General features: G+C 38.0%; 2 protein-coding genes across 2 annotated transcripts; one reads left to right on the top strand and one right to left on the bottom strand.

Annotated features, from left to right (window-relative positions):
- The first annotated feature begins 37,070 nt into the window (after nucleotides 1-37,070).
- CLSPN (claspin) lies at nucleotides 37,071-76,852 on the top strand. Its single transcript, XM_051987669.1, has 25 exons — nucleotides 37,071-37,264; nucleotides 48,422-48,551; nucleotides 50,435-50,913; nucleotides 52,035-52,190; nucleotides 53,963-54,040; nucleotides 54,255-54,327; nucleotides 56,431-56,539; nucleotides 57,055-57,641; nucleotides 59,592-59,789; nucleotides 60,808-61,040; nucleotides 62,246-62,436; nucleotides 63,427-63,491; nucleotides 65,697-65,896; nucleotides 66,560-66,714; nucleotides 67,411-67,631; nucleotides 67,988-68,099; nucleotides 68,488-68,569; nucleotides 68,796-68,983; nucleotides 71,586-71,750; nucleotides 71,853-71,974; nucleotides 72,215-72,342; nucleotides 72,909-73,014; nucleotides 74,225-74,307; nucleotides 74,930-75,091; nucleotides 75,408-76,852. The coding sequence occupies exons 1-25, from the start codon at nucleotides 37,241-37,243 to the stop codon at nucleotides 75,510-75,512; spliced, it is 4,152 nt and encodes a 1,383-aa protein (XP_051843629.1). The 5' UTR covers nucleotides 37,071-37,240; the 3' UTR covers nucleotides 75,513-76,852.
- Nucleotides 76,853-92,083: 15,231 nt separating this feature from the next.
- C3H1orf216 (chromosome 3 C1orf216 homolog) lies at nucleotides 92,084-101,446 on the bottom strand. Its single transcript, XM_051987667.1, has 2 exons — nucleotides 101,221-101,446; nucleotides 92,084-93,558 (listed from the first exon to the last, which is right to left on the bottom strand). The coding sequence occupies exon 2, from the start codon at nucleotides 93,551-93,553 to the stop codon at nucleotides 92,756-92,758; it is 798 nt and encodes a 265-aa protein (XP_051843627.1). The 5' UTR covers nucleotides 93,554-93,558; nucleotides 101,221-101,446; the 3' UTR covers nucleotides 92,084-92,755.
- Nucleotides 101,447-144,179: the final 42,733 nt, after the last annotated feature.

Genomic DNA, 144,179 nt, shown 5'->3' with positions numbered 1-144,179 from the left:
CCCCTATTCAGCAAGTAATCCAATATATGTTAAACATGTGCAATTCTACTATACATATTTCTACATTTATCATGCTACACAAGAAAAATCAGATCAAAAGAGGGAAAAATGAGGAAGAGGAAAAACAAGCAAACAACAACAAAAATGGTGAAAATACTATATTGTAATCCACATTCAGTTCCCATAATTCTTTTTCTGGATGCAAATGGATTTCTTTTGGAACTGGTCTAAATCACCTTAGTGTTGAAAAGAGCCACATCCATCAGAATTGATCATCATATAATTTTGTTGTTGCTCTGTATAATGGTCTCTTGGTTCTACTCACTTTACTTAGCATCAGTTCATGAAAGTCTTTCCAGAACTTTCTAAAATCATTCTGCTGATGATTTCTTACAGAACAGTAAAATCCTATTACATTCACATAACTTATTTAGCCATTCCTCAAATGATGGGCATCTACTCAAATATCCAGTTCTTGTCACTACAAAAAGAATTGCAACAAACATTTTTGCACGTTTTTCACATTTTCCCCTTTTTATGATTTCTTTGGGATACAAGCCCAGTAGAAACACTGCTGGATCAAAGGGTATACACAGCTTGATAGTGTGGCACTGATTTCATATTAGTTATATTAGTTGGATTTATCTTTTTGGCTGCTTGATCTGAGAGCTCCTGAATTTGGCTACAAATATTTCTGGGAGTTTTCATTTTGGGATTTTTTTCAGGAGGTGATTGGTGGATTCTTTCTCATTTCTATTTTACCTTCTGGTTCTAAGATATTAGGACAGTTTTCCTTGATAATTTCTTGAGATGATTTTTTTAAGACTATGTTGATCATGTCTTTCAGGTGGGTTAGTAATTCTTAAATTATCTTTCTTGAACAATTTTTCAAATCAACTATTATTCCTATGAAATCCATACTTTCTTCTATTTCTTTTTAGCTTCCTTTTATTGTTTCTTGATGACTCATAGAGTTACTAGCTTTCACCCCAATTCTCATTTTTAAGGAATCATTTTCTTTAGTAAGTTTTTCTATCTCCTTTTCCATTTGGCCAAATTTTCTTTTTAAGAAATTTTTCTTTTCAGTGGATTTTTGTGCTTCTTTTATCACGTGGTCAATCAATTCTGTTTTGTTTTTCTCATTTATTTACTTTTAAATTATATCCTTAATTTGCCTTACTATTACTTAACCTTCCCCCACTCAAGTATTTCTCCCTTGTCTTCTTCCCTCACTTTACTTCATTAAGTGCCCATTCCCCCCCTTATTTCTTTATAGATTTTGGAGGGTACTATACTCTTTATGGCATATATGTAGTGTTTCCCATTTAACCTATTTCCAAAGTGAGCAGGTTTTCCAGAACTATGAGCTCTCCTGTCCTCCCAATATCTGTGTCTATTCTTCCTCTCTACCTCACTGATATGACATGATTACAATTTTTACATTAACTCTGCCCCAATCTTTCTTTTGATCTACCCTATTGTTAATGCCAGTTTTAAACATATGGTATATATTTCCCATGTAAAAGAAAAACAAACAATTTGTCCATGTTAAGTTCCTTGAAATTGGCCTTTGATATTAGCTCTTATATGTTAAATTTTCTATTAAATTCAGGTTTGGTTAATAGAAAATCTTGAAAATCTGCAAGATCACTGAATGTACATTTTTTTCTCATTCAATATTATAGATAATTTTGCTGGGTATGATATTTTTGGCTGCAGGGCTAGTTCTTTTGATTGCTAGTATATAGAATTCCAGGACCTGCATTTTTTTTTATTGAATTTATTGTTCCCCTAGAGCTACATGTGCTAATATTTCTCTTAGCCCAGGAAATATGACTAGTTCTCTGTTCACCTCTGGCTTTGAGCACTAGTGCTCCTCTTTGCCCTGGAACTGTAGCTTGTAACTATGCATGGGTAATATAATAAGGGCCAGATCCCATGGGGCCATCAAAGCATCTCTTATAATTTCTGACCAATGGTCCAATTCTTCTATTACATCCATGTACTAAGAGCTCCTGAAGTTGTTGTTGCCATTGTTGCAAATGCTTTCAAGGCCTGCTTCTGGCATGTCCTGGCACAATTTATGCTGTGCTCTGGGTCCAACCACCATCTTTTGTGTGACAGACTTTCCTGCTGACTTAAAATTGTCTTGGAATAGAAAATTGTTATACCCTAACCTATTGTGGGCTCTGCTGTTTCAGAATTTGTTTTGATTTGAGGTATTCTTTAAAGTTGTTTGGAGGGAACCTTGGCAGAGTTGACGCTTCTACTCCACCATTTTGGCCCTGCCTGTCTTTATCTTAAACTTCTCTTAAAATATAGTAATAACCAATGTTTTTACTTTTCACATATTCCTAGCTTTCAAAATCAACTACTAGTTTGGATAACTTGATTGGAACTTTGATTGTTTTACTTTTTTTATTGATGTCTTCTCAACTTAAACTCTTCTTCTAATTTGGTATTGATTTTGATCCTTTGTTTTAAAGAGGAAATTGCCCATTCTCTAATTGATAAATGGTCAAAGGATATAAACTGACAATTTTAAGGGAAGAAATTAAAGCCATTTCTAGTCATATGAAAAAAATGCTCTAAATTACTATTGATTAGGAAAATTTAAATTGAGACAACTCTGAGGTACCACATCACATCTCTCAGATTGGGTAAGATTACAGGAAAAGATAATGATAAATGTTTGTGGGCATGTGGGAAAACTGGCACACTAATACATTGTTGGTGGTGTTGTGAACTGATCCAACCATTTTGGAGAGCAATTTGGAACTATGCCCAAAGGGCTATCAAACTGTGCAAACCCTTTGATCCAGCAGTCTTATTGAGTCTGTATTCCAAAGAGATCATAAAAAAAGGAAAGCAGCCCACATGGGCAAAAATGTTTGTAGCAGCTCTTTTTGGAATGGCAAGAAACTGGAAACTGAGTGGATACCCATTAGGGAATGGTTGAATAAATTATAATTTATGAATGTTATAGAATATTATTGTATTATAAGAAATTATTTCCAGGATGATTTCAGAAAGGCCTAGAGAGATTTACATGAATTGACATAAGTGAAGTGAGTAGAATCAAGAGAACAATGTATACAGCAACAACAAGATTATATGATGATCAACTATGATGAACTTGGCTCTTTTCAATAATGAGGCAATTCAGGCCAATTCTGATAGACTTGTATTGGAGAGAGTCATCTGCATCCAGAAAGAGGACTGTGGGGATTTAATGTGGATTACAGCATAGTATTTTCACCTTTTGTTGTTTTACAATTGTTTTTACTTTCTCATTTTCCCCCTTTTGATCTGATTTTTCTTGTGCAGCATGATAAATGTGGAAGTTTGTTTAGAAGAAATGTACATGTTTAACCTATATTGGATTACTGTTGTCTAGGGGAAGAGAGAAGAGGAAAGGTGGGGAAAATTTGGAACACAAAGTTTTATAAGGGTGAATGTTGAAAACTATCTTTGCATATATTTTGAAAAATAAAAAGCTATTATTTAAAAATGCCCCTGCTGCACATAGCTTCTGAAGTGATTACCATAATAATGTCTCATCCTGCCTTAAAATATAATCAGTTTCTTTCTTTTTTTAATGTTATTTGATGATTATCACATCTAGGACCTCCTAGTTCTTCTCAAATTCATCTTAAATGTTACTCTCATTTTCTTGTATACTTCACAATAGGAATTGCTAGGTAAGAATCCAAATGTGGTAACTCACAAAATGCTAACAAATCTATTTCATTTTATATCTATCTGCTGTTCCCTAGTTTTTTCCATAAATGGTCACAATACAATCTGCTATCTTCTTGATGAAAAGATTCATGATATACAGATATAAGATATCTCTATATTAGCATTTTTCATTTTCTTCTTCCACAAACCACATGTTCCTTTTCTTTAAAATGATTTAGCATTAATACATGTATTATTATGTTATTTCTATAATTCAATTATTTTTATCTAATTTGTATTTTTGTAAGTTTTTATTATTTTGTCTATATGAAGGAGACATAACAATTCCAATACAGCCCTGCCTCTGAGTTCACCACAGTTTGTTCTTCCAAAATTCTGAGAGCCTTATTCACTTTTTTCTGCCATCTTAAAGATACAAGTGAAATATTTCGGCTTTCCATTTGACTCCCCACATAAACTTCTCTTTTTTCTCATATGCTTCCATGATGATAACCTTTATTTTACTTTTTTTTTAAAGTCTGATTGCTGCTTTTCCCATTTTAAAAAATATCACTGGACAGCTAGTTGGTGTAGTGGTTATAGTACCAGCCCTAAAATCAGGAAGATCTGAGTTCAAATTTGACTCGGACACTTAACACTTCCTGGCTGTGTGACCCTGGGCAAAAAATTTAACCCGAACTGCCTCAGTAAAATATGTATATCACTCTTAGTTCCTAATGACTTTCCTCTATTCCCAAGAGATAAGTACTTTTAACAAATAAGTACTTTTAAAAGCACCTAAAAAAAAAAAAAAGGATTTTAGTCAGCAAACATGAATTACCTCCCAGTCAGATTTAAAGGCAATACCAATTTAAAATATAATCTTGTTTGGAGAATTATTATGTTAGAAAGCAGAAAGAAGCAGTAAAATCAGGTAAAAGAAAGCCTAATAAGTGATTCTACTAAACAAAGTTATGCTGAGAGAATTTCAGGATGAATATGGAAGGAAAACAATAGAAGAAAAATGGGAAAAAAATCTGCAAATTTTTTTTAAAGACTTTAAACCATTAATAAAGATAATAAATAATAATATTCACAGAGACTCCAACATCACAGTCTTGAAAAACGTTTATAAAAAAGACCAAAATGACTACTTGCATTTATGTTTTTCTTCCCAGATTATTTTACATTTTTGAATCTGATTTTTCTTGTGCAACAAGAGAACTGTACAAATATGTACATATATATTGTATTTAAGATATACTTTAACATGTTTAACATGAATGAGACTGCCTGCCAATCTAGGGGAGAGGGTGGAGAGAAGGAAGGGAAAAGTTGGAACAGAAGTGATTGCAAGGGACAATGTTGAAAAATTACCCATGCATATGTTCTGTCAATAAAAAGCTATAATTAAAAAAAAAAAAGATCAAAATGGTACTAAAAAGAACAAAAACAAGAAAAGAAGTGTTTTAAAAGAGAGATAGATCTATGCTGGAGGAGACATAGTTGTAAAGTCATTTAAACATCAACTCAAAGGGTATTTGAAGAGAAAGGATATTGAAAGTATGAACAAAATCTTGGACTTCATTAGTTTTTTAAAACATTGAAGAAGAAGACATCAGAAATTGTCAATTAAAATCTACTCTACACACACAGACAAGATTTTACAAATAATATTCCACAGAAGACCAACCATATCTTCCAATTATACAACTAATTAGAAGATGTAGGGAACAGAAAATTCCATTTTGTTTATATTTGTTATTTAAAAAAAAAAAACAACCCAAATCCAAAAAATTCAATTGAGCAAAAATAACATCTTAAAGACTCATTTTCAATAGGATATCTTTCTTCAATACATCAAACTTGTACCAACAGAAAGGGAAAGTACATATGTAATATGAAGGAATTTTACCTTGTTTTTTCTGCCTTTTTAAGTCTTCCAAAGACCTAAGAAGACAACCAAGTGGATTAGCAGGTAAGAGTTATAGGCCTAGAATCAGGAATATCTGAATTAAAATCCTATTTCAGATGCTTATTAGTTTCATGACCCTAGGTAAGTCACTTACTTTCAGCTTTAGTTGTTTCTTCTGTACAATGGGTATAAGAATACCTATTTCACAAAGTTATAAGGGGCAACTGCTACTATATATATCTACAGAACTTTGTGCATCTTAAAGTACTATATAAATGCTATTATTACCCAGGTGACACTGAGGGGAAAACTAAGCAGAATAGATTTGTAGAACTTTGTTTACCATAAAGAGACTGCTCTTAGAGCCTTGCTAATTCCATTCTCTGTGCCAAAGAATATAACAAAGAAGGAAGGCTATATTTTATAGCACATTGAGAACTTCTAGGTTGAGCTGTAGACACACCAATATGTTAGGAAGAACTTTTAATGGTTCTATGTGGGGATAATATGCCTAGCTACTAGAAGAGAAACTGCCATAATCAACTCCCCTTCTGAATACACTGAGAACTTCAAGTCAGGACACATTCTATCTAAGTACTTTGCTTCTTTGCCTTCCTTTGACCTTAGAAATTTTGGGAGACTCTTTTAATTCCCTCTTCACTATGAGTCAGAGAACTATATGGGGAAGGTCTCCTCACTAAAAGGGAAGTCAGAATAGGGGATGAAAAGAAAGCTGTGGTAAAATGGATGTTTTACTTTCACTTTAATTTTATGTGTATTAAAAATGAGATGATGTCTACAGACATTGTAGTCAAAGAGGAGAGAAATTCAGGATGAATTATTCCAAGGCATGTGGGCAGAAATAACTGTAAAATTACTCTATGTATTAGTATTTTATTAATCAGTCCTAGATTGTAAATTTAAGAAGCAGTAATCTGTGCAAAGGGGAAAAGCTTCTTTCACAGGAAAATGAATGGCTAAAGCTGGTGGCTGTCATTAAGAGAAATATCTTAGGTTTTGAGTACCCTCTGGTGGCCAGAGGATAAAATTAGCAGATTGATAAAAGATTAAGGGTTGTATTAGGCTTACGTGCAGATAGCACAATTCAAGAAGGGATAATTTAGCAGCTTACTCAAATATTGCCCTCTGAGTTACTCCAAAACCTTTACTGGATTTAATCTGTATGACAGCTCTCTCCCTGTATGTATAAAGGAAGTACCATAATCCAATGCAAATCAAATACAAAATATATTCAAAGTACACACAAAAGTAATTTGTTTTGGTGATGAGGATGCTAACAACTAAGGATATTGGGAAAAGGCTCTAAATAAGCATCTATCCGGAGTCATTTCTCTTACCTGAAAAGCACTGTCTCCACCTCTGTCTAGAGGCAACTAGTTGGCCACAATGGATAGAATATTAGCCTTAGATTCTGAAGACTCCAGTTCAAATCCAGACATTTATTAACTATGATCCAGGGCAAGTCTCTTAACCTCTTAGCTTCCACAAATATAAAATGAAGATAATAACCACACTTACTTCCCAGGGTTATTGTGAGAATCAAATGAAATAAAATTGGTAAAGCGCTTAGCACAGGGCCTGACACATAGCAGAAGTTTAAGAATGTTTCCCTGCTTCCTTCCTCAGCTTCACAGAATCTCTTCTTTTCCTTCAAAATATCAGTTCAAGCACCCTATGCCAGAGGTTCTGAAAGCACTTCTAATTCTTTGACAGTCAAATAAGAAAGCAGGGGTGACTGAAAACTGTTTTTGAAAACTGGTTTTTTCCAAGTTATTTTAGCCCACCTGTTGAAAATATTGCAAGGACAACAATGTCACATTTTAAGCTTTCATGATTTTCGATAATGTCCCAGGTCATCCAGGTACTCACTTCATTCATTGTGTGAGAATGTGAGTGTATAAATTTGCCAAGAGGTAGATAGAACCTTCTTCACCTACCAGTGTATATATGATGATTTAAAGAGAGACAGTTTAGTTTATGTTGCAAAAAAAATTTCACATGAAAAAAATGTTTTTGTCATATATCAGTGTAACTTTATCTTTAGGCATAACAATTCTGTAATTTTTTAACTTGTTCATTTAAATTTTTTTTCTTTTTATAACTATTTGGTTACTTTGTAATAAACTTGAATCAGAAATACATTTTTCTTATCCTCTATATATTAATAAACATGAAAAACTTATTTTTAATTTTAATTGTCTACTTCCATTAGGCTAGAACTAATTACTATATTTTATATTTTTTAACTTTAAAAGTTAATCTTATATAATTTAATTTTATAAGATTCAGTCTTCTAAAAGATTCATTCTCACTAATTAGAACCTGGTTATATTCATACTATTACAAACATGCTTTCAGAGTCCAAGGACTTGAGAATAAACAAGTATTGGTTTTTAACTTAAAATCCTCTTCAGCATTACTTTCCAACAAAATTTAAAATTTAAATAAAAAATTTAAAACATTAAAGATTATCCCACTTCTTTATTTTCTTCAAATCATCAGGATATTTAGCTGTTGCACCCTCATTTGCACTCTATTTCTCTGAGAGTTTTTAACATTATACAATTAAAGTCAATTTTTAAAGTGAACTAACCAAACCTGGCATTAAATTTCTCCATATGCAATTTCTTTCCATTTACTTAACAGTGCTTTAAACAAATTTGAAGTTTTTGTCTGAATGTTTAAGAGGAATGTTTTTGATTGTGATCTTCAATCCATATAGCTAACACATAATTTCTATCATTTAACATATGTTTATTCTCCACAGTTATGTGCAAAACAAAAAAGTAGTGCAACTTTGTCTTAAATTTTATTTTGCCTATTTCTAATATTCTCAATTGTAGATTCAGGCACTCTGACATTTCATCTTATTTTAGAGTTAATTTTGACTATATTCATGACATTCAATTATATTAAAATTTTGTTCTAATGTAATAATAATAAGTCTCTTCTTTCTTGGACTGGTACTATTTCCAGTTGAAAGATTCTTCCTTTTGTCCATTTTGTTATGGGCTCTTAAAAAAAAAAAAAAAAAAAAAACCTTCCTCCTCAACATGTACTCTTCAATCCAGTGAAACTGGCCTCCTGGCTGTAAAATACTCCATCTCTCAGTTCCAGGTATTTTCTCAGGCTATTCCCTAATCCTGTAATGCTCTCCATCCTTCACTCTACTTACTGACTTCCCTGGCTGCCTTTAAGTCCCAACTAATAGCTCCTCTTTTACAGATCCTCTTAATTCCAGTGTTTTCCCTCCTTTAAGGATTTCTTGTTTCTCTTGTTTATATAAATTTGTTTCCTTGTTGTCTCCTCCATTAGACTGTGATTCTAGACTCTAGACTCTAGTCAGAGTGAATCTGAATTAGTCTCAATATTGCGGGTCACCTTTTAAGGAGGCCATAATAAGCTAGAGAGTGATTAGGAATTTGAGATCACTACACATGAGGGTCATTTGCTTAGCTCTGAGAAGACCAAGGTAGATATGATAGCTATCTTTAAATACTGAAAAGCTAGCATGTGAAAAAGGGATATGTTCTGTTTGGTCTTAGAAAGTATACATAGAATATGTATACTTGAATAGAATACCAATGAATAGAAACCAAAATAAAGCATGATAAGGATTGATAATAAGTAAAAAGTTCCTAATAATGAGAGCTCTCCCATAATGGAATGGACACTTTCTGGGTGTAATGGGTTATGCCTTATTAGAAGTTTTCAAAAAAGTCTGTTGACTGCTTATAGTGATATTGTGTTAAATGTTGAACTCTGAGATTCCAACTCTAATATTATCAATCTTTTTCTTGACACTAAACCAGTTCTTTACCTTTTTTTGTGTCATGGACTCTTTTGGCAGTCTTATGAAGCCTATGGATCTCTTGTCAGAATGTTTTTAAATGTATATAGTACAGAAGATCATTATTTACTTCAACAACAATACTATATGATGATCAATTCTGATGGACATGGCCCACTTCAACAATGAGATGAACCAAATCAGTTCCAATAGAGCAGTAATGAACTGAACCAGCTACACCCAGGGAAAGAACTCTGGGAGATGACTATGAACCACTACATAGAATTCCCAATCCCTCTATTTTTGTCTGCCTGCATTTTTGATTTCCGTCATAGGCTAATTGTACACTATTTCAATTGTACACTATATTTCTTTTCATACAGCAAAATAACTGGACATGTATACATATATTTTATTTAACTTATACTTTAACATATTTAACATGTATTAGTCAACCTGCCATCTAGGGGAAGAGATGGGGAGAGGGGAAGGAGGGAAAAAGCTGGAACAAAAGGATTTGCAACTGTTGGAATCCTTACTAACTGCTAAGTAATTAGAGTTGATCTAATCTTACAAGAAGATGTTTTGGGCAGAACCTGAAACAAGGTACTAAGTAGAACTACCCATAATCCCTCTCTCTGGAAGGAGCATAAATAGGCCAATGGGCCAGTCGGAGAGTGCTCGAGAGAGGAAGACGCTACAAGTCGAGATTTCACTGGAATGACATGAAGACTGGAGCTGGCTGGGGGCTGAAGACAGCAGAGGCAGAGGCTGAAGGACCAGACCTTTGGATTTAAAGACATTTGGAGAGAGCTCTTGGAACCAAGCAGAGAGATAGGCCTCTAAGCTAACCGGGCTATATTGGAAATAATAAAAGATCTGAACTTTTATCACCTGACTGTGTTTTGAGAAGAAAAAGCTCACCACATGCAACTGTCAATGCTGAAAAATTACCTATGCATATATTTGTAAATAAAAATCTATTTAAAAATGTATATGGTATATAGGATAACAAAAGAAAAAAAGTTCTGTCAACATAAAAATATTACTTTTTCCCTATATGAGTTTATGGACCCCTTGAAATCTATCTATGGAACCCTATGGGGCTCCCATACTCCTGGTTAGAATTTTTGCACTAGATCATACAATCCCAAAAACTGAAATTGTGCATTCTTCATCATACTATTCCCCACAGTTCTTGTACATGGCAATTTCTTAATGCACATAATCTAACCTACTTTTCTAATTTTATTTCATTTCTTTCTCATTTTCATTTCCTCACAGACTACAGTTCAACTAAACTGGACTACCCACTATTCCTTGATCTTGTTCTGTTGTCTCCTAAGTTTTTACTTTTGTACCTGTAGCTTTCATTCATGAAATAGATAATTCCAACTTTTCCTTTTCCATTTCTACCTATGAAGCGCTTTTCCTTCTTCAAGGCTCCAGCTCCATGAGACTTTCTTAGTCCTCTAGCTATAAATTATCCATCCTCTTGATTCTCTCAGGCCCCTTAGTTTGACCTTTCCTCTGCTTAATTTTCTCTCTTATATTATAAATATTTGTTTATATTTCCTTTCCTTAATAGCCTATGTTTCTTGATTGTGTCATCTTTAATCTTTGGACCTAAGCCCTGAAAGGCCATACATATATAGAGCTTAATAAATGTTTGTCAAATTGAACTGAAACTAGTCTAACCACTTATTTTACATATTAAAAACATGAAGAGCTATCAGTATGGCTCACCTAGCCTTTATTGCACACTTCCTTGTAATCTTAATTTCTGCAGCCCTTGTATAGGTTCCTTTATAGCACAAAGTCTGAATTACCTATGGGATTAGAAATGGGTGATAATTCTGTTTGTTCTCTTGAAGTCTAGACCATTCAGAAACCTGGAAAAAAATCTTGTTACAAAATATCCTGGGCAGATGACAATGGGTCTATCCTTTTAATCATTTCTATTACAAAGTATCAGAGCACAATTTTATCACAATAAACAAAACCAAACAGAACAAAGAAATACACTGCTTACTGTGACCTACCTCCTCAAGACTTTGGTATGCACAATCACAATGACTGACAGTCTGCTTCTAACAACAGAAGAGGTCGTGTGTGTGTGTGTGTGTGTGTGTGTGTGTGTGTGTGTGTGTACAGAGAGAGAGAGAGAAAGAGAGAGAGAATATTCCTACCCTCATGGAGCTCCTCACAGAGCAGGAAGAAAATACATACATATTGCTTCATACAATATTATCTATAGGATCTGTATTTAAAGGAACTGGACTCAAATTTTAGTTTAACTGTTGTCCTTAATTTCAAAGAGGACCGATGATATCATAAGTGATGTCTTGACTTGTCTATGAATTGGATTTAAAAGAGGAAGAGTTGTACAAAGTACTTTAGTGATTTTTTACAAAAATCAAGACAACTGGCAATGGCCCAGGATGTAGTGGAAGCCTGGCATCTTTTGATGTCTGACCAAGCTCTAAAGGCTCTACATTGCTTTCTTTAGTTGTCTTTATGGCCACTGGAACAAATTATTCTCATTTCCCATTCTGCTAAGGGAAATCTTTACCTGTGTGGAGTAAACATCCCCTAACTCACCAGTGGGCTTTAGGCCTGTTAGTTACCCTCAACCTGGTCTGCTAAGAGTTTTACTGGGGTGTGGCCACTATTCATGCTACGGCTTCTTGGGTGAGAATTGGGTAACATGTACACACCAAAGCTGCGGAAAGGCCCTGAAAGGGGTTCAGCCAATGCTCACATCAGAGGTGCTAGTTCTCCTGAACACCACATAACTGCTACATGTGGGGATATATTCATCCTTGCTTGGACATATCCAGGCCCCTCACTGGGACTCAGTTTCTTTATTATGAAGTGAAAGAGTTGGATTAAATGACCTCTGATCCTGTAACTCTAAATTTATAAATCTAAAACTTCCATGATCTCCAAATCTTATCATTTTTATATAGTATTATGCTATAAAATTATATATACATATGTATAAAATTCTTATGCTACATATTAAATATGACAATATTCAAATGACATGCCCCTTAATTGATATTTGCATCTGCTTGTAAGTCCTAGACATAATCTTAGAGGGCTACAATAACCTCATTTCTTTGTTGACACTTTGTGGTCACCTAATTGACCCACAGCATCTCTCTGATATCTTATTATAAGACTCACATAAGACAGAGTTTAAATGTCTCTAATTCTTGGGACTGTTTATATAAGATGAGCACATCAAATGTTGCTCTCTATATAAAGGTCTCTATAATTTATCTGGACTTACATATATATGTATGTATGTATTTGATTTTTTGTAAGCCATTAAGATTAAATTATTTGATCAGGATCAGAAAAGGAGTAAAGTGTGTCTGGACTTACATATATATATGTATGTATTTGATTTTTTGTAAGCCATTGAGATTAAATTATTTGATCAGGATCAGAAAAGGAGTAAAGTGTCTGAAGCCACACTTGAACTCAAGTCCTCTTGAGTCTAGGTCAGATGCTGTATCTATTAAGCTACCTATCTATTCCTAATACAAATATTTCAATTCTAAATATTTATCAGCTCCCAAAGGGAAGGTCCTATAACTCATACCAGTGACTGAGTGATTACACAGGATAATAGCATCTTGAAATAGAAAGAACTTTAGTCAGTTATTATTTAGTCAAAACCCTACAGTTTATCAAGATGATGAAAAGAGCCCAGGGAGGGAAGTGACTTGCTCAATGAAGTCTTAGAAGTTGTACATAGTATAGTTGAGAGGTTGTACATAGTATAGTTGAAATTCAAACACAGATATTATGACTATAAATCCTAACTTCTTTTTTACTGTCTATTAATATTTGTTGATTTCTTTTAATGTATAATTTAGACTAGAGGTTTCAAAGAGCCTGGGTTTTGATACTCATAAGTTAGGGGAACCAGATTAAAATGTAATTGAATAAAATTAACAAAATAAAAATAAAACAGAACATGGATAATGTTAAAATGTGATTTCTTAATATGGTACAGGAATCCTTATGTGTGATTCAGTGGCTCTCTGTTTCTATTTGAGTTTGACATCACTGACTTATAAGAATAAAATTGCTTTCAAAAAGAAACACCATTGATAACTAAAAAGATAAGGAATTTTTTTGAAGTTCATTAGGTTTCCTTCTAGGCCCAGACTCACAGCACACAAACTGTGGTAAAAAGGCACAGCCCTTAATGGCCTTTGATACATTAGCCTTCACATACTAGTGCAATGAGTAACTGCCTACAAGTGGAATAGAAAACAAGTTTTTCTTAATGTGCAGGAAGTAGTAGTGTCTATCAAATACTTAAAAATGAAAGCCTGAATTCAACTGAAAGGCTAAGAGAGTAATGAAAAGAACAAAGAATACTTCTTGTAGGTTCAGTGAGAAGTAAAATGGGGAGACTAGAGTAAATGACCTCTAAGGTTTCATCCAGTTCTAAATTTATGATCCTATGAACGTCAGCACCTAGTCTGGATATAATCCATGGATTAATGGTGAATAGTTTTGTTATTGTTAATCCTTCTTATTTTTTTATCTATGCTCTTGAGATATTATCTGAGAATAATTTATAACATGAAGAAAATTACCCTCCCTAACCCACTCCAAACACACATACTCAACAGAATATAAGCTCTTTGAGAACAAGAATGGTTCCCTTTTTTCATTTTTGTGCTCCCAGCATAATGTTATGCTTCCAGCAGACATTTAATATTTGTTGAATCGCTGAAAACACATTAAAAGGTTATTTGTGCAAAAGCAAAAATTGATCTAATTAAAAGAGATAAGGAAGGAAACTATATCTTGCTAAAGGGTACTATAGATAATGAAGCAATATCAGTATTAAACATATATGCACCAAGTGGTATAGCATCTAACTTCCTAATGGAGAAGTTAAGAGAGTTGCGAGAAGAAACAGTCAGCAAAACTATAATAGTGGGAGATCTCAATCTTGCACTCTCAGATTTAGATAAATCAAATCACAAAACAAAAAAGAAAGAAATTAAAGAGGTAAATAGAATATTAGAAAAAATTAGGTATGATAGATCTCTGGAGAAAACTGAATGGTGACAGAAAGGAGTATACTTTCTTCTCAGCAGTTCATGGAATCTACACAAAAATTGACCATATATTAGGACATAAAGACCTCAAAATTAAACGTAGGAAGGCAGAAATAGTAAATGCTTTCTTTTCAGATCACAATGCAATAAAAACTACATTCAACAAAAAGTTAGATGTAAATAGACCAAAAAGTAATTGGAAACTAAATAATCTCATCTTAAAGAATGATTAGATGAAACAACAAATTATAGACACAATTAATAATTTCACTCAAGATAATGACAACAGTGAGACATCATACCAAAATTTATGGGATGCAGCCAAAGCAGTAATAAGGGGAAATTTTATATCCTTAGAGGCTTACTTGAATAAAATAGAGAAAGAGAAGATCAATGTTGGGCCTGCAACTTAAAAAGCTAGAAAAAGACCAAATTAAAAACCCCCAATCAATTACTAAACTTGAAATTCTAAAATTAAAAGGAGAAATTAATAATATAGAAAGTAAAAAAAAACTATTTAACTAATAAATAAAACTAAGAGTTGGTTTTATGAAAAAACCAATAAAATTGATAAACCTTTGGTAAATCTGATTAGAAAAAGGAGAGAGGAAAATCAAATTAGAAGTCTTAAAAATGAAAAGGGAGAACTTTCCACCAATGAAGAGGAAATTAAAGCAATAATAAGGGGTTACTTTGCCCAACTTTATGCCAATAAATTTGATAACTTAAGTGAAATGGATAACTACCTCCAAAAATATAGGCTTCCCAGATTATCAGAAGAGGAAGTAAATTGCTTAAATAGTCCCATTTCAGAAAAAGAAATAGAACAAGCTATTAATCAACTCCCTAAAAAAATCCCCGGGACCAGATGGATTTACATGTGAATTCTACCAAATATTCAAAGAACAATTAGCCCCAATGCTTTATAAACTATTTGAAAAAATAAGGAATGAAGGAGTCTTACCAAATTCCTTTTATGACACAGGCATGGTACTGATACCTAAACCAGGTAGGTTGAAAACAGAGAAAGAAAATCATAGACCACTCTCCCTAATGAATATTGATGCTAAAATCTTAAATAAGATATTAGCAAAAAGACTACAGAAAATCATACCCAGGATAACATACCACGATCAAGTAGGATTTATACCAGGAATGCAGGGCTGGTTCAATATTAGGAAAACTATCAGTATAATTGGCCATATTAATAATCAAATTAACAAAAACCATATGATCATCTCAATAGATGCAGAAAAAGCATTTGATAAAATCCAACATCCATTCCTATTAAAAACTCTTGAGAGTATAGGAATAAATGGACTTTTCCTTAAAATAATCACCATCTATTTAAAACCAGCAGTAAGCCTCATATATAACTGCAACCATTCCCAATAAGATCAGGAGTGAAACAAGGTTGCACACTATCACCGTTACTATTTAATATTGTATTAGAAATGCTAGCTTTGGTAATAAGAGATGAGAAAGAGATTAAAGGAATAAGAATAGGCAGTGAGGAAATCAAATTATCACTCTTTGCTGATGATGGTATACTTAGAGAACCCCAGAGATTTTACTAAAAAGTTATTAGAAACAATCCACACCTTTAGCAAAGTTGCAGGATACAAAATAAACCCACATAAGTCATCAGTATTCTTATATATCACTAACAAAACCCAACAGTTAGAGTTACAAAGAGAAATTCCTTTTAAAGTAACTACTGATTGTATAGAATATTTAGGAATCTATCTGCCAAGGGAAAATCAGAAACTTTATGAGCAAAACTACAAAACACTTTCCACACAAATTAAGTCTGATCTAACCAACTGGAAAAATATTAAATGCTCTTGGATTGGGTGAGCAAATATAATAAAGATGACAATACTACCTAAACTAATCTATTTATTTAGTGCTATACCAATCAGACTCCCAAAAAACCATTTTGATGACCTAGAAAAAATAACAACAAAGTTCATATGGAAAAACAAAAGGTCAAGAATTTCAAGGGAATTAATGAAAAAAAAAAAATCAAATGAAGGTGGCCTAGCTGTACCAGATCTAAAATTATATTATAAAGCAGCGGTTACTAAAACTATCTGGTATTGGCTAAGAAATAGACTAGTTGATCAATGGAATAGGTTAGGTTCAAAGGACAAAACAGCCAATAACTTTAATAATCTAGTGTTTGACAAACCCAAAGACCCCAGTTTTGGGGATAAGAATGCATTGTTTGACAAAAATTGCTGGGAAAATTGGAAATTAGTATGGCAGAAACTAGGCATTGACCCACACTTAACACCATACTCCAAGAGAAGGTCAAAATGGGTTCATGACCTAGGCATAAAGAATGAGATTATAAATAAATTAGAAGACCATAGGATAGTTTACCTCTCAGACCTGTGGAAGAGGAAGGAATTTATGACCAAAGAAGAACTAGAGATCACTATTGACCACAAAATGGAAAATTTTAATTATATCAAATTGAAAAGTTTTTGTACAAACAAAACTAATGCAGACAAGATTAGAAGGGAAACAATAAACTGGGAAAACATTTTTACAGTCAAAGTTTCTGATAAAGGCCTCATTTCCAAAATATATAGAGAATTGACTCTAATTTATAAGAAATCAAACCATTCTCCAATTGCTAAATGGTCAAAGGATATGAACAGACAATTCTCAGACAAAGAAATTAAAACTATTTATAGCTATATGAAAATGTGCTCCAAATCATTATTAATCAGAGAAATGCAAATTAAGACAACTCTGAGATACCACTATACACCTGTCAGATTGGCTAGAATGACAAGGAAAGATAATGCAGAATGTTGGAGGGGATGTGGGAAAACAGGGACACTAATACACTGTTGGTGGAATTGTGAACACATCCAGCCATTCTGGAGAGCAATTTGGAACTATGCTCAAAAAGTTATCAAACTGTGCATACCCTTTGATCCATCAGTGTTTCTACTGGGCTTATACCCTAAAGAGATATTAAAAAAGGGAAAGGGACCTGTATGTGCCAAAATGTTTGTGGCAGCCCTGTTTGTAGTGGCTAGAAACTGGAAAATGAATGGATGCCCATCAATTGGAGAATGGTTGAGTAAATTGTGGTATATGGATGTTATGGAATATTATTGTTCTGTAAGGAATGACCAGCAGGATGAATACAGAGAGGACTGGCGAGACTTACATGAACTGATGCTAACTGAAATGAGCAGGACCAGGAGATCATTATATACCTCAACAACGATACTGTATGAGGATGTATTCTGATGGAAGTGGATCTCTTCAATAAAGAGATCTAATTCAGTTTCAATTGATCAAGGATGGATAGAAGCAGCTACACCCAAAGAAAGAACACTGGGAAATGAATATAAACTGCTTGCATTTTTGTTTTTTTTCCCGGGTTATTTATACCTTCTGAATCCAATTCTCCCTGTGCAACAAGAGAACTGTTCAGTTCTGCACACATATATTGTATCTAGGATATACTGTAACCTATTTAACATGTATAGGACTGATTGCTATCTGGGGGAGGAAGTGGAGAGAGGGAGGGGAAAAATCAGAATAGAAGTGAGTGCAAGGGATAATGTTGTAAAAAATTACCCTGGCATGGGTTCTGTCAATAAAAAATTATTTAAAAAAAAAAAAGACTAAATTACAAAGCACGTGCTAATCTACACTGATAATGAGAATCTCATCACTGGAAGTTCCCTAGACTCATAGGCCTAGTCCAAAATAAAAAGTCTTGAAACATTAAAAAAAAAAAAAAAAAAAAAGGTTATTTGCTCTTGCAGACAACAACTACTAAGGAGTTTCTTGTTGCAAGGTAGCCTTTCTCAGCTAGAGGCTCTTTAACAGATCAAAATTAAAAGCAATCATTCTTTCTTCCTAATACAACAGAGGCAGAAGTTGAAATCGGGGCATTGGTGTAAAGATGGCTTTGGAATCGGAGAACCTGGGTTCCAGTGTTGACACCTATACTTCGATATTGGATAAGTCATTATTCCTCTCTATGCTGGGTCCCCCCTCCAATTACATGTAAAAAAGATTTTTTAATATTAAATTTTTTTTGAATTCCAAATTCCCTCTTTTAGAAAGAAAAGGATTTATTTTTTTAAGATTTTTTTTCAAAAACATGCAAAGATAATTTTCAACATTCACCTTTGCAAAACCTTGTGTTCTGAATTTTTCTACCTCTCTCCATCCTCTTTCAACATCCCCAAGATAGAAAGCAATCCAATATAGGTTGAACATGTGCAGTTCCTATAAGATATAAGCATATTTCCATATTTGTCATGCTGCACAAGAAAAATAATATCAAAAGGGAAACGAACATGAGAAAGAAAAAAAAAACACAAGCTAACAAACAATAACAACAAAGGTGAAAATAGTATGATTTGATCCATATTCAGTCTCATAGTTCTCTCAGGATGTGGAAGGCACTTTTCATCACAAGTTTCCACTTTTCATCACAAATCTACTAGAAGTGAAAGGCAAGAGATTTAATAAGGATTTAAAGTCACTATTCCTCTCTAAACTTGTTTCCTTCAGCTCTAAAAATGGGCATACTGGTGACTATGTCAGAGGGTCATTACAATGCTCAAGTGAAATAGTGAATAAATATTTATTAAGAACCTCTTATATGCCAGATACTGAACTAAATACTGAGGACACAAACAGAATAAAGATGGTCTCTGCCTTCAAAGAGCTTGTAGTTTAAGAGAAGATCACACAAAAAGGAAGTCGAGAAGATGGGGGTTAGGGTAAGGAAGAGAAGGGACTAGAGATAGGGACATTATAGAGAAGTCCAAAGGAGTGTAGGTGGAAAGGAAATGAAGAGATGGCTGATCTGGGGCCTTCCTTGAATGGAGACTTGGGGAGGTGCTCCCCATTACACTTTTCAATCAAAGGGTACTATAAATACAAAGTCTGATGTGATTGTGCATAATGTGCTTTCTCTGTCACTGTTACATTCACCCACATCTTTTTCCACTCCAATGTCCTCAATGATGCCTTTAATACCACTTCTCATGAGGTACAAGTCATTTTTAGTCATATACTACAGCCTACACACACAACATAGATAGACTTTTACATAGCTCTTAGAATCGTTTACAATTTTGATTCTTCTGAAATAATAGCATATGATGTGAGCTATTATTATTATATGGAAGTGATGCAGGGAGCTTGGTAGAGAGAAGATTTACTCTTGAAGCAACTAAAAGGATATGACAAAGGTTTCTGAGGTGAGGCATCATCTTTCACTAATTCTAACTTCTCTCTATGACAGGATGTCCTGACAGCTGGCTAGGGTTTTGTGCTAGCAAATTTTTAGGAGTGTTTTATCCTCAGTGCTTCATTCACACTTTTGCTTTAAGAAGCCCTCCAAGATGATGCCCATCAATTGGAGAATAGCTGAATAAACTGTGGTATATGAATATTATGGAATATTATTGTTCTGTAAGAAATGACCAGCAGGATGATTTCAGGAAGACCTAGAGAGACTTACATGAACTGATGCTAAATGAAATGAGCAGAACCAGGATATCATTATACACGGCAACAACAAGACTATATGATGATCAACTCTGATGGAAGTGGCTCTCTTCAACAATGAGATGATTCAAACCAGTTCCATTTGTTCAGTAAGAAGAAAATCAGCTACACCCAAAGAGAGAACTATGGGAAATGAGTGTGGACCACAACAGAGCATTTCCACTCTTTTTGTTATTGTTTGCTTGCATTTTTGTTTTCCTTCTCAGGTTTTTTTCTTTCTTTCTAGATCCGATTTTCTTTGTACAGCAACATAACTGTATAAACATGTATACATATATTGGATTTAATATATACTTTAACATATTTAACATGTATTGGACTACCTGTCATCTAGGGGAGGGGATGGGGAGAAGGAGGGGAAAAGTTGGAACAGAAGGTTTTGCAAGGGTCAATGTTGAAAATTCACCCATGCTTATGTTTTAGAAATAAAAAGCTATAATAAAAAAAATAATTCCTCAAGTCTTATCCAGTCTCAAATTATACAGAAATATCATTAGTTAGCCAAAGGGAGGGCTCCTTCTTAATGATTCTAGAAAGAACTGAGGAAGAACAAAGCTCTTTCTTAGGAGATGCATTAAATACAGCAAACCCCTACTTGTCTAAACTGTATTCAGAGGTATGGGTTGGACAAAATGTGTTGGTAAGGAGATAATGTGAGATTTCTTTTATCCTCTTAAATCAAGATTCTCTTCTTCAAAATATTGATTGAGAGTAATTTATAAGCAAGAGTAAGGATTACTCAAATCAACAAATATTTATGAAGTTGTTTCTTTAGCACTGCCATGTAACAAGGCACCATAGCACTAAGAACAAAGACAAAACAGTCTTTCTAACCTCAAGGTGCTTACAATCTATTTAGGTATACTGCATAATAATAGTAGTGATGAATAACAACTAAATCAACATTCATATAGCAATTACTATATGCCAGACATTGTGCTAACTTTACAATTAATATCTCATTTCACCTTAATCAAGGGAGATAAGAGCTATTATTGTCTCATTTTCAGATGAGGAAACTGAGGTAAACAGAAGTTAAGTGACTTGCCAAGAATGCTACAGCTAGTAAGTGTTAGAGATCATGTCTTCCCAACTTCAGGCCCTATATGCTATTCACTGCGTTAACATAAAGAGTCTTACAATAGATTAATCAAAGGGCTCTAGGAATATCAGACAAAGCAAAGAGCAATAATAATTAGGGAATTCAGGAAAGGCTTCACAGAGGAGGTGGCACACAAGTTGAGTCTTAAAGGAAAGGGAGGTTTCTGAAAAGCAAAGGTGAAGAAGAAATCATTCCTAACATGGGAATTGGGTGATAATGCAAAGACAGTAACAGGAAAATGGTTTTGTTGTGTTTAGAGAACAGCAAGTAACCCAGTTTGGCTAGAAAAGAATTGAAAAGGAATAATGTGAATTAAAGTTAGGAAGATAGACTGGAATCTGGAGGGTTAAAAATCCCAGTCCAAAGATTCAATAAGAAATTAAGTTTTTTTGGCAGGAAAGTTACACAGCTAGATAAGTACCATAAAGAAATTATTTCATAATTTCATAAAGAAAAGTAGATTATAAAGGAGACAGATGCAGTAAGCCAATTAGGAGGTTACTACAATAATCCAGGTAAGGCATAATAAGGAACTCAACTCGGATAATAGTCATGTGAATGGAGAATAGAGGACAAATGCAAAAGATGCCATGTAGGTAGATATGACAGGACTGTATATGGGGAATAAGAGAAGGGGAAAGAGTCAAATATAAGCCTAAAGATACAAACCTAAGTGATCTAGATAACTATGGTTCCCTTAAGAGATAGGAAAGTTTGGAGAAGGGGAAGATTTGAGGGAAAAATAATGAACTCCACTTTAGACAAGTTGAATGTGTAGTGCCTATGGAATATCCAGATGGAGAGTCTAACAAACAGTTGGAAATGTATGCCTGGAGGTCAAGAAAAAGATTAGAACTAAACATTTTTTAAAATCATAATTACCTGTCAAAATAATAATTGAGCTCAAAAAAAGCAGAACAGGATAAATATAGCACAGAGTAGGTAACCCAGGACAGAACTTGTTGGACAGTCACTGTTAGGGATGGTCAATAGATTATGATCTACATAAAAAAGGGAAAGGGACCCACATGTACAAAAATGTTTATAGCAGCTCTTTTTATAGAGCAAGGAACTATCATAACTATCAAGGAATCTATCATAACTCTAAGCAGAGTGTTTGCCCTCCTTTGAATCCTCTCTGGTTTATCAATGTCCTTCCTAAAATATCACCTAAAATTGAATATACATGTTTGGTGTAGTCTGACCAGAATAGCACAGAACAGGATGACTAACTCCTTAATTCTGGATACTAAATCTCTTTTTAATAAATTTTAGGATTAGCAGGATGATTTCAGAGAGGCCTGAAGAGACTTACATGAACTGATGCTAAGTGAAATGAGCAGAACTAGAAGACCATTATACACTTCACCAACAATACTATATGAGGATCAAATGTGATGGAAGTGGCTCTCTTCAACAATGAGATAATCCAAATCAGTTCCCAATTGTTAAGTAATGAAGAGAACCAGCTACACCCAGTGAAAGAACTATGGGAAATGAGTATGAACCACAACATAGCATTTCCACTCACTTGCATATTTATTTTTCTTCTCAAGTTATTTTTACATTCTTTCTAAATTTGATTTTTCCTGTGCAGCAAGATAACTGTATAAATATGTATACATATATTGTATTTGATACATACTTTAACACATCTAATATATATTGGACTGCCTGCCATCTAGGGGAGGGAGTGGGGGTAAGGAGGGGAAAAGTTGGAACAGAACGTTTTGAAAAGTTCAAAGATGAAAAATTACCCGTACATGTTTTGTAAATAAAAAGCTTTAATAATAAAAGAAAACAAAAAAATAAATCTTAGAATCATAGTTGCTTTTTTAACTTGCCATTTTATCCTTTTAACTCAAATTTGAGCTCACAGTCTATTAAGACCCCCCCAGATCATTTTCAAGCAAACTGATATCAGCCATAACCCCTCTATCCTTTATATCTGAAAAATTTTAAAGTCTAAATTTCTCTCTACTGAATTTATTATTCAATTTTGTTTAAATCCTCAAGTACTCATCAATTACCTATGGTAAGATATTGTGATGGGCATTCATGGGTTAAATTTCTACAGGAAATTGGAGATGTATGGATTAAAGGTACACACTGAGATGTTAGTCTTATCAAAATGAGCCATTTCATTTCCTGAAACTGGTGCTAGTGAAAAGACTACTGATGACACAGAAAGATGTGTAAAGGAGATAAGTGAGCTCATAATTAATTATCTCAATCTTTTCAGTGAATTATGAGTTTAGGAAATTCACGACCTGAGGTTGGAAAAGTATTAGGCAGTCATTGTAGGGAGTGTAGGAGAGTCAAATAGCAGCATCAAAAATCTAGTTGAGATTAGTTAACATGGATTTGTAGTGAATCTGGCAGGCACCGTTACCTGACTCCCTTTAGTAGCATTCAACAACCCAAAAAGAAAAGCAGAGAAGTTTAAAGAAATCTTAATGAGAGGGCCAACTTAGTAAATCAGTCTTTGGACATTTAAAGATGAAGCAGGACAGAGAACAAACCACAAGAAAGATCTATAAATAGTTTCATAACAAATTCTCCATCAATGATAAAGGAGTTATGAAAGTAGATATAATGATAGTGGACATTATGAAATATATTAAAAGTCCAGACTTTTCACAGCTAGAAAACAGGGAACAGTATTAATATCAAAATTACATTATGCCCATTATCATACTAACTTAAGATTCAACATAGCAAAAGGACAATTAGATACATCTACTATTTACTAGGGAAAATGCTTTCAATGTATAGTTTTATTTTTTAATAAAGTTTTTTATCTTCAAAACATATGCATAGTTTTCCGGGGACACTGATGCATTGTTGGTGGAGTTGTGAACGAATCCAGCCATTCTGGAGAGCAATCTGGAATTATGCCCAAAAAGTTATCAAACTGTGCATACCCTTTGATCCAGCAGTGTTTCTATTGGGCTTATACCCCAAAGAGATACTAAAAAAGGGAAAGGGACCTGTATGTGCCAAAATGTTTGTAGCAGCCCTGTTTGTAGTGGCTAGAAACTGGAAAATGAATGGATGCCCATCAATTGGAGAATGGCTGGGTAAATTGTGGTATATGAATGTTATGGAATATTATTGCTCTGTAAGAATGACCAGCAGGATGAATACAGAGAGGCTTGGAGAGACCTACATGGACTGATGCTAAGTGAGATGAGCAGAACCAGGAGATCATTATACACTTCGACAACGATATTGTATGAGGATGTATTTTGATGGAAGTGGATTTCTCTGACAAAGAGACTTAACTGAGTTTCATTGGATAAATGATGGACAGAAACAGCTACACCCAAAGAAGGAATACTGGGAAATGAATGTGAACTATTAGCATTTTTGATTTTCTTCCCAAGTTATTTTTACCTTCTGAATCCAATTCTCCCTGTGCAGCAGGAGAACTGTTCGGTTCTGCAAATATGTATTGTATCTAGGATATACTGCAACATATTTAACATATATAGGACTGCTTGCCATCTTGGGGGGGGAGGAGGAAGGGAGGGGAAAAAACGAAACATAAGTGATTGCAAGGGATAATGTTGTGTAAAAATTATCCTGGCATGGATTCTGTCAATACAGTTATTATTAAATAAAATTAAATTAAAAAAAACATATGCATAGTTTTCAACATTCACCCTTGCAAAACCTTGTGTTCCAATTTTTTTCTCCTTCCTTTCCTTCCTTCCCCTGTCCCTTAGACTGCAATTCTTTTATACATGTTATGTATATGTTAAACAATTCTTCTATACATATTTCTACAACCATCATGCTGCACAAGAAAAATTACCTCAAAAAGGAAAAAATGAGAAAGAAATCAAAATACAAGCAAACAAAAAAGTGAAAATATTATGTTGTGATCCACATTCAGTCCCACAGTTCTCTCTCTAGGTGCAGATGGCTTTCTCCATCATAAGACCAATGGAAATGGCCTAAATCACCTCATTGTTGAAAAGAGCCATGACCATCAGATCAATGTATATCTTTTGAATTGCTATTTAGTAAATCTGTCTTCTAAAAACATGTTCTTTCTGCATCCTTGTAACCTGTGTTTAAAGAACCATGCTATACCTTTTGATCCAGCAAGGCCACTACTGGGTCTATATCTCAAAGAGATCAAAAAAGAGGGAAAAGAATCTATATATGCAAAAATATTTGAAATATCTCTATTTGGGCTGGCAAAAAAATTGAAAATGACTGAATGCCCATCAACTGGGGAAAGGCTGAATAAATTGTAATATATTAAAGTAATAAACTATTATTGTTCTATAAGAAATTATGAACAGGCTGATTTCAGAAAAGTCTAGAAAGACATGAACTGATGCTAAGTGAAGCAAGGAAAATATTGTATACAGTAACAACAAGATTGTGTGATTATCAATATGATATACTTAACTCTTCTCAGCAATTCAGTGATTCAAAGCAATTCCAATAAACTTTGGATAGAAAATGTCATCTGTATCCAGAAAGAGAACCATGGAGACAGACTGAGGATCGAAGCAAACTATTTTCTTTTTTTTCTTTTTTTTAAATAGCTTTTTATTTACAAGTTATATGCATGGGTAATTTTACAGCATTGACAATTACCAAACTTTTTGTTCCAATTTTTCCTCTCCTTCCCCCCACCCCCTCCCCTGGATGGCAGGATGACCAGTAGATGTTAAATATATTAAAGTATAAATTAAATACAAAATAAGTATATATGACCAAACCATTATTTTGCTGTACAAAAAGAATTGGACTCTGAAATATTGTACAATTAGTCTGTGAAGGAAATTCAAAATGCGGGCAGGCAAAAATATAAGGATTGGGAATTCAATGTAATGGTTCTTAGTCATCTCCCAGAGTTCTTTTGCTGGGTGTAACTGGTTCAGTTCATTACTGCTCCATTGGAACAGATTTGGTTCATCTCATTGCTGAAAATGGCCAGGTCCATCAGAATTGATCATCATATAATATTGTTGTTGAAGTATATAATGATCTCCTGTCCCTGCTCGTTTCACTCAGCATCAGTTCGTGTAAGTCTCTCCAGGCCTTTCTGAAATCATCCTGTTGGTCATTTCTTACTGAAAAATAATATTCTATAATATTCATATACCACAATTTATTCAGCCATTCTCCAACTGATGGGCATCTACTCAGTTTCCAGTTTCTGGCCACTACAAAGAGGGCTGCCACAAACATTTGTGTACATACAGGTCCCTCTCCCTTCTTTAAGATCTCTTTGGCATATAAGCCCAGTAGTAACACTACTGGATCAAAAGGTATGCACAATTTGATAACTTTTTGAGCACAGTTCCAAATTGCTCTCCAGAATGGTTAGATGTATTCACAATTCCACCAACAATGTATTAGTGTCCCTGTTTTCCCACATCCCCTCCAACATTCCGCATTATCTTTCCCTGTCATTCTAGCCAGTCTGACAGGTATGTAGTGGTATCTCAGAGTTGTCTTAATTGAAGCAAACTATTTTCACCTTTTTTTTTTAAAGTTTGCTTTTTCTTGCTGGTGGTATTTCCCTTTTGTTCTGATATATTTTCCCACTTGTATGACAACATTGAATATATATGTATAACCTAAAAAAAAATTTAAATAAAATAAAATAATCTTGCTATAGTGAGTATAGTGGTATATATCTCTGATGCCTGCAATCTAGGTGAGGCGAGGTGAGATTAGTGGATCCTATTTTATTATTCTAAATGTATGAAAAGCATTTGAGAAACAAGGTGTTACAAAGAAACAGAAATCATGATCCATTTCTTTAAGGAGTTCCCAACCTAGTAAGGAATATAGAGCAAAACAAAAACAAAAACAGACAGCTAAATAAACTACATATTTTAGTGCTGAAGGGAAAAGAATACATTAACCTCTGTTTTATAACTTTGTATGTTCTTTCAGAGGACAAGCAGTTGTCTTGCTAGGAAACCTGGAATGTAATAGCATCATATGACCTGAAAGTTTCTTTCAAAAGCAAAGAATTATTGAACACTCCATAAAACCTTACACTTTATTCACCCAACATTTAAAAACAGTTTAGATTCTTAATTGTGCTTTTGGACAAATGTTGTATTAATTTTTTGTTTACCACATTAGTAATATTTAAATGAATGGAAATAATCTATACCAATAAATTGCCTCAAAGTAACAAAATTAAAGCTGGAAAAAACAATTGGGTCAAGTGAGCAACAAGACTGAAGACTTCAGTGAACTCTCAAACCTCAGTTTTTTCCATAGTCTACAACTTCCAGAATGTAAATCTAAAGAAAAAAAAAAAAAAACAATCCCCAGGAATAGATGCTCACTGACCCTAAGCCTATCAACACCTCTTTCTTACCTCCTATGCTACCAGTAGCAAGATTGTGCTAGCAGACCCAAGGACATAACACAGGCTTGTAACAAAAGGCATTATTGCATTTCATTCTTTTCCACCCCCTTTCCAGTGCCACAGCATCCCCAATTACACATTGTAGAAGTTTGCTCAGGCCTTGACAGCCAATTGACCTTCAAAAGCAAAAGTCTGCTCTAGCTGGACTGGCTAGAGAACAAAGGAACCGAGAGAATGAGACACTTTGTTAGGACAGAATATCATGAAGTAAGGGGCAATGCAGCACTAAAACAATTCTGAGGAAAAGAGTAAACATTCAGCTGGGGTCAGTTGTGTCCATCTAAAACTTCCCTGGGACAAAGACCTAAACTGGTGAACTATGAAGTGTCCAATGTGGGAGAAGGGTGGGATACTTTGAGATACAGCTCCCAAGAAAATCACAATCAGAGGGGGAGGGAGTCAGAAAGTGAATGATAAGGAAAATGGGGAGGAGGGAGAGAAAATAAAAGGATCAAAGATTTCAGGAAGAAGAAAACTCATAGATCTTGAACATAAACATATAAATCAACAGGGAAAATGGTGACAGCTGAAGGAAATATGGCCTCCAGGTCAGGTAAATGAGTTTAGGCATCTATGAATAAAAATTGCCAATTAAAGAAAAATGATCCCACACTTAATAAGACAGAGTACCCTGGGGAATTTGAGGACACAAAATGACAAAACACTAATCCTAAGTGGTTTGAAAGAAAAATAAAAATTACTCAGAGCAGAATGTATGTCCCACACAACAAAAATAAAGAACAAAACAGAAAACCATGAGCCTGAAAATTGTCAAAGAAAGAAAACAAAGAACAATAGAGTAGGAATGCAAATATATAAAAGTGAAGAATAGCATAGAAGAAAAACAAAAATAATGACAGTAAAAACTACAAAAAACAGACCAAGTTCATTATGCAAATAAAACATGCCAAACTCAAAGACAGATCACATAGACACAACCTAAAGATTATAGGTCTTCCAGAAGAACATGACAGGACAAAAAAACCTTAATACCATAATGAAGAAAATAATAGAACTATTCAGAACTTCTAAACACAGAAAATGAACTTCCTGTCAAAAGAATTACAGGAGAAAAAAAATACAAATAAAATTCAAGGCTGCAGACTCCAAGACACATAGTGGTTAAATTTAATAGTTCAATTCAGAAACAACAGAATCTGCAAATCATCAGGAGAATCATCGTTCAAGTACAAAGAAAAGAACATTCAAATAATGCAAGACTCTTCTGTACCCACCAGAAAAAGGAGGAGGGAATGGATGTATTCTGAAGAGAATGTAGCTCAGAGTTACCTACCTTGCAAAATCCGAGCTTAATCACAGAGGACAAAAGACTTAGACATTCAATAATAAAGAAAAGCTAGAAAAACTTTTAGGAAAAAAAATTAGAACTGAAGAGATTGGTCTCTCAAACATCCCAAACAACAGATATGTAGGAGGAGTGAATAAATGTTTTATTAAATGTACACAAGGATACAGGATGTGAAAGCAGAAATTCAGTAGAAGTAACAATGAAGAAGCAGACGGAGTATTATAGATAGAACTGTGTATAGATATACAGGTGAATGCTTCTTTTGTAAAACTACATTATAACATGGAAAGGTACATGGAAAGGTGGGAAGGAATAGAGAGATAAAGAGGAATAAGTGATGCACAAAGGTCAAATCCAGGGCTAGCAATGAGAGGAAGGTGATCTCTGTAGAATTTGAAAGAGAAAAGGAATGGATGAGGTAGAGGTGGGAAAGACTTAATTAAAGAAAGAGACAGAAATAGGAAGAGGGTCTTACTTTGGAGATAAGAAGGAATTTGGGTTCCACTGATGAATGCTCCTATCAATGAAGAAAGATGGTTGGGAAAGGGCAATGAGGACCTTACAATGGGGATTTGGGGCTTAAAAAGTCTACTTATCCTGGGAAGGAAGAAGTTGGGGGCAAGTGCTACTTGGAAGAGTGAAACACACATGAGGAGATTTCAAGACAAATGTAGAAAAAAAAATGACAACAAAAGAGAATATAGGTCAATGATGATTTGTATAATTAGGGAAGGTGGGTCTGGGGTCCTGTTATACAACAATGTTCTCTCTGATGAGCCTAATGATGTAGTGTTCTGTGAGTAAGATACAATGGAAAAGGGAAATTCTTGGAGCAAGAATTACAAGGCAGTAGCAGAAAGCACCCAGAGGGGAACTTCTGGAACAGATACTTTGGAAATTTTGAGGGAAGCATACAGAGAAAAAAAGAGAGCAAATAATTACAGAGGTTATGAATCAGAGAATGAAAGTGCAGAACAAATAGAAAGAAGAGTAATGAAGAGAAATCCTTTTTGAAAAAGATTGTAGAAAATGAAATTTAAAAACGAAGGAACAGAATTCACTGATGGGGAGAAGAGAAAGAAGAATCTATTTGACAAAAAGAGAAATAAATAAATAGATAAATAGATAGATAGATAAAAGCAAGAAAGAAAAAGGAATAAGTAAAATCCTAAAAAGAAAGAGGTATTAAATGAGAAGAGGGGATTAGAGGTGAGGGAAAGAGAGCCAGTGGGAAGAGGACTACCTTAAAAAAAAAAAAAAAAGATTAACAATATAAAAATTTTGGAAGTCTACCAGCTAAGATAACCCCAAGTACTATAAAAAAACAATTACAAAACACTCTTCACACAAATAAAATAAGATCTAAACAACTGGAAAACTATCAATTGCTCATAGGTAGACCAAGCTAATATAGTAAAAATGACAAGTCTTTTTTATTCAGTGCCATACCAATCAAACTACCACAAGACCTGGGAGAAAAAAGAAAAACAAAAACAAAATTCATCTGGAAGAATAAAATGTTAAGAATATCAAGGAATTAATGGGGGGGGGGGGAAATGCTAAAGAAAATGGCCCAGTTATACCAGATCTAAAATTGTATTATTAAGTAGCTATTTGGTACGGGCTAAGAAAGTGGTAGATTATGGAACAGTTTAGATATGGAATAGTACGTGACTACAGTAATTTACAGCTTGATAAACTCAAAGACTCTAACTTCTGGATAAGAAAGAACTATTTGACAAAAATTGCTAGGAAAACTAAAAAACAATATAGAAGATACTAAGCATAAACTAACATCTCATGCGCTATATCAAGATACAATTGAAATGGATACATGATTTAGACATAAAGGATTGTACCTAAACAAATTAGGTGAGCAAGAAATAGTTTACCTGTCAGATCTGTGGAGAAAGGAAGACTTTATGGCCAAATAAGAGAAAGAGAAAATTATGAAATGCAAAATAGATCATTTTGATTACATTAAATTTAAAAGTCTTTGCACAAACAAACCTAATGCAACCAAGATTACAATGAAAGCAGAAAGCCGAGAAATTATTTTTTAAATTTAGTGTTTCTGAAAAAAGCCTCATTTCTCAAATATATAGCAAACTGAATTAAATGCATAAGAATACAAGTTATTCCCCAAGGGAGAAATAATCAAAGGATAAGAACAGACAGTTTTCAGATGAAGAAATTAAAGCTATCTATAGTCATATAAAAAAAGCTCTAAAACATTACTGATTAGAGAAATGCAAAATAAAACAACTCCAAGGTATCACCTCACACATACCAGATTGGCTAAGATGACAGGAAAAGATAATAATGAATATTGGAAGGGATGTGGGAAAACTGGATCACTAATGCATTGTGGGTGCATTCGGGAGAGCAATTTTGAACTATTCCCAAAAGATTATAAAACTGTGTACTACCTCTGACCCAACAATCTAGGTTTGTATCCTGAGATCACAAAAAGAGGAAAAGAGCCCACATGTACAAAAATATTTATAGTAGTTCTTTTTGAGTAGCAAAAAAAAAAAAAAAAAAAAAAGGACATTGTAAGGATGTCCATCAATTGGGAAAAGAATGAAAAAGGTGGTGGTATATGAATATAATGGTATACTATTGTTCTACAGAAATGATAAGCAAGCAAATATCAGAAAAACCTGGAAAGACTTATATGAACTGATGCTGATAGAAATGAATAGAACCAGAAAAACTCTGAACACAATAACAGCAATACTGTTCAATGATCAACTATAATAGACTTAGCTAGTAGATAGGCATTCAATCAATTTCCAATTCTTTGACACTACAAAAAGAGCTGCTGCAAACAGTTTTGCACATGTGGGTCCTTTTTTCTTCTTTATGATCTCTTTGGGATATAGGCCTAGTTGGATCAAAGGTTGTGCAGAGTCTTATAACCCTCTAGGCATAGTTCCAAATTGCTCAGTATATACAACTCCACCAACAATGCATTAGTGTCTCTGTTTTCTCACATCCCCTCCAACATTTATCTTTATCTTTTCCTGTCACCTTAGCCAATCTGTTAGGCATGAGGTAGTATTTCAAAGTTGTTTTAATTTGATTTAAAGTATTTGTTCATATGACTACAAATAGCATTAATTTTATTTTTTTCTTCTGAAAATTGTGTGTTCACATTCTTTAACCATTTATCAATTGGGGAATGACTTGTATTTTATAAATATGCCTCAATTTTCTAAGTATTTTAGAAATGAGGCCTTTATCAGAAGTGTTGGCTGTAAAAAATTGTTTCCCAGTTTTCCGCTTCCCTTCTAATCTTGACTGCATTGATTTTATTTGTGCAAAAATGTTTTAATTTAATATAATCAAAATTATCTAGTCTGCATTGTATAATGTTTTCCATTTTTTTATTTGGCCATACATTCCTCTCTTCTCCAAAGATCTGATTGGTAAACTATCCCTTGCTCTTCTAATGTGCCTATAGTATAATACTTTTTGTCTAAATCATTAACTCATTTCAATCTTATCTTGATATAGAGTGTGAGATGTTGGTCAATGCCTCATTTCTGTCATATTACTTTCCAGTTTTTCCAGCAATTTTTGTCAAATAGGGATTTCTTATCCCAGAAACTGAAGTCTCTGGATATATCAAACAGTAGGTTGCTATAGTCACTGACTATTAGATCTTGTGTACCTAATTATTCCACTGATCCAGCACTCTAATTCTTAGTATCAAATGGTTTTGATGACTGCCATTTTATAATATAGTTTTAAATATGGTATGGCTATGCTATCTTCCTTTGCATTTATTGACTAGATATCTCTCTTAAAGAACCAGGCCTTAAACCAAAACCAATCTGATTCTAATTGGCCACTAATAGTTCCTAGGCCAAACCTGATTTGGTCACAGTTTGGGTCCTAATTGACTAAGATTGAACGTAAATAGCGGTCCTTTCTGCTTTGGCCAGGAATGCAAAGAGTTTTCCCCTCCCAAATTCATTCATTCATCCATTCAGATTTTTTTTAGATTAAGTGAAAGAAATTCTTTACCTCTATTGCTACCTAGCCTTAATCACAGAATGGATGCAGCGTCAGGCAAACTGAAACCTGTTAAAGACCTTAGATTAAAAGAGCCAAGGTCTCCCATTTCATCCAGGGCCATTTCCACTTATCTGGATCTATAGCTTGTCAATGGACCCAGGTAGCTCTGGAGGGAAAAAGATCTTGAACAGCCCTCTCTCACTCAAATCCAATTCATTTGCATATAAGGCACTGCCTCCTGGATGTCAAGGTCTTCTTCAGGAATGAAAGGACAAACAATTTCCTTTTTCTAGTGGCCAGAAACTGGAAACTGAGTAGATGCCCATCAATTGGAGAATGGCTGAATAAATTGTGGTATATGACTATTATGGAATATTATTGTTCGGTAAGAAATGACCAACAGTATTATTTCAGAAAGGCCTGGAGAGACTTACACAAACTGATGCTGAGTGAAATGAGCAGGACCAGGAGATCATTATATACTTCGACAACAATACTATATGATGATCAATTCTGATGGACCTGGCCATTTTCAGCAATGAGATGGACCAAATCAGTTCCAATGGAGCAGTAATGAACTGAACCAGTTACACCCAGCGAAAGAACCCTGGGAGATGACTAAGAACCATTACATTGAATTCCCAATCCCTATATTTTTGCCCGCCTGCATTTTTTATTTCCTTCACAGCTAATTGTACAATATTTCAGAATCCGATTCTTTTTGTACAGCAAAATAACGGTTTGGACATGTATAATTATTTTGTATTTAATTTATACTTTAACAGATTTAACATGTATTGATCATCCTGCCACCTAGGGGAGGGGGTGGGGGGTAGGAGGGGAAAAATTAGAACAAAAGGCTTGGCAATTGTCAATGCTGTAAAATTACCCGTGCATATAACTTGTAAATAAAAAACTATTAATTTTTTTTAATTTTAAAAAACTTCCTTTTTCTCATCAAATTAAGCAAAGGTTTATTTATTTTGTTGGCTTTTTCATAAACCAACTCTGAGTTTTACTTATTAATTCAATAATTTTCTTACTTTCAATTTTATTAATCTCTCCTTTGATTTTTAGAAGTTCTAATTAATTCCAAAAGACCTATGATGGACTAATAGCCATTACTCAGTAGATAAATAGTCAGAGGATATGAAGTTTCCAAAAATAGAACTTCAAAGTAGTCACAACCACATCAAAAAAGCTTTAAACCACTAATTTTCTTTATTTTTTTTTTTTGCCCAAAGCAACCACGGCACTAATAATAAAAGAAATGCAAATCTAAACAATCTTGAGGTTTCACTTCATACTCAGCAAATTGGCAAAAATTACCCCCAAAAAATGGTAACAGTCAAAGCTGGAGAGGTGAATGGATGATAGGCATATTAATACATTTTTGGTGTAAATGTGAAATGCTTTTGAAAAAGCAATTGAGAATTATGCAAATTAAGTGACCAAAATGTCCATATCCTTTGAGGCAGAGACTCCATAACTGAATGTATGCTCCAACAAAGTCATTGACTGGAAAAAAGTCCCCATGTACTTCAAAATATTTAGAGCGCCATTTTTTGGTGATAATTAAGAATTGGAAACAAAGTAGATTCCATCAGCTGGGAAAGCCTAAACAAATTGAAGTATATATTAATATAATGGCATATTACTATGCTATAAGAAGTGATTAATGTCAAAGAAAAAAAAGCATGGTAATAGTCATACGAGCTGATATAAAGTGAATTAAGTAGAGGCAAGAAAACAACATACACAGTAACTACAACAATGTAAATGGAAAGAACAATTTTTTAAAAAGTAAATACAAAAAATTATAAAAGATTAAGAAGGTCTCAAATGAAAAAAGATGATACTCAAAGCCTATCCATTCATGGAGGTGGGACTGACAAATTGTTGTTGTTGGGGTTTTTTTTAGATAGGGAAAAAAAGGCAATATAAGTAATAAATACATTAAAAAGATCTGGAAACCTGCACAGTGTATAACACCTGGTGCCTTTTTTTCCCTATCTAAAAAAACTCCCAACAACAACAATTTGTCAAATGGGATGATTCGCTGGGAGCAGAAAAGATGAGGGGAGGGACACATGGGAAATTATGGTGATATAAGAAACAAAAAATGTCAATAAAATATATTTTTTAAAAAGCTAGGCCTTTTAATTCCTAGTTCAGTGCTATATATAATAAAAACATGTGACAGAAAGAATAAGATAGTATCTGACTGTAGTCTGAACTAAGAAAAAGATTCTAAAAAGTGGAAATGAGGAAGAAGTTCATTTCAGGCCATGCTTGTGTCAATGAAGAAAGGCAGAAGATGGATACTGAGTTCTTTCAAAAAAAAAAGAAAAAAGAAAAAGAAAAGAAAATCGAAACAATTTATCTTAATGTTGGCTTGTTTTTTGCTTTTCTTTATAACTCCAATGCTTAGCACAGGTACATAATAGTTGTTGAATTATGCTCACTGATTTGATGTTGGCTGAAATTATGAATAGAAAATGGATTTATGGAGTCACTGACCTAACTGCTAAAAATTCTAAATTTTAGGGTTATTAGTACACCACAGGGGGGCAGTGCTTCTCTGCAGATGAAGATTTAAAAAAAAAAAAACAACTTATTTCACTACTTAGCTTTGTAAGCTTTCTGAGCAGAGAATCATAAAACTTTGCAGTTTTTCATAAAAGCAGTTCCTCTTCCTGAATCACTATGGTTGTCCGTAGCTTCCACACTTCAAATTCTGGGAGTCTTGGAGGAACAGAGGTAGTTTCTTTGTTTCATATTAACCCTGAATAAAATAATAAGCTTTAGAACTGGAAAGTCATCTACTCCAACTCTCACCTTTTAATTAATCATTTTTTGGTGTAGTTTGACTTTACATTATTGCTATTTCTAGAAAAGAAAAAAAAAAAACCCTCTCCTGTTCCAAATTGAACTCTCCTGACCAAAAAAACCAAAACAAAACCAAAAAAATGTCCAATAGAGTAATTGCATTTTATAAGAATTAAAATACTATGGTCCTTATGCCTTTCCTCTTCCCCTTCCTTGCTAAGGCCAAAAGAGAGGAAGAGGCCAATGTCACAGTGGACCAAAGTGCAGAACCACGATTTTAAATCTAGAGACAGAGACTTTCACATTTTCTCGTGCTATATGTGACCTGTACCTCATAAAATGCACAGCTTTGCAGGACGTGGGCACAAAGTAAAAAAAGAACCTGGGGGGGGAGGGGGCGCTAGAGACTCATGCTCCTGAGCCCCAGTGGGGACTCGAACACTTCCCAACTGGGTGACCCTGGGTTAGTCCCATAACCCTGTCTACCTCAGTTTCCCATCTATAAAATGAGCTGGAGAAGGAAATGGCCAACCGCTCCAGTATCTCTGTCAAGAAAATCCCAGATGGGATCAGGAAGTCAGGCACGACTGAAAAAAAAATGACAACTTCCGTCCTTCAAGACCAAAAAGTTAAAAGACTAATAAGGTCCTAGGAGATGGAGCCTCAAAAGGGCTGAAGACCCCAAAGAGAAGACTCTAGACCAAAAGGGCCCCCAAAGACGGAGCCTTTCTCCTCGGGAGATGGACTTTAGACCTACAAAACCAGCCTTAGACAAGCTCACATACACTCATAACGTGGGCTTTAAACCCAGGGAGTACCCCATAAAGAGCAGCTCTTGTCCCAGGGAAACTCAAAATGTGAGCCCTAAGTCGGGAGCTCCACAAAGTTAGCCCTAAACAGTGCCCTAAAAATTTGGCCAGCCAGGGGATCCCACAAAGTTGGCCCTAAGCCGGGAGCCTCATAAAGTTGGCTCTAAACTCGGGTAGCCCTAAACCCAGGAAAGGCCGCACAGAAGCCCGGGGCAGAGAAAAAACTACCTCAGGGCCCACAGAGGTCCTACTACGGCCACCGCCTCATGGACCCTAGTCACCTAGTCGAATTTGGGCACGCGCAGTTCCAAGCCCGGAACAGTCAAAGGTCACCATGCCTGACTGCAGGCATTCATAGAACAGAGAACTTTAGTACTTGCTCTGGGACAGCGCCCCCCAGCGACTTGCCTGCGAAGGGCGGGGAGATAAGTGCGCGCCAAGCGCCTCCGAGGACCCTCGGCGGCGCCAAGCGGGAGGCGGGGTCTCCGTGACCTCATCAGGAGAGCTTCGGGGATTGGTCGGAAGTGGTAGCGATGGGGCCTCAGCCCTGACTGAGCGCGAAAGCTCGAACGGCTGTGGCGGGACCTGAGACTGCTGGCACGGAGAATAAGGGGCCGGGATCTGGCCTGGGGTCTGAGGAACGGCGCTAGCGGCACCGGCGCTTCCAGTTCTTTCAGAGGGAAGCTCTCGTGCATTGAAGGCCATGGCAGGCGAGGTGGTGGCTGAGGTGAGCCGGGGCACTGGGACACCTTTCTCAGGCGGGGGAGGGGGTAATGGTAGCAGTAGGACGAGGAACTACAAATCCCAGCATACCTCGCGACTCTGAGCGACTGTGGCTCTTGGCAGGAATTGATTGATGCCAATGGCAGATGACGGGGTTTCGATTCCACGTTGGTTCTTTAGGAATACAGGGGCTGAGGTGTTGGATTTAGACTTGCGAGAGGGGGTAAATGGGATTAAGTAGACCCTGGATTCGGAGTCATAGAACCTAAATTGGAAATGCCATTTTGATACTTGGTTGTGTGATTTTTGCAAAAAGAGATGCTTTCCAAAGTCCTTTGTAATTATCAATCCTACGATAACTTTTTCTTTTGTTTAAAATAGCAAAACCATATTGCATCACATGGTTCTGGAGGGAGTCTTAGAGATCAAATGAGATTAAATGATTAGATTAGTTTGCTTTGCCACCGCGTGCCAAAAATATGGGATATCAGACCTGGTAGAGATTAATAATAGATACTATATAGGTCATGCCTCCCCTGAACTAGAATCCCCCGTTTTACCTACCTTAAAAGTGGTCATCCAACTTCTGCTTGAGCAATCCAAGGCAATCAGTTCTGGTTTTGGACAGTTTGGATTAAGTGGGTTTTGTTCTCCTTTTACAGAGATTTAATCTGCCTCTTACCAAATAATCCTTTCTTTTAGTTCTGTCCCTTAGCTAAGCAAGACAAGCCTCCTTTTTCTATATGACAACCTTCGAGTAATTGAAGTAATGTTTGTCCTTGTGAAGTAAGTTTATGCCCAGTTTTTCCTCTGGGCAGTTAATAATAATAATGTTCACAATTTGAAAATAGATGCTGCTATTATCCATGTTTTATAGCAGAGGAAATTGAGGCAGACAAGTTAAGTGATTTGTCAGGGTCACAAAGCTCTTAAGTGTCTAAAGCGGATTTGAACTCAGGTCTTCCTGATTCCAGGCCCAGTCTTCTGTCCATTTAGCAACTGATTATCTCAAAGCAGTATTTTATTTTATTCTGTCTACTTTATTTGTAGTTCCTTGCTATCACAGAAAAAGTGTGGCTATATCAAAGATTCTGTATGATTGAGAAATTAAGCATATAGTTTAGTAGTTGCTAGTGTCATCTTGGTTAGTTCTTTTGAGTAATTATACTAGGAGATATCCTGAATATTTTCTACAGATTATTGTTAAAATTGTGTAGCTTTCATTATTTTTTCTGTCATGATGGAACCACTTTTTAAAAATAGAACTTTATTTTTATGAGTGTCATTTACATCTCAGTACCAGCACATCTGGTATTGAGTTAAGAATTCATGTATGGTAATTCCATTATTGATTATAAGAATATATTTCTGTAAAAATGATGATAGATTTGTTCTATTTTATTTATGTTTGTTTTCATTCCATTTTTGTATCCCATTTTGTTTATATCTGTTTCCATTCCAGTTTTGTAAGATGTTCTTGAAATGATCTTTTTAATTTGCATCTTACATCAGGATTTCTGCAGGTTTCTTTTCTCTAAGGCTTTCATAGTGTTTTCTGAGCTAATCTTCAGTTTCTTCTCTAAAAATTTGCAGATACCCTTGTATTACTTGGCTGTATGTCTCTGCTTGGCAAGGAGACTGAGTATTTCCTGGCTTTGTTTGTAAACTTTCTGGCTTTATTGTTTTGGTGATTGTTTTGTGTCAATTAAATTTCTCCTAAAATGGTGATAATCGTTGCTGTCTTTATTTTTGTCTACAATAAAAGTATTTTAAGGTTAGCAAAGCACTTTACATATTAACACATTTGATCCTCAAAAGAACTCTGTGAGGTAGGTGCTATTACTGCCCCCATTTTACAGATGTGAGAATTTTTTAGTTACTACTGTATAGGAAAAGCACAAAGTGATTTTCTTAGGATCACACAGCTAATAAGGATTAAGGCAGGAATTGAACATGGGTCTTCATAACTCATATCTATTTTTCATTTTTTCTTTCAGAGATAATAGCTTTTTTAAATATTGGGTTGAAATTGTATTTTTATCCTTTGTCCTTTTTAAAATTACTTTGCCCTTTGCCCTAATTATTCCAGGATCTAATTGAATTCATACAGCTGATTCAGTCAAACAAGCATTTAAGTGCCTGCTCTGGGACAGCCACTGCACTAGGTGCGGTAGAGGCAAAAACAAAATGAAAACTGATTTTGGGTGCAAGAAACATTACATTCTGTTGTACATAAACATGCAAAATATGTTAAAATGTAAATACAAAATTATACTTAGTAACTAGTTGCTTCCAGCAAGTGGAGAGTGAGCTAGTTGAAACCAGCATTCTGACAGGATTATGTATTGGTTGCCTAATAGGGTCAGCAGATAAGATTTCCAAGATCACATAGTCTAATGTCTTTTTTTCTTTTTAGAAAAATACCTCTATCAGTCTTTGATCATTATGTTAGTCACTTTGTCCCCTCTCTTGTGAAAGGAAAAAATAAGCAAAAACGTCCAATAACATAATCTCATCTGGCAGTACATACAGTATTCTGTCCTAGTTGTCCCTTACCTTTCTGCTATGAGAGGAAGATGAATTTCAATAGCAACTCTGTCAGGACCACCTTTGATTTTTCAATTACTTTTTGTTATCTTTTCATTTACATTGTTGTAAATGTATATATATTATATGTACTTTTTAGTTTTTATTTTGCTCTGTATCAATTCATAAAGCTCTTTCCATGTTTTTAATTTAACTACTTGTATTTGAACAGCAATATTCTATTACATTCATATGCTTTAGGTTTTTCAGCCTTTTCTAAATTGAAAAGGTACCCATTTTGTTTCTAGTTTCTATGACAAAGTGTGCTGCCAGGAATATTTTGGTATATGTTGATCCTTTGTTTTCATATTTGATTCCATTGGGCAATGTTCCAAGTAGTGGGATAGTTGGTTCAGTCACTTTTCTTATATAATTCCAAATAGGCAGCTAGATGGCACAGTGGATGCAATGCATGGCTTGACAGATAGGAATAATTTAGTTCAAAGCTGGCCTCTCAGATAATAAAGTGACCCAGAGAAAGGCAACTGTTGAAGCAGTGTCCTTAATTGTAAATTGGAATAATAGTACCTACCTCCCAGGATTGTTGTGAAGATTAAATGAGGTGATATTTGTAAAGCATTTAGCACAGTGTCTGGTACTTGGTAAACATTATATAAATGATAACAATGATGATGGTGATGGTGGTGGTGGTGGTGTTGATGGTATTGATTGATATTGATATCCAGAATGTTTGGACCATATCCCGGGTCTCATCAATGTGCCATTCTTCCCACAGCCTTTTCAACACTGATTATTTTTATCTTTTAGCATCTTTGCTATTTTTGCCTTATAAGAACTGAAACCTTAGGATTGTTTTAATTTGTATTTCTTCTATTGGCAAGAGACTTTTCATGTGGTCAAAATCCGCAGTTTATCATTTTAGAGATTGTTAATATTGTTTGACCTATTAAGAATTTGATAATTCGATCTTTGTGTCAGTTGCTTCTATATATTGGATTACAGACCTTTTTTTAAAATGGTATTTGTTGAAAATACTTTTCCCACCTTTAGTTTCTCTTCTGTATTCTATCTTCATTGATTTTATTTGTGTAAAAACCTTTTAATTTTAAATAGTGAAGGTTGTCCATTTTATTTTTTATGATCTCCTCTATCCCTTATTTAGTTGAGTTCTTCCCAGAGCCATAGTTATGAAAACTACCTGATTTCATTTTTTTACTTTATTTTTTTATGGTGTGACTTTTCACATTTAAATTGAGTATTGAACTATTATTTGATTCAAGATATTAGCAAACCCTAACTTTTGTCAAACTATTTCCCCAAGAATTCTTTGTTAGAAAGGAAATTCTTTTTATAGAAATTTATTTTCTTGGGTTTATCAAATATTGAGCTACTGTTTTCAGTTGCTTCTGTAACTTAATTGTCTAGTATGTTCTACTGATCTACTTTTCTGTGTTTTGTTTTTTTAAAAGTACCAAATAGTTTTAATAACTACTGCTTTATAATATAGTCTGAAATCTGGTAATTTTCTGCCCTCTTTATTCATACTTTTCCTCATTATTTCCATTTTTATGCCAGAGTTTTTTTATTCCAAATGATTTTTATTAGCATTTTGACAAGTTCTGTAAGCTATCCTTTATTAATTTGGTATGACACTAAATATATTAATTAATTTAGGTAATATTATTTTTATTCTAGTTGTATAAATCAATCATGAATATCGAGTATGTTTTTAATTATTAAATCTCCTTATTTTTGTAAAGAATGTTTTATATTTGTAAGTTGTATTGATAGGAATCTTACCTCTTATAGGTTAATTCATAGTTTATTGATTTTGTATCTTTAATGGAATTTTCCCTTGATTTTTGTTAGTACTATATAGAAATGCTAATGATTTTAAAATGTATTTTGTATTTTGCTACATGTAAACATTTGCAAGTAGTGTTTGCAAATTGTTTGGCTTAGGTATGCTGTTATATCATTTATAAATAAGGATAATTTTGACTTCTTTTTGTTGCGATTACAATTGTTACCTTTAATTTTGTTCACTTAATCTGTTGCTATAACCTAGCATTTCTAAAACTAAAAATAATTGTGGGGAGAAGCACCATTTTTGTGTTATCCCTATTTTTGCTGGGAAAGCCACTATAGGTTCTTTATTGCAAAAGAAAAAAAAAACTTTTTCATGAGTTTACATTTAATACTTGTTCTTGATGATAGGCAGGGCTCTTCCCCAAGTGTGTTTTTTGAGTTTTTAAGATAAAAAATTGGGACAGCTAGAAGAGGCAGTATGGATAGAGCACAAATCCTGGCATCAGGAGGACCTGAGTTCAAATGCCACCTCAGACACTTAACCACTTCCTAGCTATGTGACCCTAAGCTAGTCATTTAGTCCCAATTGTGTCTCTCTCTCTCTCTCTCTCTCTCTCTCTCTCTTATACATACATAAACACACACACACACACACACACACACACACACACACACACGATAGAAGATTACTATTTTTTTCAAAGGCACTTTCTTCAACTATTAAAATAATCATCATTTTTGTATGTTTATATAATTGATTATGCTAAATGTTTTTACAATGCTGTGAATTTTCCTCATTATCTTGATATAGGTCCATTTGGTCATAGTGAATTATTTTCTGCATATATTGCCACTAGCATCTTGTGAGGATTATCTGCAATCTTGCAACATTATATCCATTAGTAAGATTGCTATTTAGTTCATTTTCTCTGCTTTTTTTTTTTTTTTCTTTCCTGATTTGGGTAGCAGGACCATATTTGTCTCATAAAAGGAGTTTGGTACTTCTGTCTATTTTGAGAATATTTTCTGTAGCATAGGTACTAATTGCTTTTTAAATGTTTGATAGAGTTCATTTGTGAATCCATCTGCACTCAGGATTTTTTCTTTAGCAGTTCACTTATGGCTTGCTTGATTTCTTTTTTCCTAAGATTGGCTGATTTAATATTTCTATTTTTTGTTTTGTGTGGGTATTTCATATTTTTGGACACATGATTTCCTTTGACTCATTAGTTTTTCAAGCACAGTTATGATGATTTTTTTATTACCTCTGTTGTAAATTCATTTTGTTTGTTTTTTAATTTTGGTAATTTGACTTACTCTTTTCTTTCTTGGTCAGGTTATCTAATTATTTATCAATTTTATTAGCCTTTTCAAAAAAGCAGCTCTTAAAACTATCAGTACTCTAATTTTTTTATTCTCTGTTTTCTCTATTCTCTAACATTCCAAAAGTGCTTCTTTTGTACTTGGTTTAGATTTGCCAATTTTTTTTCCATTTTCTAATCTTATTAATTGCATGGTCAGTTCCTTGATCACTTTTAATTTGTTAATGTGAGTTATCACTAACACAAAATTTCTTCTGAAAGATGCCTTACGTGTGTTCAGTGCCCCTATTTAATAGAAGAAAAAAGTGATATTGAGTGGTAAAGTCAGTTAGGCTGTGTCATATAGTTTGTTTGGCAGAACTGGGAAAAGGAACCCTGAAATTCTTGCTATTATTCCAGTGACCTTTTTGTTCTTGGTTAACAGCCTCTTTAGTAAATAGTTACTTGTGAATACTATTATCAGTTTAATTAGTGTCCACAGAATACCTACCAGAAAGGATGCTTTGCACTCACATATAGCAGGTATTTAATAAATGTTTTCTGGTTTAAATGACAATATCTAGCACTAATAAGTTCTATAAGCTTTGCAAAGTGCTGTGTATATGTTCTTTCATTTGATCCTCCCCACATCACTGGGATGATATGGGAGCTTGTTATCCCAATCTTACAGATAAGGAAACTGAGGCTAGAGAGGATGTGATTTATTCAGGGTCACATTGGTAATAAATTCCAAGTCCAAAACTCTATTCATTGAATCACTTAGCTGTCTGAATTAAATTTGTGACATTGTTGTCATCATTCAAAAGAAATTGCTTTCTCCAAAGTTACCATTGAGAGATGGAGGCAAGATAATAGAGAGAAAGCATTAGTGTAGCTCGCCCTTCAAATCTGACAAAGATCTAGAAAATATACAGGAAAGCCAAGAAAAAGTCATAGTGAATGAAGTTTTTCTAGGCTAGGACAGATTAGAGATGGAACTGGTCAAGAGTATGTAAAAAGGGCTGAAACAAGGTACCAGTTTAGGAAACATGGAGTAGGAAGAATTCCCAGGGAATCCCTCAAAAAATTGCAGACACAGAAACAAATGCTATCTGGCATCTCTGTAGCTCACTACCCAGTTCCACGTGATAGATCTATATTGGAGAGGAGCAGACTTGGAATTGATCTTATACTAATACATTATTAGTGAAATTGTGAACAGATCCAGCCATTTGGAACTATGCTCAAAAAGTTATCAAACTGTGCATACCCTTTGATCTAGCAGTATTACTACTGGGCTTATATCCCAAAGAGATCATAAAAAAAAGGGAAAGGCACCCTTTGTCCCTATATATGCAAATAGATTTGTGGCAGCTCTTTTTGTAGTGGCAAGAGACTGGAAACTGAATGGATGCCCATCAGTTGGAGAATGGCTAAATAAGTTATGGTATATGAATGTTATGGAATACTATTGTAAGAAATGATCAGCAGGATGATTTTAGAAAGGCCTAGAGAGACTTACATGAATTGATACTTAGTGAAATGAGCAGAACCAGGAGATCCTTATATATGGCAACAAGAAGATTATATGATGAACAATTCTAATGGACCTTCATCAATCTTCAATAATCATCATCTTCAAAAATGAGATGATTCAGGCCAATTCTAATGATCTGGTGATGAAGAAAGCTATCATACCCAGAGAGAGGCCTATGGGAACAGAATGTGGACCACAGCATAGCATTTTCATTCTTTTTGTTGTTATTGTGTTTTCTTCTCATTTTTTCCCTTTTTGTTCTGATTTTTCTTGTGCAGCAAGATAATTGTATAAATATGTGTATATACATGTTGGATTTAGCATATATTTTAATGTTTAATATATATTGGATTATTTGCCATCTAAGGGAGGGGGTGAGGAGAAGGAGGGGAAAATCTGCAACACAAGATTTTGCAAAGGTCAGTGTTGAAAAATTATCTCTGCTTTGAAAATGTTTTGAAAATTAAAAAGCTTTGATTAAAAGAGAGAGAGAGAGAGAGAGAGAGAGAGAGAGAGAGAGAGAGAGAGAATTGGTCCTGTGTATTGAGTAAGGAACTCGTTCTAGGAAGCATGTGGAGGCTGCTTGGCTTTGATTCAAGGAGTGGAGTGTTGCCTCTGGACCCAAGGGAAGCACACGGTTCAATTGCTCTGAACCTGAAAACTTCTTAATGGGCTAATTATGGCTGAATTCAACAGCAGACTATAGAAACAAACCTGGATCAGAAAATTACAAAATTCAGACCAGGAGACCAGGAAACAGGAACCTCATCCTCTATCCTTTTGATCACACATCACATTCAGAGCACTGAGAGTTTATAGGCTACCAGCACTGGAAGATGGGAGAGGACAGAAGTTCAGGCTATAAGTATTCAGAGTCTAGTACTAACATAAAATCCTAAGTCAAATAGGCTGGAAGACTTAGCAAATAAACAAACAAACAAAAAAGAATCTGACCACAAATGGCTATTAATGGAAATACAAACATAGAAAAAGAGATTAACTTTTAAAATCTGCTAGCAAAACAACAAAGAAAAATGAAGCTTTGACACAGGTTCAACTAGAATTCCTGGGAAAATTTTCCCCTCTCCAAAAAAGTTTTAAAAAATTTAAAATTAAATTAAAAATTTATTTTAGAATCTACATGATATATAGCTAGGTTGGTCCAGTAAATAAAGTACTGGTTATGGCATCAGGAGGACCTGAGTTCAAATCTTACTTGACATTTACTGGCTATGTCATCCTGGGAAAGCCACATCAGAGCACTAGAGAGAAAAAATGGAAAAAGAAGTAAGAACAAGGAAAGAAGGATTTAAAGAGTTAATAGCTACAGGATGAATACAGAGAGGACTGGCGAAACTTACATGGACTGATGCTAAGTGAAGTGAGCAGAACCAGGAGATCATTATATACCTCAACAACGACACTGTATGAGGATGTATTCTGATGGAAGTGGATTTTTCGACAAAGATATCTAACTCAGTTTCAGTTGATCAAGGATGGGCAGAAGCAGCTACACCCAAAGAAAGAACACTGGGAAATGAATATAAACTGCTTGCATTTTTGTTTTTCTTCCCGGGTTATTTATACCTTCTGAATCCAGTTCTCCCTGTGCAACAAGAGAACTGTTCAGTTCTGCACACATATATTGTATCTAGGATATACTGTAACTTATTTAACATGTATAGGACTGCTTGCCATCTGGGGGAGGGAGTGGAGGGAAGGAGGGGAAAAATCGGAACAGAAGTGAGTACAAGGGATAATGTAAAAAATTACCCTGGCATGGGTTCTGTCAATAAAAAGTTATTTAATAAATAAATAAATAAATAAATGAGAGTTAATAGCTTACACAAAGAGGTACAAAATCTTATTGAAGAGAATGATTTCTTGAAAAGTATTTCCTTGAATTAATTCCTTGAAAATTTGGCCAAATGGAGGCTAATGACTCTATAAGATAGCAAGGGGGAAAAAAACAATTAAAAGACTGAGGGGAAAAGAAAATGTGAAGGGTCTCATAGGAAAAATAATTGATCTGGAAAATAGATTGAGGAGAGGTGATTTAAGAATCATTAGACCACCTGAAAGCCATAAACAACAACAAAAAGTACCTGGACATCATATTTCATGGAATCTTAAATCAAACTGCTCAGACATCTTAGAACCCAAGGGCAAAGTAGAAATTAAATCCACCAGTCACGTACTGAAATAAAACAACACCCAAATGAAAACTCCCAGAAATATTATAGCCAGAATCCAGAACCCATAGATCAAGGAACAAAAAAGTACAATAAACATCCAAAAAGAATTCAGGTACCAAAGAGCCATAGTTAGCTGCTAAATCTTGTATGAGTCTATCTTCTTAAAGGAGTGGAGAGCTTAGAATGATATTCCAGAAAATAAAGGAAGTGGGCTTACAACCAGTATACATTTAGCTAATAAGCATTTATTAAATGCCTACTATATTTCAGCCACTGTACTAAGCATTTACAGACACAAATATAAAAAAGATAGCCTGTGTCCTCAAGGAGTTTACAATTTAATGGGGAGGAGACAACATACAAAAGAAAGCTGAAAAGTGGAGGAGGCAGGGAGACTTGAGGTGGTAAATTGAGGTTTCTCCACTATTAGAATTTTAGTGTCTATTTTTTCCTGTATCTGTCAGTCTTTCTTTTAAGAATGTATTGGGAGCAGCTAGTTGGTACAGTAGATAGAACACCAGCCTTGAAGTCAGGAGAATCTGAGTTCAAATCTGGTCTTAGACACTAAACACTTCCTAGCTGTGTGACCCTGGGTAAGTCATTTAATCCCAAATGCCTCAGCAAAAAAAAAAGAATGTAACTGTTATGTCCATTGGTGCACATATGTTCAGTACTGATATTAATTTATTGTGGTACCTTTTAGCAAAATGTAGTTTTCCTGCCTGTCTTTTAAAATTAGATCTATTTTTGGCTTTTGTTTTGTTTGAGATGGGCTTCAGCCCCTTAATTTATGTATATCTTTGTTTCACATATTTTTCTTGTAAACAACATAATGTTGGAATCTGGTTTCTAATTTCAGTCTATCATTTTCCATTTTATGGTGATTTTATTTCATTCACATAAACATTTTTGATTGCTAACCTATTTGCCCAAAACACATAGCGAGCCAGTCCCTGGAACAAAATTTAAACTTGGATCTTCATGAGTCTATGTTCTATTCCATTATCCAATGTGCTGTCTTATTGCCTAGGTAAAAGATAGAAAGATCCAATATATACCTATATATTCATAGCAACTCTTTTTGTGGTAGCAAAAAACTGGAAACAAGATAATTAATCGTCTGTTCATTGGAAAGAATAAACTGTATTATATGACTGTTGTGAAATATTACCATACTTTGACAAATGAGTATGGAGAATTCAGAGAAGCTTGGGAAGACTTAAACTAAAGAAGAATAGAATGCATCTACACAACAGTAAACCAAGAAGTCAGTACATGGATTTTGAAATCCATGCTGATAGTCATAGGCATTTGCTCTCATTCACAAATAGATTTCATCTTGTGCTAATGCTGGTGAAAGCATATATATGTAGCAGGGTTTTGAAAAATATGGAATTCACAGCTGATATGATATCTAGGCCTTGCCAATCATAACAAAAAAAAATGAATACAAGATACCTGGTTATTTATGCACCAAAATCAAATTGAGTGGGGTTTGGTTTTTATGTTGTCTTAGGGAACTGTTTTGTTTTTCTAACCATACATTTTGTTATCTATTATTTGATGTCCTTTTTATTCTACCATATTGTAACTTTCATTGTTGCTATCTTAACTCAATGTCATGATCCTAAACTTTTTTCTTCACTAACAGTTTATTAACAGTTAACTATAAATTCAACATTACAATATCTGCATGGATATCTGTTACCTGTAATCTTGTCAGGAGAGCAGTTTGCTAACCAATTAATTTAAAATTTATTCCAATTTTCTAGCTTCACCTAAACGTTGAAGATCCCAAAGTGAACACAAAGGAAGAAACTGATTCAGACAGTGGGCAGAGCAGCTGTGAAACAGGGTCTCCAGGACATTCTAACACAAAGAACACACCCCTGATTGAAAGAGGTTTGTAATATTATTTGATCCCTTGTTTTCACATGTAAAACTTCCAGAGTTCATTTACTTTATGGACAGGGTTAAGTATTTTTTTTTTTAAACTGAGGACATCATTCTCTTTCCAGTTATCCTTAATTAATTAAATCCTGTTGTTTCTACTTATCCATCTTTTTTTAAATGTTTCCTTTAGTCATCGTTGCAACTACCCTGGTTCTAGCCCTTTTTTGCCTAGACTATTATGGTAACCCCAAGTTGGTCTCTCTGTTTCTAATGTCTTCCCTCTTCTATTTATCCTCTACATAGCTGCTAAAGTAATTTTCTAACAGCAGAAGGTCTGACCCAAACCTTTACTGGCTTCCTTTACTGGTCTCTAGGATAAAATAGATTGCTCAAGCTTCCGTTTATAGTTCTCTACAACTTGGTTTGAATTCACTTTTCCAATCTTGTTTCACATCTTGCTTTTTCTGGCTAAACTAGACTCCTGGATATGGATTAAACTCTCCATTCTGTTTTCTGACTCTGTATTCACTCAAGCTCTTTGCCCTCTCTGCCTGTAATTCTTCACTCAGTCCATCAGAATCTTTGTCTTTTCTTTTTTTCCCCAAATTGTTGGTGTGTTTGTTTTGTTTTGTTTTGTTGTCAAATTGTTGGTGATTTTTTTTTTTTTTATTTTGCGAGGCAATTGGGAAATTGCCCAGTCACACAGCTACAAAGTTTTAAGTGTCTGGGGCCAGATTTGAACTCGAGCCCTTCTGACTCCAAAATCAATCCTCTATCCACTGCGCCATTTAGCTGCTCCTTTGTATTTTTGGTTTGGTTTGGTTTGATTTTTGTTTTTGTTTTTAAAATGTAGCTCAGGAGAGCTCCTCCTTTGCAGTGTCTTTCCTGTTTCTTTCTTTAGTGCTTTTCATCCTTAAGTTGCACCAAATTTTCTTAGTAGATGCCAAAGCTCTCTAGTGCAATGAACACAAGCTCATTAAAGGCAGGAACTATTTCATTTTTGTATTTGTATTCCTAGTAATGGGCCCAATAGCACAAACTTGATAAATGAATTGAGTTGACTTGAGATTAAATGTGTAATTCCATTTGGAGAATACCCATATGCACTTTGCTAGTTTGCTGGAAATTTGGATTTTAGATTAGTGCATATCTTCTGAATCCATTTCTCCCTGTGCAACAAGAGAACTGTTCGGTTCTGCAAACATATATTGTATCTAGGATATACTGCCACATATTTAACATATATAGGACTTCTTGCCATCTAGGGGAGGGGAAAAATCGGAACAAAAGTGAGTGCAAGGGATAATGTAAAAAAAATTACCCTGGCATGGGTTCTGTCAATAAAAAGTTATTAAAAAAAAAAAGAGAGAGAGAGAGAGATTAGATTAGGGCATCTGGAGGCCTAAATTCTAGTCACAACCCTACCACTAACTTATGTAATTTTGGGCATGGCCCTTCCCCCTGTAGGTTGCAGTTTTCCTCGTTTATATAAATGAGTGTACTAGATGATCTCTAAAGTCCCTTTCTAGCTCTAAAATTCTATGATTTACAAAACATATTTAGAGGAACTCATTCCAACTACAGTGTCAGAATTGTAAAATTTTATACAGATTAGAAATGTTTTCTACACTGAGCTGTTAAAGTGTGGATAATTACATTTCTCAATATGTGGAAGCTATGTTAGGTTCGGGAAAATGTTTTCATAATGTGGATAAGGCTCAATTTGCTGTGCTAAAATAAACCTTTAGTGGTAGTTGCAAGATTTCACAAGCTGAAATAAATCTCTGACGCATCAAACCATCCATTTCTACAGATGAATATTTTGGGGGGAGGGGGGATGGGGACAAGTCCAAGTGACCAAGTAACATTCTTTTATCTTTCATTTATTCCAGACTCAGACGAAGAAATCTTTGTGAATAAGAAATTGAAACGTAACAAGTTTCTCCTGCAGGACAGTGACAGTGAAGAAGAGGACAGAGATGTCCTTCCTAAGAAGACTGACTATGACAATGCAGAACTGGAAAATGGGGAGAATAAAGAAAACATATATGCAGGGAAAAAGGGGAAAGCACAAAAGATTTATCAGATTCTGAAAGACAGTGATGAGAGTGACACTGAGGAGCCACCATATCAGAAGAACCTTGACAGCCGGGTGATGACTCCTTTGGCTGAAAGTAGCTCGGATCTGGGTTCTCAATCCCCAGAGTCTGTGACCTTGCCAACAGGTGTTAGGAAAAGGTTCAAAGAATGTACTCGGGCTACAGAAGATACTGAAGGGAAAATAAAAGGGAGATCACAGAGAAGGCTTGAGAAAGAAGCCAAAAAGATGGAAGTGATTAGTCGGCTGAAAAAAAAGGAACATAAAAATGAGGTATTTTTAAAGGTCATTCAGATATTTTTAGGATGTTTAACATATCCAGTTTGTATTTTAATTACCCATGTCCATAATTTATTTTTCATTTCTTAAAGACAGGGACTGTATGTTCTTTATATCTTTTCCCTTCATGACCTAGCACAACATAAAGAGATAGAAGGGATAGCGCAAAAGGAACTGGACTTAGAATCACAAGACCTGGATTCTAATTCTGACTCTTGTTGTTCAGTCATGTCCAGCTCTTTATGACCTCATTTGGAGTTTTCTTAGCAGAGATTCTAGAGTGATTTGCTTTTTCCTTCTCCAGCTCATTTTACAGGTGAGGAAACTAAGGTAAATAGGATTAAATGACTTGCCCAGGATCATACAGCTAGTAAGTATCTGACGCCAGATTTGAATTTAGGAAGATAGATTCCAAGAGATTCCAGCCACAGCACCACCAAGCTAATCTAGGCCTGGTTCTACCTCTGGACAAATCATATCGACTTTTAGGACCTCAGTTTCCCTATCTGCACAATGGAGGAAATAATTCCTAAATCACATGATAGTTTTAAGGAAAGTGCTTAGTAAACTCTCAAGTGCCATATAAATATGAGCAGTTAACATAATAGACAATTAGTGTTTGATTTGAAGAATGCAAGTGAACTTTGAAATGAAAGGTTTTTTTTTAATACTTCTCATATGAATTAGCATGCTTCCAGCAATTAGAGATCTTGTTTGCTCAGTCAAAATTCAGCCTTAATTAGTTTTAAAAGAAAGTACCCAATATAGATGATTCAGTTTTCAAAAAGCCCTCACTAATTTCTGCATTAATTTTGGGCAGTTGTTTGTAGATAGAACTTTCTGTTCTACCCAGGTTGGATGTGTGTTATGAACTAATTAAAATAATTCTTCACTGTAGCAGAGTCAGTTGTTATCTGTTTCAGAATATTAACTTGATCGCTTCAAAATCTTTTTCAGAGGTGGATGGGGCATAAATCTTAAATGAATTAACAAAAGAAAATGTTAAATGCTAATTTGTTAAAATGTAAAATGTTAAAATGAAGAGCATAGGCTTTATTTTTGCTTGGTTTTTTTTTTTTTTTTTTTTTTTTTTTTTTTTTGGTAACATTACACAGGAAGGTGAAACCAAACAACCTTTCAATGATAGTGGCTGTCTTCTTGGGGACAGTGACCTTTTTGAGACTGGTTTGGAAGAAGATCTCCCACCAGAAGATGAAGAATCATTAGAATCCATACGAGCTTCTGTGAAAGGCAAAGTCAAAAAGCACAAGGTAAGTAAAGGGTTAATAGAACCAGGCCTTCCCATCATTCCCAATTGTTGTTTTCCCTCCTTAGCTTAGAGTTGGATGTTGATAAAGATTTTTTTTTAAACTTAAGAAAATCATGTGCTGATTGATTTAGGTTTTTTAGCGGTTGTTAATTTTGGAAACTGTTGTACAGGTGACAGACATGCTAACCCGTCGGGAAAGTGGGGCTGAGGTAGTATTGCCATATTAGGATTGACTGATAGCAAGTGTTGCTTCAGATTCTGTAAAAATGTTAAAATTCTCCATAGGAACAGACTGGTCATTAGGATGTTTTCCCCAATTTGGTTTATAAATCACACATATCCTGGTAGGAGACAGTCAAAAGGTGGTGTTGAATTCCAGCCAGAGGTGTGAAGCTCACAACCTGGATGGAACAGATCTGTTGATTTTGGGTTTTTTTCCTAATAAAAACAAAGAATCCAAATAGGGGAAACAGGATCAGGCACAAGGTAAGGTCAAAAGGGGACAATTGCCAGAGAACCCAGGGGAGATGGCAAGAAAAACAGCTCTAACTTAAGCCTCCTAAAACAGACACACTAGTGATATTTTCTGACATGCATAGAGTTCTTTGAGAAGCAACATGACAAAGTAGACACGAATCAGTTTTGGAGTGAAGGAGACTTGAATTCTTCCTTGTGACACCTACTAGCTATGTGAACTTGGGCAAGTCGCTTAGTGTCATAAATAGCTTTAAAGTTTATGAAGCCCTTTGCAGAACATTACCTTATTTGGACCTCACATCACTGCTGTGAGGTAAGAGGTGGACACTACAGATATTATATCCATTTTATAAAGAAAAAAGGCTTGCCCATGGTTATGGAGTTAATAAAATCAGATGAATTTGAATCCAAATCTTCTGGCTTCAAATCAAAAATTCTATATCCTTTGCCATGTTGCCTGCTAGAGATTTTTCTTATCTCCTTGGAAACATAAGAGGTATATGGAAAAGAAGGGGTGCTTTGGGGAACTGGTATTGAATGCTAATTACATTGTAAGCCTGGTTCAGGGCACCAGATTTGTTTTTTGAACTTTCTAATGAATGTCTGGAATCTAAGCAACTTGACATTCTTTGGGGATTTTATATCTATTAAATAATTAATTCAACCTGAAGACAGTCTAGTACACTGGGAGTCACAAAAACATATCTGTACCAAAACTTTCTGGTAAGAAATATCTTCTCAACCCACTTAGACATTTGATGCCTTTAATCACAGAAGAGAATTACAGCATGTGGGGCCCAGAAGAATTCTTAGACACTATCTAATAGCTTACCCATAATAACTAAAATGGATAATAAAGCCTATTGTGTGCCATGTACTGTGCTAAGCATTTTACAATTATTATTTCATTTGATTGTCATAATAACTCTGAGAGGTGTTTGCTATCATCATTCCCTTTTTACAGATAAGGAAATTGCAGCAAACTGAGGTTAAGGGTTTATGCTCAGAGTCATACAGCTAGTAATTGTCTGGTAGATTTGAATTCAGGTCATCCTGACTTGAGACCTGGTGCTCCAAGTACTGCACTACCTATTTCCCTCACTTACCTTGTCTGGCCACGTCCTTTTACAGGGGAGGCAACCAGAGAGGGACCCTGATATGCCAAAAGTCACATAACGAGTTCGTGTTTGAGCTAGGACTAGAACCAAAGCCTCTTGACACCCAATCTGGGGCCTTTTCCCTGTGTCATGTCATTTCTTCTCTGTTAGATGATTGCTTTGCTATCTTGTCTTTTAGAAAAAGGAGCTGTCTTTGGAAAGTGGGGGCTGTTCATTTGAAGATGAAAAGGAGCTGTCAAAAGGAATGATAAGAAAGGTGAAGGAATACTTAGAAGCCATGTTCCCTTTGGTTTCTTTCCAGTGAGTTGTTCATTTCTCCCTCCTCATGTTTATTCTGTCCTGATTCCTGCTCCTTTCTCCCCTACCCCCATTTCCCTTTTCTCCTTGTTCTCTTAGAAAAAGAAGCCTCTTTCAGGAAGAAGCATCCATCTTTATTTAAAGCACCAACATAAGTTTCTTTTCTCTTTAAGGAGAGAAAGGCGGCCAAGCTAAGTAAAGAAGCTATGAAAAGGCTACATAGTGAGAGCCAACGTCTTATTCGAGGTAATGATATTACTCTTTGTGCTTTGTAGAAAACACAAATGAAGTCTTTGTAAGAAAATCAGTTTTGGCTCAAAGGATGTTTCTGACATTCTTAGGTTTAAATTTCGTTTATACCACTGTTCTGCTCAGTATTTTTATTTTTATCAATAACTTGGTGCATTCAATTTGTAGACAGCATGAAGCTGGGAGGAAGAGTAAAGTAATTCATGTAACTCACATTTATTTAGCACTTTACAATTTTTCAAGTACTTTGCACACTCACAACAACCTTGTGAGGTAGAGAGTACAAATAATATTTACAAGACTCCCTCCCATTCCTAGCATGTATTGCTTATTTTTACTTTGTCTTTTTCAGATGAGAAAATTGAGGTAGAGGGAATTTAAGTGATTTACTAAAGATTATGTAGCTAGTAAAAACTAGAATTCATATCTAAGCCTCTTTCTTCTAAATCTCAATCTAGTGTTCTTTCTACATACACCATAGCTTCACAAAGCATGTGACTTGTCCATAATTATATGATAAGCATAAAGGCCTGGATATGAAACTTAGGTCACCTGAATCTCAAGACTATGAATCAAGAAATGGATTCTGGTCTTAATATTGCTACTTTGTCATTTAAGCTTTTTGTGCATCCGTGTGCTCATCTGTGAAAGGAAAGAGTTGAACAATTTGATCTCTTACCTTTAATTTTATATCAGCTAGGGGCAGCAAGCTGGCACAGTGAATAGAGCATCAGCCCTGAAGTCAGGAGGACCTGAGTTCAAATATGGTCTCAGACATTTAACACTTCCTAGCTATGTGATCCTGGGCAAGTCATTTAACCCCAATTGCCTCAGCAAAAATAAAAATAATTTTATATAAGCTATAGCTCATTGGGATCAGTAGTTCCCAAAGGGCATGCTAGTACATTGTCCTAGGCGTGCCACATTATATGGGATATAGCTTTTCAATTCAATCCATCTCCCACAAATTGTTTTAAATTTATACTTGCATTCTTACATGCATATGCAAATTTCACATGCATGCATGTTTCATTGCAGCAAAGAATGGGGGGTTGGGGGGAATTTGTAAACTTCTGCATTAGGTAATAGAATTGGGATTCTTAAGGATTTTAACAGACTGAAACAATGACCAAATCTAATAATATTACATATAATAAGGATAAAAGCATTTAGCATTCAAAAATCCAGTTGTACAAGTCTGGGATAGAAGAGAGATATCTTAATAGCAAAAAGACTTGGGTCTTTTTTTGCGAGTTTAATGTTATTTGGCCAAAAAAGCTAATGTTGTCTTAGGCTGCATAATTGTATTCAGAACCGGGGAGGAGGTGGTCAGTATTCAGGTTGGTCCATATCTTAGTATTAGATTTAATTCTGAATATTGCATTTTAGGAGAAAAATTAACAAGTTAGAGAATGCTCAGGGGCATGTGACCAGGTTACTTGTCCTGTTCATTATAGAAAATGGTTTTTTTTTTTCACCTAGATAAGGGGGAACTTAAAGAGAACAAATAATCATCATCTTTCAGTATATGAAGGTTGTCTAACAGAAAAGGGATCAGATTGGTTGGCTTCCGAGACTATTGTGGTAGAATTACACAAGGCAGATTTTAATCTTAGTAGAGGAAAGAATTTTCTAATAATCAGAAAAAGTCTAAATGAACTCTCTTGACTAAAAATCTGACAGTCTATCTTAGGAAATAGTGAGTTCCCCATCCCTGGAGATTTTTAATCTGAAACTAGATAACTGTTTGCTGGAGAAACATATTGTAGTGGTAATTTATGCCTTACATAGCATTAGACCAGATGTTCTTTGAGATCATTGAACCCCATGATTTCATGGTCTTCAAGCCTAGGGAACTTTGGTGAAAAGAGTCACCATTGTGAAATTCCTGGTCTCTTAATATAAACTGAACATGTTTTTCCACCTGCAGTTACCTTAACTTCTCCATTAGGAAGATCTTTTGTTCTCAGCCCTCCCTTTGTTGGAATGATTATGTCCTTTCTTACCCACTCACTGTTGGCTAATGGAGTTTTGTGTGCATGCTTAACTACTGTGCGTTTTCTTCAGTCTTTGACTCCTTTGCTTTGTCCCCTTCGGCAGAGTCCGCCCTCTCTCTTCCCTATCACATGCCTGAAAACAAAACCATTCATGACTTCTTCAGAAGCAAGCCTCGACCTTCCGGCCAGGGAAACGCCATGGCGCTGCTGAAGTAAGAGTCCTTTCTGTTTATGTGGCTACATTTTCTAGACTTACTTTTTTGAGAAAGCCGATTTTAGGGTAAATCATTACCTCTCAACCCCAAATAAAAAATTCCCCAAGTTGCTGAAAGGCTGCATACTCTAATGGAAAGAGTGGCAGCAGACCTGATTTTTGAGTCCTAATTTGGCCTTGTATTAGTTGAGTTATCCTTGTTGGGCAATCACTTCATATTCACTCGTAAAATGGCAATATTTCTTGCTTTCCTTACGGGGTCATGGATCATATGAAGTAATGATCACAAAGCCTTTTATTAAAGATTGAGGGGCAGCTAAGTGGCGCAGTGGATAGAGCACCAGCCCTGAAGTCATGAGGACCTGAGTTCAAATCTGGCCTCAGATACTTAACACTTCCTGGCTGTGTGACCCTGGGCAAGTCACTTAGCCTTAATTGTCTCAGGAAAAAAAAAAGATTGAGAATATGGCTCCCTGAGAATCAGAGTCACTCAGCCTGTTTCCCTCCTGACAGGTCCTCTAAGTATCAGGCAGCCTTCAATAAAGAAATCAGCACCACCACTAGCTCGAGTGACATCAGCAGCACCAGCCACGCCAGAGGCTCTGACCAAATGGCGGGCCCTGAACCGGAAACTGAGAACAGCCCGCTACCTTTAGCTCCCCAGGCCCCTGCCAACTCTGCTGACCAGCCTGCTGGTGAGGCTGGCACAAGAGAGGAGTCAGGATGCTGTGGAGGGCGGGAGCAGAAGGAACTCGTGGAGGCCCCTATGAGCCCTTCACCTAAGGACAGCTCAGAGTGTCAGGAGGAATCTGGCATCTTCAGGAGTAAGGAGCCAGCACAAATGGAATCGAGGGCTCCTGTGGCCCTCGAATTCAGTGTTCTAGAGGAAGAAGAGCCTCAAGATCCTAACAAAACAAAGAGCAAGGTAGATGACGGCAGGCAGCAAGCTGTGGGAAAGGCCGCTGTTACATCAGAAAAAGGAAGGAGGGTCAGCTTCCTGGATAAACTCCAGCGACTGGGAGTAGATCTCTCCATTAAGCCAAAGCTAGGGGCTAATGAAGATTCTTTTGTGACTCTTGATGAGCCTGAACCCAATAGAGGTAATCCTTTAATCTAGGCCTTCCTCTCTGCTGAATAGCAGTTATTCTTCCATTTTGGATGTAGCTAATGCAAACAACTCTCATATATCTTTGATTATAGATGGGAACGTGGGAATCACTGAAATTAATAGGTAATTCCCAAATGTTAGTAGATATAGGTGGAATCTTATTCAGGAAGCCATGGTTTTCTAAAGAAAAATGCCATAGCTAATCCTTGACGCTGTTTTGACCCTGCATTGAGGAGTCTGGGAATATCACATACTACTTAGTAAAGTAGAAGACTATTCATATGCACAAGGCAAAAGAGTGTACTTTTAAAAAATAATATAAAACCAATATTGAGTATACATTGTATCTGCATACAGTAATAGATTGAATTGAAGAATGGGAGGAGAAAGGATAAGTTTTGAGTTACTGTTATGCATATCTCTTAAAGACACTCTTCTTATTATATTTATAGTATTTTATGATGTTATATTATGATGTTAAAAGTCAGCTTGCTAAATGTATTTCTTAGTGTATCAGTAATGGGAAATGTCCTTAGTGGGCTCTGAAGAGATTTATAGGTAATTGCATATAGACAGTTGCTAAGATAGTATCAATGGTAATTGAGAAAGTAATTCTAGATATTTCCTGGAGCCATTTGTGTTTTGTCCCAGGACCCTTCTCTCACTTTAGAGCAAACAGATGTTAGCTTAAAAGAGGGCCATCTCTTGTCATCTTGATCTGAATCTGGCCACTGGACCCAAATGGCTGGGAAAGAGAAAGTGAGCCAGGTAACCTTTCTCAGCTCTCCCTCACATAAATCCAGTTCACTTGCACATCATGGCATTACTTCCTTGATGTCATGGTTGTCTTTGAGAACAAAGGACAAACAACAATAACAAGCCTCAGAAAAGATTTCTTCTAGTCCCCTTACCTCCACAGTGCTGCTTTGGGTTGATTCAGAAAACATTTAAGTGACTACTATATGCCAGACACTGTGCAAAGTGCTGACAATAAAAATTTAAAAAGGAAAGCTAATCCCTGCTCTCAAGGAGCTTATAGTCCAATGGGGGAAGACAGCAAAAGCTGGAAAGGGGAAAAGGTTAAAGACACTAGGGGTTACATAGTTGCTGAGTGAAAAGTTGAGGAGGGAAAAGGTGTCAAACACACTGAATCAGAGAACCATGTCTCTAACATTGCCTAAATGTTACCCCTAAACATTTCCCAATGTTACCCAAATCAGTTTAAAATATGATTGGGAAATATTTAACAATAAATAAAAATACAGTGCTGTTCAAAAAAAAAAAAAAGAAAAAAAAAGCCAATTCTCATAGCTGCTGTGGTATTGGGGGACTTTGGTGTAGAGCTTGCTCAAGGCTAGGGTATCTCCCAGGCACCTATTCTATCAGTAGGATTATAAAAATAATAATGTTATGACCCAATAGAGTTAATAAAAATTTAGTGTTCTGGTTAAACCAGGAACTTTAGTCCTGGTTTAGGATTTATGTCCTTTATTTCATAGTACTTGGGATTTGACCATTTGCCAGTATTTTCTTCAGTAGATTGACTGCTAACTAAATTTGTGAGCACATCTGTTATGCAGGATTTCTTGCTCAACAAAATTTGTTTCAGCCATATTAGTGAAGTAGTCGTGCCGGTAGGAGCAGTTGGAGTAGTATAGCACATTTTGAGGCCAAGTCAGGCCTCATAGAACTGAAGGATACAACAGAATTCAGTAAAGTAAAATCCTCTACTACAAACATACAAATGGGGTGTGTGTGTGTGTGTGTGTGTGCGCGTGTGCGTGTGCGTATGTGTGTGTGTGTGCTTGTTTTTATTTGCTGTTACTCTGTAGCAACATTAACAAGATTAACTGGCTTGTTGATGGTTTTGCTTTTTATTGGTGAAGAAGCCCTTTGGGCTTAAAACTAAACAATGGACTGGGGGGGGGCGGGTTTTGTTTAGAACTGGAAGCTTTAAAGGAGCGTTTCTGGAAGCACGCGTGTCCTACAGCCAAGGCCCAAACTGTGTCTGAACGAAAAATGAACCTGAACATTATAGTGAAGGAGATGGGTGCTGATGGCAAGGAAGAGCTGAAGGCTGATGTGGTCCCCCTGACTTTGGCTACAGAAAAATTAGATGGAATGAGCTATGCAAAACCAGGTATTTATGGAGTTTTTATGTTTCTGGGCATTTTCTTAGTCCTCTAAAGAAGAACTGCCATCTGTTAGCAGTTCTTTGATGCTATGGTAGTCTTGCAATGGGGAAGTTTGGAATATCAGAGTTAAAGGATTCTAAGAGTTCAAGATTATCTAGGCTCCAGATGAGGAACCCAAAGCTTCATGTAAAATTGGTGAGGTGCTTTGCCCAAGGTAACATGGTAAGCTCAATGACAGAGTTAGGATGCAGACCTAGGTCTCTTGGCTTCCAGTCTAGTCCTCTTTCCATTGCAATCTCATCTGTTCTGCTAATTTTGTTAAGGGAATAGTACAATATCTTCTCAATCTGCTTTCATTTGAATCCTGTTTCCGTTGATTCCAGGTTGGTTGATTTTGTTTCTTGTCCTTTGGAGGCACCTACCCCCAGTGAAAGCAGCTAACCATCGACCAGCCTTATGCTCTAAACCTCTTTCCCTGGAAGTTTTGTGCACTAGAAAATATCTCAGGCCTATTTCTCATATGATGCTTTGCTCAGAAGTATGGTAATGGAATTAGCAATTTTTTGAAGGTTCTCCCTTTGACCAATCTGATTCTGTCTACTATTTGTCAGGCATTGTGCTGAGAGCTGGGGATACAGTTTATAAGAAGAATTATAAAAATTCTTCCCCTCAAAGAGCTCACAGTTTACTGGGAAGAGACTAAACTTATGGTCAGTGATACCATAAAGAAGATTTTTGTATCAGGTAGGGCTTGCACTAGATAAGTGCAGGGTCTTTCCAAGCCTATGATTCTGTGACTCTTTGGATTCTCTGATTCACTAATTTTGTCTGGAAGTGAAGCATCAATTTAAGAAGCCCTGCCTTTACCAAAGGAAGAAAGGCCCAAAGCATCAGAGCACTCTAGTTTTCTTTTTTAAAGTAATATTACCACACGAATCTAGTTACCTGGAATCACATGTTTATAAAGCTCCATTGTAAAGGGTCTAATGTATATTTATTACTCATTCTTGCTCACTTGCTCAGGTGAGAAGCTACAGGTGCTGAAAGCAAAACTCCAGGAAGCAATGAAACTCCGAAGACTTGAGGAGCGCCAGAAGCGGCAGGCGTTGTTCAAGTTGGATAATGAGGATGGGTTTGAGGAAGAGGAAGAGGAAGAGGAGGAGGAGGAGGAGGAGATGACAGATGAATCAGACAAGGAAGAGGAGGAGAAGGAAGAAGAGGAGGAGGAGGAGGAGGAGGAGGAAGGCAATCAGGAGGTCTCTGGCAATTGTGTAATTTTGTCACCTTTTTAATGCTTGCTGACTAAGTCATGATTAATGAAGGAAAGAAAATCAGACTGGCGAAAGATATTATTTCTGGCATTGTTGCCAGAGAAAGATAATAAGCATGTTCAGTTACTTAAGAGATTTAAACTGCCCAGAGTGAGGTGACAGCATAGCCTGTTCCATGATTCTCAGGGCTATTTTTCAGGGTTTTCAATTGTCAGCACCATTTATTGAACACCTACAATATTCAGAACCTTGGCTGTTTGTCTACTTTGTTGGTATTTATTTTTGAATGTAAAAGTGATATTGAGACCCCTTTGTATAAATTAAGCTTTTGCTCTCCTTTAGTGATTTAGTTAATTCTTTCTGTTCTTAAAATAAAAGGGAAAAGCCACTTAGACCATTGTAATTGCTGACTTTCCTGGGTGTGGGAATGAAATCTTAAGGCTGAGAGGCTTTCCTGGGTTAGTGATTGTCTAGGTTGAGGGAAACCTCCCTCCCTGCCCCTCAGCATGGAACTTTATAGCTTCTGTAAAGCAATAATAATTTATGTGCATTAGCTCATTAGTTGGAAGGTTATTTTACAACTGATTAGTTTAATGTCTTGAATAGGATACTTAGAGGGGATCCAAGTATCTAAAAGGTAGTTATTTGGGAAGGACATTAAATTTATTTTTTTGTAGCCTTAAGGGGCTAAGCTAGAAGAATAAAAATTTTAGCACTTTAAGGCTTAAAATAATGAAGAGCTTTCTAAGACTTGAAGCTGATGAACTGGAGGACTTGCCTTGTGAATTCCTTGAACCTGGAAGTGTTCAAGCAAGTCTTACTGACCAGCTACCTGTTGGTGCTGTATGATAGGACACGGAGCTAGATAGCCTCCAATATTCCAAGGTTCTCATCTTGAGCAAATCACTTAATTTTTTAGTATTTTAATCTTCTTTTTCTAAGCTATAGATAACAATCTCTCTTCCCTTTCCTTTGCCTCCCAGTGCTATACAGAATCAGGTGAGATAACATGTGTAAAAAAGTGTCATGAAAATGCAAGGATTAAATTATTATGGCTTTGGCTCAGGGTAGAGGCAATTCAAGTTGCATTTTTAAACTATAAGAAGAAAAAAACCACTATCCTTTAGGCTAATATTTTGCACTCTTGCTCTCTCTCTCTTTCTCTTTCTTTTTCGGTGATATTTGTAAAGACAGGAGAATTTTTTCTTGATGATGAAGAGGTAGAAGACAAGGATATGAAAGAAGAATATAAAGAAATGGATAAGGAGAACATTGTTGACAGCACAGAAATTTTCAAGGCTGTTGATTGTAGCTCTATTCCTAAGCCTTCTACTTTGGAATCTACCTTGCTTCTGTTCAAAGACAGCTCTTCCAAAATGGGGTAAGTGATTCTGCTTAGGAAATAGAATTTCTGTTCATGAATTGTCTCTGGCTGGACCAAAGAAGCTCTAAATGAGTTTTCACTATGTTTAGGAGAATTGTACATCTTTAACCTATATTGGATTGCTTGCTATCTTGGGGATGGGAGGAAGAGGGAAAAAGAGGGAGAAAAACTTGGAACACAAGGTTTTGTAAAGGTGAATGTTGAAAATTACCTTTGCATGTATTTGGAAAAATAGAATGCTATTTAAAAAAAAAAAAGTATGAATTTTCACCTTTTCTTGATGTCTCACTTATGCTTCTGAACACCAAATATTGTATAATATGAAAGGACTCTGTTGCTCTTAGAAGCTATTGAAATGTTAAGGTTATTTACTCTTTTTGTTTTTTAATTCCTTTCCCCCTCACTCTTAATAGCATTTATTTTTCCAAATATATGTAAAGATAGTTTTCTACATTCACTTTCGCAAAACTTTGTGTTCCAGATTTTTCTTCCTCTCCTTTCCTTACCTCCCCTCCAAGACAGCAAGCAGGCTGACATAGGTTAAATGGGTGCAATTTTTCTAAACATATTTCCACATTTGTCATGCTGAGCAAAAAAAAAAAAAAAAATCAGGTCAAAAGGGAAAAAAAAACACAAGAAAGGAAAAAAAATGATGACAAAGGTGAAAATTGTATGCTTTGATCCACATTCTGTCTCCCTAGTTCTCTCTGGATGCAGATGACATTTTCCATCCCAAGTTTATTGGAATTGCCTTGAATCACTTGATTGTTGAAAAGAGCCAAGTCCATCACAATTGATCATCACATAATCTTCTTGTTACTCTATACAGTATTCTCTTGGTTCTGTTCACTTCACTTGGCAAGAGTTCATATAAGTCTTTCCAGACTTTTCTGAAATCAAGGTTATTTACTTTTAAATTGGATTGCCTCAGACTGTTGAGCAGATTCAGGATAAGATCATTATTGACTCTGTCTTCTTATTTTGTAGATACTATCCTGCTGAAGAAAAATCTGAGACTGATGAAAGTATAGGCAAAAGACCTAGTAAACTGGGTAAGTACTTGGTCCCTTCTTTTTAGAACTTTGCTAGGCCTGGGCTTCCTAGAGAATAATATCAATTTCTGACCATATTCAACTTAACCAAACACAATTGTTTAGACACCAGTCTTTCAGATGGCTAAGACAGATACTTTTGCATGAGAATGTGTTGCATATAGTTTTTAAAAATCATCTGCACATCAAAAAGTTATCAAACTGTGCATACCCTTTGATCCAGCAGTGTTTCTACTGGGCTTATACCCCAAAGAGATACTAAAAAAGGGAAAGGGACCTGTATGTGCCAAAATGTTTGTGGCAGCCCTGTTTGTAGTGGCTAGAAGCTGGAAAATGAATGGATGCCCATCAATTGGAGAATGGTTGAGTAAATTGTGGTATATGAACATTATGGAATATTATTGTTCTGTAAGAAATGACCAACAGGATGAATATAGAGAGGACTGGCGAGACTTACATGAACTGATGCTAAGTGAAATGAGCAGAGCCGGGAGATCATTATATACCTCAACAACGATACTGTTTGAGGATGTATTCTGATGGAAGTGGATCTCTTTGATAAAGAGAGCTAATTCAGTTTCAATTGATCAAGGATGGACAGAAGCAGCTACACCCAAAGAAAGAACACTGGGAAATGAATATAAACTGCTTGCATTTTTGTTTTTCTTCCCGGGTTATTTCTACCTTCTGAATCCAATTCTCCCTGTGCAACAAGAGAACTGTTCGGTTCTGCACACATATATTGTATCTAGGATATACTGTAACCTATTTAATATGTAAAAGACTGCTTGCCATCTGGGGGAGGGGGTGGAGGGAGGGAGGGGAAAAATTGGAACAGAAGTGAGTGCAAGGGATAATGCTGTAAAAAATTACCCTGGCATGGGTTCTGTCAATAAAAAGTTATTTAAAAATAATTTTAAATACACACACACACACACACACACACACACACACACACACACACACATATATATATATATATAAAGAATAATTTGGAACTGTGTCCAAAATGAAAAAAAAAAAAAATCATCTGCACAAATTGAAGATAGGAAAAGCATAAAAAAGGTTTGGGTCAACTAAGTGGCACAGTGGATAGAGTACTAGTCCTGGAATGAGGAGGACCCTAAGTTCAAATCTGGCTTCAGTCACTTACTAGCAGTATTACTTTGAGCAAGTCTCTTAACTCCGATTGCATTCAAAAACAAAACAAAAACATGAAAGACAGGGTTTTAAAAGGGAGCTCAATAAGCCAAAAAAAACTAATGCTAATACAATATTGATCTTCTTTTAAGAGACACATGGTAACCTAAGGAAGGAGAGACTTATTCTCCTGTCTTTTGTCAGACTATGTTCGGAGAATTGCTTTCAATTCTGGACACTTGAAAGAATATTGATAAGTCTGGAGGATGTTGGCCAGAATGGTCTAGAGATCATATACCCCCAAAGGCGTGACAATTTCTTCTAGTATTGAAGGGTCATTTTGTGAAAGGGGGATTAAATTTATTTTGGTTGGCTTAAGGAGTCAAAATAATGAATGGAAGGTAAAAGGTGACGAATTTTTGGTTCAATATAAGAAAAGACTTCTTAGCAATTAGAGTTATCCAGAAATGGAATCAATTGCCTCAGGGAAATAGTGAATTACCCATCACTAGTGAGGATATTGTAGGCAGAGGAGATTCCTGTTTAGGTACTGGTTGGGTTAGATAGTTTATAGGTCCCTTCCAACTCTTGAGATTCTATGTTTTTGTCAGAATTCCAGAAACCTGAATTGTGTCATGTTTTATGTAATTGTAGGACATAGTAGGTACCCTAGGGGTACTGATTGATTTATATGAATGCTAGTGAGATATTTGCATCATGGGGAGGTCATAGCTAAGCACATGAATAGGGGAGAAAAATCATGGAAGTAATGTGTCCAGGCTGGGCAGGGTGAAAGGAAGCCTTTTTTGATCAACTTCATGGAAGAGATAAGAACTTTGCCTTTTGGTTTAAAGTTACAATCTGTAATTGTAGATTTTTTTTTTTAGGGCTTCAATATTTTACCCAAGAATTTACCTTCCCCTAATGTATTGGAGCATGTAATTTGTGGGGATTGTCAGGAATTTTACCTGACAGTTTAATTCACAGCTCAACTTGGCTCCAAACAGACCCACCCCTATCCTATTTGGAGGATAATGTACTTATAAGCTGTTTCTCTTTATTTAGAAGAAGATGATTCATGCTCATTGCTAACAAAGGAGAGCAGCCACAACAGCAGCTTTGAGATGATCGGCTCCATGATTGCTCCCTATCAGCCTTGCAACAAGCAGTCAGGCCGTGGGACTAGCTTCCCCCATGGGCTGGGGGGGTTCCGATCCCCCTCTCCTGGGTTATTTCGAGCAAGTTTGATGAGCTCGACTTCCAAGGTAAGATGGTGATCATTTCCCATTATTTTCTCTAACTCAGTTTCCTCTACTTCATTACTAAACAAACAAATCAATGCCAGCTGACTTCCATAGATTTGCTTCTTAGTTTGGGTATATTTGGAGACATTCTCTGCCCTTTACACAGTAGGTCCCTTCAGTGTCTCAGTTCTCCCTTATTTCAGCCTCAGAATCCTTGGCCTAAGCAGTCAAAGAGCTACTATTCAAGGTCTTTTTAAATTACCAGCAGTTTCTTCTTCTTTGTATAGATATTTAGTACTTAATTATGTCATCTGAATTTCCATGGTAGAATGTAAATTTTTGACAGCAGGAACAATTTTGTTTTGGTCTTTGTCTCCCCAGCATTTAATATCATGCCTTGCACATAGTAGGTGCTTGATAAATATTTGTGGAATAGACTTGGGGAGCCTAAAATGTCTGCTCCTTTTTGCCTCCTCACCCCCCAATGTTCTCATCACAGATGAGCTCCAGCTAATCAGCCTTCATTTTGGAAGTGTCTTCCTTTCATTGCTGTACGTTGTCCTCTTCAACTGTAATTTCCTGGGAGTGGAATAAATGTTTCATATAGTAGCTTCTGTTGTTGTCATGGTGGTGAGTGACATTTGTAAAACGTTTTGTTTTTGTTTGGTTTTGTTTTGCTGCCAGAGTTCAGGGAAGCTGTCTGAGCCTTCCCTTCCCATAGAGGATTCCCAGGAGCTGTATAACGCCTCCCCGGAGCCGAAAACTCTCTTCCTGGGAGCAGGAGACTTCCAGTTCTGTTTGGAAGATGACACTCAGAGCCAACTGTTAGATGCAGATGGGTAGGTAGTCTTATGTTCCCGTGGGTGGGAATGCTGGTTGGGTGCCGCTTGATTTTGTTAAAAATAAAGTGAATTTCTGTCACTCCATCTGTGCTGAGTGCAGACTTCTGAGAAAGAGAATGTGTGGACCATTAGGATTGTGCTCTGCAAGTTTGAACAAAGTCTTCTGCAGATAGATAATGTGTAAATTGTCTTTGTTAGGATTGTTTCTTTGATGGCTAGTTTTGAATTGCAAGCATGGTGTTCTATAAATAAAATATCCCTGCAGCCTTCCTGCTGTTTTGTATGATCACTGTTTCATTACAATAACGATCAACAGGGTTGTATCATACTTGACATTTGGGTTTTTTAATTGTCTTGTTTTGAACTGAAACCTGTGCCTTGTGTGAAGGAGGTTTTAGAGGCAAGAAAGCATTTGTTAAAGCTCCTCTTAGATACTTTAAGTCATTCCTTCAACTGATATTTAATTAAGCGCCTACTGGGAAGTAGTACACTGTATTAATCACCGAGGGAAGATAGTTTAGTTTTGCCCTCAAAGAGCTTACATCCTATTAATGGGCATAAGATAACTACAACATACTATACTCCATGATAAGTATTTTATAAAGGCAGAAAAGTACTGTGTGAGATCTCAAGAGGAAGATGATGGATTACAGGCTCTACCCTGGTAATTAATACAAGCTCTGGTATTTGTAGATTCTTAAATGTTGGAAATCATCGAAATAAATATCAGGCTTTGAAATCACGGGTGCCTTTGGCCAGTATGGATGAGAATGCCATGGATGCCAACATGGATGAGCTGTTGGATTTGTGTACAGGAAAGTTTAAGGATGAAAAACCTATGCCTGAGAAGGATGACAGAAAGGAAGACATGGAGGAACTTCTGGGTCTTTGTTCAGGGAAATTCACTTCTCAGGGTAAGTACTATAGCTAGAGTTCTAAATCTAACTATAGCCTAGAGTCTGCTTCAGAAGAGAATTTTACTTTTCTTGGGCTGATGAGGTCCTCACATACAACAGTGCTTGTTCCAGAACTGATGGTACATTTCCCTCTTATTTGAAGTTTTGGTTTCCTCAGCATGATAAAGCAGCAGCTGTAAGTTTTAAAAGAAATGGGCTGTAATTTGTGATTTTCTGCTTTACTGCTTATGATTGTTTATTAGGACAGGGAAGGACTTTTTGACTCTTTGGTTTACTTGCTTTGAGATTTGCTGCTTCTAGGTGAGGAAATATTCCTTGGTAACAAATATTCCTTTTGCTCTTTGTGATAATAGGTTCTTCGACTCCTGCTCCTTCAGAGTCCTCCAAGCAGGAGAAGGAGATGAACATTGATGACCCAATGGCAGAAGCCCTCGCTCTTTGTTCAGGGTCCTTCCCAACAGATAAGTAAGTTCTCAGAATTATTGGGAACCTGGGAATATCCTGGTCCTCCTTGAACTTAGTTCCTGCCTTATTGAATGCCAGGACTATATTGCTGAGGCCTAGTGGGCTCTCATTATCTGATGGATTCTATCCCCTGGGAAAGAGAGTTAGCTTTTCAACACTTCAGTGTCACACTTTTGCATGATAAGGAGGTATCAGTGGCAGGAGGGTGTTTTAATAGTTTCATTTGTGTTAGTGGAATAGAGTTAGCAGAAGCAGGGAGCCTTATTAGCTGTCTCCTGAAATAAACCTAGTAGTAGGAGCAGGCTTGAAACCAGGAATTTAAATTCCTAGTTTGGGTGATTGCTACTTTGTTTGCATTTAAGAGCTTATTTATTGATTTGCATTTCAGGGAAGTGGAAGGTGAAGAAGAAGAGGAGGAGTTTGGTGATTTTCAGCTTGTCACTGATAGCAATGTGTTTGATAGTGAAGAAGTGAGTATCAAGACCCTAGCAAAATCAATGGACTTCTTAATATGGTTACATCAAAGTTTTCCCCTACCCAAGCATTCTAAAGTCCCAAATTTGGCACTATATCAGAAGCAATTCCATAGATCTAAATGTATGACTCGTTGAACAAAAAGCTTGCAAAGCTGACTTTCATTAAAAGCATATTTTAGTGTGTTTAGCCACAAGTGTGACTCTTTCTTTCATGTGGCAGGGGGAGCATTCTGAATCTGACAACGAAGCTTCTGAAGCCCAGGAAGATGAGGAAGCTTCTGAAACCCAGGAAGATGAGGAAGCTTCTGAAGCCCAGGAAGATGAGGAAGCTTCTGAATTGGAAGCCCATGAGGAAGATGATGATGAGGAAGAACTCTTGAAGCAGTCTGAAAGACAAAAAAGACAAATGTAAGGAGTCTTACTCACTTTTATTGTCACACGGGCCTACTTATAGAATTACCCCTGTGAATCTCATCACTTCACTGGGTTAAGTCCATTTTTATGAGTTAGTAGATTCTTACTGGATGAATTGGGGTTCATGTAAAAGTAAGTCCTCAATTTTTCTTGAGTAACATTTAACTTTTTCTTTCAATCCTAAGATTTTGGAAGGGCCTTAGAAATTATATAGTCCCAACTAAAGGATTTTTTTCTATAACATGCCCTCTAGATGATTGTTTATTTTTTTCCTTAAAAACTTCCAGTGATGAGCAGCTCTGTGGTATAGTAGAAGTAGTTGGGAGGACTTGGTTTTGAATCCCAAATCTGATCCTTTCTTTTTTTTCTCTTTTTTTAAAGCTTTTTATTTTCAAAACATATGCATAGTCTTCAACATTCACTCTTGAAAAAATCTTGTATTCCAAATTTTTTTCTCCCTTCCTTTTCCCTATCGCCTCCCTTAGACAACAAATAATCTAATATATATTAAACATGTGCAATTCTTCTGTATACATTTCTACAGTTATGCTTTACAAGAAAAATCAGCAGATCTCATACTTTCAGCTCATGTTGTTTTGGGCTTCCTGTGAGTTCTCTATGAGCCTCAGTTTCCTCATCTGTAAAATAGAAATAATAATATTTGTCATTGCTTGCAATAATAATGTACCTCACAGGTTAAGGTAAGGAAACTTTCATAGACCTTGAGCATTATATAAAAGTGAATAGTTGTTACTATATTTCTGGACAATTCTACTTAATTAAAAAAAATTCTTCCTTTCCATTAACCCCCAAATCTGCCACCTTTTAACTTCTATACATGAGTCCTATTTGTGCCTTCTGGAGCAACAAGAAATCATTCTAAGCTGTCATCTTCATGTCCTGTCTACCATCTGTCAAGTCATCCCTTCACTCAGCTAAAGCATCCTTAATTCTCTCAACCCTTCTTCATAGGACATGGTCTTATGGTGTGGAGGAGTTTCTTCTCCTCAACCTCCATGTACTCTAGTTATGCTTCCTAAAATGTGTCTGTAACTAAACACAAGATTTCATCAATGCACAATATTTTAAGCTGTTGCCTATCTTATCAGAATACAATGTCTTTTTTAATGTAGTATACTATTATATTGGAAGTGGATTTTTTTTTTTAGTAGCTTAGTCACCTTGTTGACTTGTATGATGTTTGCAGTCTACTAAAAATAGCAGAGTTTTTTTACCTGAACTATTGTTTATTCAGTCATTTTAATCATATCAGACTCTATGAGTTTGGAGTTTTCTTGGCAAAGTTAATGGAGTGGTTTGCCATTTCTTTCTCCAATTCATTTGACAGATGAGGAACTGGGGCAAACAGGGTTAAGTGACTTGTCCAGGTTCACACAGCATTAAGTCAAGTCTGGTACTGGGACTGGAGATAATACATGCCATGATTTAGAGTGAATTTGTTGTATTATAGATGTTTGAATCTTATAGAAAAGTTACAGCTGGGGATTTCTCCCAGAATTCTCAACAGCACTGATAAAGCCAAGAGGGCTGCTGCCAAAGGGCCAGAGGCAGAAGGCAGGCTGGAGTAGATGCAGGGTCATAACCCAAATCAGGAACAGTGTCTGAGGGCAAGGGCGGGGTGACATAACCAGCCCACTTTTTCTAAATTTACTGTGACTGTACAACTCATTGTGGCTATCAGTACTTTCAAATATCAGTCATCACATCTTATCCGTTTTGTCCTTATAAAGTAGGTTTTGGTGGCCCAAATGGAGGATTTTACATTTACTCCTGATACTTTTTTTTGTATCTTTTTAAAAGCCAATCTAGACTAAATGTATAGCAGGCCAAACAAAAACAGATGAGGGACCAGATTTGCCATAGTTTACCAACTTCTGATCTCTCCTGTCATGATAATCTGTTTCCTTAATTCTATCATTAGTTACATTAAAGACCCCAATCATCCTCCTTCTATAAGCTGCAACCTTGAGCAGGGCAAGGCCAAGTATAGAGCCAGCTACAGGAGGTGAGGCTTCAGCAAACCCTGGTGGGGACATCTAGCGGGTCTGCTGTCAGTGTGAGTCAAAGTCAAGGATGCTCTGAGAACCTTACTTAGCACAGGGAGAGGGGATGATGAAGGCTTGGGTTTGTCATTGTTATGATGCCGGGCAAGTGACTTCTCCCCTCTCAGCCTGTTTCCTGTTTTGTAAAAAGATCTCTGGGATCGATCTAAAGAATCCCTGAGGTTTCTTCTTGTCTAAAATCTTATGTCTTTGAGCTCATTCTTTGTTACGGCTGAGGTGGAGATTGGGGGGAGATGACCAGGAGCATCTGAGGCTCTGTGAAAAAGGAAAGCCTTCGTACCACCTGCCTGTACCCTATGCTTCCATTTCAGTCTCTCTCACACCCATTAAACCTCCCTTGATGTACTGTAATTGGAAGCAAAGTATGGTTGGTTTAATCAGTCCAGCAGGTACCCTGATGACAAAGTTGGGGGTAGGAAAGGAGGCTGTTTTTTCCCCCATTGGTGTTGTTGGGGGTGGGGGGAGAAGAGGGATGTATATGTGTTTTAACAACCTTCAAATTTGTTCTCTAGGAGGCTGAAGAAGTATCTGGAGGATGAGGCTGAGGTGTCAGGGAGTGAAATAGGAAGCGAGGATGAGTACGATGGGGAAGAGATCGATGAATACGAAGAAGATGTAATTGATGAAGAGCTTCCCTCAGATGAAGAACTGCAGGATCAGGTTAACAAAATACACAGGTCAGTGTCCTAGCAAGCTCATCTGAGAGACTGGCGTGAGCATCTTAAGAGATGTTTGCATCTAGGCTGATTGTTGGTTTTGATGTGACCTTATTTCTGTAGGAAAGCTATGTTGGATGATGACAAGCGACAGTTACGCTTATACCAGGAGAGGTACCTTGCTGATGGAGACCTGCACAGTGATGGTCCTGGACGAATGAGGAAATTCCGTTGGAAAAACATTGGTGAGATCTGAGAGCAAGGAATATGTGCTTTGTGGAGTTCTAGCCTTTTTAAGATGTCAGGGGAAAGCCAAATGTCATGCTAGAGAAAATACCTAGCACTTGACAGAGATCAGTCTTTTCTTTCAATTATTTGGATACGTTTTATATTAATACAAGTGTATCTACATTCTCTACAAGGCATATGAATGCACTTGTCTCGTAAGATTAGAGAAAAATGACTCCATGTTTCTCTTGCCTTAGATGATGCTTCCCAGATGGACATGTTTCACAGAGACTCTGACGAGGATCAGAATGAAGAACAGTTTGATGAAACAGAAGCTAAATGGAGGAAAGAGCGGATTGAGCGAGAACAGTGGCTTAGAGACCAGGTACCAAAGCTATGGGAAATTTCCCAGGTCTCTGATCCCAGTCTCCATGTAAAAAAGCACAAGTCTCAGTTTCATGGATTATAAGCACATTTCTTAAGTTCTGTGGCCCTCAGGATCCTCCTCTTTTGGGTTAAACTGGATAGCCTCTCTGATTCTTCCCCTCTTTAAAAGTTCTACAACTGGTAGGGGCCACCCAGTGGACCAGTGCCTTGATCAGTGTCTTCAATAACTTATGACAGTATCTCTTGGGAAGCTCTAGCCATGATATGAGCTTCTTTGGTTATAATAGATTTCGGCCCCTGAAGTCTTATTTGAGAAGTAGCGATTTCTAGCTGTTCCCATGCAGCTTCCCATGCAGCCAAAGTTGCTTGATCTAACTCAGGTGGCCAGAAGAAATACAGGCACACATCTATGTGTCAGCCTGTTGCTTAAAACATTGCAAAAGAGAAGACTGACTGCTCAGTAACCTTGGTCTCATAACCTCAAATTTGACGGGGCAGCCCTTTGGGGAGCTCTGGGAGAATTGTGTGATTTTTCTGCTAGTGGCATCTGAATTTTATTTTCAGGCTCAGCAGGGGAAAATTACAGCTGAAGAGGATGATGAAATTGGAGAAGAGAGTCAGTTTATGATGCTGGCTAAGAAAGCCACTGCCAGAGCACTTCAAAAGAAAGGTGAGCTGGCTACCCACCCTTTGGGGCCTGTCTGTAGATTGATCATGGAAGAAGGAGGCTAATCCAGGCTAAAGGAACTGTGGCAGCTTAGTCTTTTTTTTTTTTTTTTTAAATTCAAAATTCTTTATTTATTTTTTTTAATTTAATTTTATTTAATAATAACTTTGTATTGACAGAATCCATGCCAGGATAATTTTTACACATCATTATCCCTTGCAATCACTTATGTTTCGTTTTTTCCCCTCCCTCCCTCCCACCCCCCCAAGATGGCAAGCAGTCCTATATATGTTAAATATGTTGCAGCATATCCTAGATACAATACATATTTGCAGAACCGAACAGTTCTCCCGGGCAGCTTAGTCTTAAAGACCTGGGGGATCCTAAGAGTTTCATGGCTTTCATTTTTTTGGCTTATTTGCATAATATTCCCCAAGCATAGCAATGAAGCCATGCTCAAACTGAGCACAATTCCAACATAGTATGAGGGTTATCTGGGCAACTTTCTAGTCTTGGAAGTTATTAGGCGCTCTGGAAAACTTAAGGACCCCATCCATCTTTCATGAAAACCTAAGTGGGAGCAACTAAATGGTGCAGTAGATAGAACCCTAAAGTCCAGAGAATCTGAAATCTAGCCTCAGACACTTAAACTTACTAGCTTATACCCTAGACAAGTCACTTCAACCATCACTCCCAAAAAACAAACAAACAAAGTCTAAGTGCTGTTTTGTCTCCCTTGGGCTGGAGACTGGTGCAGCCTTTAATCAAGTCCCCACCACCTCCTGATAATACTGTATTCCAGAAAGCCCACCCACAATGTGTTGGAGAGGGTTCTGGTGTCCTGGTATTATTAAGAGGAAAGGTTCTGCTTTATTCTTAAAACAACAATAAATCTCATATTTCTGTATTGATGTAAAGTTTACGAAATCCTTTCCTCCCGACAGACCTAACACTACAGAGTTCTTATTTATGATCACTAGTCTAGGCTGAGCCCCTATTAAAGATTATCACAGTACCTGCTTCCAGGTTTGTAGGATCATATATTTAGAACTGAAAAGGATTTCCTGCCATCTGCCATCCAGCTCTCGGTTTATTTGCATGGCTGGTTAGATAGTTAAGAATTAAAAGCTCACTTAGGCAGCCTTTGCCCAGAACAAGTTTCTTCCGTGCCATTGCCAAGTAAGATACATGTTCATTTTTTCTTTGTTTCCAGCCAACCATGTCACTGGTGCTCAGGAAACAAAAACCTTACCCAGGAGTCCCTTTGAAGCCATCAGACCTGGAAGTGCCCACCAGGTTGGTTGATGCCCATTTTCAGAGCTGCTTTACTTCCCCTTTCTTTTGCTAGTCTGGCTTCCAACATCATCATTCAGCAAAACTGCCCTCTCCAGAGTTACCAGTGATCTCTTAATTACTAGTGGTCTTTTCTCAGCCCTCATCCTTTCTGATCCCCCTCTTCTCCTTGATTCTCTTTTTTCTTTAGATTTTTCAGACATTGCTCTTTTTTGTTTCTCCTTCCACCTCTCCTACTAATCCTTCTCCATCTCCTTTGCTGGATAGTTGTGGGTATCCCTCATGGTTTTGTCTTTTGTATTCCCTTTTTTAGTACATTGCCTGGTGCATGGTAGGTTTTTTAAAAATGTTAATTTACTGACCTGATGGCAAGCAGACAAACTGTCCTGACTAGCCTGGGGCTTTGTGTATTTAAGTTGTGGTGGGAGGAGGGAGACTGTATTCTTTGCTTTGTTAGGGGTAGATGGAAGCAGAAGCAAAATCTATATCACTTTTGTAGTGAAGCAGGGTGGGTCTTGGAAAGGGACCTTTAACAAAACTAAAATGAATGACAGATTCCTCTCTGTTAATCCTCTACCCACAGTTCGGGGGATGTGACACTCTGGTTCTTTTTCTCTCTCCTCAGCTGAAGACAGGCTCACTGCTGAATCAACCCAAAACTCTGCTGCAGAAGTTGTCTGCCCTCTCTGACCTCAACCCTAGTGCTCCTCGAAATTCTAGGAATTTTGTCTTCCACACACTCTCCCCAGTCAAGAATGAGATGGCAAAGGAGCCTGCTAAACCTCAGGTAGGGAAAAGAATGAACAGGTGTGGGAAAAGGCCCTGGTACAGCGAGTCCTTCAGGACATCTTCATTAGGTTTCCCGCTTTTGTGGCCTACATGGCTGTTAAACAGTGGCTAACCCTTTGGGCTCAGAATTCCTCTACCCTCAAACACATCCTAGAGTAGCATTACACTCGGGATGATGGGCATACTGATCTGCCCATAAAATGCATATTTTGTTTCATTCTTAACCTATTTCAATTTAAGGGGTGTCCTAGTTGAGGATTATACTCCAAGATTTTTGATTGTTGGACTATTTACTTTGACTCTCTATCTTATAGGTGAAGAGAAAAGGCGTACCTTTGGCCTCCCCATCTCCCAAGCACTTCAAAGCAAATGGCACTTTAGGATCAAACCGGAGCATCTTTAAGTACTTGGAAAGCTAGCTTTGTGGGGATTTGGTGCCTCGAGTCAGAATCAGAAGCCGCTGTGGGACATTGCTGGCACTGAAGGATGCCATTGATTATTTCTCCGTCTGCTCTCCTCTTCCCAGTCAGCACATTAAGAAGAAACTTTGAGGACTGAGCCCAGTACTTAGTGCAAATGTGGCTTGTCTTTTCTGCTGTATCATACGCTGGATTGGCCACAGGTCAAGCTGCAGTGCTTAGGCTCTTGGTTCTGAGACAAGCGGTTCAAGCTGTCCTTCCTCTGTCAGCACCCCAACAAAGGCCTATCCTGGAAGTCGGGAAGTAAATAGAGAAATTATAATATAAAGAAGTACAGTATTGAGGAAGAAATCAGTGTTAGTGGCAGCGACACTGACAGTCACGATGGCAGAATTCTGTACTCTTCAAAAAGATACAGGGCCATAGACCTTCAGAGACTGGTCTTAGAGATGTCATTGAACCCCTCTGTTCCAACACATACACACCTGCCTTTTTTCCTTTCCTTAAATCATTTTCCAGAAATTTGCCTTTGCTATTTTTTTATGATTCAGTTTCAAAAAGGATTTCGTTCTGGGACTCTGGCCCTCACCCTCAGTGGGGTGAGATTGATAGGGAGAGGAAGTAGGGTAAATGAGGGTAATATTTCAAGCCCAGTTGCATGAAGCAAGGGGAACTTTGCTTCTTTTTCTTTTAAATTCCCAACAAGATTAGCAGTCTTTTCACCTGGGCCAAATCCACTTAGGCCAAAATGATCCTTCCCTAGTTGGAAGAAGTTTAGTGAGGCTTCTTTCTTCTCCCCTCCCTAGAGGAGAATCTTCCTCTTACTTAATTATATTTTTCCAGAGCTGAATGAATGTGTGGCCCTTCCCTGGCCAGGGCAGTGGCATTTTTATATTTAATTAACTTGAGAAACAGCCACTGAGCCATTCCTATTCTAGAAAACTTCTTTTTTGTGTGTGTGTGAAAACGTAGGTGCTTTGTGGTTGAAGAGAACTATCTAAGCCTCCTTATTTTCTCTTAACTAAGGTTTTCAGAGCTTTCCCTTGATCTGAAGAGCCAGGCTGCCCCAAAGAGAACATGCTCTGAATGCTTGGGAAGGTGGCTCAGGCCAAGCTGTTCATTCTGGGGAAAAGTTCCTTTTGAACATTAGTTCAACTGGTATCACTAGGTCTGAGGTTTCTTTAAGTGCTTTTCAGCACTAATGATTCTGATGTTTTTTGGCAAAGAAAACTATTTGTATATTTGTAATTTTATGGGAGGGGAAGATTTTATGGATGTATAAAAGTGTCTTAATGCAGATGTAGTTTGTAATAAATGTCAGTGTGTGACCCATGGAACAATTTTTAAAATACTTGTACTCTCTTTTCAGAACTCCTCTGTCCCACTTAAAAAAAAAAAAAAAAAACAACCTGGGAAGACTATCTCAAGGAGCTCTGCCCTTAGCATGCTGATCTATAGAATTGCTGCAGTTTTCCCTTTGTTAGTATCTTGGAATCACTGAAAGATTCACTGATTGGATGCCAGACTTAGAACCAGCCTTTCTTGAGTTTTGTGTCTTATTCCCTGCACCCTTGTCTCTGGCTTCTTTTCCTTATTCTTTGTCCCCCAAATCTTACTGTGGCTCAGATTTTTTTTTCTGCTGCAGAGAATCCTAAGGTCAAGCATCTTCTGCTCTCTTTAGCCAGCTCTCTGAGAAGTCTCATTCCTTTTTCTTTATGCGACTGAATTATAGCAGGTTTTTTTCTGTCCCTTATGGGAGAGGGAGAATTCAGACGGAGTCATTAAGTTGCAATAGGCTTTTATTAAGTGCCTACTATGTGCCAGTTATTGTTCTAAGCACTGGTGATATGCATACTAAACTGGAAAGATTGTAAACTGTCCTCCAGGAGCTTACAATTGAATGGGGAAAAGACCATAACCAAAAAGAGCTGAAAAGAGGGGAAAGAAAGATATCCTATGGTGGAAAAATCCAATGTGTCCCAGGGTGTGCAGAATGGTGAGAAATAAGTTATTCTGAGCTGAGCTTCTTCCCAGGGCTCTGGGCTCCATTCTCTAGTCTTTGAGACAAAGGGTGGGGATAAGATAAGAGTCCATAGGTAGTAGGGATCTTGCAAGATGAGTTTTCCCAATCACGACTTTCCTTGGGCAGTAATGTCCCAAAGAAATGAGGAGGTCTCCAACATCCACCTGTGATGTTTGTGCCTGCTGTCCCTGGTACCTGGAGTGGACCAGCCTGGGGAGGGGAGAAAAGATGGGAATCTTGGGGCTTCAACTTTGATGACTTAAGATGATGCAGATCCTAATTTCTTTTGAGTTTGTTGGAGAGTTATGGGGAAAACAACTACTCCACCCCCCACCCACATAATCTTCATAAGAGTTGTGAGCTCTGAGAGAGCAGGAATCATCTCTGCCTTTGTATCCCCAGCACTTAGACCAGTGCTGGGCACTCCTTGTTGGCCAGGGATCTTACAGCTGATGGCACAAGGGACATGGTATCAGGAATATTTGAATTCAAATTTGACCTCAGATGCTTACTAGCAATGTGACCCTGAGCAAGTCCTTTGACCCTATTTGCCTTGGTTTCCTTATCTCAAAATGAGCTGGAGAAGGAATAGCAAATCACTTTAATATCTATGCCAAAAGAATCCCAAAAGGGGTCATCAAGAGTTGAACAATTTAAAGCACCATTTCTCTGGCCCTTTTATCACTATTACTGTCACTATCACATTTTTAAAAGTTTTCATAATTACAAAGTGTTTTGCACAGAAATATTTTGTTATAACAAGTGCTTTGAAACCTTACGACCAGGGCAGCCAGCTGACACAGCGGATGGAACACCGGCCTTGAAATCAGGAGGACCTGAGTTCAAATACAACCTCAGATGCTTTTTAGATGTGTGACTCTGGGCCTTCCCTGCCCAAAGAAGAACTTGAACAACTCCATGAGGTTAATAGCATCAGTCCCAGGATCCCTCTTTTACAAATGAAAGGAAGCCCAAAAAGTAGAGGAAGTTGTCCCGCTCGAGTCAGTGGTGAAGTAGATGAAGGATCTTTGTCTAATGGGGCATGAGTCCAGAAGAAATAACTAGGGAGGCAGAGAGAGAGAATAGTTCTCTTTAGCAGGGCCTTCCTCTGTACCCAGTTGAGCTCTGGGTGGTACAGCTCAGTGCCTGTTCAGGGTTCAGCTGAGGCTTTTAGTCTTCAGAGACCCCTTTGAAGTAGAGGGCAAGTTAACAGACTCAGTCTGAGAAGATTCATGAGCTGTGTGTGACTTTGAGGGAATCTGCCTCTTGCCTCAGTTTCCTCATCTGTCCAATGGGAGTAGTAATTTGGCGGTTCACCATGAGGGTTAGTTGGGATCCCTTCTAGGTGCTGCTGTATGAATAAGTCTCCCGGGGTGACTGTGCTCTTCCCCTACATCAGCGGCTGCTCATTGTGTGTGGGGATGGCCCAGAGCTGTGGTCTGTGGGAATGTGTTAATGAGGAAAGGAATGAATGTAGCCAGTGGTCTGAGACAGAAAACCCTTGCTGGAGAGTTGGGGGTTGGAGGCTAGAGATGACAGCAAATCCAGTTTTAATGAGCTCTCTATTCCCTTGCCACCTCATTACTTTAACACAGATTAACACGAGCCCTTTCGGGGGACCCTTCCGGGGCATCTATGTACAGCCATCAGGTTACTGCTCAGTTGCTGAGGTCTTGCGGTGACAAGGTGCCCTCAGTCCCTTGGGGGGCTGTGTGTGGGAGGGGAGGGGAGGGGGGTTTGCAAGCATCTCCTTAGCCCGTCCTTCAGCTTCTTTGAGGACTGAATTTAAGCGGCTCGGGCTGGAGGTTTTGCAGATGGGCAGAGAGGGATTTGGGCTGCTGCCACCTGGAGTAGCCTCCATGGGGCCCAGGGCCAGAATCCCTGAGGGCTTATTCCCTGGGAGCAGCTTTAGAAGAGCATGTGAGCTCCTGGGGGACTGGGACCTACCTTTAACCATCCCTCCCTCCTTCCACACTCTGAGCAAAGGGACTTGTATTCAGTCTCTGCTTCTAAAACAGATCATCTTGCTCCAGTGCTTAGCACAATCACGGGGCACCTACTTGTTGCTGAATAAAATTTGGATTGACTGACCCTATCTTACCATTGTAGTGCTATTAAAAACTTGCCCTATTTAATCCAGACAGTAAATTTTGTGATATAGGTAAGGGTATTGTCCTCGTCTTGGAGATGGGAAAACAGGTCTGCAGTTGTGCACAAAGAGCTTCTTTGAGTGTTCTTTCCACTGGGGATGGAAATAGGGGGCTTCGGATAGGACCCCTGAACCCGCTAGAAGGCCATTTCTCTTTCCTCCCTTGGGTGGGAGATACTCATGAATTTCAGAGCCAGCAGGAACACTAGAAGTTGTTTGGTTTAGCTTCTTCATTTTACAGTTGGGGAAACTGAGGTCCAGAGAGAAGGAACTTCTTGCTCGTTTATACAAGGATGTCATTTGTATCTACCCTTATAGGACTCTTAGGAGGCTTTATAAAAGGGTTATAAAACATCAGGTATTACTATAGCTAATGGTAGAGCTGGGCTTACAAGGAGGGGGATTGGGGGATGATCAGTCTTCTCACCCTCCCTCTGCCACCTGGACTGTAGCATCTGATAGAGAGAAAGTTCCCTTGGGTTTCCTCCATGCTCACTCCCAGATTCTGCAATATTTGGGGAGTGTGAGCAAAGTCTCCGATTTGCTGCTGTCTCTGGAGAGTGTCCCCTGGTCCCCAGCAACCTGAGTCTCAGTCACTGAGTCTGTTTTAATGGCTGCATCCTGACTGCCGGGCCAATGGTACTCTGACCCTTCCTTTCCCTGTTCCCTCTCTCCCTCCCTCCTTTTGCTCTCACCTCAAAGGCTTTTCATTTCCAGGTTATTGATCTGCTTCTCCCCTGTGGTGGAAGGCTACGCAGGGAGGGACTCCTGCTTCGATGAGAGATATACCCACAGTTGCTGCTTGGGGGCATTGTGAGACGGAGTGGGGCAGGCACGACACCTGGCTTCCCTCCCCAAGGGCCCTGAATGAGAAATCATCTCAGGAGCTGTGGGGTGAAGGTTCTAGGCTCCCCACTTTCCCAGTGCCTGAACTCCCTTTTGTATAATGTAGGAGAGGAAAGGGGCTTCCAGCTACCTAGGATTAGGTGAGGGTACCGGGGCCAGACTGAGGTTTGAGAAGTAATGGGCTTACAGTGAAGTCTAGAAAGGTATTGAGCCCAGTTATGGCCTGACCCATACACTGTTCCCCTCCCCCCATTCTCTTCTTCTTCTTAAGGGGGAAAGCCAGCCTCTGCCTACCCAACTCTTTGTCTTGTCTAATTTAACTTACGTTATTTATCAAAGAGACAGGTTATTTGGCAAACCAGATGGACCCGGGCAAAAATCATCTGGGTTTTCCAAATGTGAAAAATTAGATCCCAGTGGCCAGGAGGGAAGCTTGAGCCTTTGGGGAGCGGGGGTGGGGAGAAGGGAAGTCTCATGTGACTGTTGGTCACATTTGGGGGGAGGGAGGGATAGTTAACCACATTACTTCCCCTGCCCTCAATGTTACTATCATCCTGTCATTTCCAAAGCTCGTCCTGAGCTGTGACCCTGTCCATGGCCAGTGGCTCGCACAAAGGTGTCAACTGTGGACCACCAGGAGAGCAGGGACCATTTCTCCAATCCTGGACCTTTAGCCCCTTTTCTTTGAATTCTTTGGGATCTGAAAGCAAACAAGAAAATTCAACATCCATCTCAGGAAACAAATTTTGGTGGGCGATGGAATCAGGAAACTAAATATTCTATCTCTGACTCTGTCTATGACTGTCCTTCCTTCCCCCCACCCCATCTGGGCAGCTGAGGCACACCCCTACCAGAATATATTTCCTATACCTGGTGTGTGGTCAAATAAATTTAATCATGGCAGATAAAAGTTAAATGCAAGAAGAAATCCCTCCAGCTGGCTTTTTTTGTTCACTAGCCAGCTTGGGTTGGTGTGGGGTTGGGAATCTGTGAATAAGGTGGCGGTTTTCTCTACTGTCATATTCCTTTAAAATATGGGCTTACAATGAAGTCTATTTAATAATTAATATTTAAAATAAGAGGTGGGGAATGTCTGGCCCGAAGGTTGTATAAGGCCCTTGAAATCATTTGCTAAGGCAACTGCAGGCAATGATGAGCTGGAAGCTAGGAACAATAACCTCCCACTGCTTGAACTCTATAAGATGATAATTGTGTATGCCCTTCGAATGATGTTATAAATATCCAAATGGTCCTTGGCAGAAAAAAGGTTCCCAATCTCTGCTTTAAAATCTCAAGAGAAGGAGGCACCATTAGCCTTCTTGAAGGTTAATTAGCTATATTTTCTCTATCTCAGCTTCCTCATCTGTAAAATGGGCTAGGTGGGCTAGATGGCCTAATAGTCCTTTGATGCTTTCCTCCACCTCTTGGAATTCCTGATTTCAGTTCAATGCCTTCCTTCTGCTTCTTTTCCCTTTCTCCCCACTCCCCCCTGCAACCATGATTGCCTTCCTGAATGGGTCATTTGTCTTTATCTATAGCTATAGCTATTTATATACATATAGAGCAGCTAGGTGGTGCTATAATGTACAGATATCCAGGACAGGAGTTAAGGAAGATCTAAGTTTAAATGCAACTGGGCCAGTCACATCACTTGCCTCAGTTTCCCCATCTGTAAAATAAGCTGGAGAAGGAATGGCAAACCACTCCAGTTTCTTTATCAAGAAAACCCCAAATGGGATCAGAAAGACTGAAACAACTGAACAACATACACACACATTTTGTTTCCCTCATTAAAACATGACTTCCTTGAGTTTTTGAAAAAATGTTCATCTTTCTGTTTTCTCCAGTGCTCAGTACAGTGCCTGGCATATGGTGGGCATTTAATAAATGTTTGATTGATTGAACTGATTCAATTCAACGAGCATCTATTAAGGATCTCTTCTGTGCCCAGACTTGGGGAAGGACCTTGGCTATGGCCAAAATTTCCTCTTGCTGCTGCTGCGCCCCTGGAATCTTGGCTAGACTTTTCCTTGGAGGATATTCACAAACATAAAGTACTGCATAAATTCTATTTTCATCAAAGCCTTTGCAAATTGGTAAACCTGTGGGCAGCCAGGTGACTCAGTGAATCTCAATTCTGGGAGTGGAGTCAGGAGGGCCTGAGTTCAAATTCAGCCTCAGACATTTAAAAGCTGTGTGACGCTGTGCAAATTTGCCTCAGTTTCCTCATCTGTAAAATGAGCTGGAGAAGGGAATAGCAAACCACTAGTATCTTTGGCAAGAATACGCCAAATGGGGTCATGAAGATCATGAACAACAGCCAGGGGTTCTACTACTATCATAGACTGTGAGAACCCAGAGACACCTCTCTGATGGGACATTAGAAGACCACTAGAGAGTTCTCACCTGGGGTTGAACGCCAAGATTTTGCTTCAATAAGTCCTGGTGTTGCCCTCAGAGGTTCCTCTGATACAAGTAACTGACATTTATGTAGTTCCTGGTCAATGTTTCACAGCTACGGGGGGTATTATTAATAAACGGAGAATTTGAACCAGGAATTCTCTTACTTCGTGAGTTATTCAATGTTCCGCGCTCTCTCTCTGTACCTGAGTCAGAAAGCCTCAAACTCAAAACAAGGAGATCCGGTCTTTATTGCATGATGGAAAAAAGAGCAGATTCTCCGGAGATTAGGAATCTCAGCTCAGAGCAAGAAAGGTTGTCTTGCTTAAAGCCTCTTTTTGCCTGAGGGGTCCGGCATTGGTGGGCAAAAAGGGGGACCGGGTATGTGCTCCTGGGAGGGGAAGGGAACTGGAGGAAGGGCCCGTCCTCTGCTAAGCCCCTCTGCAGCCATATGCACGTAGGTTAAAGATTATTCTGACATTTTTTTTCATTTCTTTCCGTGAGGAGGGCCGATTCTGGCCCCTTCCCCAAGAGCCGGGGATGGGGAGCAGCTGGGGCAGGATCTGGGGAGCTGGTGGTGGCGTCAGTGCCATACGACCACCAGAGGGCAGCAATGTCACAGCCACCTAGCCTGGCCAGAGGTGCTTGTGGGCTGTGGACCGCTGGGCCGGGGCTGAGGAGTCGCTGTGGGACCCAGGTGGGCTCCCATCTAGGTGCTGGCCCTCACCTGGGAGCGCCGCTCACCCCTTCGGGAAGCGAGAGGCTTAGTTGCACATCAGCTAGTCGGGCGGGTACTTGGGCAATGTTTGCAGTTTCCTATTCCTTCTCCATCAGAATGTCCGAGAATGTAAAGCAGAGCCTCCTCGCCCCCTGCTCCCTCTGCCCAGGGGGCTCCATCCACTGGGTCCCGGCCCATCCCTCCGGCCCATCCCCCACCCCCTCCTCCATCTCCTGCTTGTTCGCGGGCCAGGTTAGCCAAGGAGAAGCCGTCTTTCCCCTGGACTTTTTGAACATCTCACGTCATCTCTGAGGACCCTGAGGGTGGGTAGGGGATATAGAGGGTAGTGGGAGTCATTCCCCCTAGCTCCGGCATTAACCTCCTGTCACTCACTCAGCTGAGCCAAGTTCTACTTAGCCCCCTGGCCCTCCCTACCCCACCCCGATGTCTCCCACCTCTCTCCCCTGCCAACTAAGACAGATTGGTTTTCTCCAAGACAAAGTAATTACTTGGGCCTGAGGGCCCTGGCTAGGCTGGGTCCTGGCACTGTAGCCCAGCTCTCCCAGTCTCACTCCTGATATTGATTTTTATTTTTATTTATTACGATGATTTGTGTGTGAGAGAGAGAGAGAAGAGAGAGACAGAGACAGAGGAGAGAAGGGGGAGAGAAAAAAGGAGGGAGGGAGAAACAGAAAGAGAGAGGGGGAGACAAAAAGAGAGAGGGAGAGACAGAAAGAGAGAGACAAAGAAACAGAGAAAGGGGAAGGGAGAGAAAGAAAGAGAAAAGGAGAGACAGAGAGAGACAGAGTAACAGAGACAAAGAGAGACAGAGAAGGGAAGAAGGAAGGGAGAGAGACAAAGACAGAGGGATTTAGCCATCATGGTCTTAGGATGAGGGGAGAGGTAGATAAACAAATTTCTTTATATTATAATTTAGTTTCTTATACTTAACCCAAATCAAACTTTTGACATCTATCCCTTTCTCCTCCCTTCTATGTTTATTCCTCTCTTCCCTCAGACTTTCAGGAATCTTCTTTTATCCTTATCCAGTTCTTAGCACTATAACTCGCACTTAATAAATGCTTGTTCAAGCTCTCCCTCAAGAATTTCTATTCTCAATCTTCTCTCCTTTCCCCAAAGTTTCTACAAGTAATCTTCCAATTTGAAAAGGAGTGAATCTCATCTGTCAGGGCTGGATTAGGGATAGTGCTTCACAAAGAGAAAGTAATAAACAAAATGACCCCTGATCTCTCCTTCTCCCCTTTTTCCCTAACCTGGGTAGGGAGCTGGTTGAATAAAGAATGATAACATTTGTTGTCACTTCCCACTTTAAGGCCATGAGACTGGGTCCAAGTATCTTTTTGTTCCTTCCACTGTCAAGTCTAGGGATTGGAGTTGAGATGTGGCACTTTGTAGTTACCTCTTTCACGGATTCCTGGGGAGGGCAATCCTTTTTCATTCCGCCCCAGGGGCAGTCCTGGCACTAATTCATTTCAATTCAGCATTTTCAAAGTATAATCTCTATGTTAGATACTGTTTTAGGTACTAGTAAAACAGACAGAAACCAAATCAGATATTGTTCCATTTGTCTCAGGATAATATTTATTAAATACATAGAATAAAATACATGGAACTTTGAAAGAAACTAATTATACTGACATAGAGATGTAATTCTTATCCCACCTAAGTTCAAAGATTCCTGAAATCTATCCACAAAGGCAGCCCTTCTTATAGTGGCAAAAAAAAAAAAAAAAACTGGAAACTGAGAGGATGCCCATCAGTTGGAGAATGGCTGAATAAGTTACGGTATATGAATGTTATGGAATATTATTGTTCTGTAAGAAACGATCAGGAGGATGATTTCAGAGAGTCCTGGGGAGACTTGCATGAACTGATGCTTAGTGAAGTGAATAGAACCAGGAGACCTTTGTACATGGCAACAACAAGTTTATAGGATGATCAATTTTTTTGGACTTGGATCTTTTCAACAGTAAGATGATCCAGGACAATTCCAAGGGTCTTGTGATAAAGAGAGCCATCTTTAGATGGTCCAGAGAGAGAACTGTGGGAATTGAGTGTGGATTACAACATAGCATTCTCACTCTTTTTATTGTTGTTTGCTTGCATTTTGTTTTCTTTCTCATTTTTTCCCTTTTTGATCTGATTTTTCTTGTGCAGCATGATGATTATATAAATACGTATACCTATATTGGATTTAATATATGTATATATATATTAATATGTTTAACATAAAATAAAATAAAAAACCTCTTTGACGTTCTGTGAACCCCAGGTTAATACACGTTGGACCAGAGGGTACCTGATGTCTTTTTCAATTCTTGGATTATGGGAAAGTGAGGAACAGACACAGTTCACTCAGACTGCCCTTCCCTGCTCTGTGGTGCTCCTAGATATATCCCTTGGTATCTGGGTATAAAGTCATATGTGTTATCCTGAGGGAGATGTGTTTTAGAACAAAGATGATGTCTAAGAGGATGTATTGGAGGCAGGGGAATGGACAAGGAAAAACCCCCAGGGCAAGGGAATGAGAAATTATGTTCCCCTCACTACTATCTTAACAGATCCCCAAGAGCCAGGGAGCTTTCTGCAGGAATAACTTAGTTCAATGGTGCCTGCTCCCCCTGCCCATCCCTAGGCCCCTCTCGGTCCATAGGGATGAATAAATCATTGCTTAATAAAAACCAAGAGGCAGCTGCCTGGTTAGTGACACCCCATCCTGGTCCCTACAGCCCGCCTCCTCTCCGCCCCAGGCACATGCCCTGACTATAGAGGGCTGCTGAAGCAAAGCAATTGATACACCCAGCTCCCGAGACCCATTGAGCCTGGGCCCCTTCGCACGAGCCGCTGCTCTGGGCCCATTCATTTGGCCCTTTGTGCTGGGGGTTAAGTGGCTACACGTGGGGGGCCCGAAAGGGCCCATCAGCCTTTGAAAAGAAGCTTGACACTGAGCCCTCCTCTTCCTCCTCCTCCTGCTGCTGGTTCATGAGGAGGAGGCAGGAGAGGTGGGCGGCCCCCGGGAGGGCCCACGGATTAGGGAGTCTGACGAAGCAGCTGCTGGGAAGGGGGATGTGTCCCGGCTCCCCTTTGCTCTCACCCCCTCCTGCCCCACTCACTCATTCTGAGAGTCTTAACATCGCAGATCCAGAGAGGGACCCCAGAGATCGACTCCTCCAGGTCCGCCCGCCTGTTCATTCTCGGTCTCTGTCCATTATCCCACACCAGGCACATACACATACACTTTGAGGGACTTAATAGTGTTTTTACCATCTTGACACAGATGGGGGTTAAAGGAGTGTGTCTGTAGAAGGCGATGGATTAGATCGCTGTTTTCTAAGTCAAAGTAGGCAGTGTAGAGCAATGGGCATGACAAAATAGCGAGCTTAAATTCTCTACTGCTGGAGGGACTGCTTCTCATTTTTAATGCTCTGGAAGTGGAAGGAAATAAGCATTTATTAAACACCTACTATGTATAGGTACATAGTGGATGCTATATAGATATCTTGATTTTCACAGTTCTAATGAAAATGCTAAGGATCATAAGATCCTTATTTAATATTTGAGGAAACTGAGGCAGGCAGAGATTAGATAATCGCCCAAGATCACATAGGCAGGATTGAAAGCCAGATTTTCCTGGCTCCAGGCCTGCTGCACCACCTAGTTGCCTCTAAGCAGCTCCCTCCCAAGTCTCTGTATGATGGCCCTCCGTGGCTCGGAGAACTATGACCTATGGATGAACAAAATGTGCCCTGAATTATGAATGCTTTATGGATCATGGAAACTGGCCATGGACTTGTGCTGGAAACCACTGAATCTCTTTTTTTGAGCTCCAATATTCTAGGATTCCTGACAGAAGTTGGAGAGGAAGAGATGAGTCATTTCCTCTTATTGAATTTCCAAGGTTTCTTTGGAACGCCCTTCTTCCCTAAGAGCTCACAGCCATAGAACCGAAGACTTCTAAATTAGAGGTAGAAGGAGACTTACTGTCATGGAATTTAAAAGTGGAAGAGACCTCAATGGCTCCCTCCTCCAGTCCACCCTTGTAAAGGAATTCCTTCTATGATATATCCAAATAAGAGTAAAGTGAGTGGAACCAGGTGAACATTGTACGCAACAATAGCAAGAATACACAATCATTCATTCTGATGTACGTGGTTCTTTTCAACAGGGAGGTAATTCAAGCCAGTTCCCACTGGAACTTGTGATGGAGTCCTCTACACCCAGAGAGAGAACTGTGGGGACTGAGTGTGGATCACAACATAGTATTTTCTTTTCTTTTCTTTTTTTGATTAAAGCTTTTTATTTTCAATACATATGCATGGGTAATTTTCAACACTGACTCTTGCAAAACCTTGTGTTCCAAATTTTCCCTCCTTTTCCCCCACCCCCTCCCCAGATGGCAAGCAATCCAATATAGGACATAATATTTTCACTCTTTTTGTTGTTTGCTTGAATTTTGTTTTCTTTCTCATTTTTCCCCCTTTTTGATCTGATTTTTCTTGTGCAGCATGATAGATGTAGAAATTTAGATAGAAGAATTGCACATATTTAACATATATTGGATTACTTGCCATCTAGGGGAGGGAGTGAGGGAAAGGGAAGGAGAAAAATTTTTTTGGTATACAAGATTTTGCAAGGATGAATGTTGAAAACTATGTATGTGTTTTGAAAATAAAAATGTTTATAAAAAACAAAAACAAATGACTGTGATAACCCAGAATGCAGTGGGTGACCTTGGTATTTTTGATGTCTGACCAAGGGATAAGTGCTCCATAGCCCCTGTTTCATGGCTATTTGAACAAATTGTTCTCATCCCATTCTACTGTGTGTGATTAGCACCTCTGATGGCTTACTAAGACCTTTTCCTGGGTTGCTCATACACCTTTGTTACCCAGCTCTTACCTGCAGTACCTGGAGGAGCTTACAATCAAGGGGAAGTGAGAGGAGGGATGAGATAGCATATGCTCTCTACCTCCTAACAGGCAATCAACCTTCTCCCTAGAGCCCTGAGCTCCTGATTAATAAGAATTTAGTACGTAGACTCAGACACAGACTTATCACTCTTATATTATGGTCGTTTTCTTGCTGTGCTGCTTCCAGGATCCTCCCTCCTTTCATATCTTGCTCTGGGAACAATGATCAAACTATCAGCCCCATTCCTAGAAAGGACATTTCAATCAATTATGCTACATCTCTACTCACCATTCCTGTGACTTCTCTTAAGTAAAACAACCCTTCCTGGCCACTCTTCCATATTGTGTTACGTTTCCATATTAGAATGTAAGCTCTTTCAGGGCAGTCTATGTGTTTTGTATTCATATTCCCACTGCTTAGCACAGTGCCTTAAACATAGCAAATATTTAATGTTTTATCATTCATTAATTCCTATTTTTAAAGTTAGAAAATTGGGGAGTATTCATTAGTTTCGAAACCTGAGGAATCAAGAAAGACTTCATGTAGAAGGATCAAGAAAGACCATCAGAGTTGTGCTCTCTGTATTAGAGTTTCCAAAGTACATCTGACCATATCACTCCTCTCTTATAAAAACATCAGTGGTTTTCTGTTGCCTCTAGAATAAAATTTAATCCCCTGAGCATGACATTTAAAGACATTCACAATCTGGGGTCAATCTGCTTCTCTAAGCCGGTCCCATATTAGCTCTCTTAATATTTCAGACCACTGGTCTGCTGCTTTTTCCCCGGAGCTGGCACTCCAGCTCCAGACCCTGTGCCTTTGAATAGATCATCATCCCATACTTGGAATGCATTCCTTCCCAGCCTCTACCTCAAAGCATCCTTAGCTTCCTTTATGGCTCACAGGCCACCTCCTACCCAGAGCCTTTCCAAACCAATCAAAAAGGCTGCCTTAATTTTTTTTGTGACATTCCCTCCTCCTCAAAGTACCACATCTACACTGATCTTTCTATATGTTCTATATTCATAACTTCCTAGTAGAATGTAACCTCCTTGAAGATAAGGGCAACTATTTTTATTTTTGTTTTCAGGTTTATCTTTGCAACTCCAGAGCTTAGCATAGTAGCTGGGACAGTCATTATAAGTACTTCAAAAAATACCCACTTGTGGGAGCTTGGCTGCTGAGAAGAGTTAAGAAAATGCACCTTCCTCTTTTCTTTGTAAAGGTGGAGTATTATGAGTAAGAAACAGTATATACAGAGAGAACGAAAAGTATTGCTGATTTGCCCCTCACAGCCTGTGATATTAGAATTCCTAATACAATCATATATATATATAATATGTGCATATGTAATGATATATGTAATGTGTATATTATGTATAAGTATAATATGTATAATAATATGTGTATAATATATAGTATACATAATATATATTATATGTATATGAATAACATGTATGGTTATAATATGTGTAATAATAATATATGTATGATATATAATATGTATATATCCATATCATTTTATTAAGACAATTATTGTACCTAGATGAATAAGGTTAGTCTCACTTTGTGCTGCTCCAATCTGCCCATGTCTGGAACATGATGTTCAGTTCTTTGTGTCATATTTTTGGAAGGACACTGATAAATCATCAATCCATTAATTATTTAGTTAAGTTCTAGGCAGTGTCCTTAGAAGTTGTGAGCAGCTTAAGATCTCAGCTGATAAATCTGAGTGAGCATTTGAACCCAGGATTTCTTAAGTTTAGCTATCTCTCCACTAGGCCATGCTGTTTCTCCTGCCAGAGTCCAAGCTGGTGTCCTAAGGAGAGTGGTCAGGATAAAGAGAGACCCTGCCAAATTAGGACACGCTGAGTAGAGTGTGTGGCTGTCAATAAGTCCCACATCTGCCACTTAATTGCCCTTATGACTCTAGGCAAGTCACTTCCTATAAAATTAAGGAATTGGACTAGAACAGGGTTTCTTAAACTTTTTCCACTTGTGATCCCTTTTTGCCCAAGAAATTTTTACGAGCCCCTGGATGTGTGTTCTAGGACACCTATGTGTGTTCCAGGTCTGTGCCTTCCTTTATACCAAACACTTCATATAAACAGAGCTACCTTTCCCCCTCACACGAGTGGTCATTGAGAGCAGAGTCTCTGTTATTGAGTCTTCTCTTTTATATTGTAGAACTCAGTTCAGGTTGTATTGCTGCTAATATTAGAGATCCAAAGGGAAACTTTCTTGGAAAACAAACAGCCTAAAGCTCTTAAAGGAAATTTATGAAAGGAGAAAGGAGAATGGGGAAGGGTGACTGCCTGCCTGAGGGCAGACACAGCTGAAGATTTAAGAAATGCCTAAGAATCCAACCATTTTCCTTTCCCTGCCCCAGTGAGGGAGGGCCAGTTTGGCCAGCCAGTAGCTTCTATAATTTCAGATCCAAACTTAAATGCTGTATGACCTCTTAGAAAGAGTCTCCCTAACTAACTTCCCCACCTTACAGATGGGAAAACTGAGGTCCTAAAATAACACAACCCATCTGGATGTTCACATGCGCTTATTCCTAGGATCATAATAGACTCTTTAGTTCTTAGTTTCTTCATCTATAAAATGATGGGGTTGGATTAGATAACTATCCAGTTCTGAATGAGTGGCTAGATGGTCCAGTGGATAGAGTTCTGGGCCTGGAGTCAGGAAGCCTTGAATTCAAATCCAGCCAGGTGACCCTGGGCAAGTGCCTTAGCTTTGTTTGCTTCAGTGTCCTCATCTGTAAAATGAGCAAAATGGCAATGGAATAGAAATGGCAAACCAGTCCAATATCTTTACCAAAAAAACTCTACATGAGGTCCCGAATTGTCACACAACTAAACTGATCAGCAAGGAGGCATTTAAATAAAAATTAGATCACCACTTCTCAAAGAATATTCCCATACAGTTATGAGTTGCATGGGAGAATAATAGATTTAGAGCTGATTTTTTGTTCAATTGTTTTTCAGTCATGTCTGATTCTTTGTGACCCCATTTGGGGTTTTCTTGGCAAAGCTACTAGAGCGGTTTGCCATTTCCTTCCCCAGCTCATTTTATAGATGAGAAAACTGAGGCAAACAGAGCTTAAATTCTTACTCCGAATTAAATAGCTGGGAAAGTGTCTAAAGCTGAATTTGAACTCAGGAAAATGGATCTTCCTGATTCCAAACCTGGCGCTCTATGCACTATTGAATGCCCCTAATGACCTGCAATTCATTTCTTTCCCAGTTCCCAAAAACTGAACAGGAGGAGTAGCTGTCTCAGGGTCTCAGTTCCCCAGAGACCCAAAGGACTGCCCTATGCCAGGTAGCCTTCTTAGACAACATTCATTCATTCATTCACTCATTAGTCCCAGTATTCTTCCTTGCAAGACTGAGCTTCAGAATGCCTATCGTTGGCAGGCTGCTTAAAAAAAATACTATCAAATAAATTCAACGTCCAAAATACTTTGAGTTTAGCACAGAAGACTCAGAGACAGCTTTTGCTCAACATTTTAAACATCTTGTTCATTACATTCTAAGTTATAAATGTACATTCTTTTTTATTGAGATGTCATAAATGAATATTACCGATAACCATTTTCTCAGGTGACTGTGGTCAGAACTCAGGTAAAGAATCTGGTTGAGAAGGCAGAACTCCAAGTCAAGTCCTGGACTAAAAGACCTGGTTTCTAATCTCAGTTCTGCTCCCAACTCTGTAATTACACTTTGGGTTCCTTCCCCTTTCTGGGCAGTAATCTCCTTACTTGCCCATTGAGGAGTTTGAATGATGAGGTGTCTAAGGGCCTTCTCAGTTCTGACAATCTATCATTCTAGGCAGGGTGCTCACAGGTGATTAATCTCTACCATGGAGGTGATGGGAGGGACAAACTAGATTCTTCAAATTCTGGATAATCTGAAAATATGACCACTACCTCCCATAAATCTCCTAGCAGAGAAGCACAGGGTGTCTGGGGAGGGGTATGGTGATGATGCTGGGGGCCTTCCTAAGAAGCAGGGAGAAGGGGAAGCAGGGCTGGGAGAACCCCCAAAGAGGATCATCAGCTCCTGGAAAGCTGATGACAGCGGACCCCAGGTGAGACTGACTTTAGGAAGCAATGGTTCACAGAGTGGGGAGGAGGCTGGGAAGGGAGGCTGGGAAGGAGTCAGCATTCAGCCCCTGTCTTGGGGTCGAGGTGGCAGCCCCTGCTGGAGGCCTCGGATGAGCTCCTTGCGGTTGTCTAGGATTGTGTCAAAGCTCTCTTGCAGCCGGGCCTGTTGGCCAGCCAGGCGGCCCTGGAGGCCTCGGATCCACTGTAGCAAAGCCAGGCGACGATACATAATCAGGTGAACGTGGTGTTTTTCCTTCTCTTGCTCCTTGTATCGCTCCCGAGCCAGCAGCTGCTGCACCGCTTGGGTCACGGTGGGTAGGAAGGCATCGGGGGCCGGGCCGGGCTCTGGGGGGCCAGGACAGGGGCTGGGGGTGTCCCAGGAGGGACCTGGGCTGCTCTCAGGGCTTTCAACACTCAGAGAGCTGCTGGAATAGCCGATATCTTCCAAGGGGGAGCCGGCAGCAGCTGTGGCCCCCACCCCATCCCCCTTCTCTGGCTCAGGCCCTGCAGCTATGGGGAGTTCGGCCCCCTCCGGTGGGCTGCGCATCTCCCCTGCCCTAGGGAGGAAGAAGCCTTCGGGCTGGGGCCCCAGGAGCCCATGGGCAGAGGCCTGCCTCTTTCCCAGGAGAGCCTGGTTGTCAGAGGGGACTGAGGGCAGATTCTGCGCGAGGGTCAGCTCCCCCTCTCCTAGACCCGGCCCCCTGGCTCCCCCGAGTCCCCGGTTCCAGTTCTCATTGGCATCATAGGTGCTGGCCACAAAGTTGGAGTTACTGTCGGGTTCATAGTCATGCTGAGATACAGAGGCAGGTGGGCCCCCCAGGAATGGGGGCTCGGGAGCCCCAGGCTGCACTGCAAACATCCTGACTGTTGAAGAGAAAAAGTAAAGAAAAAATATTTTATCTTTTGTATTTATAGCGCTGATATCAGAGCTTATTAACAGTAGGTGCTTAATAAATGTTTGCTAAATTTAATGGGTTGTAACAAGAGTGAGAAAGGATGACCAGGAGCGCTAAGGAAGAATCCTATAAAGTGAAGAGGAGGAGGGGACAGGAGCTTTCCCAGTGTGCCATCTCCCACCTCAGGGCCTTTGTATAAGTAGTCTCCCAGGCCTTCCATGCCATCTCTCTTTACCACTTCTCAAAGCCCAATTGAAACACCATCTGTTCCCTTAGCCTATCCTGTTTCCTGTAGCTACTAATGCCTTCTCCCACCTCTACCTCTTCCATTAGACAATAAGCTCTTAGACAGCAGAGATCTTTTGCCTTTCTGGTTCCCTAAGCTTAGCACAGTGCCTGGCAATGTTTACTGACTTAAATTGCCTTGTGCATAAATTAGTCAGTAAGCATTTATTAAATGCCTTCTAGGTGCCAGGCACTGAGCTAAATGCTGGGGAATCAAATACAAATAAAAACAAAGATAGTACTGGTCCTCAAAGAGCTTACAAATCGAATGGGAAAAATCAACACAAAGGACAGCTAAAAATCCTTCTTAGGAATCTTCTTCTTAGGACTTCTTAGGACTCTCAGTTGGCCCTTTATTGGGGAAAAGCTGTAAAACTTTAGATCTCCCATCAAGCAAATAAAGTCTCTTTTATTAAAGAATTACAAACAAGCAAACAAGAAACAACAGATTTAGGGGTAAAAGGAATTGTAGAGGTCACTTACCCACCCTCAAGCCAAACTCTTAGATACAAAGCTCTTTACAATTCTTGCCTTCTCTTCCTCTCCTCTCCCAATCACTTATAATCTGACTCTTGATCTCAAACTACAGCTAAAACTACTTTCTCCAAGGTTAGGAATGATCTTTTAGTTGCTAAACCCAATCAATGGGTTTTCTCTCTCTCTCTCTCAGAAATATGAAATGGTGACATCGTTTCTATTTAGAAGATTTTCAGATTGAAATCTCCAGTGATGGTCTCTCTTCCAAGTTCTAAATCCATATTACTAATTGCCCATTGGATATTTCCAAATGAATGTGCTACAGAAATCTCATTTCAAAAGTAAACAGCAAAAAAGGTGACGTCTGAGAATTAGATTTGGATTCCTGGATACAGAGGCAACTCACCAACCAACTTAGACTTTAAACAGAAATGTACAGAAAATAAAAGCAAGACCAGGTAATACAGGATGAATATAACAGCACAGCATGGTCCTGTAAAAATAGCATCAGAAATGCTGAAGCTCAGAATGAGCTAAGGCTGGAAGGGAGTTAAGTACATGCACACAAAAGGTTTCTTTCTTCCTTTCTTCTTTTTTTCTTTCCTTTCTTTAAAAAAAAACCCCAGTATTCAGAGAAAAAGGAAGATCAAAAAAGGGAAAGGAGCTTTTCTTCAGGTATATGAGATAATAATAACAGACAACAGAGATAAGACAGGGTTAATCCATTCATTCCCATTTTCCTTTTATTTTCTCTGTCAAGGAAAATGACTTTTTCAGAAGAAAGGACAGAATAGACAGAGTGAGGAGGGAGTTGATTGCCAAAAGAAGTAAAGAAGTGGTAAATTATTCTTGATGGATTCGAGACATCTGGACCAGACGAACTACAGTCTCTGGTCCTGAAAGATTACTGAGGTATTATCGGTAACAGTCGAAAGACTGTAGGTAGTGAGGACGGTATTTCAAGCTTGAAGAAAAACAAATATTGTACCACTTTTCTCATAAAGATTGGTGACCTTGACTTCATTTCTAGGGATCATTACATAGGGTCATTTAGGAGGTAGTGAAAGAACAGAGAGAAAAAGAACTAGTGTTTGCAAAGCCATTTTAATTTTGGTATCAGGAAAAACTTCCTAATAATAATGAAGCTGGTGATGGCAAAGAACTGGAAATTGAGGTGATGCTCATCAACTGAAGAATGAGTAAACAAGATGTGATACATGATTGTAATAGTATATTGCAAAGCAAAAGCAAAGAATGCTTTCATCAAGAATGAGTCCTACTAGTGTCATCTTATTTCCCCTTTTTCAATGGAGCAATTAAACTAGTAGATAAGGGAACATGCTAAATTAATAGTTAGCCTAGATTTTACCAAAACATTCTATAAGGTATAATAGAATACTAATAGCATTTGTATGGAATTTTAATATTTGTAAAATGCAATAGGAATATTATTTCATTTGATCCTCACAAAAATCCTCCAAGATAAGTGCTATTATTATCTTCATTTTACAGATAAGGAACCTGAGGCATTAGAGGATAAATAACTTGCTTTAGCTGGATTTGAATTCAAGTCTTCCTAGCTCCAGACCCAAGGCTCTATCCATGGTGCCACATAGCTGGACCTGAAGGCATTTTATATTATTCTTTTTAAAAATTATATACTATTCTTATAGAGAACACAAGACACATACAGATTAGATGAGAAAGTAATCAAAGGACTTTAGAATTTAATGATTAACCAGACTGGTTCAATTTCAACATGGCAGGAATTCTCCAGTGAACTTTCCAAGAGATCTATAACAATAGTAACAGTAATAATAATAGCTATTATTATTATAATAACATCTTTATGGCATCTACTTTGTGCCAGTACTGTGCTACGTACTTTGCAAATATTATTTCATTTTATCTTCACAAAAATCCTGGAAGGTAGGTGCTATTATTATCCCTATTTTATAGATAAGAAAACTGAGGCACACAGAATTAAGTGACTTGCCCAGGAAGACACAACTAGTTAAGTATTTGAGACTACATTTGAACTTTTATCTTCTTGACTCCATATTCTGTACTCTTATCCATTAACCCATATGCATGCCTCAAATTGTTTTCCCTGTGCTATATATTACAGAAGCACCCATTTAGACCTGGAGGGGGTATTCATTTTAAAGAAAGGTAGAATGAATGTCATGGAGGTTATTTAACTTGCTCACGGTCACACAAGTAATAAACCTCTCAGGTAAGCTTCAAAGTCAAGTGTTATTTACTGGCACTCTATGTGTTAAGACAACCTGCCTCAATTATTAGTGATTTGGATAAAACTATCAAGGTATACATGTTCATAAAATTTACAGATGGCACAAAGTTGGGAGGAATAGCTAACACAATGGATAATAGTCATATTAATATTAATGACTAACATTAATACTAATAGTAATAATGCTGCTAGGTGATGCACTGGATAAAGTGCCAGGCCTGGAATCAAGAAGAATCATCTTCTTGAATTCAAATCTGGCCTCAGACACTTACTAGCTGTGTGTTCTTGAACAGATCATTTAATTTTGTTTGCCTCAGTTTTGTCATCTGTAAAATGAGCTGGAAAAGGAAATGGCAAACCATTCCAATATCTTTGGCAATAAAATCCCAAATAGGATCATGAAAAAATAGACATGACTGAAATGACTGTGATAATAATAATAACAACTAGAATTTATATAGCGTTTTATGGTTTGCAAAATGTTTTACATGTTATCTCAGTTGATTTTCCCAACAACCCTGAGGCAGCTACCATTATTATCCCCATTTTACAGATGGGGAAACTAAAAGGGTTTAAGAGACTTGCCCAGAGTTACACAGCTAAATTAAATATCTGAGTAAGCACTCTATTCACCATAGGCAGAAACATTGTGTTGGATCCAATAAGTGAAATTCCAAAGAGATAAATAAAGTCTTAAATTTGGGTTCAAAAATCAACTTTATGACTACAGAATAGGGGAGACAGGGTTAGACAACAGTTTGAAAAAATATATAATTTCAGTGGAGGAGGACAGACTCTATATTCAAACTCAATATGAGTTAGCAATGTGATGCAGCATTTAAAAAAGCTGATTTCCCCTTGGGTTGCATCATTAAAAGAGGTATGGTTTCTAGGAATAAGGTGTACCCTGCAGTAGTCAGCCCACTCCTAGAGTACTGGGTTCAGTTCTAAGTGACATTATGGAAAGCTGAAGAACATCCAGATGAGGGCACCAAAGGTGATGGAGAATCTTGAGTCAAATGAGTTTAGGTTAAGGAAGTTGAAATGTTTAGTTCATAGAAGACTCAGTAGGGACATGATAGCTGCTTCAAGTATTTCAAGATCAAATGAAAGAGAGGTTGGATTTCCTCTGTTAGGTTCCAGAGAGTATAACCAGAATCGATGAGTAGAAGTGATAAAGAATCCATTTTAATTTTGGTATCAGGAAAAACTTCCTAATAATAATGAAGCTGGTGATGGCAAAGAACTGGAAATTGAGGTGATGCTCATCAACTAAAGAATGAGTAAACAAGATGTGATACATGATTGTAATAGTATATTACTGTTTTGTAAGAAACTATGAACTACTTTTTGTGGTGGCTAAGCATTATAGCAAAGGGATGTCCATCAATGGTTGAACGAGCTGTGGTATATGATTGTAATGAAATATTACTGTGCTATAAAAAATGACAAGCTGTATGATTTCAGAAAAACCTGGAAAGCTTTACATGATCTGATGCATAGTGAAGTGAACAGAATCAGGAGAATGTTGTATACAATAACAGCAACATTGTTTGATGAAGACCTGTGAATGACAGCTATTTCTGGCAATATAAGACAATCCCAAAGGGTTAATGATGAAGCATACTACCCAGATCCATAGAAAGAACTGATATTGTTTGAATACAGACTGAAGCATGCTCTTTTTTACTTTCTTTCTTTCATTTTTCCCTTTTATTTGAGTCTTCTTGTACAAAATAACCAATATGGAAACGTTTTACATAATGCATATGTATAATCTATATCTAATTACTTTTTGTCTCAGGGAATGGGGAAGGACAGAAGAGAAGAGATAAAATTTGACACTTAAAACTTTAAAAAATATTTTTAAATTGTTTTGACAAGTAATTGGGGGAAATTATATGCATTAACATCTGCAAACACATATATAAATAATATGTAAAATTATGAGCATATTGACTAAAGAAAAACATGGAAAGATTTGTTTGAAATAATGAAAAACAAAGTGAGTGAAACTGAGAAAATTGTATGCAGTAGCAATAATATCCAAAGAATAATTGTGAACACCAAGCTATTCTGAGTACTATAAATACTCAAATTAATTATAAAGGATCCTTGAAAAATAATGCTTTCCTCCTCCAGAGAAAGGACTGATAAATAGAAGAAAGCATCGTGGGGGTAGGGAGAGAGGAAAGGAGACAATTTGGAACTTAAAATGTAATGAGAGAAAGACAGAGAGACACACACAGAGAGAGACAGAGATATGGAAAGACAGAGAGAGGGAAAGAATGAGACAGAGAAAAAGACAGACAGACAGGGAGGGGGGAGAAGAGAGAGAAGAAAAAATAATAAAATGGAATTGTCCAGAGAAGAAAAAGGCTGTCTGCCTATGGGAATAGGAGGTTCTTTCTCTTGGAAAGGATTCAAGCACTTCTTGGAGGACCATTTGGTCCATAAATTAGATGGGGGATTCCTTTTGTATATGGGTTGGACTATTTAATCGAAAGTGTTTCCTTAAACCCTGAGATTTGGTGACTCTGAGATTCTATTTCTACAGTTGTCAAAGACTGCCCAAGTCATTTCCTGTTCAAGAAATTGCAGTCTTCCATTTTTCACTAGAATAAAATACTAATTCCTTTGTTAGACATTTCAAGTTTTTCAGAATCTATTCATAAACCTATTGGATATTCTTCTTTTTCACTCACTCTAGGTTCTGGCCAAAGTGGAATATTTGCTCTTCCCCACATTTCCTCTCTTGTCCCCATACCTTTGCATAGACTGCTCTTCTTCCTCCCTGCTGTTTCTTATAATTCCCAGTTCCTTTTAAGGCTTAATTCAAGAGCCACCCTGTTTAGAAGACATTTCTGGATCCTCCCAGTCCCTACTCCTCCCCCAACCATGTGTACTTTAAAAAAAATCTATATTTAGTATTTTCTTTTTGGTGTACATATTCTTTATACTTTATATTATTCATTTACTTACATACATTATATTTATTCATTTACATTATTCATATACATATATATCATATTTACTTACTGACATGCATTTTTGGCAAATGTCCTATTTTTACTTATTAATGTGCATGTGTCTCTTTTCTCTACTCCCACCTCCTACTTTCAAGGCCTTTGAGGGTGGAACCTATCTTACTTTTGTATTTATATTTCCAGGGCTTAGCACAATATCTAGCACATAATATATACTTAATAAAATACTTGTTAGTTGATTGAGGGCTAGCACAATGTCTAGCACATAATATATACTTAATAAAATACTGGTTAGTTGATTGATTGATTGATTACTAGATAGACTAGAACACTGTGGTGTTGAGTAGAAAGGCTTTGAATAGCTGAGTCGGACTCCTCCTGGCTTCCACATTAGAAGGTCCTTTATATCTCTACCTTGTGTTGCTATGGTGCCCATTATACCTAGCTCTGTCTGTTCTCTCCTTTTCTCTAGATCTAATCAGTCATTACACTTCCTTTGAATAACTTCCATGGGCAGGGAATAGAACAAAGATACTTGCTCTAGTTTGAATTTGAACTCACAGAGAACTACATCAACTACATCCATTTTATATATTGGCAGAATAAAGTTGCAGAATAAGAAATTATCCTGCCAGGCCACCTAGCAAGACAGGGACAATGATCAGAAGACCACAAAAGATAAAGAAAGGGAAATGGCCACCACAAAGTGTTGGGAGGGAGGATTGGACAAAATATTTTTATAGAATTGTCTTTTAATACATCTCCAAATCACCAAGCATGTGTGTGCATCTGACACTGTATATACATTTGGCTACATGTATGTATGTGTGGGTTGCTATATGTCCATGTATAGAGTTGTATACATGTATTTATTGTGTGCTGTATATGTATGTGTGTGTGTGTATACACACACACACACACACACACACACATATTTTTTTTTTCTGTGTGCAATATACCTGGATAGTGTACCTGTGTTTCCATGTATACACAGTGTAAAGGCATATTTAATGTGTATCTATGTGATACTTGCATATATGTATAACTAATTACACATATGGAAGTGAGTGTTAATTATCTGGTATTCACCAAGGTAAAAAACCTAGCCTGGCAAGATCGGCAATTCCGTAGGCTCTGCCACCAGAGAGTCTCTGGGACAGGAGCCCACTACCTCCAAGACCTTGCGCAGGCCAGGCCCAGAACTGGAGAAGGATCCAGGCTAGTGAGGAGGGAAGGGGAGCGTCAGGAGATTCTAAGCTCAATCAGCGCCCCCACATACCCCCCATCCTTGTGGAGCACTAGCAAAGCCAGAGCATCCTAATCCTCATCATCATTCTCCGTTCCCTTCTTCCTCCTCCCTGGGCCTCCCTCAAGCCCCGCCCCCACCTCCATTCCCAGCCATTGCTCTGGCGGGGGTGGGGGATGCTGCGGGAGACGCTCCTCCTTCCTCCTCTCACTCACCTACCTCCCCGCACCCCAGGGAAGCCAAGAGATGCGTCTTCCCCCTAGCAGGGGGCCACTGCGGTGACTGGCGCTTCCCCCGTCCCCTCTACCAGAGCCCCGGTCCCTGGCGTTCCCCCACCCAAAACGAAACCAAATGACCACCCGTCCCAGAGCCCGGACTCACAGCCCAGAGGTGCCCGGGCCCACCCGGCTCCGGCTCTGGCTCCGCTCCGGCTCCAGCCGCAGGAAAGCGTCACTGAGTCACCGGCCTGACAGGGAGTGCGGAAAAGGGAGGGGCGGGGCCCTGGCTGCGGCGGAGGCTGCACACACTCTCAGACACACGGACACACGCACACGCGGAGGCACACTCAGGAAAGCACGCGAGGCGCACGGACATACCCAGAGGCGCGGGTTTGGACACGCAAATTCAAGCGCATTAAGTCACATGCATACACATGTACGCAGCCCGATAGTACGAATACACACAGGAACACACTCAGAGAGAACACACAATTGGTGGGAAAGGTAGGGGATGATCCTCGAACGAAGGATACAGGCAGGTAAAAAACCCTCATTTTGCTGAACAGGGAAGGGTAAACACAGAGAGAGAGAGAGCCATCTGTGTGCTCTTATCTGTAGATTCTCGACCAGATGATCTGTAATCACCCTCCCACTTCTAAATCCTAGAAATGCTATGACCTTTGCAGTGGAAATGACAGGATGATACACGATCACAATTTAGTAATGTATACTTCACAGTACTATGACTATGTCCAGATAGAAACTTACATGTGCAAGTAGGTATGTACATACACTTAATATAGGTAGGTATGTACATGTTCTTGTATGAGCTCTCCTCCTCTCTAATTCTCTATCTCATTTACCAGAGAAGTTATTTCAAACCTTCTCATCTCTCCTTATGTCCCATAGTACCCTCTCCATCTCTGCAGCAGACAGCTTCACCTAATATCTTACCTGAAAAAAATTGAGGCCATTTGCATAGAGCTTTTCCCTTTCTTTTCAACACACATTCTCCTATTCTCATCCCTTATCTCCTTTTCTCCATTCACTGAAACGACTCTCTTCATTGCCAAAGCTAACCCCTGTGAATGTACACTTGATGGTATTCTGTCTCTCCCATTTTCTCCTATACCTTACCTTTACTGTCATTCCTTTCTCTTTAATTATTGATTTCTTCCTATTTCCTGGTTCCTACAAGATACAAGACTATAGGGACAGCTAGATGGTGCAGTGGATAGAGTGTTGACCTTGAAGTCAGGTGGATCTGAGTTCAGATTTGGCCTACAACACTTATTAATACTTCCTAGCTATGTGACCCTGGGCAAGTCACTTAACCTCAATTGTCTCAGAAAAAAAAAAAAGATACAAAACTATTTCCTACAGATTTTCAGTCTTCCCCATCTATAAAGAACAGCAGCAATAATAACAACCCTCAGTAGATCCCACCATCCTGGCTAGCTATTGTCCTGAATCTTTAATCCCATACCTAAATTCTTTGAAAGTAATGTGTACACATGGTACTTCCAGTTTTTTCATTCTTCTTCTTTAAAAAAATTTTTTTTTACTTCTTTTTAATTAACAAAAATTTATTTTCTCTCCCTTTTATCTCCCCCTTAAAGAAAAAGAAAACCCTTATAACCAATACACATAGTGAAGCAAAACAAATTTCTATTTTGGCCATGTCCAAAAATATGTTTCTTATTCTGTATCTTGAGTCCATCACCTCCTGGGAGGACTTGTAAGTCCTTTGGAATTATAAGTGGTCATTGAGTTCATCAGAGTTCTCGAGTCTAGCAATGTTAATTGTCTATAATTTTTTTTTATTGTAGAAATTGTTTTGTGCTCTGCTCTACTCACATCATTCTTCATTAGTTCATACAAGTCTTCTCAGGTTTCTCTGAAACCATCTTTCTTTATTTCTTACAAAACAATATTCCATTAAGTTCAGACGTCATAATTTGTTTTTCCATTCTCTAAATGACGAGCACCGACTTAGTTTCCAATTGTTAGCCACTACAAATAGAGCTGCTATAAATACTTTTGTACACATGAGTTCTTTTCTTTCTTCTGAGGCCTAACAGCAGTATAGTTGAGTCAAAGGCTCTGAACAATTTCATGATGTTTTGGACATAGTTTCATATTAGTTTTCAGAATGACTCACTTTTTCCCCAAAGCCTCTGAAAAGTGGTTTCCAACCTCATCATTCAATGGTAACTTATTTCTACAAAGTAACTTCTCTTCCTTTTCTTCCTTTCCTCCTCTTCACAATTGGGGTTAAATGATTTGCCTAGGATCACATAGCTAATAAGAGTTGGAGTCTGAATTTGAATTCAGATCCTCTGGACTCCAGGGCCAGTGCTCTATCCACTGCACCACCTAGCTGTCCCATAATCACTTCTTAAGAATAAAATCCCATATTATCTTCTTGTTATACCTCCTTCTTGACCTATCTACATTTTATATTATCGACCACTTCTTCCTCTTGGCTACTTTCTCCTTTGGATTTTCCTGATTTCGTTCTCTCCTGGTTCTCTTTCAGTCTGGCCCATCCTTGAGCTCCTGTACTATCATGGGACCTATATCACAGCCCCTTAACTATGAATGGACCTCAAAGTTCTGTTCTGGGTCCTCTTCTGCATTCTTTTGCTTGGTTATGTCGTCAGTTCTCATGGGCTAGACTCATGACTCTTATTTCTTGAGTTTCAATTTTGCATCATCAACTATCCACTGGATATTTAGAAATGGATATTCTTGGGGTATTTCAAACTTAACATGTGCAAAACTGAGTTCATTTTCCCTTCCAGACTTTCTCCTCTATCAAATTTTTGGTAGAATTTAGAATTGATCCAACTATTTTGGAGAGGAATCTGGAATTATTTTCAAAGAGTTATAAAACTGTATACCTTTTGACCTAACAATACCACTATTAGGTCTGTTTCCAAAGATGATTAAAGAAAAATAAAAATAATCTAAAAAATTATAAAATATTTATAGCAGTTTACTTTGAGGTGGCAAAGAACTGGAAATTGTGAAGATGCCTATCAACTGGGAATGGCTGAACAAGATGTAGTATATGATTATGATGGAATATTACTATTCTATAAGAAATGATGAGCTCTGTAATCTTAGGAAAAACATAGATATACTTGCCTGAAATAATGAAGAGTGAAATGAGCAGAACCAAAAAAATGTTGTATACAGTAATAGCAATATTGTTTTAAGAACAACTTTAAAAAAAAAAGAACGACTTCAAGTGAATAAGTCATTGTGATTTGTATAAATATCCAAACTACAAGGAACATATGAAGGAAGATTCTATCTGCATCCAGAGAAAGAACTGATAAGTAGAAATATGCATAGATGGTTTTATATATATGTACGTGTGTGTATATATACATGCATACATATATCTAATAGCCATCTTTTAGGTGCAATAAGGGGGAAAAGAAAAGAAGAAAAGAAATTTATACAATAACTTTATTACATATTTTAAAGGAACAGCAAGTTGAATATATTTGTAGTTTCATGTGCAATCATCTTTTTATTTTACCATGTTTTGGAAATTCTTGTTTTACTCATAAATTTAAAATAAAATAAAGAAAAAAATTAAACATGCCAAATCTTTCTGTTTTTCCAGTCACAAAATCTATAGATTATTTCCCAGTGACTTTCCCCATACTTCCCCCTCAACAGAGCCTTCCCTTATAACAAAGGAGGGAGGAGCAGCCTAATTATTATGTCAATCAGAGTTCTGGGATTTTATAATTTCATTTTCCTTCATATTATTGTGGTCATTATATAAAGGTTCTGTTTCTGTTTGCTCCTATTTGGGTTCATATAAGTTTTTCTAAGTGTTTTTGAATTCTTCATATTCTTAATTTCTTATGGTAACATTATGTCCATATTACTCAATTTGTTCAGCTGTTTAATTATCGAAGGATATATAATTTGTTTCTAGCTCTTTGCTATCACACACAAAGAAGTACTACTACAAATATTTTGGTGTATATATAAATCCTTCCTCTTTGTTTTTGGGATATAAACCTAGTAGCTATGTTACCAGTTCAGTGTGTACATTAAAAACAAACAAACAAAATCTTTTCCTGGTTCAATTTCTAATTGTTCTTCAGCACAGTTGGAACAGTCACAGCTCCAAGGTACATTAGTGTGCTTTTCTTTCCACGGTCCCTCCAACACATACTATTTTCATCTTTTATATTTCTACTCTTGTCTGATGGGTATGAGATGGAAACTTCAGAGTTATTTTAATTTTCATTTCCCTTATTAGTATTTTGGAACATTCTTTCATCTGGTTGTTGATAATTTGCATTTCTTTTTTTATAACAATTATTTTTAATGCCTACTACATAGCAGGCACTTTGCTAAATACTTTACAAATATTATTTCTTACAATAACTCTACATGGTAATGGCTATTCTTATCCCCATTTTACAAACGAGGAAACTGATTCAGACAGAGATTAAATGACTTGCTTAGAGTCACACAGTCAATAAGTGACTGCAGACAGGCTTTCCAGATTTCAAGCCAAGGGCTCTCTCCACTTTGCCTCCTAGTTGTCTCTATTTGCAGCTTTGTAAATTCCTCTTTTGATAGCTGCCTATATTTTATATATTTTGCACATTTATCTATTAAGAGATTGAAAGATTGGTTCTTATTCTCATATACTTGTATCAATTTTCTTTATGTCTTAGATACAGCTCTTTTTCAAATCATAGATATTATTTGATTCAAAAATCTTACCCTAACAGTAGTTTTTCTGGTGCATTGATTTTGTACATAGTCTTTAAAAAAAATTTTTTTATGATCACCTCTGTTTCTTATGTCTTTTTTTAAATTGTTGTTGTTCCTTATTTCTTTAAGAGTTCTTACCCTCTACATAATAGTTCAAGATATCTACTTTCATTTTCCTCTAATTTTTAAAAATGATTTGGCCTTCTATATTTAGGTTACATACCTACTTGCAACTTACTGTGTGATATTGTATAAATGTTGGGCTAATCCCTTATTTCTGCCACGCTGCTTTCTAGTTTTCCTATTATTTCTTGTTTAATAGAATCCTTATGTAAGTGGTTTGTGTTCTTGCCAGCTGCCTCATATTACAGAGGAGAAAAGTTAAATTTCAGAAAGGTTACATGAAATCATAAATGGGAAAAGTTTTTGTCACCCTGTAGAGTTTAGTACAGATGTATTATTATTTACTTACTTCAAAACCAATTTCAGCACTTTAAAATGAGAGGATATAATCTCTAAAGTCTCTTCCGGTTCTCAATCTATGATCTTTGTAGTGATTTTGCTCTGGCTCACTTTCCCAGAGGCAGAAAGGTTACATCTCCCCCTCAGGGTTTTAGTGTACAACCTAAGGGGTTTGGAGTAGGAGGAGGGAAAGAGAAATCTCTTCTTTCTACTGCCACTGGCTTAGACTGTATTTCTATCTCCACCCAGTTAGGTGCCAATAAGTGGTATTCCAGTTCCATTTAAATGCTTTTTACAATATCCCTCAGTTTTTACAAAGGGACATTTACTTCAAAGATGTAACAAGAACAAAGTATGATTTTTCTTCTGGCGCCCCAGAAGACCTACTCTACTTTACCCCATCTCATTCTCTGGTGAGACCAGGTTTGTTCAAAGTATAGTTCCTGCAAAATATTGGTCCCACCAAATTTATGCCTAGATGCAACTCACAGGGTCCCACTGGCCTAAATGTCACTGTTGAAGGCTGTTTCTTGCTTTTCTGGATGCCAGTAACATACTAGCTATAAACTCAGATCCTAGAATATCAGGATGCACTTGGAAGCTCCAATCTTCCCTCAAAAGTGGAAAAGAATAAAAGCAGATGCCAAGGAGCAAAGTTTTTTTTTCTTTTTTCCGCACAGTGCTACATGGTACTAGAAGAGAGAAAGCCATAAGGTTCCTTAAAAGCATTGTTTCTTACTGGGTGCCAGGAACAAAGGAGCCAATGAGATTCCTCCCAAGAGACCTTGCCAAAGGTGGTGACTCAGTCTTCTTGAAGACATTTCCGGCTCCAGCTACATAACCAATTGAAAAAAAGTACATCTATGCACCATAATTTGCAGACTGGAAACAATTCAGTCTTGCTAACGTCCTTCTATTCCACATCATTATGACTGTTCCAGAAGTGGACTCCCCACTCTCTCCATGGGAAGAGACCAGAAAGATGAGATATCGTCCTAGACACTCTGCATGTAAGCTCATTGTTACATGTGTTTTCACCATTAGTGTTTATTGAGATCTCTCCTTCTATACCTATAAAATGGAGAGACTGTGGTCTAAGAGTTCATCACCCAACTCCCAGCTACAGCCCATCATCAGCCCATGCACAAAACCTTTTCTAGCTTATTATTTTTAATTACTATTTTTCCATGAGAGACAGGCTGCCGTAGACCCCAAGTCTCATAGATGTGGGGCAGTGAGAGTTCAAAGGGCAAGAGTTAGCTGTATAACCCCCACCCCACCCCCAGCCTCAAGTTCTGTGATTCGGGATGATAGAAAAGAGGAAAGGATTGGGTGTCAGTTGTGAGCTGTTGATAGGACTTTAGCTCTACAGAGGAAGGGGAGTTAAAGATTTGGGCTGAGGGGGGCTGTCCCCAGCGGAGCCACTGCTGGCTAGGGGTGAGTAAAGGGACTGGTGGGTGCCTGAGGCTGGTGCTGAAGTTGGATTGATAACCTTCTCCTAGGGTAGGGGCGGAGCTGCTTAGCAGTGTTTATCTGCCTTAGCCTAGACTAATGGCCTGAGGGCAGATAAGGTTTAAAGCCCCATTTTGTGTGTGTGTGTGTGTGTGTGTGTGTGTGTGTGTAGAAGATGACAGGATAGATACCCAGGACTGGAAAAAGTAATGTGTATGGGAGTCTCCCAAAGGCTGGGGATATTTAGAGAAGGGAAGGATAGGACAAGGACAAGGAGTAGAAGTGAGAAAGAAAAGGGGACTGAGTTCTAGGAGGTAGAGAATTGTAGAGAATGAGAGATCAAGGGGCTTAGAATTGGGCAATATCAGAGCAAATAGAAACTGTAGGATTCCCTCTATTAGTTCCCACAGGAGTCAAAAAGCCCCAGGCCCCAGTAAAAGGGGAAATGAACTCTTTGCAGGTCAGGGGAAGTGGTTATCCTGGCCCAGTGCATGCCCTTCATAATCACTAATTATTTTTTATTTGATAGAATGTGTTGAAAAAGAGCAGGGACCTTTCAATCTGGACTGCAACTCCATTTCTGACACTTAATTGGTTATGTCACTTGCAAATCATTTCCCTTCTCTCAATTTCAGTTTTCTCTTCTCTTAGGCAGGGAAAATGATAGTTTCCCTACCTAGCTCTCAGGATTGTTGGGAGTCAAAAGACTTTGAAGCTATTTTATTATTTTTTTATTTTGAAGGCTATTTAGAATTGGGACCTGTGATAATGATGGAAATGATGATACACAGGGAAGCAGCATGGTGGTGGCTGTCAGGAAGAAGGTTGATTCTCATAAAACCAGCAAAAGACAATTGATTATCTCTTTATTATGTAACTCTATATCCTATCAGAAGCTCAGAGGAGGGAAAGCTCTCTGAAGTCTGGGAAGAAGGAAGGAAGGATATTAGAGAAGGCTTTCTGGAGGAGGATGAAGGACTCCAATTTGTCCTTAAAAGATGGGCAGGTTTTGTGTTAGCTGAGCAGAGGGAGAGAGCACTAAAAGGGAGGGCAAGGGAGGCACAATCAGAGCCAAGTTTAGAAAGTAAGGATTAGCCTGGCACTAGTCTGGGTGGTTAAAAGGGGAACATGACTATATGTAAGTCTATTATGAGTGTGAAAGGGAAAAGGCTGTAGAAAGCAAAACAGGTAGAGAGCCTTGAATGCCAGGTAGAAAGTTTTACTAGTGTTTTGTGAGAAAAGAGAAAAGGGAGGGGAAAGGAAGGTTAAAGCAGATGAACTCTCTCAACTTATGTGTAACACAGACATAAGGATGATATCACAGACAAGGGATCAGATAACCAAACACTGATTAATTGCCTTCTATGTAACAGGCACTGTGCTAAGCACTGGGAATACCAAAAAAAGGCAAAAAATAATTCTGTCCTCAAGGACCTTCTAATCTAAGGGGGAGACAAATATTTGTTTACATAAACAAAGTATAGACGGGATAAATTGCAATTATTTTATTGGAGACAAAATAAAATACTTGGGGCTCTACCTGCCAAGACAAACCCAAGAACTATATGAAAACACTTACAAAACATTTCTCACGCAAATAAATTCAGATCTAAACAGCTGGAAAAATACCAATTGCTCATGAGTAGCTCATGCTGAGCTAATATAATAAAAATGACAATTCTATCTAAATTGGTCTACTTGTCCAGTGACATACCAATCAAATTGCCAAAAAAATTATTTTATAGAACTAGAAAAAATAATAACAAAATTAATCTGGAAGAACAAAAAATCAAGAATATTAAAAACATTGCTAAAAAAAAATACAAAGGATGGTAGCATAGCAGTACCGAACCTAAAACTATATTATAAAGTATTGGTCTTCAAAGCCATCTGGTAGTGGCTAAATGGTGGATCAGTGGAATAGATTAGATACATATGACATAAAAATCAAGGCCTACAGTAATCTAACATTTGATAAATGCTCAAACTCCAGCTTCTGGAATAATAACTCATTATCTGACAAAAATTGCTGGGAAAACTGGAAAATAATGTTATAAACTTGACATAGACTTATATCTCACACCTTGTACCAAAATAAGGTCAAAATGGGAACATGATTTGAGCATAAAAGATGATATCATAAACAAATTAGGAGAGCAAGGGATAATTTACCCATCACATCTTTGGAGAAAGGAGGAATTTATGACTAAAGAAGAACCAGAGAACATTATCAAGGGCAAAATGGACAATTTCGATTACATTAAATAAAAAAGTTTTTGCATAAGCAAAACCAATAGAAACAAGATCAAAAGGGAAATATAAAGTTGGGGGAAAATCTTTAAAGCCAGTGTTTCTGATAAGGGCCTCATTTCTTTTTCTTTTCTTTTCTTTCTTTCTTTCTTTTTTTTTTTTTTTTTTTTGCTGAGGCAATGGGGGTTAAATGACTTGTCCAGGATCACACAGCTAGAAAGTGTTAAGTGTCTGAGGCCAGATTTGAAATCAGGTCCTCCTGACTTCAGAGCTGGTGCTCTATCTACTGCGACACCTAGCTGCTGCCCCTCATTTCTAAAATATATAAACAACTGTGTCAAATTTATAAGAATACCCAATTGATAAATGGTCAAAGAATATTAACACTTTTCAGATGATGAAATTAAAACCAAATAATTATATGAAAAAATGCTCTAAATCCTTACTGATTAGAGAAATGCAAATTAAAACAACTCTGAGATATCACTTCATACCTCTCAAATTGGCTAAGATGATAGGAAAAGATAATGATAAATGTTGGAGGAGATGTGGGAAAACTGGACACTAATGCATTGTTGGTGAAGTTGTGAAATGATCCAACCATTCTGGAAAGCAATTTTCAACTATGCCCAAAGGTCTATAAAACTCATACCCTTTGACCCAGCAATGCCATTACTGGGTATGTATCTCAAGGAAATCATAAAGGCGGGGAAAGGACCTATATGTGCAAAAATATTTGAAGCAGCTTCCAAAGAATTGAAAAATGAGTGCATGCCCATCAATTGTGGAATGGTTGAACAAGTTGTGGTATATGAAGGTAATGGAATATTGTTCTATTAAAAAAAATAATGAACAAGCTGATTTTAGAAAAGCCTGGAAAGATTTTCATGAACTGATGCTGAGCAAAACAAGCAAAATCAGGAATATCTTGTCCACAATAGCAAGAATGTGTGATAATCAACTATGAATACTTGGTTCTTCTCAAGTGATCCAAAGCATTCCTATAGACTTTGGACAGAAAATTCCATCTGTATCTAGAAAAGGAACTAAGGAGACTGAATGTAAATCAACGCATGTTATGTTTAATTCTTTTTTTCCACTTTTTTGGGGGGAGGTTCTTTTTTTGCTCTGATTTTTATCTCCCAACATGTTTCATAAAATAATGTATATTAAAAATAAATAATGTTACTAGGAAAAAAATGTAAATAGCAATTATTGAGAGGGAAGACTAGAAGTGAGAGAAGTTGGGAAAGACTCCCTATATAAGACGAAATTTTAGTTGGAGCTTAAAGGAAACCAGGAAGTGGAGATGAGGAAAGAGCGCATTCCAGGTATGGGGGAGAACACTAAAGAGTATTCACTGGAGTGAACTCACTAGCTTTCACATTGCCAGTTAGAAGGCTTGGGTTCTAGTCAAGCCTCTGATATTAAGCTTTGTCTCTGATAATAAATCTTGAAAAAGTCACTGTCTGAGTTTTCTCCTTTACAGAATGAGGAGCTTGGATTAAAGCAATCAGCCAATTAGTCAATAAGCATGAATTAAGCACCTACTATGTGCCAGATTAGGACAATTAGATGGCATAGTAGATTGAAATGCTAAGGCTGGAGTCAGGAAGACATCTTTCTAGTTCAAATCTGACCTTAGATACTTCTAAGCTGTGTGAGCCTGTACAAGTCAGGCCTTCTTAACTTAAGTTTCCTCACCTGTAAAATGAGTTGGAGAAGGAAATGACAGCTCCCTCCAATATCTTTGCCAAGAAAACCACAAAACGGTTCACGAAATGTTAGACATGACTGAAAACTAGTAAACAACAACATGTGCTAGGTTCTATCTAAGCTAAGTACTGGGGATGCAAAGACAAAAATTCAACATTCTTTCCCTTTAGGACTTTAGTGGGGGGTGGGATGGAAACAACTGGTATATAAAAAAATAGATAAAGTAAGGGTAGCTAGGTGGCACAGTGGACAGAGCACCAGCCCTGAAGTCAGGAGGACCTGAGTTCAAATCTGATCTCAGACATTTAACACTTCCTAGCTGTGTGACCCTGGGCAAGTCACTTAACTCCAATTGCCTCAACAACAACAAAAATAGGTAAAGTATATGCCAAGTAAATAGAAAATAATATGAGGCAGAGATTCAGTAGAAATAGGTTGGGAGAATGAAAGTGAGGAATGAAGGGCAAAGGGAACTAGGGAAGACCTCATTCAAGAGGTGATACCCGGGCTGACTCTGAAGGGAGCTGGAAATTCAAAGAAATGGATATAAAGAGGGAATTAACTCCAGGCATGAACAGTAATCTCTACGAAGGCATGGAGAGAGGAGGTGGGAACAATAGCAGGAGGGCCAGTTTGGATGGACAAGCAAATTCTTTTTTTTTGTTAGGTGATATTTCTTTTTTATTATTATTAATATTAAATCTTTTTATTTTCAAAACATAGACATAGACAATTTTCAACATTCACCTAACAAAACCTTATGTTCTGATTTTTCCCTCCCCCTCATTTCCTCCCCTGATGTGAAGTAATCCAATATATGTTAAATATGTAATTCTTCTATACATATTTCCACAATTATCATGCTGTACAAGAAAAATCAGATAAAAAAAAAGAAAACAAAATGCAAGAAAACAACAACAAAAAGAGTGAAAATACCATGTTGTGATCCACACTTAGTCCCTATAGTCCTCTCTCTGGGTGCAAATGGCCTCTTCATTACAAGATCATTGGAACAGACCTGAATCATCTCATTGTTGAAAAGAGCTACATCTATCAGAATTGATTATTGTATAATCTTACTGTTGCCATGTACAATGATCTCCTGGTTCTGCTTATTTCACTCAGCATAAGTTCATTTAAATCTCTCCAGGCCTCTCTGAAATTATCCTGCTGATCGTTTCTGATAGAACAATAAAATTCTACAAAATTCACATACTGTAACTTATTTCACCATTCTCAACTGATGGGCATCCACTCAGTTTCCAGTTTGACAAGAATATTCTTGAAAGGAAATAATGTTTTTAAAAAATCTAAAAAGGGGGAGTCAAGTTGTTAAGTCTAAATACTAAACTGAGGAGTTTTATTTTATGTTAGAAGCAAAAAAGAGTGACTAGACGTTCTTGAGCAGAAGAACAATGTTGTTAGATTTCCCTGCTTTAGGAATATCGTTGTGGATTGGAAAGGAGAGAGATTTGGCAAGGAGATCAAATAAGAGGCAATTATAGCAATCCAGGTAAAAGGAGATGACAGCTTGAACTAGAGTTAGGGTGATGACTGTATGAGGAGTTAGACATTATTAGATGAGAGAGCTTAAGGAGGGCACCTTACCAATATTCCTTCTAATAGATTGAGTCTATAAACACATACATTCTTTTAATCATATAAATATGCACAATTGTACACAATCTCATTCATACATACATACACAGAGAAGTTCTTTAGAGCAAACTTCTTAAACTATGGGTTTTGGGTTCACATAACTGAATGTGGGAGTTGTAAAAATTTTGGCAACAGTAAAATGTGTCAAATATTCCACCAAGATTTAATTTTTTATGTAAAAAATAAACAAGCATTGCTTTTTTTCTTTCTCATCTTTCCCCTTTTTGATCTTATTTTTCTTGGGCAGCATAATAAATGGGGACATATGTTTAAAAGAATCATATATATTTAACCCATATTGGATTACTGTCTAAGGGAGTGGTGAGGGGAAGGGAGGGAAAAAAATTTAGATCACAAGAGTTTTCAATAGTGAATGTTGAAAACTATCTTTGCATGTATTTTGAAAGTCAAAAGCTATTATTAATTCTAAAAAAACCCAAGCACATCCATCTCATTAGTATGCAAATTTACTTTCATCTGTAATAAATGATAAATTAAATGTATACCAAAGAGTTGTTTTAAAATAAATTTCTTTATGATTTATTATCAATGTTTGATTTATATACCTTTTTTATATCTGATAGGATAGATACCCTGGGCCAGAAAAAAGTAATGTGTAGGGGAGTTTTCCAAAGGTTGGGGGTGTTTAAGGGAGGAGAGGTTAGGGTGTCCCTGTGGTGAAAATATTAATTGGATATGTACCCAAGATCACATAAAAATTTCTTGGGGGAAAAAGAGGTTGAGAGTGGAAAAAGTTTAAGAAGCCTTACTTAGAATAAAGTTGAACACAATTTTTGCTAGGGCTTGACTTGTGAAGAATTTGCCTCCACTTCTCTTCCCCTTTTTCTACATTGACATTTCATTGCAGTTAAAGAGTCCCTCTACCCCTCCAGGTCTAGAGACCAATAGACACCATCCAAGTCTGCTCTTTACTGATTTGTATTTCAGAAGTCCCACTAGCCCTGAGGGGACATAATAGCTCTCTCACCAAACTTTATCCTTCCCCAGCAGTCTCTCACATAACCTCACTGCCCCCTTCAAATCTTTTAAAGCTTCTGACAAGTTGATCCTTAATCACTTCATTTATTATCAACCTGTTTGGGGAAGAGATCCAGTGGGCTTGACAGAGGTGGAATAGGAGGAGGGAAAGGAGGGCTTTCATCTGAAACCCATATTGCCACTGGACCTCAGATATCTAATAGAGGAGGGGAATCTGTGCTAGCCTGCCCTCTTGCTGAGCTTGCAATTGTAGCCCTTCTTTATTTATTAATAAAGTATTACTTTCCCTAACCTCTATCTGTACTCTCCTCATCAGAGGTGGAAGAGGTAGGGGGAAGTGAATAGACTTTGGCACCCTGTTTCATTTTTGTTTGTTAATTTGTGAGGCAACTGGGGTTAGTATTGTGTCTGAGGTTAGATTTGAACTCAGGTCCTTCTGGCGGCCCGGCCAGTGCTCATATCCACTGTGGCATCCAGGTGCCCAGGGGATCTTATTTCCTTAGAGAAGTTTGTCATAATCATGGTGTTTGTCATCATCCTCATCGATAGATAATATTTTCACCACAATCATTCATCATTGGGATGAAGATAGCAAAGAAGATCTGACCCTCACAATTGTTCAGGTAGTTACATGGTGCAAGTATTTTTTATCTCTATTGAGCTAGTGAGAAAATTGAAGCTAAGAGAGGGGAAAAGACTCAATCATAGTATCCGGGAAGTGGAGTCCAACCCCCTGCCTATTCCATAACATCTTTCAATAAATGGTTTTCTAGCCTCTACTTAAAGATCTCTAATGAAAATGCAATCACCACCTCATAAAGGTCAGTTTTATATGTCCTTTAAGCCAAATCCCCCAGTTCCTTTAACTGACATGCACATGACACATCTTTGAATCACTTCTTTATTTCCTGGTCATCCTCTTTTGAACACTTTCCAGCCTGTGCATGCCCATGCAAATTTTGTCCCCAGAAATGGACACAGTATTCCAGATATGATCCAACCAGGTCAGAGAGGAGATGGTGATAGATAATAATTACCATAATAACCGATAAAAATTTTCTTGTGGTTTTACAGTTTATAAAGTACTTTCTTCAAAATAACAGTTGGAGGCAGCTAGAAGAAATAGAATAATGGGTTTCTTCTTTCTGGTCACTATGTATCTACCAATACAACCTAAGATCCCATTTTAATTTATGTGTGTCTGCATGTTGGTTTTTTCATTAAACTGAGATACTTGAGGGAATGGGCTTACATTTGCCTTTTTGTATTCTTAGCATTTAGCACAGTGCCTGGAACATAGTAGACATTTAATAAATGCTTGCTGACATTACTTTTTTTGGCTATCACTTGATTACTGACTCACATTGTGCTCTCTAAACCACTTAATAAATGCTTGCTGACATTACTTTTTTGACTACCATTTTAGATTATTGACTCACATTGCACTCTCTAAAGCCTCTTCTTCAGGTGCATTTTTCATATGAACTACTTTCTCAGTATAACAACTCTGTCATATTCTTATGGAATTGATTTTTGAACATTAAAATGGAGACATTTACTTTTACATTTTAAGTTTCATTTTTTTCAGATTTGATCCATCATAACCTGCTAAGATTTTGATGCTATATTATGGAAACTCTCTCTTCTAGTTTCCTATCCTCTTAAAGCTGATAAGACTAATGTTGATACTTTTTCCATGGCATTGATAAGAATGTCGAAGAGAGCTAGGTCAAGAGCAGAACTCTTTGGCTGATAGTACAACAGATTTCCTTTCAGATTGATATTACTCCATCATGCAACATATTTTAGGTTCAGAAATCCACAAGAGTTTTGAAACCAGCCCTCTATTCTGTCCAGAAGGATATTGTGAAATGTTTAAACAATGTTTGGCAGAAATCAGATACATAATGAATGTAGCATTCCTCCAATCTTCCAGTCAGTTCTACAATATAAGTAGGAAGGGGCAGAAATGAGTTTAGAACTTAGACCTAGAACCTAGGTTCTGCCTGTTGGACTCTTCTCACTAAAGGACACTATGTCAGGGAGTGTTGAGGTCAGGAGAAGACTTTCACTGAGGCTCCTTGCGAGCAAAGAGAACTTTGGGAATACAGGATTACAGTATTTAGACCTGAAAAGCACTTAGAGGAAATGTGATATAGAAGTAGAAATTCTGGTTTAGGACTCCTAGGACCTGGATTTGAATCTGAGATTTTTCTCCTGTGTGATTTTGGACAGGAACTTAATCTGGATCTAAGTTTCCTTATCTGTAAAATGGGGCAAGTGGACCAGATTACCTTAAAAAACCTTTTGAGGTTAAATCTATGATCCAAAAATCTTTGGGGTCATATAGTCAAAGCCCTTTATTTACAGATGAGCAAAGTTAGGCTGACAGAAGTGACTTGTTTAAGATCATACAAATAGTGTCAGGGAGACAGAGGTCCAGGCCCTCTGAATCCCAATCTAGCCTTTTTCCCATCACTCCATGTTATAGAGGACTTCACTTCTCCAAAGGATTGGGAAAGTGGTGTAGAGTAGCAGCCAAGACTAGAGAGAGCCCAGGCAGGCTCTGAGTTTGTGAGGGTGAGGCTAAGTCTTTAGTGGCCTTTACTGAGCAGGGAGGGCCCTCAGCTGGTGTTTGGTGGTCCCCCTGGGCAGCTCTCAGAGGGCCTGGAAAGGCGGACTGGGCTTGGCCCCTGCCTGCCTCATATTCTCTTGTCCCCACAAGAGCAGACAATAAAAGCATGGCTTCAATGGACTTCTTAGAACCCAGACTAAACCTCATCAAATCCCATCCTGGCCTAAGCCAGGGCTGGCACAAAAGCTGGGGGCTGAGGAGGGCGGGGGGCCAGGAGGCCCTTTCTACACAGATAACAAGTTTTCACAAGACTGTTTATCCGCACAATTTGGATGGACGTTTAGTGCTTCTAATCCCAATAAGCGTGAAACAGCTCTCCCTCCCAGGGAAGCAGGTGCATTGTCTCAGCCCTGAGGGCTGGGCAGCAGTCCCTTTGCCAATGGCATTCTCTGGCCTGCCTGGGGGGCTCGGCCTGGCAGGCTGGGCCAGCTGCTGTCTGAATGCCTGGGCCTTTCCCAAAGTCCCCCCAACCCACCACACACTGGTTTTGTCTCCTCCCTCCTTAGTCCCCTCCCCACTTAGCTCCTGCTCAAAGAGGCAGCAAAATGGTACAAGGGTTAAGGCCATTGAGCCAAATGCCCAACAAAAGGCAGGCAAGGGGGGGTAGCCCCCCTAATCCATAAATGGGGGAGGGGCAATTAGCATCAGGTCTTTGGGGCCAGAGGGTAAAGGGAGAATTCTGTAAGAGCAGAGGCGGGGGCCCAGGGGGTCTCCTCCATGTGGGAGAGTAGATACGTAAGTGGAATATGGGGTATGTACTACGTATGTGTGTGTGCATGTATGAGTGTTCAAATGTGCTTTGGGGGATATGAAGATATATATAGATATGTGTACATGTGTTTAAATGGCTGTGAATATGTCTGAAAGTGTGAGGAGACAGAATGGAATCACCTCCTCCCCTTCTTTTCATTCCTACCTAAGGATTCCTACTCGGATGAATTTGGCTGGGCCTGGCTTGGGGATACCTTGGCCATAGGGCAGTGTCCAGAAAATAGAATGGGCACAGAATAGTGGGATAAGTCTTGGACTTGGAGTCAGGACCTGGGTTCAAATTCTAGCTCTTCCACTTAATAATTGTATGATTTGGGGCAATTACTTCACTTTTCTGAACTTCAGTTTTCTCATCTATAAATTGGAAGAGTTGGATGATATAGCCTCTAAAGTCTCTTCTAGATCATATCTATGATCAGGACCAGCTTCGGGGGAGGAGACTGGGATCAGGGGGAAATGGGTTAGAAACATCAAGGGCCAGATCTTTCCAGGTCTGTTAGGCCTTCAAAACTCTCCTCCAATCCTTCTAACACCCTTCATCCTTACTGTCCCTTTCATTTTTCCAATCCCTCCATTCCTTCTACTCTCTCCACATACACACCCCTCAAGTCTTTCTGTCTATTCCAGTCCCTCTTGCAGCTATGCTGTCTCTTTTGCTCAGCTAGCCCTGGAGCATCTTCTAGGGGACAGGAATGGAACTCAGAACGTCACACCTAGGCAGTGGGAGCCTCCACTGTTTTAGCAGTTGAATTTTCCAAATTACATGCAAAAAGAATTTTCAACATTCACCTTCACAAAATCTTGTGTTCCAATTTTTTCTTCTTCTCTCCCTCTCTCCCCCTCTCCAAGATGACAAACAATCTGATATAGGTCAAACATGTTCAATTCTTTTAAACATAAAGAAATTTATCTTAAAACATTTTTTGTATTTATATACATATGTATATACATAAATATATACTTATATATATGTAATTTTACCATTTATCAAAGATGAAAGCAAATTTGCATACTAATGAAATGGAAGTGCTTTTTTATTTTTACCTAAAGAATTAAATCTTGATAGAAGATTTGATACCTTTTGCCAATTTTTTGTGACTCCTACATTCAGTTATGTGACCCCATATGAGGTCACGGCCCACAGTTTAAGAAGCTTTAGACTAGATGATCCCTAAAATCCTTTTAAGCTCTAACTCTCTGATCCTATGATCTTTTGGGATAATTTAGTTTAATCGTCTCATTGATAGATAAGGAAATTGATACCAGGTAGAGAAAGTGATTTGGTTTCTCATACCTACAACTTAGAAACCTGTCTGATGCCCACCTTCTTTGAGATGGAATCTGGGGCTAGGGGCTTGAATCTTTGTATGGAAGAACGATGACCTGGCCTACTTAGCATATCTCACACACATATACACACATATATACACACCTATCACACACACACATACTATGACACATGAAAACTGTCAGACTCTTACATGCCATTATACAGATAACCATACAGTTAAAAGACTACGTGGATAGTTACATGAGTTCACAATACATGTACATTCTCAAAGATATGCAATTCAGACACACACATGTTTACACATTCATATTCATGAACACAATCACATTGAATGACATATTTTAGAGTCACATGCACTCAAATATATATCCATCCATCCTTAAACACTCACAAACACACTTAGACCAACGTATACAAAGTTACATACTCTGAGTTACAAACAACATTCGAACACATAATTCCACAATTCGTAGATGTACAGGTTACATTCTTACATACAAAGTAACATGTTCTCACAGCCACCCTCAGACAGGCATACCCATGTAGAGTTACATAGACACGCTGTCTTATTTTTTAAAATCCCATGGAGCATCACGGTCAAATCAGGAAAGATCCCTGCTGTCCTTGTAAGATTTGCTCCTTTGTTGAAAGGGACATAATAATAGTTAGCATTTATTGCTTTCATGTTTCCAAAGCACTTTATATATGTTATCCCAGTTGATCCTCACAACAACCCTAGAATGTAGGTGCTGTTATTATCTCCTTTTTACAAATGAGGAGACTGAGATGGGTTAAATGGCCAGAGTCACCTAGCTATCCTATGCCCCCATATAACTGTTTTATAGTTTCTCTTTTACACAGTTTCTGTTCTTGACCTCCTGGGCTGTTCATATGACTGTTGGACAATCTTTTTTCACCTTTTCTGGGATTCACTGAGCTCTCAGCTCCATACCAGGGGAAAGCCTAACAGACTTCAGAGACTTAAGAAAGCAGTAGTTATGTTTTACCCATCTACAAGGAGAATGTACTATAGGGCTTGACTCCTGGGATGAGAAGAGTCTGGGGAGGAAGAAGGACCAGAAGGGCTTGAGAATGGTCCCAAAACTATTCCTCTTGCCTAGGGACACTCAGATTTGATGGAGATGCAGGGAGAAACCACCATACTGTGCCTCCTGGGGCTGGCACACGGCCCATCAGAAGCCATCTGGGAGTCCACCTGGCCCTGGCAGTCTGCCTACTCAGATTCCTCCAGGGGCAAGGTCCCCTCCTCCTTCCATATGTAGCTCCAGGGTCTCTCTGTCCTCTGCCCAAGGTCATCTCATGGCCAGAGCCCTGGCATTGACTCCTGGGTCCAGCAGAAGACCTGGGACAACCAAAGAGACTGTGGATTTGACAGGGACATCATGCTGATACATTCCTCACCATTAAGGGAATTGCCGTATGCTTAGTGTTAAAATCTGAAAAAAGGGAATGAGTAGATAGTATTTTAGTGTTTGGGAATGAAAAATTTTGCTTATGACCACAAACAACCTCCTCTGGATCCTGGAAATGAATGACTTATCCACCTGTCATGCTACACACATATACATACATACATACATATGGCAATGGGTAGGTTTATCTTACTGACAGACATGATAGGATCTCTTAAGGGCCCTTCCTGATTAAGGATTCTCTGATTAATCCTCCCTTGATTATATTTTTATTTGAAATGGTATTTTTAAAATTGTATTTGTTTTTAATGAATAAAATTCTATTTTATCTTCATCTTGCTACCTCTATTGGGGGGGGGGAAGAAAACTTTTAAACTAATATATGTAATAGGGGCATTGGGGCATGTCCATTCTACATAAGAAGGTAGATCAACACAGAATGTCTATGTATGTTCCAGTTCTTTAGAATCCCCAGTCAGTTCCTTAGTGTCATTCCCAAGAGCAATGACATCTTATCTGACCTTAATATGCCTCCAAACCCTATCACATATGTGTAGTTAAACAAATTCCTGCATTGCCATATCAAATATTCTGTAGCCATAGCTCTTGTCCTCTTCTTCAAGATATGGGTAACATGATTTATCATTAGTCCCCTGGAATCATTGTTGGTCATTGCATTAATCAGTTCTTAAGTCTTTCAAAATTATTTCTCTTTATAATGTTATTTCTATGCTTAAAACAGTGCCAGGCATATAGAAAGTGCTTAATAAAAGCTTATTGACAGACTTTCTGACTTATTGTATAAATTATTTTTCTTGTTCTGTTTTCTTTACTTTCCATTAGCTCTTCCCAGGTCTCACCAAAACCTTTTCTTCATTTCTTACAGCATCATACAATTATCTTCTCCACATTGCCAGGGTTAGGGATACAACTCTGGATCCAGCGATCTGGAAAATCTCAATAAAACTATTGGCCTTCCCTTCATACCAGAGAAATCTGAATTTTCCTTTTTCTTTCATGGGGTGGTTGCAGTACCTTATTATAAAATTTGGGTTAAATATTTAGTCATAAGCTTCCAGTTATCTGTTGGGTTTTGTGTGTGATCTGTGACTTCAGTAAGATTATCCCTCAAATTCCTATTTAATTTCTTATGCTGTCTTGTGATATATTGAAACTACAAGGGGGAAAGTTGCAATGTGGAAGGGATAACTGTAAAGTATCCCCTTTATATTCACATAGCAGAATTTGTTTAGTCATTCCAATTGACATCTCGCCCTTCAGGTCTTTGATATTAGAAAAAAATTTTTGTCTATAGGGGTCCTTTTCCTCTTTGATCGGTTTGGTGTCAAAGTATATGTATAGTTTAACTCTTTGGGCATAGTCGTATCCAGAATGGTGATATCAATTTACAGATCTATCTATAATACATTTTTGAATGTCTATTTTCCTGAAATCTTTTCATCATTTGTCATCTTCCTTTTTTGTCATCTTTATTAACCTGATAGATGTGTAAAGTATAACCCCAAATTTGCTTAAATTTGCATTTTTTAAATTATTAGTGATTTGGAGCATTTTTTTCATCTGACTATTAATAGCTTGGACTCTTTCCTTAGAAGATTGTTCATATCCTTTGACAATTTAGCATCAAGGGAATGGCTCAAAAATTTGAATCAATTCTTTACATATACTGAAAAATGAGACCCATATGTCAAAGTTTTTCTTAAAGTTGCTTTATTCAGTCCCTGTCCTTATGCTCTCTTCTCAGTGTTTTCCTTCCTCAGGCTGACTTAATTCTCGCATTTCACTTTCTTTCACTTTCCCCAGATTGACTAATTTCCAAGTTCATCAGTTCCTTTGGCTAAGAAAGCCCATAACCCACACTGGGGACTACTAAAGTCAAGGGGAGATAGTGAATTAGGTTCAGAAAAACTCAAAGTCCAACTGATTTGAGCCTGACCCAGACTCCCCCATCCTTCACTCACAAGGTTATGTACTGCTAGATAGCAATTGAGGCAAAGAATAGGTGAGGGGAAAGTGAGGCAAGTGATCTTGCACAGCCTTCCCTCACTTAAATTCAATTCATTTGCATGTCATGCCATTATCTCAACTATATCTTGGTCTTCTTCAAGAATAAAGGACAACAGGAAAATGTCACTTTTTAATTTATTTGTTTGTTTGTTTTTGCTGAAGCAATTGGGGTTAAGTGACTTACCTAGGATCACACAGTGTCTGAGGCCAGATTTGAACTGAGGACCCCCTGACTTCAGGTCTGGTGCTCTATCCACTGCACCACCTAGCTGCACCCTCTTTTTTTTAATGTCCCTTTTTTTAAAAAGCTTACTTTTTTAAATTGCTAAGCATTGATAATAATATAAAAATGAGTCTTATGAAAGTTCAATAAAAATCATGTTTTTAAAAAAGGATGAAGGAAAAACAACAATATGTACTACTGAAGTTATGTAAGTTTCACACTTCCCCTTTTTTGGAGGTTGTCTAAGTATGTTTGTGAGAGATTATGCCAATAGATCTGTAGCTATTTCCATGAAACCTGGCAAAAATATGTAGGGAGGAGTACATGTGTGAATGAATGTGTATATTTATGTATTCCTATGAATATATGTACATAAATATGGGAGTTTTGTATATGACTAGCTCTGACAGTTTTAAAATATTTGACAATGCAAATCTGAGTTTCTGAGCTATCATAATTGAGAAGGACCATGAGTATGAATGGGGGTATGTGTGTATATATATGTATGTATGTATGTATTTGTGTTTTCAAGTGGATATCAATGGGAAGAGAGATAGGAGGGGCAGGCTGCCCAGAGCCCTGTCTGTCCCCTGTGGAGTTTGCTCCAAGTGACCTCAGCAGCTTCTAATCCCCCCTAATCGATAGCTGCAGCCCCCGCCTGAGGCCATGGGGATAGAGAATCACACACACCCCCACCCTTCAGATTATCCCCTTTGGTTACAGAGGAACCAGAAGGGGGGAAGCTGTCACCCTAATCTCATTGCTAAGGGGGCCTTCAAAGCTTATTCACCGTGGCTTCAGCCTGGGGGTAAAAGGGGCCTGGGAAGGGGGGTGATGGTACCGAGTGCTTGCTTGTAAAACTAGAGGAGGAGCTGGGATTGTCCCAACTAGTTCCCCCTAGTTTGTGATTCCTGAATATGTGTACACTTCTGTGTGTCTGTACCTATATATTCAGTGATCTATGAATCTCTGTGAGTGTACATATATATATGAGGAGGTGTGAAGGTATGTATATATGCATATGTAACTATATACAGATAGCTACCGGGGTTTGGGGGAGGTAAGGGTGAAATTCAGGAAATTAAATTGAAATCAGAGAAACTCATGTAATATAATGGAAAGAGCCCTGGAGCTGGATTTGAATTTTGATTCTGCTACTTAGTAATTTGTCTTAGTGGATGAATCACTCTCTTTCTCTGGGCCTTAGTTATATTCTTTGGTCCTAAAGGCTAATGTAATCTCAGTTTGGCATTCAAGGCCCTCTAGGGCATGGCCCTTCCCTCTCTCTACTTTGATCTCACACATATCCTCTTGCTAAAAGCACTCAGCAGCTCTCATCTCTTGGTAGTGTTTAAAGGCAAGTTGTGTGAAAGAAGGTAGACCAAAGAAAAAAGAGGAGTCTTCCCTTTGTAGACTATAAGAGATAGGAAGGTTCCACCCTTCATTTTTTTAGAATGCTTCTTTAGGAATATGCCAGCTCTCTTTTGGGCTTCCAGAAAAGAATGAAGTGACTTTTTTTCTTCTTCATCCAGTGACAGTAATAGTCACAAGCATGAAGCAACAATAATTTTTCTCTTTGCCTAGAAAAGTCTGAGATTGAATCTCAAATTCCTGATTGCTTTTTCTGCCTTGCATTTCTTTTCCTGAGCACAGGTTTAAAGGACCATGTCTCACTGACCAGGAAATATGGACCTTGTTAATTACTCAATACAGTTCTAAGGAGAATGTGAAATATTTAATCGATAGTCTCCCAAAATTGTTCTTGCCTCCCCAAAGAATATTTTAGGTATGATGGGATATTGATTGATGTTTTTAAGGATTTGCTAATTTGCTTTTATGAGCTTTCTGTATTTTAAGCATTTCTTTCATTGTGGAGGAAATAAATAGCTGCCCTATACCTGATTTTTATTTTGAATCAGCTCTTTCTATAAATTGGTGAGTTCTTTCTGGGGACCTCTATTTTGGTGGCAAGCTCAGGCTAGCCATGTTTAATTTTGTTAAGTGTTATGCTTCTGACTCTCCTAATGTGACCATCATGACTCAGCTGTTTATTAACCCTGGAATTGCCATCAATACCTAAGGCCTTCTCATTTGGATATTTCTCTGTCACATTGAGTCCCTTTTCCAGAAGGTCCCTGTTAATCTTTTTTATGAGAAAGTTTGTACGTAGCTAAGTTCTGTTTTATAGATTTTTTTTGCCAAAGTTCTATTCTAAGGTTGGGGCATAATGAGCCTGAGAGCATGAAAAAAAGCCTGATTCTTCTTTGGGGTCAAACAACCCTCAACCTGTATGTGAGTTTTAAGTAGAAATGCTTTCAAGAAAGGAGACTATTGACATATATAAATGCCAGAGTTGAACTGGATGACTTCTTTTTTAAAGCTTTATTCCATTTGGATTGTGTCGTAAAGAATCCAGAAGCAATAGAGAACTGACTCTAATTTATAAGAAATCAAGCCATTCTCCAATTGATAAATGGTCAAAGGATATGAACAGACAATTCTCAGATGAAGAAATTAAAACTATTTATAGCCATATGAAAATATGCTCCAAATCATTATGAATCAGAGAAATGAAAATTAAGACAATTCTGAGATACCACTACACATCTGTCAGATTGGCTAGAATGACAGGGAAAGACAATGCGGAATGTTGGAGGGGATGTGGGAAAACAGGGACACTGATACATTGTTGGTGGAATTGTGAACACATCCAGCCATTCTGGAGAGCAATTTGGAACTATGCTCAAAAAGTTATCAAACTGTGCATACCCTTTGATCCAGCAGTGTTACTATATCCTAAAGAAATTTTGAAGAAGGGAAAGGGACCTGTATGTGCCAAAATGTTTGTGGCAGCCCTGTTTGTAGTGGCTAGAAGTTGGAAAATGAATGGATGCCCATCAATTGGAGAATGGTTGAGTAAATTGTGGTATATGAACGTTATGGAATATTATTGTTCTGTAAGAAATGACCAGCAGGATGAATACAGAGAGGACTGGCGAGACTTACATGAACTGATACTAAGTGAAATGAGCAGAACCAGGAGATCATTATATACCTCAACAACGATACTGTTTGAGGATGTATTCCAATGGAAGTGGATCTCTTCGATAAAGAGAACTAATTCAGTTTCAATTGATCAAGGATGGACAGAAGCAGCTACACTCAAAGAAAGAACACAGGGAAATGAATATAAATTGCTTGCATTTCTGTTTTTCTTCCCGGGTTATTTATACCTTTTGAATCCAATTCTCCCTGTGCAACAAGAGAACTGTTCAGTTCTGCTCACATATATTGTATCTAGGATATACTGTAACCTATTTAACATATAAAAGACTGTTTGCTATCTGGGGGAGGGGGTAAAGGGAGAGAGGGGAAAAATCAGAACAGAAGTGAGTGCAAGAGATAATGCTGTAAAAAATTACCCTGGCATGAGTTCTGTCAATAAAATGTTAAAAAAAAAAAAAAAAAAGAATTCCTTGTATGACGGTTTCAGGAAACCCTGAGAAGACTTCACCAAGTGAAGTGAACAGAACCAGGAGATCATAGTACACACTAACAGCAATGATCAACTGTGAAAGATTTGACTATTGACCAAGACAACAATTGAAGACAATTCCAAAGGACCTCCATCTCCAGAGAGATCTGGTGGACTTTGAATGCAGATTGAAGCATATTTTTAAGCTTTTTAAAATATTCTTGCTTTTTTTGGCAATATGGAAATGTGTTTTGCATGACTTCATATGTATAATTGATATTGTATTGATTGCCTTCTCAGGATGTAGGGGAGGGAGAGAGGGAGGGAGGAAATGTGCAACTCAAACACTTTTTTAAATGAGTTTTAAAAATTTCTTAAATTTTTATGAATAAATGTTGTGTTTAGTTACAGGAAAAAAAATAATCCAGAAGCAGTTTTTAATGAATATGTTTCCCATCTGATATTTAATTTGATGTTGAAATTCAGACAACCATTGAAAAAAATTATTATATGTGGTTGCACCTCCTATGATCTTAACATGTGCATAAGAATCTTTGTTAGAGGATGGCCTTTAAAGCTGAATTTTTAAAAAATTTAATCTGCCAAGTGGAATGTATTGCTTGTAATCATTTTTGCAATCACTTCTTGGCTGAGCATTTAGTTTTCCAGACTTTACCACAATGACTCAGCTACCTTCTAAACCTGGAACTTCCCTTGGCACCTGGAGCCTTCTCAACCTGGAACATCCCTCTGCTATGCCAGCCCTCTTCTTCGCATTGCTGAGTTCCTTCAGGGGGGGCCTCTATTTTGAAGTCAAGCCCAGACTGGCCATGTTTCATTTCCCTCTCTGCTGTTCTGACTCTTCAGACTTGGTCATCATGACTCAGCTGCCTGCTTACCCTGGAACTTCCCTCTACACCTGGGGCCTTCTTATTATGGATAGTTTTTTGCTGTCAGCTCCCTCCTATTGGTAAATTTCTTCTGGGACATCTATTTTGGCAATAGGCCCTAAATGACCATGTGTCGTTTCTTTCCCTGTTGTACTTTTTATATGTTGTCTTCTCCCATTAAAATATAAGCTCCTTGGGAAAGGAACCCACATGTGCAAAAGTTTGTGGCAGCCCTTTTTATAGTGGCAAGAAACTGGAAACTGAGTGGATGCCCATCAGCTGGGGAATGGCTGACCAGGTTAGGTATGAATGTTACAGAATATTATTGTTCTGTAAGAAACGATCAGCAGGATGATTTCAGAAAGGCCTGGAGAGACTTACATGAACTGATGCTGAGTGAAATGAGCAGCACCAGGAGATCATTATGCACGGCAACATCAATAAAATAAGATGATCAATTCTGATGGACGTGGCTCTTTCAACAATGAGATGATTCAGGCCAGTTCCAAAGATCTTGTGATGAAGAGAGTCATGTGCACCCAGATAGAAGACTCTGGGAACTGAGTGTGGATTACAACATAGAATTTTCACTCTTTTTGTTCTTTGTTTGCATTTTGTTTTCTTTTTCTTTTTTTTTCCTTTTTGATCTGATTTTTCTTTAATTGTGGAAATATGCATAGAAGAATTATACATGTAATATATATTGAATTATTTGCCATCTAGAGGAGGGGATGGTGGAAGGGAGGGAAGAAATTTGGAACACAAGGTTTTGCAAGAGTGAATGTTGAAAATTATCCATACATGTGTTTTGAAAATAAAAATCTTTAATTAAAAAAAATAAGCTCCTTGAGGTAAGAATTGTCTTTTTAGTTATGTGTGTGTGTGTATACATATATATGTATAAACAATACTTAGCTCATGGCCTAGCATGAAAAAAACACTTAATAAATGCATGTTGTCTGCCTACTCAAGCGATATATAATCAGGACAATAGGATCTTTTATTTTCCATGGTTTTCAGTCAACTATATGCCTAAGAAGATATAGAGCAGGGGTTCTCAAACTTTTGTTTTCAGTATCTTTATCCTATTAAAAATTATCGAGGATCTCTCCAAAATGGTTTTGTTTATCTAGATTATAATTACAGATATTTACCATATTGGAAATAAAAACTATTTTTGAATTTGTAGACCCTCTAAAAAGGTTTCAGAGATCCCCAGGATTCTCTAGACCATACTTTGAGAACCACTGATATAGAGTGTTGTTGGGAATTGTCTGGGAAAGGCTGCATGCTTCCCTATATTTCTGTCAGATATTCCCTTGCAACAATTTTGTAAAGATGATAAAGTAGGGGGCAGTTAGGTGGCACAGTGGATAGAGCACCAGCCCTGAAGTCAAGAGGACCTGAGTTCAAATTTGACCTCAGACACTTAATGCTTCCTAGCTGTGTGACCCTGGGCAAATCACTTAATCCCAATTGCCGAGGGTGGGGGGGTGGAGAGACGTTAAAGTAGGCATAAGAATCAGTAATTGCTAATGTCTTTCTGGCACTTAAAAAAAGTCTTCTGTCACTTTTTCCATTTTTTAAAGAATCTTTTCTGTGAGACATATTGAAAATCAATCTCTTAGTATTTTTTAAAATAGCATCACTTCCAACATGGATTTCCTCTATGTGTATTTGGTTGAATGAATGAATGAAAAAGCATTTATTTAAGCACTTACTATATAGCACGTACTATGCTAAGTGCTGAGGATACAAATAGAAAAATTGAGACAGTTTCTGCTCTCAAGGAGCTTAAAAAACAATTGAGGGAGATAATACATAAAAGTAAGTTCAGCTACAGAGCAGATGGAAGGAATGAGAATGCTGTGCTGTGCTGGAATAAGTGAGCGAGGTCTAATAACTCTTAGATTACATAAGCAGATCAGATGATATACTGGTAGGAAGGGTGAGATCTAATAAGGTCTTCTATCATATTTAAAGGAATGGAGCTGTTGATTTCATAGTTTTCTGGCTTTCTGAGCTGTCAAGCAACTGGAGCAAAGGAGAAAGGCCAGAGAAGAAGAGTGCTCTTAATGGAAATAGGTTGTCTTACCCATTTGGTCATTCCGGAGGGGACCTGGGACCTGGAATGGTCCAAGCTAAGAGAGAAGGCTTTTTACTCTTTTGTGAGATGTTTCTTGAACACTTTTGCCATCTTTCTATTTAATGTTTTCCAAATGAGCTTTAATTCTAACCTACTGTTAATCTTGGCTTCCATGTCTTTCAATTGGCAAGGGGAGCAAAATTTTGTTGGTCTCCTCCTTGGCACCATTATCTTACATCCATTAACCTTCTTTGGGAAATGCTGATAATCAGAGTCAATGTATTTATTCTTCCATTTCCCATTTTTCAGAGCCAACATCTTGTTTAACTAAGTTAGCTTGGAGTGGTTATAATTGTATATATCTTCCACTCATTCTTGTCCTTTTTTCAAATTATTGTTAATTTTGATTTTCCTTCTATAGTCATTGATCTGACTACACACTAGCAGTTGATATTGAAATAATTCCCAAACGGGGAATTTCTGTCTATTAAGATCTAATCAATTTCATTTTTAAAAAGTTATTGTTCAATGCTCATCACATTCAGCCTCTTCTGATTTATTTTTTTTGGCTGAGGCAATTGGGGTTAAATGACTTGCCAGTTCTCCTGACTTCAGGGCTGGTGTTCTATCCACTAGCTGTCCCTTAAAATGAGGGCTACTTTTTTTTCTCTTCTGACCTTTTAAAGAAAAGATTTAAACAAATTGTGATAAGTCAATGAAATGTTATTAGAGTTTAGGGAAGCTTGGGAAGACTTGTATGAACTGATGCAGGTACATGATAAAGTCATCTCTTTTAGGAACACCTATGAACCATCCTTCCACTGAGCTGAAGCTTCTTTATGCTTTCTGTTATAAACCATGATTGTAGTCACTCTTGAACTCTAGTCCTGCATGACCAGCTATCTGCCTTTTGAATATCTTGAATTGGATGTCCTGTAAGCATCTCAAAAACAACAGACCCAAAACAAATTCAGAGGACCATTGAACAAAATTATGTATGTGTGGTTGCATCTTGTAGAGCTCTTGGATAATCTTAATATGTCCATAAGAATCATTATTTTTCTCACCCTCTCCTCCTTCCAAACTATCCCTGCTTCTGAAATTCTCTATTAGCATGATGCCTTTTACATAGAAATTATTTAAGAAATTGCTTGTTGAGTGACTGACTACTGTTGAGGGTACCTCCAAATAGTCCATCATCAAGGCTTGTCACTTCATTTTCATTCTTAACTCTTTATATTCATTCATCCCACATGCCTAATCTGGTGCCAAATATTTTTTAAACCATCATGATAGCTCTTTTCTCTTTCCCTTTCTCTCCACTCATACAAATACCATCCAAATTCAGGCTCCCATCATGCTCACTCCTCTCTTTTTGCACTCCCAGTACTCCAGATCTTTCAACCTCTATATCAATAGCCTTCTTATTTTAAAGATACCCCCATTCCTCTGGTCCCTCACCTGTTGATGACTTCCTGTAATATTTCATGAAAAGCCCAGGACATCAATGTTCAGTTCACTACTGGATCCATTCCTAACTCTTTGGACGTTTCCATCTTCCCACTTTCCAGTTCTATTTTTGTATATTATCTTTCCCATTAAAATGTAAACCCTTTGAAGACACTATAGTAGGGTTCTGGTAACTGTTTAACAACTGACTCTAGAAAAAATGTTTCCTCAACACACTTTGAAGTTTATTTTGCATCATCAATACTTTGTTCTTCATCTTATTAAATCTAGACAATCAAGAACAACAAAAATACATTAATTAAATAAAGCCAAGATTTTTGAATTTGTTAATTTCTGAGGTATAAATTCTCACATTGAAAATTTAACAGTTTTCTATAGCAGGCTTAAAGTGACTCCAGCACATCCCTGAGACAAGGATTGTCGCCCCACCCCTGTATTTAGATTCATACTGTTTAGCTCAGTGCCTAACACAGAATAAGACGCTCCTCGAAGATTGTTAGGTTCAAATGATATGATATTTGTAAAAAGTGCTTAATGCACTGCCTGGCATACAATAGGCTATTCATGAATATTTGTTTTCTTCCTTCTTTTCTTCCTTCTATCTTTTTTCCTATCTTTCTTTCTATATCTATTAGCTACCTCTCTCTGCTACCTTGTCTTCCTATCTCTGTAGGTTTCTCTCTGTGTGTTTCATATAAACACACACACACACACACACACACACACACACAAGTGAAATAGTCTTCTAATTGGTCTCCTTGCCTCAACTGTCTTCCCACTTCAATCCATCCTACATTCAACTGCCAAAACAATTTTTTTAAGAGCAGATCTGACCATGTTAACTTTCAATTCAATAAACTTCAGTGACTTCCTATAATTTCCAGAATCTCTCTGTCTCTGTCTGTCTGTCTGTCTGTCTCTGTCTCTGTCTCTGTCTCTTTTTTTCTCTCTCTCTCCCTCAAAGAGTAGCACCTTCTCTGTAACATATAACTGAGAAATTAAGTGATCTGCTAAGGATCACACAACCCCTGTTCTCTTCTTTCTAACTCTAGTGTCAGCTCCCTATCCATTATTCCTGGATGCCTCTAGTGGCCAACTTGTTAGTGGTGCACCACTCTGTCCTTAGCTAGGAAACTTCTGGAGATACAGAAAGCTGCCAATATCTTGCTGGAAGTCCTTTGAGCTTAGGAGAACCTATGTTAAAGTTTATATTCTACTAACATAGCCTTGGAAGAACAAGGGTCACAAACTCATACCTCACTGAGGTGAAATATCAGAAGAGCATTTTGTGAAAGGCATCATCTTAATAGCTTTGAATTTGGTTTGCATGACTATGAATATTTGTTTAAAGATTTTTTTTCTTTTTTAAAAATTGAGGACAGAGTTAGAAAAAATAGAAATTATTCATTGAAAAAATAATTGTAATTTAAAAAGAAAAATAATAGCCTTTTACATATATCAGTTTGATGTAGTGGATAGAGTTCCAGCCTTAGAGTCTAGGTTCCAGTCTTATCTCTGACATACTCTTCGCAGACAGAACACTGGAACTGGAGTTAGGAAGACTAAAGTTGAAATTTAACCTCAAACACTTACTACTGGGGGATCTTGGGTAAATCATTTAGCTGCTGTCTGCCTCATTTCCTCATCTAAAAATAGGGATAATAAAAAGACCAATCTCCAAGGATTGTTATGAGGAAAAAAATTAAATATCTGTAAAATGCATGACACATAGTAAGTGCTTAGTAAATGCTTATGCATTGTACATATATGAACCTAGACAAATATCATTGCCCTAAGTAATTTTCTAAGTCTCTAAAGTATAGACAAATTGTTAAGCTTTATTTGCATGCATAGAGGAAATTTCCACACTGGAAGTCTCCTGCATTGAAGCAATTCAAGCTTCAGAATGAGCATGTGTGTGCATGCATGTGTGTGTGTGCGTACACACACACACACACACACACACACTCCCTTACATTGATCTAGTTATTTCTAGGCTATGAATTACTTTATATGCATTAATGCCTGGAACATACTGAACCCTTAATAAATGATTGGCCCTTTCCCCTCTGCGTCCCTTATCAGCCTCAAGAGAAAGGCAAGGCAATTGGGTGTGATGACCGCGTATTTAAAATCAACTGGAGTCAGGAATTCAGGTTAAGGGAAAAATCTTCCATCTTTATTCTTTTTGAGGTGAAGGGGGATTGCAATAGCAATATGGGCAGCTGCGACTGGAAGCCAGCTAGCAGAGGTGAAGGGGGATTGCAAGTGAAAGGGGGATCAGAGGTGAAGAGCAGTCATAATAGCAATGCGAGCAGCAATGTCAAGATACCAGCCAGCAGTCTCTCTTTCCGCTTCCCTCTCCACTTCCCTGCCTCCACCCACCAAATCGTCATTTCCAATACAACACATTAGGACTTGCACAAAGAGTGGGCAGGGGCCATTCTTTCTCCAAGCATATATATTAATAGAGTATGGTCCAATTACTATTTAGCCTCACGTGCTTGGGACCTCCGTGCATCAACTCGAGCACTCAAACCATGATGAGATTTCTGACTTTGCAACTTCAGATAATGCTTTTTCTCTCTTACCATGCTGCGCCAGGGTCCTAGCTAGGATCTGGCTCTCAGTTGTGGAGTCTGACAAGGGGTCCTTCCCAGTCAACCTGCGTAATATTCTCTCGAAAATGTAATATTCTCTGTTGAGGTTTTCTTGGGATTTCTGGAAGCAGCCTTCATTTCAGTTCAGTAATCACAAGACTACAGCTAGAGGTTGAAGTCCAAATCCTTTATTGTTTCTTGTCTCCTTTCCTGTGGCCTGGTTAGCTTTCTTATAGTCCAGATCCTTTATTATTTCCTTCCTGGGGCTGAGCAGCTTTCTGGAGAGCCTTGAAGTCTGACCTTGATTCTGAGAGCTTGAGCTCCCGCCTGCTTTCTTTGACTTTTGAATCTCCCCAACTGAATCCTGACTGAGGCTTCTAGCTTATATAGGCTCTCTTATGAAAGGTGTGAATCTTGTAGAACTGTAGTAAGTACTGAGTACATGAACTGGAGAACAATAACGATTGTCTCTATCAATTCCACTGACTTAGCACCTTGTTTCAAGTTTTGGCCCATAACAATCCTTGCTACCTTCCATCTAAGAGGTTGAACCTCTCCCTTTAGTTCCCATTATCTCCTCTAGACTCTCCTCTATTACCTTTCCTGTGCCCCAAGGATGGCGGCAGCCATCCTCGGAGAGACTCAGACCCAGGGCTATGCAAGATCCAGCTTGATCCATTGCTAAAAAGCCAATTGTTAAATTTTCAGTGTGAGCATCCATACCTTGAAAACTAGTAAGTACTCCAAATCAGGGCTTGATTTAGTGTTTTGTTGATTGTTTAGACTTAAAAGGGGTATGAAGAAAATGCTAATAATGCAGATTAAACTTAAACATGTAATTTTCTGGAGAACTGTTTGTTAAGTATTTATCAGCACATCTCTTGTTAGATCCCATCTGACTCTTGATACCTTCTACATTTCCTACATTTGCATTCAGAAGAGTAGGGATTCTGAGGTATGGAAGTACAATAGGCCCTATTGTAGGGCTCAAAATATCTCTGAAAGCCATTAGAGTTAACTGACCCACATATCTAACGAGTGAAAGGAAGTACAGAAAAGTAGAAAATGGAGCCAGAGTCAGAGGACCTGGGTTCAAATCCTAGATAAATAGATAGTTAGATGGACGAATAGATAAATAGATAAGATAAATAGAGAGGTGGTTGGATAGAGAGATAGAAAGATAGATAAGATAAAATAGATAAGTAGATTTAAAAGAAAGGGTAATAGATGGATGAATAGATAAAAATGATGGATGGATAGATAAGAAAGATAGGTAATAGATGAATAAATGGATTAGCTGGATGGATGGATGAATGGAGACAGAGACAGACAGAGAGAGGGAGACAGACAGACAGAGAAGAAGAGAGAGAAAAAATAGAGAGAAAGAAAGAGAGGAGAGAAAGGAGAGAGAAAAGAGAGAGAAGAGAGAGAGAGGAGAAAGAAAAGAAAAAGAGAAAAGAGAGAGAAGAGAGAGAGAGGAGAAAGAGAGAAAGGGAGAGAGAGTGTGTTAGAATCCTTACAAAGTGATGTCAGTTGCCTATTTTAGCATGGTACTTGGCAAATTTTCTAACTCACTAATGTATTTAAGTACTCATTGGAGTTCACAAGTATGGGAGATTCACAAAGTTAACTTTGTAATTTTGTGAATTCACACCTCCCATAATCCCACTCTCAGAGGAGGAGTCAACCTTTGAGAGAGCATAAAAACAGCTGAACTCAGCAGAGTTCAGTTGAAAAGATTGAGAGGGGAGCATCAGTTAGAGATTGAGAAGCCACGAGTCGGAGTTGAGCTAGAAGCAGAAATTGGCAGACAAAAGACTAGCAACAAGAGCTCTCAGACAATAAAAGACTGTACTTAACTCCCTGGCTGTGTTTCAAGTGATTATAATTCTGAACCAAAACTAGGGCTGCCTCCAGAAAACCTCCCCAAGAAACCTTCTCTCAGAGAGAACCATTCTATTTTAAAGACGAGAACACCACATTTTGGTGCCCTGAAGTGGGACTAACAGGACCCTGATTTCAGTGGAAAAGCCCTGATCCTGATTTCAGTGGAAAAGCCTCTGATGCTGATACAGTGGAAAAGTCTCCTCAACCCAGAAATTAGGGTGAGTACAACAAAGAAATTTTGTTAAAAGAGTTAAAGTAGAATTTCAGCTAAGATGGGACAGATGTTTAGAAAACAGCCTTCTGTTTCTGTTCAAGAAAAATGTTTAGAGAGCATTGTCAAGGTTATGAAAAGCCAAGGTTTCATTATAATTTTGCAGCAGATCACTGAACTTTTAGAAATTGTAAAGCACATATGTCCTTGTTTCTCTATGGAAAAAAGAATTAGATCTAGAGGAGTGGAAATTAATAGAAGAGGATCTTTGTCAATTCTACAATAGAAATGGACCTGACTTAATACATATAATTTAATACAACTGGCTTTAGGAAATTTTATAAGTGTTAGAATAAGGAAAAAGAAGAAAGAGCAGGAGAGGGAAGTGCCAACTAAACTAGGTGAAAGGAAGAAAGAATCAGATAAGAATGGAGTTAAGTACAATTTTGAGTGTGATACTTCCCAGCAGGAGAAATTAGATCATTCCACATCTCATGACCCTCTCCCCTCAATTAACCCTTCATGGGTGGAGGGAGAAGGAAGAGGGGGAGAGCCAGTAACACAATTATTACCACCTATTAAGGAGCCTGTGACAAGATTAGAAAAGGCATTAATTAAGGCAAAAAATGAAGGAGAAGATATATCTGATTTTATAAATGCATATCCTATGATCGAAGAGCTTGACTCTTCAGGTCAAAAAGGGAGAAGATACACTCCTTTTAATTTGGAAAAAATTAAAGATTTGAAAAAGGGTTGCACTCTTTATGGGGCTACATCATCTTATGTTAAGATGTTACTAGATAATTTGTCTTATGAAATCTTAACCCTGAATGATTGGAAATCCATAGCAAGAACATGTTTGGAACCTGGACAAAATTTGTTGTGGCTTTTGGAGTATCATGAATTATGTAGGATTCAAGCCCAACGCAATAGGCAAATAGGAGCTATTGTACAAATTGCTTTTGACCAACTAGCTGGTGAAGGTCAGTATGGAGAGAATTCAGAACAGATTTACTATCCCATACCATTGTATGGGCAAATTTCTAAGAGTGCAATAAAAGCTTGGCGTTCTCTCCCCGGACAGAAACATGAAGGTAAAGCCTTCACAAAAATAGAACAAGGTCCCAATGAACCTTTTGCAGATTTTGTGGGATGTTTGCAAATAGCTGTAATAAAAACCATTGGAGATAAAGCAGCTACAGAAATAATGACCAAACAACTGGCGAAGGAAAATGCTAATGAGATTTGTAAAAGAATTATATGGGAACTAGACAAAGATGCTCCTTTAGAGGAGATCATAAGGCACTGTGCCACAGTGGGCACAAATGCTTATTATGCCCAGACTATGATGAACATGGGAAGACAGGGTCCTCTTGGCAAGGGACTTCTAGAGAAACTTGTCCATGTTTTCAGTGTGGAAAAATAGGACATCTTAGGGCTCAGTGTAGGTACAGAGATAGAAACTGATAGAAAACCCAAAACCCCATGTCCAAAATGCAACCGAGGCTTTCACTGGGCCTCTGAATATAGATTGACCCAGGTAAATGAGAGGCAGAGCCCAGCTCCAAGATCTCAATCAAAAGACAGGTGGGGCATGATGGCAGCTGAGGTTACACCCAGAGAATCTTTAGAAGTTTAGGACTCTGATGTGATCAATCAACAGAAAAGCAATCAAGATTATAATTGGGGAGAATACAGGCTTTTTAACCCAGTATCCAGTGCAAAAAGCTCCAATGTAATTGCCAGATGATGATGAGAAATCCCAAAAGTGATAAATAGAAGGGAATTAGATAGGTTAACTATCTGGGAGAGAGGGTTGCTTGTATTTTTACAGTCAGAGAAGGAATCAGATGGATGCCAAAGAGCCGTATTTGCTTTGTTCATCAGAGAGAAACAGAAAAGCAGAAAAACCTCAAAATAAAGGAGAAGATTTAAGAAATATCTGACACTAAAGGAGCATGGCTGATAATGAGACTGTTAAAATAACTTTAAAATCTTCAGGAATCATTGGATTCCCTAACACAAGATGAACAAAAACCAGCCGGAATCATTGGATTCCTTGAGATGAAAAATTGTTGATGAGTCTATTGCAGTACTTCAAAGCTTGCAGGAATTATTGGATTCCTGGCACATGAACTAATGGACAATGGATTCCTTTTGGACTATTTCTAGGACTTATGGACATGTATAAATTCTCATGTTGATTCATGTTATTTGTTACATTACTCCTAGCCTGTGTTATATTGCTATGTACCTATGTAATTTATGTAATTACGTGTAATACCTCCCATATTAATGGATTTATGTATGGTCTGTTTCAAGTGAGCCCCTTTAGAAACCCACTAATCTGATTTGATTTCCTATTTCCTTTGGTGTTTTCATCTCCCTTCCTGAGATGTCAGGGAGGGTTTTGACCACCTCCTTTTTATGGTGTTTTCATTTCTTTTTTGAGCAGTCAGGGAAGGCGTGATCACCTTTTTGGGGGGTTCTCGCCTCCTTGAGGAGTCAGGGAGGTCATAACCACCTTATGTTTTAAATCAAAAGAAAGCGGGAGATGTTAGAATCCTTACAAAGTGATGTCAGTTGTCTAATTTAGCATGGTACTTAGCAAATTCTCTAACTCACTAAGGTATTTAAGTATTCATTGGAGTTCACAAGTATGGGAGATTCACAAAATTAACTTTGTAACTTTGTGAATTCACACCTCCCATAATCCCACTCTCAGAGGAGGAGTCAACCTTTGAGAGAGCATAAAAACAGCTGAGCTCAGTCAGCAGAGTTCAGTTGAAAAGATTGAGAGGGGAGCATCAGTTAGAGATTGAGAAGCCACAAGTCGGAGTTGAGCTAGAAGCAGAAGCTGGTAGAAGCAAAAGACTAGCAACAAGAGCTCTCAGAACCAAAAGACAATAAAAGACTGTAGTTAAATCCCTGGCTGCGTTTGAAGTGATTATTACTGAAACTAAGGCTGCCTCCAGAAAACCTCCCTAAGAAACCTGCTCTCAGAGAGAACCATTATATTTTAAAGAAGAGAACACACACACACACACACACACACAGAGAGAGAGAGAGAGAGAGAGAGAGAGAGAGAGAGAGAGAGAGAGAAAGAGAGAGAATCAATCAAGAGCATGCCATGCTGGTCCTGTGTCAAAGTCTCCCACATTATACAATCAATTCCAAAGTTTGTAAGAGATTGAGAATGTCTTTGTGTCACTTTTTTTGACCACCATGTGAATGCTCGCTTTGTATGACTTCTCAATAAAATAGTCTTTTAGATATTCAAACAATATAGCCAGCCCATTGGAGTTGTATTCTCTCTACAGAAGAGTTTGAATGCTTAGAGAAGGTCTGAGCAAAGAAATGAAGTGACTCCAAAGAAACACAAAATATACAAATTTAGAGAATCCACCTAAAATGTCCATATGGAGTATTTGTGCCCAACTTGTGGTAGAATATTCTGAGCTCACATTGGTCTGATCAGTCACAATTGGATACACTGTAACCTGACTAACATAATGGTGTCATTTTGATCCTCTTTGATCACCACCATAGATAGATAAATAGGTGAATAAATGGGTAAACTGATGGATAGATAGGCAGAAAGATAGATGATTAAAGGATAGCTAGATAGACATTCAGGTAGATAAATAGGAGATAGTAGATACTCATGTAAATATATAGAAAAAGAATTTATTTAAAACTTATTATATAACTGGTACTGTGCGAAATACCAGGGATAAAAAACCAAGCAAGAAGCTTACATTTTATATTACTATTCTGTAAGAAACAATCAGCAGCATGATTTCAGAGAGGCCTGGAAAGACTTACATGAACTGATGCTAAGTGAAGAGAACATTGTACACAGCAATAACAAGATTATGTGATGATCAACTCCAGGTCTTTTCAACAAAGAGGTGATTCAGGGCAATTCCGATAGACTTGTGATGGAGAGAGCCATCTGCATCTGGAAAGAGAACTATAGGGACTGAATGTGAATCACAACACAGTATTTTTACCATTTTTGTTGTTGTTTGCTTGCTTTTTTTTCTCATTTTTGGTAATGGGCTGAGGCTCGAGTTGATGCACTGAGGTCCCAAGCACATGAAGCTAAATAGTAATTGGACCATACTCTATTAATATATAAGCTTGGAGAAAGGATGGCCCCCACCTACTTTTTGTGCAAGTCCGGAAATGACGATTTTGGTGGGTGGAGGCAGGGGAGTGGAAAAGGAAGGGGAAGGAGAGACTACTTGCATTGCTATTGCATCGGCCCTTCAGCTCAGACCTCCCTCTGTTAGCTGGCTTCCTGTCGCAGCTGCCCATATTGCTATCGCAATCTTTCTTGCCCACATTGCTATTGCAATCCTTATTCATCTCTTCACTTCAATAAAGATTGAAGATTTTCCCTTAACCTGAATTCCTGACTCCGGCTGATTTTAAATACGCAGTCATTACAATTTTCCCCCCCTTTTTATCTGATTTTTTTGTGCAGCATGATAAATGTAAAAATATGTTTAGAAGAATTAGCCTATAGTGGATTACTTGCTGTCTAAGGGAGAGGAGTGAGGAGAAGGAAGGAAGAAAAATTTGGAACACAAAGTTTTGCAAGAGTGAATGTTGAAAAGTATTTTTGCATGTATTTTGAAATAAAAAAGCTATTAATAAAAATATATACAAAAAAGCAGCTTACATTCTAATGGGAGAAAATAATGCAGATGGAGGTGTTAGAAATGGAAAGGTAGGAGGAGAGGGAAAGAAAAGGTATTCATACTGGGGCAATGTGGCAGGTATAAAAGGGAGGACAGTGCAGGAAGGAATGAGATGAAGTGTGACTGGTTCCCTTCCTAAAACCTGGGGAGAGAGATATCAGTGAGAAGAAGGTTCCAATGGAGGCAATTCATGGGGTTATGGCAATGTGACGAGCAAGAAAGGTGAATTCTGCTTTTTATTACTTGTAAGCCCCTTAATCACTGAACTTCTCTGAGCCTCAGTTTCCTTATCTGTGAAAAATATTCCAGATATCTTCTAGCTATTAATCCTATTATTGGGACAGATGGAGGGGTTAGAATTTAGCAGCACCTCTAATCCCTCCCTACACTATAAAGTGGTTATACAGATAGCCCCTGGTCTAATTGATCAACAGTTTATGGCAGAAAAAGCCACTTCTTCCTTGTAGAGGTATTACTCCTTGTAGATACGGGTACATCTCTAGTAATTTCTGGGTATAGTCTCACCTCCCTACCTCAGCTTGCCTTCCCTGCCTCTACTCCATCCCTCCAGATTGGAAACAACCCAATTTCCCTGTGCCAGCAGTATGGTAATAGTTGATCCCACCTCTGACACTTATTTTATATATGACTTGATCAAGTAATCTAAGTTCTCTGGGCCTCAGTTTACTCATCTATAAAATTAGTTGACTGGGTTAAATGACCTCTAAGGTCTCTTTCAACTTAAAAACTGTGATCCTATGAACTTGTGATGAAACACAAACAGGCAAATTTAAACAAATCCCTGATAGTTCAGCCAAGGTGGGCCTGTGCAGGCAGTCCTAACTTCTCAGCAAGGTAACAAGTGCCCTTTCCACCCCATGCTGAGGTTTTTCCCAGACAAGGACAGCTGCCAGAAGAGAGAGGCTTCTCTTGGCTTCTTCCCCAGTTCCCCATAATTGGCTCAGATAACATCACTATCCTCATTCCCCAAATGAGTTTTCTTTCTTCAGAAGAGCTCAGACCTCACCTGGTCCCCTAATGAGATCTTCTCTACCTCTTGGGTGGTCTAAGGCACCCATTTTATAACTGGGGAAGTTGAGGCCCTGAAAATTTTTTTAAAAAGAACTTTCTTTAGATCTAATATAGGAACAGGACAAAAAGATTTGGCTTCCATACTTCTGGTTTATGGGGTGACAGGATATGTTACAGATATTAAACCCAAAGCACCTTATGGATTTTCATAATACTTTCCATTCCTATAAATCTTTTCATACCTATTATATGACAGCAACCCTGTGAGGTAAGTCAGACAGATGCCATGATACCCATTTTACATTGGATAATGGAATATGTAAGGACTTGTCACAAGGTCATTCAAAAGGCCCAAGTCTGCTAAATCTTCAGTTCAGGTTTCTTCCAGTGTACCCCTACTCAGTAAGCAGTGATGTAAGAGAAAATGCTGCTCAGAGGAGAAAGGGTTTTTCCCAGGAACACACAGCAAAGATTGCTCCAGTTCAGGGCTTGACATTGCCAGCCTACAGCTGTACTTCATAAAATCTCAGTTTTCAGCTAGTGCATTGGCTGACTGAAATGCATTCAAAACTTGTGTGCTTGGGGAGACAATTATAGTACAATCTGGGGAGTGTCCAAGTGTCAAAATGGGAATAATTGGAAATAAGCAGGAAAGGTGGGTAACATCATCCAGTAAGAGATTTGAATGCCAGACAGAAGACTGTATTTTGTTCTTGAGGCAATAAGGAACTACTGAAGATTTCTGAGTCAGTCAGTGAACAAGCATTTATTAAGCACTTACTCTATGCTAAATTCCATGATAGGCACTGACAATTCAAAGAAAGGTAAAAATAATACCTGTCTTCAAAGAGCTCACATTTTAATGGAGGAAAACAGGTCAATAGTATTTAAATAGAAGATACAAACAGAGTAGATGAAAGCAATCTCAAAGAGAAGGTACTAGCAGCTGGGAGGAACAGTCTTCCTGCAGAAATTGGGACTTGAACTAAAGGAAACCAGGTGAGATGAGCAGGGAATGATAATTATATGCAAGTTGTGAATGCATTTCTGGATTGGAGGAGTCCTCAATACTAAAATGGCCCTGAGAACCCCCATAATCTCCCCTATACTATCTCTCACATCTGTTTGAAGACCTCCAATGATGGGGAACTCACTAACTTAGAGCCAGAACGTTCCATTTTGGGCCAACTCTGTTGGGAAATTTTTCTTTATGTTAGGCAAAAATCTGCCTCCTGAAATGTCTTCCCATTCTTTCTGGCTGTGCCCTCCAGGGACAAAAAAGAACAAGTCTGAACGTTTTCCCCTGACAGATTCTCAGATACCTGAAAGCTAAATCACAGAATGTCAGAGCTGAAGGAAGCCTTAGTGAGTACTTCTTCCAATTCTCTTATTCTACAGATGATGAACTAAGAAGAGAGGAGAGATGATTTCCCCATAGGAAGAGTTCTCTCTGGGATTTCTTTCTACTTCTCCCTACATCATGACCCTGGGGGTGAAGGAGTGGGGAGAAAAGGGAGAGATTTTCTTTTCTTTAGGTAAAATATTTGCACTCCTTTAATTGAGTCTATATTGACAAGAGTTCCAGGACTCATTTTAGTAGGCACTTCCAAATTGATGAGGAAACTGAGGCTCTGAGTAAAGAAAATGACTTACCCAACTCAGGAGCCAGTGGCAGAGCTGAGGTAAGAACTCAGTTGTGATTTCCAGTTACTCTATCACACCATGATGCCTTTATAATTTTGGAGGGGATGGGGGTGGGGGAGAAGGTGAGATGGGAGGAGCTGACTGAAAGAGAAAAAAAAAAAAATCACAGATATGGACATTGATTAGGTTCAGAGTTTACCATCTCTCTCTCTTCCCAGCCAGTTTTGGCTTTAGCTGCCTCTGCCTTCTCTTAAACCCAGGATGAGTATAGGGGACAACAAGCTTAGAGGGCAAGGGGGAATCCCAGTCTCCCAATCCTGAATAGCAGAAATTAGGGAGGCGACTCCTTTAATAGCAGGAGTTGAGGGGAGGAGAGGGAGAGGAGGAGGGAAAGAGAAGAAGGAGGGAGACTCTCTGCTCCCTCCAGGCCTAACCTAATCACCACCGCTCTGCATTATTACCCTGCCTAACGCAGCATGCTTTTAAATAAAATATGCAAAGATTTCTCTCTCAAATTATTTCCCCAGGGCCTAGCCCGCCATCTCCGCTGCATGTGCATGTTAATCTGAAAAATGCAAATGTCGCACACACACCGCCCCCCACCCTCCACCCCCATCTGCTGGGCTCTGGACATTTATTCCCCTTTATTTCTGGGGATTTCCCTCCCCCAGAAAATACCAAACTGCTTTCTTATATCCCTTTAACTGCTTTCTCTCTGGATCACTTAAATCTGGGGCTGGGGTATGATCCAGCCTAAGGTTTCCCCCACCCTTCCTCCCCACACTGCCAAAATGGAGGATGAAGGTACTTTCCCAGGTTCAAGGATCAGTGCATTGAAATCTGAACGTGTTTGATTCCTTGGGGAGACCTCTGATTCCCACTCATTTGTCCAGTCCCTACCTCCTGAGAACCAATCAGGAAATACTTCTTTCCTTCCCTGCTCTCCATAGTTCTTCTATTCCCTTCCTTCTTTTGTTCCCTTCTTTTTTTTTTTTCCAGATCCCCTACTCCCTTACCTTCTTTCCCTTCCTTCTAGAAATACAGGCATAGATTGCTTATAATAATCATCCCTTTTCTCAGAAAATGTCAGTTGCTACCTTAATTTTAGATTCCTCTGCCTGGCTGGCACTCAAGGCCTTCCACAGTGTGGTGCCATTTACCTTTTTAGCCTTATGTCATGTGCTTCCTCTTTCTACACTTGGCTGTTCCTCAGAGACTTCTATATTTATTCCTTGTCTATCATTCCCAAATTTTGAATGCCCTTCAATTAATCAATTGAAGGATCAGTTGACAAGCATTTATTAAGTGTTGGAATCGTTAAGCATTGAGAATCCAAAGGCAAAGATAAAATAGTCCCTGTGCGCAAGGAGTTGACATTTCTTTGGGATTACTAAGCTTTTCAATTTTGTCTTGTTTCCCTATAGAGCTAAATTTCCTTTCAAAGGAGAGC

Source organism: Antechinus flavipes, chromosome 3, assembly GCF_016432865.1.
Source record: "Antechinus flavipes isolate AdamAnt ecotype Samford, QLD, Australia chromosome 3, AdamAnt_v2, whole genome shotgun sequence".
In the NCBI taxonomy this organism is placed as follows: domain Eukaryota; kingdom Metazoa; phylum Chordata; class Mammalia; order Dasyuromorphia; family Dasyuridae; genus Antechinus; species Antechinus flavipes.
The sequence above is the reverse complement of the archived record's forward strand: the minus strand, read 5'-3'. Positions and strand labels throughout refer to the sequence as shown.

What these genes read in the sequence shown, in the direction of transcription:
- C3H1orf216 (XM_051987667.1), bottom strand. Translation starts at nt 93,553, where the DNA reads ATGTTTGCAGTGCAGCCTGGGGCTCCCGAGCCCCCATTCCTGGGGGGC.
- CLSPN (XM_051987669.1), top strand. Translation starts at nt 37,241, where the DNA reads ATGGCAGGCGAGGTGGTGGCTGAG. An exon ending in TGAGCCTGAACCCAATAGAG is followed by an intron (nt 57,642 to 59,591) that starts GTAATCCTTTAA and finishes GGTTTTGTTTAG; the next exon opens with AACTGGAAGCTTTAAAGGAG. An exon ending in TGATGAGCTCGACTTCCAAG is followed by an intron (nt 65,897 to 66,559) that starts GTAAGATGGTGA and finishes TTTTGCTGCCAG; the next exon opens with AGTTCAGGGAAGCTGTCTGA.